Source organism: Oncorhynchus masou, unplaced genomic scaffold (genome assembly GCF_036934945.1).
Source record: "Oncorhynchus masou masou isolate Uvic2021 unplaced genomic scaffold, UVic_Omas_1.1 unplaced_scaffold_2___fragment_4___debris, whole genome shotgun sequence".
Classification (NCBI taxonomy): domain Eukaryota; kingdom Metazoa; phylum Chordata; class Actinopteri; order Salmoniformes; family Salmonidae; genus Oncorhynchus; species Oncorhynchus masou.
In genome coordinates, this window is record NW_027016543.1 from 1 (window position 1) to 112,918 (window position 112,918).

The 112,918-nt window shown below is 42.2% G+C and overlaps 3 protein-coding genes across 5 annotated transcripts; 2 read left to right on the plus strand and 1 right to left on the minus strand.

Annotated features, from left to right (window-relative positions):
- The first annotated feature begins 15,229 nt into the window (after positions 1 to 15,229).
- On the plus strand, positions 15,230 to 70,036 carry LOC135538685 (gastrula zinc finger protein XlCGF7.1-like). Its single transcript, XM_064964586.1, has 4 exons — positions 15,230 to 15,258; positions 15,597 to 15,622; positions 68,688 to 68,870; positions 69,457 to 70,036. The coding sequence occupies exons 3-4, from the start codon at positions 68,810 to 68,812 to the stop codon at positions 69,957 to 69,959; spliced, it is 564 nt and encodes a 187-aa protein (XP_064820658.1). The 5' UTR covers positions 15,230 to 15,258; positions 15,597 to 15,622; positions 68,688 to 68,809; the 3' UTR covers positions 69,960 to 70,036.
- On the minus strand, positions 20,188 to 33,112 carry LOC135538700 (phosphatidylinositol 4-phosphate 5-kinase type-1 beta-like). 3 transcript variants are annotated; one of them, XM_064964601.1, is made up of 15 exons: positions 32,987 to 33,112; positions 32,459 to 32,515; positions 29,369 to 29,425; positions 27,880 to 28,010; positions 27,388 to 27,505; positions 27,031 to 27,183; positions 24,602 to 24,898; positions 23,689 to 23,882; positions 23,478 to 23,558; positions 23,344 to 23,392; positions 23,185 to 23,269; positions 22,924 to 23,061; positions 22,681 to 22,801; positions 22,394 to 22,481; positions 20,188 to 21,319 (listed from the first exon to the last, which is right to left on the minus strand). In XM_064964601.1, exons 3-15 carry the CDS (start codon positions 29,423 to 29,425, stop codon positions 21,317 to 21,319), a joined length of 1,515 nt encoding a protein of 504 aa, XP_064820673.1. In that variant the 5' UTR covers positions 32,459 to 32,515; positions 32,987 to 33,112; the 3' UTR covers positions 20,188 to 21,316. The 3 variants fall into 3 exon arrangements, with proteins under 3 accessions (XP_064820673.1, XP_064820672.1, XP_064820674.1); XM_064964600.1 differs by lacking the exon at positions 32,459 to 32,515; XM_064964602.1 differs by lacking the exons at positions 32,459 to 32,515; positions 32,987 to 33,112 and adding an exon at positions 28,198 to 28,256.
- Positions 70,037 to 75,075: 5,039 nt separating the features above from the next.
- Positions 75,076 to 81,065, plus strand: LOC135538683 (intracellular hyaluronan-binding protein 4-like). The gene is made up of 8 exons (XM_064964585.1): positions 75,076 to 75,529; positions 76,056 to 76,176; positions 78,711 to 78,857; positions 78,986 to 79,057; positions 79,724 to 79,792; positions 80,043 to 80,223; positions 80,352 to 80,537; positions 80,748 to 81,065. Exons 1-8 carry the CDS (start codon positions 75,271 to 75,273, stop codon positions 80,811 to 80,813), a joined length of 1,101 nt encoding a protein of 366 aa, XP_064820657.1. The 5' UTR covers positions 75,076 to 75,270; the 3' UTR covers positions 80,814 to 81,065.
- Positions 81,066 to 112,918: the final 31,853 nt, after the last annotated feature.

The window sequence follows — 112,918 nt, forward strand, 5'->3', positions numbered from 1 at the left end:
ATTCAAACAAAGGATATTCGACAACGACTATTGTTAAAAGTAACATGCAGCCTATCCAATATCATATTTAACATTTTTTCCCATGTTTTTTTAAATTATCAGTAAAATAACCCAGCAAATTGAGTGAGTCTGAGAGCGCTGAAAGAGAAGACCGTATTAGGATGTACCAATTCAAGATGGGGTGATCTAAGTGGTCTCGATATTTTTATCTCGACAAATATGTAGAGCAATTGCAGTCCATTGCTGCAACAAAGAATCAAATAACTGATAGCAATGCTCAAATGTGCATTTTACTTTTACAAAAAAAAATGTAAACACGCATTCATTTTTGCTTGGAATGCTGTACATTTTCTGGCAAAATGGATCCTTCCAGATTACTGAAAGCAACCACATTCACATAGAAATAGGAGGTATAGATCTGTCATTATAGAAAGCAAGTCTAAGAAGTGGCATCTCTTCAATGTTCCCATGTTTAAGTTTTGTTTTTTTACTATCAGTTTTGTACACAAGCTTCAAACAGCTGAAAATACAATATTTGTAGTTATAGAAAAGTAATTTCACAATGGTTTAGATAGTACAATGATGCCTTACACCAGGGGTACTCTACTATTTCATAAGGTCCAGTGACAAATTTCCTTGGTGGCAAAGGTCTTGATGGATATCGTCCTTTATTGGTGCTGTGGTACAGCATAGTAACAAACAGGTCTGTACATTAAATGAGACTAAGAATTTGAATTACAACTAATTTAGAATGTAAACATGCTGAAGAACAAAAGTGGTTGTATATTTGTCTATGCAAAACCATTTGCTTTAAGGTAAACTAAAAGATAAGCTCATGGAAAAGATCAAACAGATCCCACTGTCAGATTACAAGACATGAGGGCACTCGGAATGCACCATACATTTAACTCTGAATGTCCTCAAATTGTTAAATTAAATCTTCAGGTAAAATTTCAGTTCTCCGCATTGCTGTGGAATCTGACATTGGGATCAGTTTGATCTTTTCCATGAGCTCATCTTTTAGTTTACCTTCAAGCAAAGTGTCAGCAACTTCACACATGCTGAGATGGTAAATGAATGCATCTGGAAAAGTTGGTTTTCCCAAAACCCAAGCTATCCTCAGTGAACACTCCATTGCATGTTGTTGGGCTGTCAGGAAATTGACAAGGACTTTGGTGTGGGATTTGAGTAAATTAATCTGTTAATCTGTTAACATTGACACTTTTCACAAGAGCTACGGACACATTGGTTTTGTGCTAGTTGCAGGGAGAATGAATGAATACTGTTCCGTCCACTCGTCTTTGAATATGGTTTCGCTTTATTTTTTAATTTAACAAGCCATATTAAAAAAAGATACTGGTAACAAAGCTCATTATGTCATATTTACAGTTGAACTGCGGTCGAATCTGCTTCTTTCTGCCTGCTTGTTCCACAAAGGATATTTGAATTAATGTGATTGTGTAAAACGTGGCCACGCGATTGGATTAGTAGGCACTAGTAGAGGTGGGCGTTGCTTCAATCGAGAGAGCAGTGTTGCCAATTTAGCAACTGTCTCTATATTTAGCGACTATTCAGACCACTAGAGGCACATTTTCAAAAAAGCGACTAGCGACAAATCTAGCGACTTTTTCTGGTGTTATTGGAGACTGACTTGAAAGCACGTATCGTTCTTACTCTTCTCAACAAGCAGCGGGTGCTGCAGTGGACCCCACCCCCGTCCCAAAGCACTCACAGGCGGCCCAGTCCCTCCCAGCTGCAGTCAGAGCAGGAGATGTTCACCCCTCCGCCTCCAGACCACAAATGAATCGCGCATGGGAGAAGCCGCCGCTGGCTGATCCCGCTCTGGCTTACATAGAAATGTTAAAAATTAACCTGAATCAGGGCCAGACTCGTTACTTAGCATAATTTTCTCACATTGCCATTTTTCTATTGTCTCTTTTTGGTCCATTTAGATTGTATACAAAAAATATAAAAATGTTCATGTTTTACTGTGACTTGTTGTAGGCTCCTAAGTGGACCATAAGGTTAAAAACCAAATTAAGAAAAATAAAAAATAAAATAAACTAAGTAACTCCGCCAGTGTCTCTTGGGTCACTTGTGCCGGTCCCAAGCCCAGATAAAAGGAGGGGTGGAATTGTGACATTAAAAAAAAGAATCAACAGAAGAAAGTTCATTTGTAGTTCTAAACATATTTAGGGTGTTTTTTTACTTTACTCCTTTTTGTCTCTCCCACAACATTATTCCTCTCGCCTAACAGCATCCATCACAATTTCATGCACATGGCCAATTATGCAAATTAGGTGATGGCGTCCTTTAGCAACTTTTAGGACAGTCAATAGCTACTTTCCTTACGGAGGAGTTGGAAACAGAGAGAGAGTGAGAGGTTGAAGAGGCCGCTGCGCCCAGGAGATTTTTTAATGCTGTCAAAAAATAATGTATTGACTTTAATATAACAAAATTAAATATGTTGTCCCATCCGGATTGACTGTTCTCTGGGTCAGGACTGGACCGCCAGTTCAGTTTGGCTGCTCTACACTATACTTGCTGCTTGTTTTGTCACAACCTGAAATTAGGTGAACTAAAATTTTAGCAACCAGGAAATGACGGAGGGATTTCTGCATCACACACACACACAAAAGTTTGGGAACATCATTCCAGGGTTTCTCTTTGTTTTTGCTATTTTCTACATTGTCGAATTACAGTGAAGGCAAAAACTATGAAATAACACATATGGAATCATGTAGTAACCAAAAAAGTGCTAAACAAATCAAAATATATTTTATATTTGAGATTCTTCAAAGTAGCCACCCTTTGCCTTGACAGCTTTGCACACTCTTGGCATTCTCTAAACCAGCTTCATGGAGGTAGTCACCTGAAAAGTATTTGAATTTACAGGTGTGCCTCGTTAAAAGTTAATTTGTGGAATTTCTTTCCTTAATGCGTTTGAGCCAATCAGTTGTGTAGGGATTGTATACAGATGGTCTTTTACCAAATACAACTAAGTCTATATTATGGCAAGAACAGCTCGAATAAGCAAAGAGAAATGACAGTCCATCATTACTTTAATACATGAAGGTCAGTCAATCTGGAAAATAAAGAACTTTGAACATTTCTTCAAGTGCAGTCGCAAAAATCATCAGGCGCTATGAGGAACGCCACAGGAAAGGAAGATCCAGGAGTTACATTAGTTCATTAGAGTTACCAGCCTCAAATGGCAGGCCAAATAAATACGTTGCAGAGTTCAAGTAACAGACACATCAGGCCTTCATGGTCGAATTGCTGCAAAGAAAAGACTACTAAAAAAGACAGCAATAAGAAGAGACTTGCTTGGGCCTAGAAACACAAGCAATGGACAAGCAATTAGACCTGTGGAAATTTGTCCTTTGGTCTGGAGACCAAATTGGATATTTTTGGTTCCAACCGCCGTGTCTTTGTGAGAGGCAGTGTGGGTGAACGGATGATCTCCGTGTGTGTGATAAACCATGGAGAAGGTGTTTGTGTGGGGGTGTTTGGCTGGTGACACTGATTTAGTTAGAATTCAAGGCACACTTAACCAGCACGGCTACCACAGCATTCTGCAGCAATACGCCATACAATCTGGTTTGGGCTTAGTGGGTCTATCATTTGTTTTTCAACAGGACAATGACCCAACACACCTCCAGGCTGTGTAAGGGATATTTACCAAGTAAGCTTTTCTCCTTTGCCAAGATAATCCATCCACACGACAGGTGTGGCACATATCAAGAAACTGATTAAACAGCATGATCATTACACAGGTGCACCTTGTGTGCTGGGGACAATAAAAGGCCACTCTAAAATGTGCTGTTTTGTAACACACCACAATGCGACAGATGTCTCAAGTTGAGGGAGCATGCAATTGGCATGCTGACTGCAGGAAAGTCCACCAGAGCTGTTGCCAGAGAATTATGTTAATTTCTCTACCATAAGCTACCTCCAAATTCAATTTTAGAGAATTTGGCATTACATCCAACCAGCTTAACAACCACAGACCATGTGTAACCACACCAGCCCAGAACATCCACATCCAGCTTCTTCACCTGCAGGATTGTCTGATGAGAGGTGGGAGGGATGCTGAGGAGTGTTTCTGTCTATAATAAAGCCCTTTTGTGGGGGAAAAAACTCATTCTCATTGGCTGGGCCTGGCTCCCCAGTTAGTGCACCTGTGAAATGATCACGCTGTTTAATCAGCTTCTTGATATGTTACACCTGTCAGGTGGATGGATTATATTGGCAAAGGAGAAATGCTCACTAACAGGGATGTAAAAAAATTTAGGCACACAATTTGAGAGAAATAATCTTTTTGTGTGTATGGAACATCTCTTGGACGTATATTTCAGCTCATGAAACATGGGACCAACACTTTACATGTTGCGTTTATATTTTTATTCAGTGTAGCACAACAATACGTGTTGTGATGGTTGGCCTGAATCTCTCACTGAGTTCTCTTTGAACCGCTTCTATGGATGAGTCCCGTCTTCCTGGTTAAATTTGCATTGGGGGAGGGGAGAGAACCAGCAACTACCAAATAGGGCAATGGGACAAAGGCCTTGGATACATACACTTTGAATGGGGAACATGAATAACTGAAGCAAGATCTAAGGCAATAGATATCCTTCAGAACTTTTCCAACTGACGCAAAACCATTCTGGATTTCCTGTTTAAAGACTAGATCACATGGCACCATATACAGTGGGGGAAAAAAGTATTTAGTCAGCCACCAATTGTGCAAGTTCTCCCACCTAAAAATATGAGAGGCCTGTAATTTTCATCATAGGTACACTTCAACTATGACAGACAAAATTAGAAAAAAAAATCCAGAAAATCACATTGTAGGATTTTTAATGAATTTATTTGCAAAATTATGGTGGAAAATAAGTATTTGGTCAATAACAAAAGTTTCTCAATACTTTTATATACCCTTTGTTGGCAATGAGCGGTCAAACGTTTTCTGTAAGTCTTCACAAGGTTTTCACACACTGCTGCTGGTATTTTTGCCCATTCCTCCATGCAGATCTCCTCTAAAGCAATGATGTTTTGGGGCTGTTGCTGGGCAACACGGACTTTCAACTCCCTCCAAAGATTTTCTATTCGGTTGAGATCTGGAGACTGGCTAGGCCACTCCAGGACCTTGAAATGCTTCTTTCGAAGCCACTCCTTCGTTGCCCGGGCGGTGTGTTTGGGATCATTGTCATGCTGAAAGACCCAGCCACGTTTCTTCTTCAATGCCCTTGCTGATGGAAGGAGGTTTTCACTCAAAATCTCACGATACATGGCCCCATTCATTCTTTCCTTTACACGGATCAGTCGTCCTGGTCTCTTTGCAGAAAAAACAGCCACAAAGCATGATGTTTCCACCCCCATGCTTCACAGTAGGCATGTTGTTCTTTGGATGCAACTCAGCATTCCTGGTCCTCCAAACACAACGAGTTGAGTTTTTACCAAAAAGTTATATTTTGGTTTCATCTGACCATATGACATTCTCCCAATCTTTTTCTGGATCATCCAAATGCTCTCTAGCAAACTTCAGACGGGCCTGGACATGTACTGGCTTAAGCAGGGGGACACGTTTGGCACTGCAGGATTTGAATCCCTGGCGGCGTAGTGCGTTACTGATGGTAGGCTTTCCCAGCTCTCTGCAGGTCATTCACTAGGTCCCTCTGTGTGGTTCTGGGATTTTTGTTCACCGTTCTTGTGATCATTTTGACCCCACAGGGTGAGATCTTGCGTGGAGCCCCAGATCGAGGGAGATTATCAGTGGTCTTGTATGTCTCCATTTCCTAATAATTGCTCCCACAGTTGATTTCTTCAAACCAAGCTGCTTACCCATTGCAGATTCAGTCTTCCTAGCCTGGTGCAGGTCTACAATTTTGTTTCTGGTGTCCTTTGACAGCTCTTTGGTCTTGGCAATAGTGGAGTTTGGAGTGCGACTGTTTGAGGTTGTGGATAGGTGTCTTTTATACTGATAACAAGTTCAAACAGGTGCCATTAATACAGGTAACGAGTGGAGGACAGAGGAGCCTCTTAAAGAACAAGTTACAGGTCTGTGAGAGCCAGAAATCTTGCTTGTTTGTAGGTGACCAAATACTTATTTTCCACCATAATTTGCAAATAAATTAATTAAAAATCCTACAATGTGATTTTCTGGATTTTTTCTCTCTCATTTTGTCTGTCATAGTGGAAGTGTACCTATGATGAAAATTACAGGCCTCTCTCGTCTTTTTAAGTGGGAGAAGTTGCACAATTGGTGGCTGACTAAATACCTTTTTTGCCCCACTGTAAATCATATATGTCCAACCACACACGCTCACAGTGTTAGGGCAGAATAGGATGGATAAAGAATACAAAGTAGGCAGAAAGGATGAGGTACCCTCAGAATAGCAGAGTAGCTGGGTGTAGAGAGTCGACGGAGACACAGGCACTGGGCTTCCTTGGTCCAGTAGAACCTATCCCAGGAGCAGCTGGACCTGAACAGGTCAGTGTTGGACTGGTCAGTACTGGGTGTGTCCCTGTTGGGAGAGACAGCAGGACTTTAGATAACCATTACTCAACATTAGGAATAGAGTTCAACTTCGTATAAAGGATTGTTATTGGTAAAATGTCAGCTGAAATGAGTAGAAACTGTATGAAATGAATTTCATTCCACTTTAGAGAATTAAAACGCTGACGGGCCATTGAAGTGAAACATTAACACAGTGAAAGTTATTGGTTCAAATACCAATCCATAACAAAACAAAGCCTTGCCCTGGTCACAACCACACAAACAAACACTCACACATGCAAAGACACAGTCTGATGCACAGGCATGCGCACACACAAACTTAAGGCCTCAACGCAGCTGTAATCTGTTTGAGCTTGAGCCAAACATTTGCTCTGCAGCCATTTGACCTCATGTCAGAATAGTAATAAATAAAGTGATTGACCTTGCTGTGATCTTTGACCAAATGCTCAGCTTGTGTTGTTTGACTTATCCTTCCCAACGAACTCCCCAATCCCCTGCCCTAGCCGTGTTATAGCTGAGCAGGGAAGTGATAGACAAGCTTCTGTCAGCATGAGACCCACACAATTAGGACATCTTCAAACTGAGAACACATTCATGTCCAAAGTGGAATTCCTGTACCTTGGGAGAATTACTAAGAGCAATGTTGTGTATACTGAATAATTGATCCACAACATCAACCTCAGTGAGTGGGGGGGGGGGGTCACATAAATATACACACGCAAACAAAATAACCTTCCTTGACAACTTAGTAACCGCTTGAGTGGCAATACACTGCAAATTTTATTTGCAACGATAAATACAGTAGCGGCCATGGACTAAAGATTGGTTCAATAGTGGATCCAGTGAGTGATTGTGTGCTGGATTGGTCCAGCTAAGGAGAGCCATGCTACTCACAGGAAGGACCTCTGCTACATTCATTCATCTGCTGTGCTCCAATAGCAGAGTCACAATCAAAATGCAGCATCTATGACCTGAGCAGTAAATAATGGCAACAAACATGCTCATGCTGTAGCATGAAGGCTAGTACCATCTTGTGAGCAAAGCAGAAACATACATTCCAAATAATGTTTGATTTGCCTAGCGATATTAGCAACATTTTGAATACTTGTGCATAGGATTCAAATATTGTAGAGTTACAGTAGATGCTTGTACTTGAATAGACCAACAGCTACATACAGACAGACAAACATTCATTTCATGCATACAAGCTCATATGCACACCTTAATTAACTTAACTCACCCTGGGGGTCTCCAGAGTTTCCTCCCAGGTGGTAGGAGCTCTCGTTTGTTGAGGGGGACGATCCCCATGGCCGCCTGCATGATGGTAATGAACTTCTTAAACTTCATATTTGAACCCTCGGCTGTTTCTCCACTTACAACTGCATTACATACACCCCATGCTACTCACAATGGCTCCACTAACATCTCACTTTCCTCCGCAATATTCTGAAAGGCAGCCCTGACTTCTAATCCTCTCTGCCACCACTGTGCTCACTGCCATCATACACACTACACTGAACCCACTGAGCCCTGCCTACTTGCTACTACGTTCTCAATCACGAGCCCTGTGTCCCCTACCGTCGGCTCTGACAGATGTTTTTTTTCCCCTCAGAAACTAAATGGACAACAGTCATGCTACTGGCGGTGGGCAGGCCCAGAGGGGATGACAGCGCGTCACTGTTACATAACTCTGGAGATCTCTAAACATTACACTAATGAAAACACTGCTGCTGCCGTCGGGATAATTGTGGTACGAAGCCCTGACAGATCATGTATGTACACCACCCCATTTTCAGGTTTAGTCCCCATTAAAACCCAGAGCCTCCATCATCATCATCTCACACACTCAACTTTCCATCATCACACCAAACCCTCTTCCACCCCCCCCCAAAAAATATTTTCCATCTAGCAGACCATTCACTTCAACATTCACATTACCTCTCACCCACTGACAGCATGCACCCGTGAGGGGGGAAATAAATAAATGCAGCTGGAGAGCTGCCAGCCAATACAAACCTCTGGATAGGAATTATATCCCAGCAGTTTGCATGTCTGGATTACTGCTCTCTATATGGCTGAGCCATGAGAGCAGGAGATTTCACTGTGAAAGAGCAGGGCACAGAAATCCCTTAAAACTCTAAGGCCCCAAACCAGCAGCAAACCCATAAATAACAGACTATTTATACCCAGTTAGGTAACAAAAACACTACAGAATGGAATAATGTTAATGGCTATGCATTGTGCATCATCCAGGCAGCAGGCACTGCCTAAAGGGCATGGGGGACATAGGGACAAAGAGCATGTAGGATGCTTCCACTGTGCTGACTGATGACTAGGATTATAATCTAAAACCCTCACTACCTCCCAGAACAACATCTTAATAAATAAGGCATGGTCCCATAGAATCAAAAACTTTAGTCATTTCATCAAATACATTTCTAGTATTATTCCATGTCGTCAGTGGTACATGCACACAAGTGTCTCACTTCTCTCTTGTTGAGCATGGATGTCAGCAGAACAAAAGCATTAATCCTGTGGCCTCGTTCAGTCTTTTACTGTAAATCTCACCAGCTGGACCCGTGTCATGGCACATTACTACACACACACACTCACCCCTCCACCATGCTGTCCCAAATATCACAATATGTCTTCTACATGATGTAATCACTGAATTCAGCATTAAACTAGTTTAAGATAAGCCTTTACGGGCATCTGAAAAGCAGTGACACCACAACAGGGGGAATGAGAATATGTTTTTACATCAAATAACATTTCCCTCAAATCAAAACAGCATCCCCTAAGCTGCAAAGTGATGCAATTTGACCAGAGGATTGTGATGCAAAGTCTCTTGTGGTGATGGGTGTTTGGGTTGCTACATTTATTTATACTAGTTAACGTTTTAGTCACAGTGCCTATTCTGCATGTTCCAAAAAATAACAATGAGAATGAATGAATAAGAAGCCAGCAAAGTACCCAAACTACCCTCAATATAAAAAATATCACTTGGATCAGGAGGACAGGTAGGCCTACCTGTTTGGACTCCAGGAAGAGTAGCGGCTGCCTTGGAAGCAGCTAATGGGGAACATAATAAAATACCCACATCCGAATGCCTACCACAAGCGTGAGTGCCACATGCTCAGATAAGCAAAAAGGATAAAAGATGCTTGGTTATCTGTACGTTACGATTTATATTTTTGACTACTTTTACTTCACTACATTCCTAAAGAAAATATTGTACTTTTTAGTCCATACATTTTCCCTGACACCCAAAAGTACTCGTTACATTTTGAATGCTTAGCAGGACAGGAAAAGTCAAATTCACACTTATCAAGAGAACATCCCTGGTCATCCCTACTGCCTCTGATCTGACAGACTCACTAGACACAAATGCTTAGTTTGTAAACGATGTCTGAGTGTTGGAGTGTCCCCTGGCTATCCGTAAACTTTCAGAACAAGAAAATGGTGCCATCTGCTTTGCTTAATATAAGGAATTTTAAGTATATTTGAGCAATTAAATATACTTAGGTATCGAAAGTAAACGTAAAACCAAATAATGTTACTTAAGTTGTATTTAACTGGCTGACTTTCACTTGAGTCATTTTCTATTAACGTATCTATACTTTTACTCAAGTATGACAATTGGGTAGTTTTTCCACTACTGGTGGTGGTTTCTAAATCAGAAGCCAGTCTGTTTGCAAGTTGTTTTATGTCATGTTTTGATCGTCTTTATGGCTTTACGTAAGCAGTCTGTTTTTACTGCGACCTTGTCTCTCACCAATTACCACTTTCAGTATTATTGTTGTATTTTTCTCAAATCGGCTTTCACTTGATTATGCATTGTCCCTATGGAATGCATACAGTATGCCAGACGGAGAGCAATGTCACACACGAATAAGTTCAATACATTTATTTGATTTTCTACTAAGTTCAATGCATTTTTGAATACTGTTGAATTCCGTTTAAATATCTGGATTCCATGATTCCATCCTCTTTTGCCGCAACGCAGATTTTCTAGGACCCTACTCCAATGCGGATATGGTTATTTTTTTAAATCTCAAATCATTTCTGGGTAACAATTTAAGTACCTTAATGGTGATTGTTTTAAATTAAAATGTTCAAAAATAGCTTCTTAGCAAAGAGCAAATTCTCAAGCAAGAACAGACTGTTTGGTAGGACTGTTTGGGAATGGTCTGAGTGGGGAGGGGGAAACTGAACACTAGCTGTTATTGGCAGGTTTGGAAATACTGTATCTTTCTTATTCGTTTATTAACAAAGTTAGTAGGCAGGCCAAAATTAAATCCCACCAAAACAGTCTGAATTTTCAGACGGTCTTTTAAAAAATGTCTTCCATTAAAAGGGCATTATCATAAATTATTCCAACTTCAGTGTGAAAATACTGAACAAAAATATAAGACGCAGCATGCAGCAATGTCAAAGATTTTACTGAGGTATGGTTCATAGAAGGAAATCAGTCAACTGAAATAAATTCACCAAGCCCTAATCTATGGATTTCACATGACTGGGAATACAGATATGCACCTGTTGGTCAGAGATGCTGTACATTAAAAAGTGTAGGGGCATGGATCAGAAAACCAGTCAGTATTTGGTGTGATCACAATTTGCCTAATGCAGCGCGATGCAGCTCCTTCGCATAGAGTTGATCGGGCTGTTGATTGTGGTCTGTGGAATGTTGTCTCACTCCTCTTCAATGTCTGTGCAAAATTGCTGGATATTGGCAGAAACACACTGGCATACACGTTGTTCCAGAGCATTCCAAACATGCTCAATGGGTGACATGTCTGGTGAGTATGCATGCCATTTTAGAACTGGGATTTTCTGCTTCCAGGAATTGTTTACAGAACCTTGTGACATGGGGCAGTGCATTATCATGCTGAAACATGAGGTGATGGAGGCAGATGAATGGCACAACAATGGGCCTCAGGATCTCGTCACGGTATCTCTGTGCATTCAAATTGCCATTGACAAAATGCAATTGTTTTCTTTGTACATAGCTTATGCCTGCCTGCCCATACCATAACCACACCTCCACCATGGGGCACTCTTGTTCACAACGTTGACATCAAACTGCTCACACAGACGACACCATACACGCTGTCTGCCATCTTCCCGGTTTCATCTGTGAAGAGCACATTTCTCCAGTGTGCCAGTGGCCATCAAAGGGGAGCATGTCTACTGAAGTAGGTTCCGACGCCAAAACTGCAGTCAAGCCAAGAGACTGGTGAGGACGACGAGCACGCAGGTGAGCTTCCAAAGACAGTTTTTTGACAGTTTGTGCAGAAATTATTCGGTTGTGCAAACCCACAGTTTCATCAGCTGTCCGGGTGGCTGGTTTCAGATGATCCCGCAGGTGAAGGCAGATGGAGGTCCTGGGCTGGAGTGGTCACATGTTGTCTTGGACGCTCTGCCAAATTCTCAAAGAATTATGTTAGATAAATGAACATTAAATTCTCTGGAAACAGCTTTGGTGGACATTCCCCCCTTAAAACTTCTGTCTTCTATACATTACCAGTCAAAAGTTGACACCTACTCATTCAAGGGTTTTTATTTTACACATTAAAAAGAATAGTGAAGATATCAAAACTATGAAATAACACATATGGTATCATGTAGTAACCAAAAAAAGTGTTAAAGAAATCTAAATATGTTTTATATTTGACATTCTTCAAAGTAGCCACCCTTTGCATCCTATCAAGTCGGTGTTTCCAAACTTTTGACTGTTACTGTGAACCTACATATACACACAGTGCAAAGAAAAAGTATATAAATCCTGGATTTCTGCATGACTTTGACCAAATTTGATCTGGTCTTCATCTAAGTCACAACAATAGACAAACACAGTGTGCTTAAACTAATAACAAATTGCATTTCTCTTGTCTATATTGAGTACATCATTTAAACATTCACAGTGTAGGTTGGAAAAAGTATGTGAGCGAATGACTTCTCCAAAAGCTAATTGGAGTCAGGAGTCAACTAACCTGGAGTACAATCATTGAGACGAGATTGGAGATGTTGGTTAGAGCTGCCCTGCCCTATAAAAAAACACCCAATTTTACTTTACTATTCACAAGAAGCATTGCTAATGTGAACCAAGCCTCAAACAAGAGAGATCTCAGAAGACCTAAGAATTGTTGCCTTGCATAAAGTTGGAAAGGGTTACAAAAGTATCTCTAAAAAAGTCTGTCCACGGTAAGACAAATTTTCTATAAATGGAGAAAGTTCAGCACTGTTGCTACTCTCCCTAGTAGTGGCCGTCCTGCAAAGATGACTGCAAGAGCGCAGCGCATAATGCTCAATGAGGTTAAGAAGAATCCTAGTGTCAGCTAAAGACATACAGAAATCTCTGGAACATGCTAACATCTCTGTTGACGAGTCTACAGCACGTAAAACACTAAACAAGAATGGTGTTCATGGGAGGACACCATGGAAGAAGCCCCTGCTGTCCAAAAAAGCGCGTTGCTGCATTTTTTAAGTTCGCAAAAGAACACCTGCATGTTCCACAGCACTACTGACAAAATATTCTGTGGACAGATGAAACTAAAGTTGTGTTGTTTCGGAAGGAACACAAACCAACACTATGTGTGGAGAAAAAAAAGGCACAGCACAACAAACATTAAAACCTCAACCCAACTGTAAACTATGGTGGAGGGAGCATCATGGTTTGGGGCTTCTTTGCTGCCTCACGGTCTAGAGAGCTTGCTATCCTCAACGGAAAAATTTATTCCCAAGTTTATCAAGACATTTTTCAGGAAAATGTAAGGCTATTTGTCCTCCTATTGAAGTGCAACAGAAGTTATGTGATGCAACAGGACAACAACCTAAAACAGAAGTAAATAAACAATAAAATGGCTTCAACAGCTGAAAAGATACCTTCTGGAGTGGCCCTGTCAGAGTCCTGACCTCATCCCGATTTGAGATGCTGTGGCATGACCTCAAGAGACAGTTCACACCAGATATCCCAAGAATATTGTGGAACTTTATAAAGAGGAATGGTCCAAAATTCCTCCTGACTGTTGTGCAGGTCTGATCCGCAACTACAGAAAACATTTGGTTGAGTGTATTGCTGCCAAAGGAGGGTCAACCTGTTATTAAATCCAAGGGATCACATACTTTTCCCAACCTGCACTGTTTAGGTTTACACAGTGTGTTCAATAAAGACATCCTTTTTGCGGGGAAAACAAATGTGTAGTCAACATTACTGACACCCGCAATGATTCTTAGAAATAAAATTGTTAAAAGTTGGTTTGGTCCCATACTCCTAGCACGTAATGACTACATCAAGCTTTTGACTACAAACTTGAATGCATTTGCAGTTTGTTTTGGTTGCGTTTCTGATTATTTTGTGCCCAATAGATATTTCAGGTAAATAATGTATTGTGTAATTTTGGAGTCACTTATTGTAAATAAGAACAGAAGGTTTCTAAAAATGTTTAAATACCATAATCATGGTAGTATCCACATCAATATAGAAGTATTTAGAAACATATATTCTTATTTACAATAAAAGTGACTCCTAAATGACACAATACATTACCCCCGAATTAAAGTTAAAAGATGTCTGCAGAAAGAATGGGGCGTCAGCTATAATGATACTGAGTTAGAAAAAAATCTATTTTGGTTATTGAACTACAGTAAGTAAAGTGAATCAACACCCGGAAACAGAATGATGGTACCAGAATGAAATCATGGGCCTATACTTGTGCTTATAACGTTTGCTTAGACCATGGCCTAAAATGCTTTCACATAGGCCAACCTGGCCTAATTAGCAACAATGCTAGGGATAGTTAGGGATTCTAAGGAGGGGGGGGGGGTCATAACTGTTCCTTTGACATGTCTCCCTTCATAAATCTACACATAACTCATAATGGACAAAGCAAAAACAGGTTTTTAGAAATGTTTGTCAGGATGGATGGGGAGCATCGCTGCACAGCATTGCCATCTTTGAATGCATCAATTTAATCTTTAGGGACTATTGTGATGAGCCCAAAAAACACATTTGGAGTGAATCTGACTTTTACTCCACCAGAAAATAGAAATACTTTTTTTTGTTTAATTAAGCATTAGGTGTTACATTGGCAAAAAAGTGAATTGTTGATAGTTTCCTTGTTTTTTAAAGATATCAATGCTACACTTAACATGGTTCATCAGGGTAATGTCTGAAATCAGATTTTTGATTTATCAGTACCTAATTTGTTATTATTTAGGCTAACGGTTAATGATAAGTTTTTCAAACGTTTTCCAAGATGGAGGAAAATCTTTCCTGACAGACCTTATGGGGAAATTTGGGAAATTTGTTCCGCATGAGGAAAGACACCGAAACACGAAAGTTTCAAGTTGAGGGTTTAAGCAAGTCTACCTATAAACAGCGCCACCTATAGCAGTGGCATTATTTTTGACCAACGTTACTCATGTCCTGGAGGTAGTTTTTTTTTTTATTACCAATCTATGCATGAGTGATTTGACTATGTCAACAACAACAAAAATGTTTCACAGATTTGTTGTGAACCCCAAAAGGTCATAAATTATACATTATTTCAAGATTAAATAGGTTTTGGTTGCCCAAACAGAAAAGCCAGAGTGGATAAATACATCAACTATTAGAGCGGGAAGGGTCAACAACATTGAGACCTCAGAATGTAGGACAAATCGTAACGTTATTGTAACAGGATAGTACTTCGCTGTGGGCTACAAAGGACAAACTCTGAAGCCGCCCAAGCCTGGTCAGTTATAACTATACTCTATTTTCAGAAACTTTGTTTTTCTTATGAATTAAGCGCACGAGAAGGCTACTAAATAAGCACAACAGAGGATACTGCAAAGAATGGTCAATGCCCAAATAAGGCAAAAGAAGCAAGCAGACAGTAGGCTCGGTTACAAAAGGACATGTCAGTTTCGAAGTTTGACTTACCTAATGGATGTTCTGGATATTTGATCGTTTATTATGGAAATTCACAATTAAATACCGAATGTGATAGTCCACCAACAGAATGTGAGTTTTGAAGTAACAAAATAAGCAGTTCGTCTTCCATCAAAGCTTTATATTTCCTGGTTTCTGCAGGTATGGGCGTGGCGTTGAAACTGAAGGTGAGTCGCACACGCTGCCGTAAACTACCACATGAGCGTAGGTGGGTGAGTTCAGGGGTGTAATCCTTACACCAAACGAAAACTAGCATTTCTATTTGACAGATTCAGGTAGGTCCCGCCCTATTTGCTGAACATGACCAGTATAAACGCTTGTTTTTGTGTTTGGAGTAAAGATTTCACCCTGGTTTCGACTCAGGGCATGAGTCACACCACAAATGTTTACTTATGGCCCGCTTTCCGTTTGATGTCCACTCTCCAATGAATTGTACAGAAACTGAATGTCAGCTCATAAATATTTGTGAGGTGGGGGAAAGCTTATTTGCTCATCTCTACTACTCACTCCTTTGAATTCAAAGTAATCCACACTTAAACTGTATGAATCATACCTGGGAAGTGGAACATGAAAGGAAACATCCTCTACAACCAATTATACTTAACCATGAGCACACTCCAACCCCTACCTTGTATCAATAGGCTACAATTTGAATACCTGCCTAGTTGGTTTGACTTGTCATGTAAGAGGAGGACCCTGTGGCATATCCAATGTCTATCAGACAGAAGACCTATGTGTGGCTTAAATAGCACCCAGTTCAGTGTGCTAAATGAGCATGACAATTGTTATAAGGGCTTCAATTGAATCACATCCTGAGCTGGATGTGTTAGGACTTGTACTATTATTTTGTTACTTGAGTCATTGACTTGGGTTGTTGAGAATCAAGTAATGCACAGGTAAGTTGAAACAATGCATACAGCACGCTATGTTCCCAAGATGTCAGCTTTTGTTTTTTTTTGCATATAAAAATCACGCATTCTGGGTTGTAATGCACCCATTATTTTAGAGGGGGCACAAAGTATGTAAGGATGAAACAGCTTTTTCCTGCAATCTAGAGCCATAATCATTGTGCCTACTGTAATTCTACATACAAAAAAGTGTATATTTTTCTGCATATGTTATCTAAGCATACCTCTTTACCTGTTAAATTGTCATTTTGTTAAGGGTGTCATTCTGACTTTTGTAAATCACATCTCAATATACTGTACCACAATGATATGTATTCAAGGATGCTAAGAGAAGCCAGGCTTCCCCAAACAATTTACCAGTTAAAAAATATAAAATTTTGCCTCTTTAAGCAAGAGGCAGGATGTATCTCACCGGATGTATCTCCAATATGTGTAGCCCATCTATTTGATGCTGTCTGGACAAAAATATAATTATATTGTTGCCGCCTGTAGCATTGAATGTAAGGGAAGCCAGTGAGCATTTGGCCTCCCTTGATAATAAATAATTATACAATAATAGCCAATCAGTGTTGAGCTAAACTGAGTGATCAACTGTGAAAAGTGTCAAAAAAGTTTTGATTTGGCTTCACATCAAGCCAATCTTCATTGACAGAAAAAGATAGTTGAATTGTTGCATCTTATTGTGTTGTTGTCCTCCGGTGGCTAGCTAGCTAAAATGAGCCCTTTCCTAAATTAGCCATGGGTGGAAATGGGGATTTGGACTTTTACTTAATTCTCCATACTGGCCAAAGATTATAACGGTGATTCTGATCCAACCATATTCATACATTGTGCCTCTGATCTGAAAGGATGGAAGTTCAAAATGTAGCTAGACGTAGTAGGCTAATGTTAACTAGCTGGCTAATCATTGCCCATGAAAGGAAGTTAGGCTAGCGAGCAAGCATTTTAGCCAGGTAGCCTAGGACAACAAAAACTAAAAGCTTGTACTGTATGACAGAGTCATAGACCGTTTCGGCAACATGACAGAGAGGACGATGGCATTGGTGTTTCTCGACGAGTAGGGTGAGTGTTTTTTCTACATTTTCTACGTGTGTTTTCTACTTACACGCACATAAATCAGTACCATGGACAGCCACACGATATTTAGCATACATTGATTGGACTAAATAGTTTTTGGAATATTTTGTCCCTGTATTAGAGTAAGCATAGGTGATTTGATGATGTTGAAATGGTGCTGGAATAGTGGAGGCAGCTTCTTTTTATTGGTTTCTTGCGTTAACTCTCCGGTGTTCTAAATCAATAGTTGTTTTGTAGTCCAAATATGTTGTAAATATTAACTCGATTGACCATGCTGTAGGTCATGTGACTGTTTCTTAATTGCAATATGCTTTGTAGACTCCACTGGACAATGTTGCTCTGCAGTTTTGTGATTAAACAAAGGTGTGGTTAAATTTATTCTGACACCATCTTATTGTCTCGACCTTAAGCATGCATATATGCATATATATATATATATATATAAGTGGCAAGGCATATGAACTAACATTATAGAGCAAGCAATGCAATTATCACAACACATACAGTTGAAGTCGGAAGTTTACATACCTTAGCCAAGTACATTTAAACTCAGTTCTTCAACATTTCTGACATTTAATCCTAGTAAAAATTCCCTGTCTTAAGTCAGTTAGGATCACCACTTTATTTTAAGAATGTGAAATGTCAGAAAAATAGTAGTGATTTATTTCTGCTTTTATTTCTTTCATCACATTCCCAGTGGGTCAGAAGTTTACATGCATTCAATTAGTACTTGATAGCATTGCCTTTAAATAGTTTAACTTGGGTCAAATGTTTTGGGTAGCCTTCCACAAGCATCCCACAATAAGTTGGGTGAATTTTGGCCCATTCCTCTTGACAGAGCTGGTGGTGTAACTGAGTCAGGTTTGTAGGCCTCCTTGCTCACACACACTTTTTCAGTTCTGCCCACAAATTTCTATAGGATTGAGGTCAGCGCTTTGTGATGGCCACTCCTATACCTTGACTTTGTTGTCCTTAAGTCATTTTGCCACAACTTTGGAAGTATGCTTGGGGTCATTGTCCATTTCGAAGACCCATTTACGACCAAGCTTTAACTTCCTGACTGATGTCTTGAGATGTTGCTTCAATATATCCACCTAATTTTCAGCAAGGAAGAAGCAGTGGCTTTATGGATATAGATACTTTTGTACCTGTTTCCACCAGCATCTTCACAAGGTCCTTTGCTGTTGTTCTGGGATTGATTTGTACTTTTCGCACAAATGTACGTTCATCTCTAGGAGACAGAACACGTCTCCTTCCTGAGTGGTATGATGGCTGCGTGGTCCCATGGTGTTTATACTTGAGTACTACTGTTTGTACAGATGAACATGTTACTTTTAGGCGTTTAGAAATTGCTCCCAAGGATGAACCAGACTTGTGGAGGTCTACAATTTTTTTTCTGAAGTCTTGGCTGATTTCTTTTGATTTTCCCATGATGTCAAGCAAAGAGGCACTGCGTTTGAAGGTAGGCCTTGATATACATCCACAGGTACACCTCCAATTGACTCAAAGGATGTAAATCAGCCTATCGGAAACTTCTAAAACCATAACTAAAAGAGCTTGGAAAATTCCAGAAAATTAAAGGCACAGTCAACTTAGTGTATGTAAAGTTCTGACCCATTGGAATTGTGATACAGTGAATTGTAAGTGAAATAATGTCTGTAAACAATTGTTGAAAAAATTACTTGTGTCATGCACAGGTAGATGTCCTAACCGACTTGCCAAAACCATCGTTGGTTAACAAGAAATTTGTGAGAGGTTGAAAAGCGAGTTTTAATGACTCCAACCTAAGTGTATGTAAACTTCCGACTTGTAAACTTCCGTAATATGGCTTTTTTCTTGGCTTTGCTTCCCCGTTGATTTTACTCACACACCGCTACTACTGCACTAACATATTTAGGATACAACATCCAAATTGCAACAGTCCATGGGATCATAATATAGGCATATATCATAGCATCCTATTTACTACCCAACCACAAAAATACTACACAAATTTCTATCAATAATTATGATAAAACATGGCCTTAAATATACTGTAGTTTAGTAATTAATTTAACATTGAAAAATGTAAAAACAGGAGAAATGAGGGGGCATGTATCCTTGTGCCCTCCTTTGAGCATGACACCACTGCATGCATGACTTGATTGTATTTACACAGGGTACATTGACAGCACTATCCATAGGAGAGTAATAGCGAGATTACCTGATGTGTAGGTTTAGTGGGCTCCAAACAGTTATCCACCTAAAACCTTTTGAATTTGCCTATACATCTCCAGATAATCAAAACAATGTTTTAAGCCACAACAGCCCAGTCTTAAGCCGTGACCCAGGAGGACTTGGGTGTGAATCACCAGGGGTCCTGACCACCGTGGCCCATCTCACTCACCATTTGGAAAATACTACCCTATGGGTGATATTGCACAACACTCAATTGACTTCCACCAACAGTTTTCCAATCAAAGATTTATGATTATTTCAAATAAGTAATCAGATTGAGGCTGTAAACAGTTGATCAATTTACTGCGAAAGCAGTTGTCTTTTAAAAACTCAGTTACTTTCTACGTTCAGTTTTTACTGAAAAAGCCTCTTCTATATGGAATTTTGATAGCTTTTGCATCTACTCATAACGATCCTGGAAGATGAAAGAAAGATTAGTAATTCTATTCACATTATGCCACCTATGGATCATTTATGGAAATGATTATGCTGCCCTCTTAGGGCTGAAGAGTTTAGAGATGAAAACAACATTATTGCATAAAATCGGATTTTATTTTGGCAGCATCCAGACAGGCAGTCCAATTCAGATTCTTGCCCAATAACTGGTATTTACATCAATCAGATTAGGTCTTTTGCCAATAATTTAGCATCAGAAACAAAATTAAGCTTCCTGTATAAACTGAGCCAATTAGTATTTTCTATAAATATAACATACATTAGGCTAACTGTACATTTAATTATCTTAAATACATAATTTCACAAAGAATGTATAATTACGACTGATCATTAATAGGACAACAGCTACATGAAATACATAATGAAATGTGTGATTATGAAAGGAAGACAATTGATATGGCATATTCACAAATCGTTACCTACATGACATACGCCTTGGATGGTATTCCTTCACCATGGATGGCATTGTTTTAAAATCTTGACCAAGTCAAGTCATTGATTGGAAACTCCTGTATGTCCTCTACTTTGTGTCCCCTGGTGTCCAAGGTCTGCTGCATTGATTGTGAAGTGACTTGATGGGTTGATTTGAGGACTCAGAGGTATGTCATGTAAATGAAGCATTTGCCCAATGCAGTATTTTCTGGTCCTACTTTAGATTATTTATCTTCATTTCTGAAAAAAGTGTCTCTGTGCATGTATATACTTTTTTAGTATGCTTCAAATAAAAACCTGATGAAATTTATCTTCCAGGGATCCAGCCTCAGAGAATTGAACTATTATTGGTGATGTCAATAGAAAAGAATCAATCACATGGATGTGCATACAAATACAGATCTCTGTTAGAGAAGCAATGAATATAAGTGATTTTACTAATTTGTTTTTTAAGCAATCACATCAGATATTGTTCAGAGCTGACATGATTGGTCAAACTACCAATTAGTGAAAAAAAGATTGGAATTGGGCTGCCTTTGTAACAGCCTTAGTCTCCATCTCAAAACCTTAGGGCTGTCTCTGATGTTACAGTAGCAGCAAAGTGTACTGTAGCAGGAGAAAGCAGCTTCATAGTGCAGGTCACAACATTAAAAGGCAATACAGTTTGTAGAGGAGTGCTGTCATGATAGCATTTGTTGTGCAGTTGATGCTTAGAGGTCATCGTCTATTTAGTGGTGCTGTTGGATGGGACTTGTCATCTGCCACCAGTCTTCACTAGAATGCAGAGGTTGAATATCAGTGATGTGACACAGAGGAGCATTGTTGGTGAGGACTTCATTGATTATTTGTTTGGTAGTGATTTCACACAGGATTGGTCAGAGAAGAACAAAAGTGATGCTGATGCTGATGTCAGTGACAAATATATATATATATATATATATATATATATATTTTTTTTTTTCAGGAATAGGTTATCAATAAACGTCACAATACGGCGCAGAGCTTTCGATTTGGCTGCTGGGGGGCAATCGGAGACCCCTAGCTTCGCTAAAACCATTGACAACCATGTGCCGTTTAATTTATTTGGTTTTAGCTACCTACTGAACTACACATTTGTTATTCCAATTGAGCAGATTTATCTCTATCAGAGTTATACAGCAAGTCACTGCATGCTTTTCATGATCAGTAAACATCAATTAATCATGTATTTTCAGATAGCTTATCAAACAGCATGTAATTTAGCTTGCGTCAGATGAGATTTTTGGGAAGAACTTGACAAAGCATGCCGCAAAGTTGTTCAATGTACATGTAGCCAAATCAAAAATCCCGACCTATGGTTCGCAATGCTCCACTCCACCTGTATAGTCTGTTTGTTTCTGTTGTTGGTCTTGGCTAGCTTAATGTTCCGGTCGGTAGTAAGCTAGCACTCACTCAAGTGGCTGCTAGCATCGTCATGAAAAGGGGCATGAGGGAAGCCTTACAATATTAAGTTTCTCTAAGTAGTGATAATGCTAGGGAGCATGCAAAATGTTGAAAAGTAATCTTTATACATGTTGTATTTTTGTTAAATGTAGTTTTGTAATTGACTAAAACAGACAAGAAAATTGTGTTTTTGCTGTGAGCCAATGAGATGACCTGTGGTTACCTAGGTTATTTTCCCCCACAGGTGGGCAAGGTCACGACGTAGTATCTAATACCGACTGGGCCCCATGAGTGACTTCAAAGGGCATGGAATATTTGTGATATCAGAGATAAAACAAGCAGTGGTTATAGAGAATGGAAAAATATATATTCTATTAAGCAATTTCTGACTTCTAACTAAATACATATTGTATCTTGTACACCCACCAAGTAGACATCATGTACAGAGTCTGGGCTGCCCTGGGTAGGGGGAAAGGGGACAGTGTCATCCAGGGCCACAGTCATACAAGAGGCACTGGGAAGACAGTGGGAAGAGAAACAACTCCATCACTGTCTTACAGAACAAACAGTTGATTCCAGCAAGGGATGAACCTTGAAAGGTACTGTGTATGGGTGCTAAGGTGGTTAAGGAAGGGATGAGGTGTATATGAAGTGGGGCAGTGTACAATCAGGGTGTTGAAGTATAAACATTGTATGAACAGTTGACACTGTACCTATTCTCCAGGTGCTCCTCAAGGTCTTTCTTGATAGTCTGAAGAGCGGAGGAGGAGAAGGAAACAGCCTGCTTTATACTTTTAGGGAGCGTGACTAGGTCAGGGTGCTTAGAGGAACTTACTGTTGAACAAAACAGAGAAATAAAAAAAGCATAAAGAACAGATAAATCAGAGATTGCATGATGTGAGAAGTGTGTTTGTGTACAGGCCCAATAGATGGTGTAGTTTATAAAGGGTGACTACATGGTCTGTCCAGGCACTCCATGCTTTGGGCCTTCCTCTCATCCTTCTCCTCCTTTTGGGGGGACAGCACCTCTTGGGAGGCTGACCTCATCGCATGGATGGAGCTCCTCTTCCTCTTAGAGGATGCTCCTCTTAGAGCTGAGGGAAAGGGAGCATTAGTGAAATGACTAGGCAAATGAATGAGAAAATATGATATAAAGGACATGAGGCAACCAGTCGAGTGTGTGTGTGTGTGTGTGTGTGTGTGAGTCAGTCACTTACGATGGATCTTTTTGAATACAGTGCCACCCATGAAATTAAGAAATCTGTCTGCATAGAAACCGGGCCTGTGAACTGACACGGTGTCCTGAAACACAAACCGGTGTCAGGCCACTATGACAAATGGAATATGAACACAATCACACATGCATACTAACCTACCCCATCGTGTACAAGGGCCTTCCAGGAGTGCTCCATCTTCTTAATTAACCTTGAAAAGAAGCTCAGATGTTACGCGACATAGATGTGTTTTTCTTGATGGCAGTGCCAACAGTGGTTCCACGAAAAGCTCTTACCTGTAGGACTGTAGGATATCAATGATCCCCAAGAAGATCAGCAGCTTTTCATCTTTGTGTTTTGCTGGAATTCCACCCATTCTGATAATATCAAAAACACATTTATGTTATGCAGTGTATGACTGAATCATGGTGTGAATAATGCAATGACTCATTGTGTATTCAGTGATATGTCATTGGTTAAAGGGCCTTAAGGTGAATCTTCGCTCACGTGTTATCGTCTGCCACTGGCTCTGCAACCTTGCCATCCCCTCCCCCTTGGATGGACTCCAGGGCAGTGGAGTAGAGGACCCTCTGGCTGTTGAGGCGCTTACTGTCCCCCCTGGCCCCCCTTTCCAGACTCTTGTCCAGAACATGCACCCCTAGCAGGAGACTGTAGTCCATGATCTTAAAGCTCTCCAGGACCTGACCGAGACATAACCACACACATGAATATGTCAGGAACATATAAAAGGGCCTCAACATGCTTCTGGTCAAGGACTCCTGGTCCTACATGTGAACAAAGCACAAACATGACTACATTTTGTTCCCACTTAATAAACAATCCTCTTAATTGGCATCTCAACGTGACCTTTGAAAACCACCCATGCTGAAAGCTGTAAAAGGAAGAGCTGGATTATCAAACCAAACATACTCAAACCTCCAGTCTTCTGACCAAACACTGATGTGAAGCTGTAACTCCTCTAAACAAAGGCCTTTTCAGTGCCTGGGTTACCGAACACATTTACTGTAGGCTTATACTGTGTTGCTGCCTACATACCACATTGGGTTGGGTGACTGTTATTCTGCCGCAGTCCAGTCCCTAAGCCTTGTAATGAGTCAGGTGTTCTGCTCTGGGCTGTTCTTGAAAGTAATCCCTGTTGAGGGGTCTACTGTGCTTTCCCAGTAATCACACATACAGTACTAATGAGATCATTCAGAAGAGCTTAAGGTGGAGGAGAGGCCCGTCATCCTTTCATAATATTAATCGACAATGGGGGTTCAAAGTTCAGTGACATCAGCGATATAGCCAACCAAATGCTACTGAAGGAACTACTATTTTCCTGTCACACCAATTTGACTAGCCTTCCTGTTTTGAATATGCAATACCAATATGTAAGTGAATCTACTGTGAGTGGCCTCACCCTGCAATCCCTCTGCAGAGTCTTCATCAAGGCACTGTACGTGTCGCCATCAAAGTGCAGGCCCTCGAGCATCTCCTGGAAGTCCAGGTCCTTGAAAGTGGGCGAGGACTTGGTGCGCTCCTTGCGCGAGGCGTGTCGTTTGTAGGTGGAGCCTTTCAGGTCATATTTGTAGTGCATCTTAAGGGCCCTGGGCAACACGTTGTTCATCACCACCAGACGGATGTTGACCCCGGCACACTGGATGCAGTAAAGGCCATAGAACTTAGGTAGCAGTGTCCTCGGGTTCTGATTCAGATTCTGACAGAGGGAAAAACAGATAAACGGTCATATTTGAGAATATGATCAAGTGTGTTACTAACACTTAAATAAAAAGAGACTTTCTGGAAAATTTGCATAATCTTTAGCAAGTAGTTCTGAAAGTAACGCTCACGAGCAAAAACAGGTCTCCGAAAATTGCGTACTACGTAATATACAGTGCCTTTAGAAAGTATTCAGACCCCTTTACTTTTTCCACATTGTTACAGCCTTATTCTAAAATGAATTAAATAAAAAAACATCAGCAATCTATACACAATAACCCATAATGACAAAGCGAAAACAGTTTAGAAATTCTTTGCATATGTATAAATACCTTATTTACATAAGTATTCAGACCCTTTACTATGAGACTGCAAATTGAGCACAGGTGAATCCTGTTTCCATTGCTCATCCTTTAGAAGTTTCTACAGCTTGGAGTCCACCTGTGATAAATTCAATTGATTGGACATGATTTGGAAAGGCACACACCTGTCTATATAAGGTCCCACAGTTGACAGTGTCTGGGCAAAAACCAAGCCATGAGGTCGAAGGAATTGTCCTTAGAGCTCCGAGGCAGGATTGTGTTGAGGCATAGATCTGGGGAAGGGTACCAAAAAATGTATACAGCATTGTAGGTCCCCAAGAACACAGCCTATTTAATCACTCAATGGAAGACGTTTGGAACCACCAAGACTCTTCCTAGAGCTGGCTGCCGGCCAAACGGAGCAATCAGGGGAGAAGGGCCTCGGTCAGGGAGGTGACCAAGATCCCGATGGTCACTCTGACAGAGTTCCTCTGTGGAGATGGGAGAACCAGAAGGACAACCATCTCTGCAGCACTCCACCAATCAGGCCTTTATGGTAGAGAGGCCAGACAAAGCCACTCTTCAATAAAAGGCAGAGGAGTCAGTCAATTTGGAGTTTGCCAAAGGGCACCTGAGGAATCTCAGACCATGAGAAACAAGATTCTCTGGTCTGATGTAACCAAGATTGAACTTTGTGGCCTGAATGCAAAGCATCTTTCAGCGGCAAAGACTGGGAGACTAGTCAGGATTGAAGCAAAGATGAACAGAGCAAATTAGAGATCCTTGTTGAAAACCTGCTCCAGAGTGCTCAGTACCTCAGAATGGGGCGATGGTTTACCTTCCAACAGGACAACGACCCTAAGTACACAGCAAAAACAATGCAGGATTGGCTTAGGGACAAGTTTCAATGTCCTTGAGTGGCCCAGCCAGAGCCCGGACTTGAACCTGATCGAACATCTCGGGAGAGACCTGAAAATAGTTGCTGCACAACGCTCCCCATCCAACCAAACAGAGCTTGAGGGATCTGCAGAGAAGGGAGAAACTCCCCAAATACAGGTGTGCCAAGCGTGTTGCGTCATACCCAAGAAGACTCAAGGCTGTAATTACTGCCAAAGATGTTTCAAAGTATTGAGTAAAGGGTCTGAATACTTATGTAAATGTGATCTGTTTATTTTAAGAAATTAGCAAAAAATTCAAAACCTGTTTTTGCTTTGTCATTATGGGGTATTGTGTAGATTGCGTGGTGTAGATGTTTTTTTATTTAATTCATTTTAGAATAAGGCTATAACCTAACAAAATGTGGAAAAGGGGTCTGAATACTTTCTGAAGGCACTATGTGCAGTACGCCACTGCTCTTTCTATTTGCTGTGTCACTAAGCCATTGAGCCTGCCCTGCAACCTCATTGGATAACACTTGGCAGGCCTGAGCCAGCCTCCTTTCACTGTGTGACTGCTCGATGTGCATCTTGCTAGCTGTCACTCAAATGGCGAGGAGCTGAAGCTCATTGGCTGGAAATCGAATTGCTAAGGAGCTGGCCCATGTGGGCCAAACTTGCAGTACTCAAAATAGCACCACACAACTTCCAGAAAACAGTTGCTTTCAAACTAGGGATTTCATGGCTAATTGAAGTAAGACAGTAATTTTCATATTATGCATGCATGAACTACAAATTGCCCAAAGAGGGAGGTTTAAAAAAAATATGTTCCGGAATGTCTCTTTAAATAATACTTTACAATCTATGAATTGGAATTTTCTGAAAGTACTAGAGATAAGACTTGCCCCATTTATGGAGCCAGGAATGGTGTTTGTGTAAAGGGAGAGGCTCACCATGTAGTAACCAGGAAGGAGTTTCTGCAGGAATTCAGCTTCTTTATGCTGCACAGTTTTAATGATGAACTCATCGTCGCTGGTCAGGTAGAACCAGGAACTGCTGGCCCCGGGGTTGGACAGCTCAATCAGAGGTTCGTTACAGATGGAGTACTGGAATTCATACAGGATGAGCTATTATCACGCATTCATATACACAAGAATGCAACAAGGATGTATCAAACAAACAAACTTAAATTGTGCTCTTATTGATACATCATGGACAACAGGGTGAATTACTACATTATTGTATACTGCATTATCAGTGAAGAACATGGTATGTAGGAGTGTTTTCTGTGAAGGGCTTTCCACACTAACCAGGTAGTCATCTGCTTTGATGCCAAAGAGCTCTCGGAAGTAGCGGAAGGCGAGAGGGGCGTAGGTTTTGAGACGGAAGTCTGGGAAGTGGTGCGCTGGTGTCATGTTGCTCCCCTCACTGACGACAAACAGATTAGTGTTAGTACAACACCTATATACAAACACTCATTTAGGACTGAAAATATGTATATTTGCAACAGAGAATATTGACTGAGTGATGCAAGGAAGCTATTGAAGTGTACACTAAGCATCAGTTGGGTGATACGCAGTGCCCAACAGATGCCACAACAGATGTGCGTCTTTCAGTGACGCTTAGAGGGTCACGCTAAATGTTGTAGTTAACACTTGTAGTGAAAGGGACTTCTGTGTCAATGGGAAAATTTGACCAATGCGGTTTAGATTTGCATCTTTTACAGGGTTTGTGCTGTATTAGTGTCACTAACTAGTGATGTGTAGAACCCTGCTGAGTGATGCCAGTGCTGTGTACTATACCTGGGTAGGAAGACACTCTCCACCATGTAGAAGTCCTGCATGAGTACATCTCTGTCAGGCTTGGATGTCAGGTTCCCCACTGCGTACCCAATGCCCAGCTGGATGGCTCCTTTCAGGGCAGCCGCTGTGGGCTGGGACCACACAGACATGTTCTCACAGGGTACCAGTGAAAACTCCAATGTGCAGAGGTAATGGAGGTAGATACAGTACATATAAACCAGGATAGATAATAATCAGTAGCAGCAGAGTGTGTGATGAGTCAAAAGAGTCGGTGCAATGGAAGGGGGAGTTAATGTAGATAGTTACCCAAATAGCTACCTGGACTATGTAGCAGTCTTATGGCTTGGGGCTAGAAGCTGTTCAGGGTTCTGTTGGTTCTAGAGCAGCGGATAACATGATTACATTGAGTCACACAAGGCACGCCGACTGCCCTGAAGATTGTTTCTGCCTTTCCATCAGTTCAGGATCACCAACTCAGTGGCCTTGTGGTTAGTGTCCGCCATGTGATTGGAAGTATGATCCCTGGCAGTCATACCAAAGACTGTAAAAATGGGACCTGTTGCATATCTGCTTGGCACGCCGCGTTAGGGGGATGAGTCGGGGTAAGGCCCTGCGATAGATTAGCGTACTGTCCAGGGGGTGTACTTGTACTTCAAGTTGCTTCACGCCACAAAGGTGTTTGGCTACCTACATTGGTATAGGATGGAAAAACCCAAATCAGTTAAAGCTGAAGGTGGTCCCAACATATCAGATGTACAGAAATGTGATGTTTCCTCTGGAACCTTACCCATTATAACCCAACTTCCAATCTCAGGGTGGACACTAACCACAAGGCCATGGAGTTGTTAATCCTGAACTGGTGGAAATTCAAAATCTACCTAGTCACGTCATCGGCTGCTCTGGATCCAACAGGACCCTGGACAGCATCGAGCCATACGATTGCTAAATAGTCCAGTCCAGGTAGCTATTTAGATAACTATCTGCATTGACCACCCATTGCGCCAACTCATCACATACACTGCTGCTTATCATCTATCCTGTTTCCTAGCCACTTTATCCCTACCCTTGTACTATACATATCATCCTCTGCAGATCGACTTGGTACTGGTACCCTGTATATATAACAAAGTTATAGAAACTCATTGTCCATTTATTCCTCGTTATTAACTTTAATATTATTTTTCTCTGCATTGTTGGGAAGGGCCCGAAGTAAGCATTTCACAGTTAGTCGACACGCTGTTTACAAAGCACGTGACAAATAACATTTGATTTCATCAGCAAGCACAAACAGACTGAGCACCGTTATAACACTCCACCAACTCTAGTCTCGTGAGGACAAAGAATTGACCAATATTTCAGAGGAAGAACAGTTATTCTTCTTGGAGCTCAGTTCACCAATAGGACCATGTTCATTCTCAGAAGGACTTTACAGGATTTGTACATGTGCTATGCAGTATAAATTAACTATCGGGGCCCAAAGACTCCATACCTTTTTGTAATCTTTTGACCCACTGGTTCCTCCACTTTCAGTGGTTGTTGTTGCCATCTTTTGGATAGAAATAACATAAATTAATTCACAAGCAAGTTCAAGTATACACCTTTTCACCCTCTAAGATGTACTAATAGATGTATTATAATCATGGTTCTGGTATATCATTATTAACCATCAATCAAATGTATGATAATCAAATTATTTTATTAAGAAGTTGTCACAAATTGCTTTCCAGATATCCAGACTAAAATTCTAAAAGCGCAAGCAATGCCACTTAAGAGGCAATTGCACAGTGCCTAGGGAGTTTTTCCTAGCCAATCATTCTGGTTATTTTGTTAAGCATAAAAAACGAGAAACAGGAGAGTTCCTATTCCATGACACAATAAAATTGTGTGATATGAGGGTTGCATCTACAGCAAATATTTTGCAATTATTGCATATCCCAGTTACACACTTCCTAGATGAGATAGTCAAGTCCAGAACATTCTGAGCACTGTATACCGCCATACAGATGTTTGTATCTACTATCCCACTCGCCATGAAGTTTCTTCTAAACACCATCGACAAAATGAAGGTTTCTGCAATCAGCTTGCTGAAAATACATTGTACTGTAGCAAATATAAACAACCGAAGTCAAGCGTATTCAGGTGACCAAAAATCTGAAATATCTCCTAACGCCAACATAAATAGTCGAAAGAAGTACATCAGAACTAAATCCATCTGAGGCTTCACTGTGAGAATATTATTCAGCTCTGAAAAAGGCTTCTTCCATAACAAACCATCTTCCATTCCAAGCCACACAGTATACTCCAAACTCTTCTGCGTATGTTCCATAGTTTCTGATAGTGTCCAATACCTATGGCATCTTGTAGTCTAGAATGAGAGAGAGACATACGCACCTCTCTGGGTAGTGCTGTGCTGTGAGGAACTGTGGGGCAGAAAGGGTCTATAATTCTACCCTGCTGACTGGACCCCTCAACACAACCCTTGATCCCAATTAAGGAGGATTGAAAAACCAGCGGAGGCTAAATCTCCCCCAGGAACATTCCAGTAAGTCTGAAATTCATGATTTAAAGTCTCTGCCTATATGTTGACAACTATAACCTTAAAATCATGATTAGGCCCATATAACATTGGGTCTCATGCCCACTTCACTAAGCAACTTTACCTCTGGAGCTACTTGTTGTTTTGGTTCTTTGGGCAGAGGTAGCCTAATTGAAAGAGCTTTGAATTTCAGAGTTCTTGGAATGTCCCTGGGGGAGATTTAGCTTCCACTGTTTTTTTTCAACCCTCCTTAATTGGGATCAAGGGTTGTGTTGAGGGGTCCAGTCAGCAGAGTAGAGTTACAGACCCTTTTTGCCCCACATTTCCTCACAACACAGCACTATCCAGAGAGGTGCGTATGGCTCTCAATCTTGGAAAGCAATTATTTTACACACCCACATTGTGTTGAGAAAAATGACATTATGTTTATTGTGCTGCTTTTTCATGCTTTCAATGTGAATGCAATTCATCTGCTAGCCTCATACCAACCCATGAACCACTCACATTCTCAAGGAGCTAACATAAGTGACTGCCTCAGGCAAGCATCTCCGTGTTCATAAAGTTGACTGGGGCCCATCATCAAATATGCATCGAATGGACCTGCTTCAAAGTGCAAAACTGTGTGCGAAGTGTTTCATTCTTTGGAGAGGTCTGATGAGATTGTATTCTCAATCATTGTGATCAGAGCTAAAGCAGACTGTTTCATACCCACTGGGCACACACTGGTTGAATCAATGTTGTTGCGACGTCATTTCAATGAAATTACGCTAAACCGATGTTGACTAGATGCCTTTGCCTAGTAGGTATAGGTTTATTATAGCTCACGTTCCCTGCTTGTTTGTCACTGTACTGGGCTCACGTACTGTGAATGGTGTTTGGTAACACTTCATCATGATGGGGTTTCAGTACAAACTGGTCAACTTGTTAAATGCATAAAATAATGCATCAGAACCAAATCATGTCAATGCAGAAGCAGGACGACAGTGGAACCTATAGTCAGATTTAGGGTTTGAGTGTTGGGGTTATGGTAAGGGCATCAGTTATAGTGTGGTAATTTTCCTGTTTCGCCCTGAAATTGCTCTGTATGACCCGGTCTCTGGATTACATTATGTACAACATAACGTGAGTACACACAAGCAACTTTTGAGCAGTCATTACGATTCTACTTAGAATAAGTTGAGTGTCAAGAGTTGACCAGTCGTGAAAGGCTCTCCCCATCAAAAACAATGATGCAAAGAAAAGTGGTGCTTGGTCAGGCTAGATTGAATGCCATTCAGGAGTTGATGTATAATGCTAGTACTAGGGTTCTCTGTTATGTGAGCTGAAGAGTCGTTGACCATGCTGTAGTCAAATTTGGTACACACATTCAGCAGATGCTCTTATCCAGATCGACTTACAGCAATGAGTGCATACATTTTCCATTTTCGTACTGGTCCCACATGGGAATCAAACCCACAACCCTGGCATTGCAAGCACCATGCTCTACCAAGTCAGCCACGTGGGACAATGTCTCTTTATGAGTGACGGAGAGGGGATGCAATAAACATTTTGCAAAGTTAATATTTGGTGTGTGGAGAGGGCGAGGACAGAATAAATGACGCAAATAAGGCACGAGATCACCTAAGCAAACAATGGACTGGAATAATTGTAGGATAGGTGGCAGGAGAGCAGATTAATCAGAGGGAGGAACCCTGCCAAATTTGAACAAAGAAATCTCTGAAAGCAAGCCTATTAAGAGCTGTCCATGGGGACTATTCTAATCAAGTAGATGTTCATAGAAATATCTAGTTTACTGTGGATCTTATGCCTGAATGCTGAAATGCAGTCACAGAGCCAAAATAGTACAGGCATCATGTCCTGATATTACATAATATCATATGCAGGTCAACAACTGGGGTTACTGAATTGTGTATACTTTTATCACAGGCTAATCATATTCATAGCTTTCATAATGATGCATGAACAGGTGAACAATTGTAGGTAGCCTGTTCTTCTACAACGTGTAGTTAGTTCCTTCTGTCAGCTTATGGGGAAGTGACAAACCAGATGTATTTCCTCCTGTTGTTACGGCCAATGGTGCTTTCAAGACAACTGGGAACTCTGAAAGAAAACGAGGTAAAAATCATTACGTTAGTGATCTTCAGGTCGGACCTCTGAAAAGAGGGCCATGAGTCGACTTTTCCCAGTCGGGGCTCATTTTTTCAGAGTTCACAGTTGTCTTGGTCAAACTGAAGTCGGCATTCGGAGATTTCCGAGTTCAGTTGTTTTGAACGCGGCATAAGCAAGTCAGCGTCTTGTCATCAATAGTTTGCATTACAAAGATAAAGTAAAATCCTACTAAGACTGCTTGAATAGACTTTACCAACAACTGCAAAAGAGAAGTGATTGAGTGCGAACTTCGACTGTCAAGAAAATAGTTGTTTTATGAAACAAAAAAAAGGTAACGTATTCCATTGACGCCCAAAACGTCGGCAGGTGGCGGCACCAACATCTTCAGGTGGTGACAAGTTGGCAAAAGAAATTGGTGACAAGACAACACAGTCCTTTCGCTTATAAAATGTTTGTCCTTACCTTGAATATTATCGCCGTGTTTAAATGAAAAGACAAGTAACTTTGCAACCAGGCTTCATCGTTTCTGGCTCGTCTGAAGGCTTGTGGTAATCAGTGACGTGCGAGCATCCTCGGTGCTTCCGTGCCATTCTCCGCCTACTGTCACGTACCTTTTAATTAGCCTAGGCCTACAACCCGGAGGTTGGTGCCTACATATTCGAAGCTGTTCTCTAATGAACAAACCAATTGAAACACTTAACCTATAGTTAAATGCATTCCGGTACTCCCATGGAATTGAAGTCAAATAGCCTGCAACCAATAGGCATATTATGAGTTGTTATTTAGTAAATGCACAAAACAAAAGTGTTAAATATTAGACTACTATATTGTTTGTGTTGGTTATGACAGGGAGATGACTGTAGCCTATAATTAGCCATAAACCATTATCATTCTTTGTTCAGAACTGTGAGTTGTATAGGTGTAGCCTAGTCAGTAGGGGGTGCAATTGGTTCAGAATCATAATAACCTAGGCCTACTATACTCTGAAGCTCAGCATCCCCACGTGAGAAAGTATACATTTTACAATATAATACGACAGTTGGATACTTACTATAAAATTCTGTAGTATAGTATAGAATACTATACTACACACTGTAAATCTCTAACATGTGTAGTACTTACTATAGAATGTTGTAGAATACTGTAGTAAATACTACAGTATAATCTGCAAAACAACACTGTAGTAAATACTAAAGTAATGTCCGCAAAAACACTACAATCTGCAAAAACACAACACTTTTTAACTATAGTAAATACTACAGTATTTAATTTGCATACTGACGCCTAAGAAGTGTGTCAGAGTAGGTGCTGTAAATTTAAGATCGGGTGAGAGAATAAAAGACTGTACTTAAAGGACTTGACAGTTTGGATATTTCTGATTTCGAGCATTTTAAAGCACAACAGATTGTATGAAAACCTTTTAAATATTCCACCTGAGAGAGAACATGGCTTCCCACACACACAGCAGTGCTGAAGAGCTGCTTTGTGTCACTGGGGGACAGACCAACAAACCGCTCTTTGAATTGTTGTGAAGTAAGAGTAACACAGAAATTACACAATGTCAACTCATAAAACCTGATTTATAGAGGAATGAAAGATTCAGTCTCTTACCACCCCTTCTTCCTGTGGCATTCGGCTGCAGACGGAAACAGTGAACATGCAATCCAGATGTTATTTACTATAAGGGAATAATTATCAGGAGACAAAGTGCTAAAAGACAAATCAAGGGTAAGTCTAGAATTATTTTCTGAGTATAACAATTCAGCATGGTCTTTTCTCCGCTGCTACATGCAGTGACATCATTCAGGAAAGACGCAAATGGTTTTGATAAGTCAATGTGATTGTGTGATTATTGGATAAACGGTAGGATCCAATGGGGCAGACGGCAGGGAATGGAGCTGCTGGGAGAAAGTGCTCTGATTATGGACAGGCTCATATTACAGGTGTGAGGGAGAGTGACCAGGTCACACTACATGCTACACTAAGGAATAGGATCTGACTCTTAGTGGACCATAGTGGGCTATTAGACGAGACAAACTTATACTGGGGAAAAGATGAGATGAAACAAACCTACTCTAATGTCATGCATTTGTACAGTAAAATTATAAATTTGGATTAGCTAACACAACGTGCCATTGGAACACATATGAGTGATGGTTGCTGATAATAGGCCTCTATACGCCTATGTAGATATTCCATAAAAAATTTGCCATTTCTAGCTACAATAGTCATTTACAACATTAATAATGTCTACACTGTATTTCTGATCAATTTGATGTTATTTTAAATGAACAAAAAATGTGCTTGTCTTTCAAAAACAAGGACATTTCTAAGTGACTCCAAACTTTTGAATGGCAGTGTATATATACAGTACCAGTCAAACGTTTGGACACACCTACTCATTCAACGTTTTTTCTTTATTTTTACTATTTTCTATGTTGTAGAATAATAGTGAAGACATCAAAACTATGAAATAACACATATGGAATCATGTAGTAACCAATGTTCTAAATCAAAATATATACACTACTCAAAAAAATAAAGGGAACACTAAAATAACACATCCTAGATCTGAATAAATGAAATATTCTTATTAAATACTTTCTTCTTTACATAGTTGCATGTGCTGACAACAAAATCACACAAAAATTATCAATGGAAATCAAATTTATCAACCCATGGAGGTCTGGATTTGGAGTCACACTCAAAATTAAAGTGGAAAACTACACTACAGGCTGATCCAACTTTGATGAAATGTCCTTAAAACAAGTCAAAATGAGGCTCAGTAGTGTGTGTGGCCTCCACGTGCCTGTTTGACCTCCCTACAATGCCTGGGCATGCTCCTGATGAGGTGGCAGATGGTCTCCTGAGGGATCTCCTCCCAGACCTGGACTAAAGCATCCGCCAACTCCTGGACAGTCTATGGTGCAACATGGCGTTGGTGGATGGAGCGAGACATGATGTCCCAGATGTGCTCAATTGGATTCAGGTCTGGGGAACGGGCGGACCAGTCCATAGCATCAATGCCTTCCTCTTGCAGGAACTGCTGACACACTCCAGCCACATGAGGTCTAGCATTGTCTTGCATTAGGAGGAACCCAGGGCCAACCACACCAGCATATGGTCTCACAAGGGGTCTGAGGATCTCATCTCGGTACCTAATTCCAGTCAGGCTACCTCTGGCGAGCACATGGAGGGCTGTGCGGCCCCCCAAAGAAATGCCAACCCACACCATGACTGACCCACCGCCAAACCGGTCATGCTGGAGGATGTTGCAGGCAGCAGAACGTTCTCCACAGCGTCTCCAGACTGTCACATCTGTCACATGTGCTCAGTGTGAACCTGCTTTCATCTGTGAAGAGCACAGGGCGCCAGTGGCGAATTTGCCAATCTTGGTGTTCTCTGGCAAAGGAAAAACGTCCTGCACGGTTTGGGCTGTAAGCACAACCCCCACCTGTGGACGCCGGGCCCTCATACCACCCTCATGGAGTCTGTTTCTGACCGTTTGAGCAGACACATGCACATTTGTGGCCTGCTGTAGGTCATTTTGCAGTGCTCTGGCAGTGCTCCTCCTGTCCTGCTGCTGGGTTGTTGCCCTCCTACGGCCTCCTCCACGTCTCCTGATGTACTGGCCTGTCTCCTGGTAGCGCCTCCATGCTCTGGACACTACGCTGACAGACACAGCAAACCTTCTTGCCACAGCTCGCATTGATGTTCCATCCTGGATGAGCTGCACTACCTGAGCCACTTGTGTGGGTTGTAGACTCCGTCTCATGCTACCACTAGAGTGAAAGCACCGCCAGCATTCAAAAGTGACATAAACATTAGCCAGGAAGCATAGGAACTGAGAAGTGGTCTGTGGTCCCCACCTGCAGAACCACTCCTTTATTGGGGGTGTCTTGCTAATTGCCTATAATTTCCACCTGTTGTCTATTCCATTTGCACAACAGCATGTGAAATTTATTGTCAATCAGTGTTGCTTCCTAAATGGACAGTTAGATTTCACAGAAGTGTGATTGACTTGGAGTTACATTGTGTTGTTTAAGTGTTCCCTTTATTTTTTTGAGCAGTGTATATATATTTGAGATTCTTCAAAGTAGCCACCTTTTGCCTTGATGACAGCTTTGCACACTCTTGGCATTCTCTCATCCAGCTTCATGAGGAATTCTTTTCCAACAGTCTTGAAGGAGTTTCCAAATATGCTGAGTAGTTGTTGGCTGCTTTTCCTTCACTCTGTGGTCCAACTTGTCCCAAACCATCTGAATTGGTTGAGGTCGGGTAATTGTGGAGGCCAGGTCATCTGATGCAGCACTCCATCACTCTCATTCTTGGTCAAATAGCCCTTACACAGCCTAGAGGTGTGTTTTGGGTCATTGTCCTGTTGAAAAACTAATGATATTCCCATTAAGCACAAACCAGATGGGATGGCATATCGCTGCAGAATGCTGTGGTAGCCATGCTGGTTAAGTGTGCCTTGAATTCTAAATAAATCATTGACAGTGTCACCAGCAAAGCACCCCCACATCATCACACCTCCTCCTCCATGCTTTATGATGGGAACCACACATGCGGAGATCATCCGTTCACCTACTCTGCGTTTCACAAAGACGCAGCGGTTGGAACCAAAAATCTCAAATTTGGACTCAACAGACCAAATGACAGATTTCCACCGGTGTAATGTCCATTGCTTGTGTTTCTTGGCCCATGCAAGTCTCTTTTTCTTATTGGTGTCCTTTAGTAGTGGTTGTTTTGCAGCAATTCAACCATGAAGGCCTGATTCACGCAGTCTCATCTGAACAGTTGATGTTGACATGTGTCTGTTACTTGAACTCTGTGAAACATTTATTTGGGCTGCAATCTGAGGTGCAGTTAACTCTACTGAACTTATCCTTTGCAGCAGAGGTAAGTCTGGGTCTTCCTTTCCTGTGGCGGTCCTCAATGAGAGTCAGTTTCAATGTTGCGCTTGACGGTTTTTGCAACTGCACTTGAAGAAACTTTAAAATTTCTTGATATTTTCCGAATTGACTGACCTTCATGTCTTAAAGTAATGCTGGACTGTTGTTTCTCTTTGCTTGTTTGAGCTGTTCTTGCCATAATATGGACAGGGTCTTTTACCAAATAGGGGTATCTTCTGTATACCAACCCTACCTTGTCACAAAACAACTGATTGGCTCAAACGCATTAAGGAAAGAAATTCCACAAATTAACTTTTAACAAGGCACACATGTTAATTGAAATGGATTCCAGGTGACTACCTAATGAAGCTGGTTGAGAGAATGCCACGAGTGTGCAAAGCTGTAATCAAGGCAGAGGGTGGCAACTTTGAAGAATCTCAAATATACTTGATTCCACATGTGTTATTTCATAGATTTGATGTAAAAAATAAAGATAAAAGCCTTGAATGAGTAGGTGTGTCCAAACTTTTGACTGGTACAGTATATATTTTTTGAGTAGTGGGAAAATATCAGATCATTAGGCAATGATGTCTCCCTGGAGTTAAACTGTGAACTGGATTGACTTGGCTCCACCTCTGTTTTTTTATTTTATTTTTTTATTTCACCTTTATTTAACCAGTAAAACAAACATACAGTCAATAATACAGTATAAACAAGTCTATATACGATGTGAGCAAATGAGGTGAGATAAGGGAGGTAAAGGCAAAAAAGGCCATGGTGGCAAAGTAAATACAATGTAGCAAGTAAAACACTGGAATGGTAGATTTGCAATAGAAGAATATGCAAAGTAGAAATAAAAATAATGGGGTACAAAGGAGCAAAATAAATTAATTAATTAAATACAGTAGGGAAAGAGGTAGTTGTTTGGGCTAAATTATAGGTGGGCTATGTACAGGTGCAGTAATATGTGAGCTGCTCTGACAGTTGGTGCTTAAAGCTAGTGAGGGAGATAAGTGTTTCCAGTTTCAGAGATTTTTGTAGTTCGTTCCAGTCATTGGCAGCAGAGAACTGGAAGGAGAGGCGGCCAAAGAAATAATTGGTTTTGGGGGTGACTAGAGAGATATACCTGCTGGAGCATGTGCTACAGGTGGGAGATGCTATGGTGACCAGCGAGCCTAGTTAAGGGGGGACTTTACCGAGCAGGGTCTTGTAGATGACATGGAGTCAGTGGGTTTGGCGACGAGTATGAAGCGAGGGCCAGCCAACGAGAGCGTACAGGTCGCAATGGTGGGTAGTATATGGGGCTTTGGTGACAAAACGGATTGCACTCTGATAGACTGCATCCAATTTGTTGAGTAGGGTATTGGAGGCTATTTTGTAAATGACATTGCCAAAGTCGATAATAGTAATAGGGGTGGCAACAATTTCGGCAGATCATTTTAGAAATAAAGGGTCCAGATTGTCTAGCCCGGCTGATTTGTAGGGGTCCAGATTTTGCAGCTCTTTCAGAACATCAGCTGAACGGATTTGGGAGAAGGAGGAATGGGGAAGGCTTGGGCGAGTTGCTGTGGGGGATGCGGTGCTGTTGACCGGGGTAGGAGTAGCCAGGTGGAAAGCATGGCCAGCCGTAGAAAAATGCTTCTTGAAATTCTCAATTATGGTAGATTTATCAGTGGTGACAGTGTTTCCTATCTTCAGTGCAGTGGGCAGTTGGGAGGAGGTGTTCTTATTCTCCATGGACTTTACAGTGTCCCAGAACTTTTTTGAGTTAGTGTTGCAGGAAGCAAATTTCTGCTTGAAAAAGCTAGCCTTGGCTTTTCTAACTGCCTGTGTATAATGGTTTCTAGCTGCATATCACGGGGGCTGTTCGATGCTAATGCAGAACGCCATAGGATGTTTTTGTGTTGGTTAAGGGCAGTCAGGTCTGGGGAGAACCACGGGCTATATCTGTTCCTGGTTCTACATTTCTTGAATGGGGCATGTTTATTTAAGATGGTTAGGAAGGCATTTAAAAAAAATATCCAGGCATCCTCTACTGACGGGATGAGATCAATATCCTTTCAGGATACCCCGGCCAGGTCGATTAGAAAGGCTTGCTCGCTGAAGTGTTTCAGGGAGTGTTTTACAGTGGAGGTCGTTTGACCGCTGACCCATTACGGATGCAGGCAATGAGGCTGAGATCTTGGTTGAAGACAGCAGAGGTGTATTTAGAGGGCAAGTTGGTTAGGATGATATCTATGAGGGTGCCTGTGTGTAAGGCTTTGGGGAGGTACCTGGTAGGTTCATTGATAATTTGTGTGAGATTGAGGGCATCAAGTTTAGATTGTAGGATGGCTGGGGTGTTAAGCATGTTCCAGTTTAGGTCGCCTAGCAGCACGAGCTCTGAAGGTAGGTGGGGGGCAATCAGTTCACATATTGTGTCCAGAGCACAGCTGGAGGCAGAGGGTGGTCTATAGCAGGCGGCAACGGTAGGAGACTTGTTTTTAGAGAGGTGGATTTTTAAAAGTAGAAGTTCAAATTGTTTGGGTACAGACCTGGATAGCCTGCAGAGTTCTGTCCTACTATCTTTGCAGTAGATTGCAACACCGCCCCCTTTGGCAGTTCTATCTTGTCTGAAAATGTTGTAGTTTGGAATTAAAATTTCAGAATTTTTGGTGGTCTTCCTAAGCCAGGATTCAGACACAGCTAGAACATCCGGGTTGGCAGAGTGTGCTAAAGCAGTGAATAGAACAAACTTAGGGAGGAGGCTTCTAATGTTAACATGCATGAAACCAAGGCTATTACGGTTACAGAATTCGTCAAAATCAAATCAAATTTATTTATATAGCCCTTCGTACATCAGCTGATATCTCAAAGTGCTGTACAGAAACCCAGCCTAAAACCCCAAACAGCAAGCAATGCAGGTGTAGAAGCACGGTGGCTAGGAAAAACTCCCTAGAAAGGCCAAAACCTAGGAAGAAACCTAGAGAGGAACCAGGCTGTGTGGGGTGGCCAGTCCTCTTCTGGCTGTGCCGGGTGGAGATTATAACAGAACATGGCCAAGATGTTCAAATGTTCATAAATGACCAGCATGGTCGAATAATAATAAGGCAGAACAGTTGAAACTGGAGCAGCAGCACGACCAGGTGGACTGGGGACAGCAAGGAGTCATCATGTCAGATAGTCCTGGGGCATGGTCCTAGGGCTCAGGTCCTCCGAGAGAGAGAAAGATCGAGAGAAGGAGAGAATTAGAGAACGCACACTTAGATTCACACAGGACACCGAATGGGACAGGGGAAGTACTCCAGATATAACAAACTGACCCTAGCCCCCCGACACAAACTACTGCAGCATAAATACTGGAGGCTGAGACAGGAGGGGACAGGAGACACTGTCAAAAGAGAGCGCCTGGGAAATAGGAGTGGAGCTAGGCACTGCAGGGCCTGGATTCACCTCTACATCACCAGAGGAGGATTAGAATAAGGGTGCGGCTAAAAGCAATACGAATTGGTCGTCTAGAACGTCTGGAACAGAGAGTAAAAGGAGGTTTCTGGGGGCAATAAAATAGCATCAAGGTATAATGTACAGACAAAGGTATGATAGGATTTGAATACAGTGGAGGTAAACCTAGGTATTGAGTGATGAAGAGAGAGATATTGTCTCTAGAAACATAATTGAAACCAGGAGATGTCATTGCATGTGTGGGTGGTGGAACTAATAGGTTGGATAAGGTATAGTGAGCAGGACTAGAGGCTCTACAGTGAAATAAGCCAATAAACACTAACCAGAACAGCAATGGACAAGGCATATTGACATTAAGGAGAGGCATGCTTAGTCGAGTGATCAAAAGGGTCCGGTGAGTGGAGAGGTTGGTTGGGGGTCACGGCGATTTAGACAGCTAGCCAGGCCATCGGTAGCAAGCTAGCATAGGATGGACGCCTGTTATTAGCCACCTCTTGAATTCCGTCAGTAGATTAGTGGGGTTCCATGTGGTAGAGGGGATTAATCCAAATCACACAACAACAAAAATAAAAACAATATAGTTATAGAGGCCCAAGAAGAAAAAATAATAATAAAAATAAATTGTCCGATTTGTCTATTCAGATAGCAGCCGATAAGACAGCTAACGGTTCAGATGGGCGTTCAGGTAACGTTGCGATGGAGGAGCCAGCCGGATAACTCCTTCAGGTAGATAACGTCGGCAGTCCAGTTGTGAAGGCCCGGTGGGGCTCCTCGTAGGCAGTAAAACGGGTCTGGATAGGTGACTGCATTTGATTTACAATTAGGTTTTCTCTCGGTCTCCGTCTCTCTATGTGCAAGTCTTATGGATGTGATTCTGAAGGTGTGTATTGTTTGCTTATTTTATTTAAGAAAAAAACATTTCCAGAAAATGTATTGGGGAGAGAAAAGCTCCCAAAAGGTATGAATGTGTTCCTTGTAGTGTAAATCATCATCAACTTCAATGATGTATTTTGATTCTGTTCACTTCTCCAGCCTGACTCTCCTTAGGTGGGGGTGGATATTGTCAGATTCCTTGCAGTCAGTTGAAAACACAAATCGATTAATTCAGTGAGTCAGCCTCACAGGAATTGAATAGGTCCCCGTTTGTGCTTTTACAATAATCAATGGCTCAGCACAGAGTCAGAGGGGCCACACAAGCTTTTGTGCTAAAACGGTGTATGTGTACATGCTTCTGTCTGCCTGTCTGTTTGAGAGCGGTTCATGCTAGGGAGTGATTTTCTGTGTTGAGGCAAAGGGAGAAACACAGATCGTAGTGTGCTGTTCAAGTGGAAGGGGTCGAGATCTGAGGACAAAATTATGTAGATTTGGAAGGAGAGAAGTGGTATTCATTGACTATGTATGGTTGGATGGATAGAGGAGGAAGGGTTGGTGTCAAAATCTCCTTAGGAGAGGTGGGTGTGGAGTCAGGCGCAGGAGAGCAAGAATTTCAAGAAGGACGTTTTATTTACTGGTCCACCAACAAAACAGGTACAGGACCACAAAAAGCAGCCACTAGAAAACACTCCTCTGACTAAACTAACGTGCGGGAAAAACAGTCCTGTGAAAGAAACCTGCATAACAGGGAAAAACGCAACCCAAGCCAACGACAGTAACACAAACAATCCCGCACAAAACCTAGCAGGAAGGGCGAGATTAAATACCCCACTCATTAGTCTAAACTAGACACAGGTGAACACAAGACAGACAAAACTAAACAAAAAAGAAAAGGGATCGGTGGCAGCTAGTAGGCCGGCGACGATGACCGCCGAGCGACGCACGAACAGGGAGAGGAGCCCCCTTCGGTGGAAGTCGTGACAGTACCAGTACCACTCTCTGCCAGGTAAAGCTCCAGCTGGAGCAGGAACCCCTTGCACCCGGCAGCCATCCCATCGCACTCCCTCGGGAGCGCGAGCCGAATCCCGCTGGGTCCAGACGCCGCCGGAGATGGTGGTGATGCAGGTTGGAGAGTGGCCGAAGACAGGGTAGGGAGGCTTCTCCTCTCCCATCTCTCCATTCTCGCCATCACCTGATCCATAGCCGTCCCCAGACTGTGTAAAACGGCGGTATGCTGGAGGACATGCTCCTCCATGGACGGGGAAGGCGCATCCGCTCCTGCTGACTCCATGATTTTTTGGTGCGGGATTCTGTCAGTATCTCAATATCTCATTCTGTCAAGAATTTCAAGAAGGGCATTTTATTTACTGGTCCACCAACAAAAGAGGTACAGGACCACAAAAAGCAGCCACTAGAAAACAGGAACGCAGTCTAGTCAAAAACGGAGGAACACACTCCTCTGACTAAACTATCGTGCGGGAAAAACAGTCCCGTGAAATAAACCTACATAACAGGGAAAACCGCAAACCAACGACAGTAACACATACAATCCTGCACAAAACCTAGTGGGTAGGGCGAGATTAAATACCCCACTGATTAGCCTAAACTAGACACAGGTGAACACAAGACAGACAAAGCCAAACGAAAAGGGATCGGTGACAGCAAGTAGGCCGGCGACGATGACCGCCGAGCGCCGCCAGAACAGGGAGACGAGCCACCTTCGGTGGAAGTCGTGACAGTTGGAGAATAAGGGTTAGTGTTCCAACAAGAGAGAGAGATTGAGAGAGGGGTAGTATTACTGTAATCTCTCTGATCACACTCCCCCTCACTTTGCCTTGGTGGCTCGATCTCCCTGCCCCCAGTGCAGCTCTGACTGGACCCTCCAGTAGGTTTTCTCAAGGAGAAAGCCTACACATTTATGTGAAAGATAATAAAACAAAACATTATAGTAAATACTACAGTATACTACAGTCCGCAAAAACACTACAATAAATACTAGTGATAGGGAAACAAAGCTTCCTAAAGAATTGAGGTTTTCCAGACAATTGTGTCAAAAATAAGTTATTTATTCAAGACTTTGGGATCAAGCGTAGTAAACACTACAATATAGTACTGTCCGCAAAAACACTACTGTAAATACTACAATATACTATGATCTGCAAAAACACTACATTAGTTACTATAGTGTATACTACAGTTTTCTTTTACTATAGTATTTATACTATAGTGAACTGTAAATACTACAGTATATTACATAATTCACTGTAGTGGTTTTGCAGACTGCAGTCCACAAAAACACTACAGTGAATACTACTGTAAAGTCAGCAAAAACACTACAGTGAGTACTATAGTATTTATACCATGGTTTACTATAGTATTATTTCATGTAGGTTGCTCAATTAGACTTAGTTTTTGAGAGCTGTGAATTTATGAAGCATATTATTTACGTGACATGAGCAGCTGGGATGAGTGACAGGTTCGCTAGGCAGCTGTGGAGTGTGCTGTCACAGAACATAAATCCTCAGATTGGCTGTTGAGTTTATTTATTCACTGTTGGCACCAGTTATTGTTGATGTTCATAGATGAACAACAAAAATGACTTTTTTCCAACTCAAATATGAATCCTTTTCAGATGTTTTATAAAAGTGAGACAGCTTGAAACTATTCGATATCCAAATGCAACATATACCAAAGTATCCAAATGCAACATATACCCAAGTATACAAATGCAACATGTACACAGTAAGCAAAATTACTTTGAAAATATGTATTATTTTCCAGACTTGAAGTTAGGTTCATTTTAGGTTCTGAATGAAAGGTGAAAATATGCTCAAGCCATTGCCAAGAGCCCGTCCTCCCCAATTAAGTTGCCACCAACTTCCTGTGTCACATATACACAACTGTGTTTCCAGCGTATAATTGTCCGGACACTAGCCTGTAAAGCACGGAAGGAGTGTTTGAAATGAATTCCTAATCAGTTTGAAGCCCAGACAAATAATGACATAATTACACCCATTGAGATTTCAATCAGACCTAACCCACATGTTGATGTGCCACCAAAGCCTCTATACTGTTCTCATCAGAATAACCATTCTAAAAAAGTGTGTTTGCGCATGTGTGTGTGTTTGTGTATGTGTGTACACCTTTACATCGTCAACCCTGCCTTTACTGCTCTTCTCTCTCTCTCTCTCTCTCTCTCTCTCTCCCCCCCCACCCCAGCATCTATATGACCTCCTGCTGGGGACATGTGTTATCACGAGGGGTGTGTGCTTGTTATTACATTCTGGAGGTGGCACAGAGCCCTCCTTCAGGACCAATAAAAGTGCAAGGAGATAGCCAGGGTCTCTGCCTACGGCTGCTCTGACAGGTCATGCAGCTTCTCAGCTCACATGGGAATTGAGATAGGCACATGGGGGTTTGGCTGGATACAATTCTGGAGATGGTGGTACGTGGTGATGTTTTCAACAACACTGTTTCTGGACTAGTATGTCAAATAAAATTACATTGTATTAGTCACATGCTTCGCAAACAACAGGTATGGACTAACAGTGAAATGCTTACTTACGGGCCCTTCCCAACAATGTAGTGACAAAGAAAATAGAGAAATAACAGAAAAGTAAAACACCTAATAATAGAAGTAGTAATAAATACATAATGAGTAACGATAACTTGGCTATATACAAGGGGTATCAGATGTGCAGTGGTATGAGTTAATTGAGATAGATACAGTTGAAATCGGAAGTTTACATACACCTTAGCCAAATTTAAACTCCGTTTTTCACAATTCCTGACATGTAATCCTAGTAGAAATTCCCTGTCTTAGGTCAGTTAGGATCACCACTTTATTTTAAGAATGTGAAATGTCAAAATAATAGTAGAGAGAATGATTTCTTTCTTTCATCACATTCCCAGTGGGTCATAAGTTTACATACACTCAATTAGTATTTGGTAGCATTGCCTTTAATTTGTTTAACTTGGGTCAAACGTTTCGGGTAGCCTTCCACAAGCTCCCCACAATAAGTTGGGTGAATTTTGTGCCCATTTCTCCTGACTGAGCTGGTGTAACTGAATCAGGTTTGTAGGCCTCCTTGCTCGCACACGCTTTTTCAGTTCTGCCCACGAATTTCTATGGGATTGAGGTCAGCGTTTTGTGATGGCCACTCCAATACCTTGACTTTGTCGTCCTTAAGCCATTTTGCCACAACTTTGGAAGTATGCTTGGGGTCATTGTCTATTTGGAAGACCCATTTGCGACCAAGCTTTAACTTCCTGACTGATGTTTTGAGATGTTGCTTCAATATATCCACATAATTTTCCTACATCATGATGCCATCTATTTTGTGAAGTCACCAGTCCCTCCTGCAGCAAAGCACCCCCTACAACATGATGCTGCCACCCCCGTGCTTCACAGTTGGGATGGTGACATTTCTCCAAAAAGTACGATCTTTGTCCCCATGTGCAGTTGCAAACCATAGTCTGGCTTTTTTATGGCGGTTTTGTAGCAGTGGCTTCTTCCTTGCTGAGCGTCCTTTCAGGTTATGTCGATATAGGACTTGTTTTACTGTGGATATATATACTTTTGTACCTGTTTCCTCCAGCATCTTCACAAGGTCCTTTGCTGTTGTTCTGCGATTGATTTGCACTCTTCGCACCAAAGTACGTTCATCACTAGGAGACAGAACGTGTCTCCTTCCTGAGTAGTATGACGGCTGTGTGGTCCCATGGTGTTTATACTTGAGTACAATTGTTTGTACAGATGAACGTGGTACCTTCAGGCATTTGGAAATTGCTCCCAAGGATGAACCAGACTTGTCTATAATTATTTTTCTGAAGTCTTGGCTGATTTCTTTCGATTTTCCCATGATGTCAAAGAGGCACTAAGGTTGAAGGTAGGCCTTGATATACATCTCCAGGTACACCTCCAATTGACTCAAATGATGTCAATTAGCCTATCAGAAGCTTCTAAAGCCTTTAAATCATTTTCTGGAATTTTCCAAGCTGTTTAAAGGCACAGTCAACTTAGTGTATGTAAACTTCTGACCCACTGGTGTCACGCCTTGGTCTTAGTATTTTGTGTTTTAGTTAATTAGTTGGTCAGGCCAGGGTGTGACATGGGTTTATGTTATTGTGTTGTCGTATTGGGGTTTTTGTAGGCATTGGGATTGTGGTTGATTAGGGGTGTGTTTAGTTTAGGTTTGGCTGCCTGAGGCGGTTCTCAATCAGAGTCAGGTGATTCTTGTTGTCTCTGATAGGGAACCGTATTTAGGTAGCCTGGGTTTCACTGTGTATTTCGTGGGTGATTGTTCCTGTCTCTGTGTAGTTTCACCAGATAGGCTGTAATTAGGTTTCACGTTCCGTTTTGTTGTTTTTGTATTTATTAGTTATTTCATGTATCGTTCCGTTTTTCTTCATTAAAAAACATGAGTAACCAACACGCTGCATTTCGGTCCGACTCTCATTCAACAAACGAAGAACGCCGTTACAGAATCACCCACCACACACGGACCGAGCAGCGTGTTAACAGGCAGGCACAGAAGAGGCAACAGAAGCAGCTTCAGTGGGAGAGGCTGCACCACTTGGAGAATTGGACATGGGAGGAAGAACTGGACGGAAAAGGACCCTGGGCTCAGCCTGGTGAATATCGCCGCCCCAAGGAGGAACTAGAGGCGGCTAAAGCGGAGAGGCGCTGGTATGAGGAGGCAGCACGGCGACGTGGATGGAAGCCCGGGAATCAGCCCCAAAAATGTCTTGGGGGGGGCTTTCAGGGAGTATGGCTACGCCAGGTAGGAGACCTGCGCAAACTCCCTGTGCTTACCGGGGGGCTAGAGAGACCGGGCAGGCACCGTGTTATGCAGTGGTGCGCACGGTGTCCCCAGTGCGGGTGCATAGCCCGGTGCGGTATATTTCAGCTCCGCGTATCGGCCGGGCTAGATTGAGCGTCGAGCCAAATGCCATGAAGCCGGCTCTACGCATCTGGTCCCCAGTGCGTCTCCTTGGGCCGGCTTACATGGCACCAGCCTTACACTCGGTGTCTCCGGTTCGCCTACATAGCCCAGTGCGGGCTATTCCACCTCGCCGTACTGGCAGGGCGACCGAGAGTATTCAACCGGGTAAGGTTGGGCAGGCTCGGTGCTCAAGAGCTCCAGTGCGCCTGCACGGTCCGGTCTATCCAGTACCACCTCCACACCCCAGCCCTTCGGTAGCAGCTCCCCGCACCAGGCTTCATGTGCGTGTCTTCGGCCCAATACCACCAGTGCCAGCACCACGCATCAGGCCTACAGTGCGCCTCGCCTCTCCTGCGCTGTCAGAGTCTCCCGCCTGTACAGCGCTTCTAGAGCCTTCCTCCTCTACAGCGCTGCCGGAGCCTCCTGCCTGTTCGGAGCAGCCTGAGCTGCCAGTCTGCATGGAGCAGCCTGAGCTGCCAGTCTGCATGGAGCAGCCAGAGCTGCCAGTCTGCATGGAGCAGCCAGAGCTGCCAGTCTGCATGGAGCAGCCAGAGCTGCCAGTCTGCATGGAGCAGCCAGAGCTGCCAGTCTGCATGGAGCAGCTAGAGCTGCCAGTCTGCATGGAGCAGCTATTCTGCATGGAGCAGCTAGAGCTGCCAGTCTGCATGGAGCAGCCAGAGCTGCCAGTCTGCATGGAGCAGCTAGTCTGCATGGAGCAGCTAGAGCTGCCAGTCTGCAAGGAGCTGCCAGAGCTGCCAGTCTGCATGGAGCTGCCAGTCTGCAAGGAGCTGCCAGTCTGCAAGGAGCTGCCAGTCTGCAAGGAGCTGCCAGTCTGCAAGGAGCTGCCAGTCGGCAAGGAGCTGCTAAAGCTGTTAGTCTGCATGGAACAGTCAGAGCTGTCAGTCTGCAAGAAGCCGCCAGAGCTGTAAATCTGCATGGAGCAGCCAGTGCCGCCAATCAGCATGGAGCAGCCAGAGCTGTCAGTCAGCATGAAGCAGCCAGAGCCGTCAGTCTGCCAGGATCCGCCAGTCAGCCAGACTCTTCCAGATCTGTCAGTCAGCCAGACTCTTCCAGATCCGCCAGTCAGCCAGACTCTTCCAGATCCGCCAGTCAACCAGACTCTTCCAGATCCGCCAGTCAGCCAGGATCTTCCAGATCCGCCAGTCAGCCAGACTTCCAGATCTGCCAGTCAGCCAGACTCTTTCAGATCTGCCAGTCAGCCAGACTCTTTCAGATCTGCCAGTCAGCCAGACTCTTCCAGATCTGCTAGTCAACCAGACTCTTCCAGATCTGCTAGTCAACCAGACTCTTCCAGATCTGCTAGTCAAACAGACTCTTCCAGATCTGCTAGTCAACCAGACTCTTCCAGATCCGCCAGTCAGCCAGGATCTGCCAGAACCGCCAGCCAGCCAGGATCTGCCGGATTCAACTGCCTGGCTGGGCTTCCTCTCAGTCCCGAGCTGCCCCTCAGTCCCGAGCTGCCCCTCAGTCCCGAGCTTCCCTTCAGTCCCGAGCTGCTTCAGTCCCGAGCTGCCCCTCAGTCCCGAGCTGCTGCCCCTCAGTCACGAGCTACTCCTCAGTTCAGTGGGGTTCTGGGTGAGGACTATTAGGCCATGGTCGGCGGCGAGGGTGGATTATCCCAGGACGCGAAGGGGAGGAACTATGACATTTATGGAGTGGGGTCCACGTCCCGAGCCGGAACCGCCACCATGGACAGACGCCCACCCGGACCCTCCCTATGGTTTTGAGGTGCGTCCGGGAGTCCGCACCTTAGGGGGGGGGGGTTCTGTCACGCCTTGGTCTTAGTATTTTGTGTTTTAGTTAATTAGTTGGTCAGGCCAGGGTGTGACATGGGTTTATGTTATTGTGTTGTCGTATTGGGGTTTTTGTAGGCATTGGGATTGTGGTTGATTAGGGGTGTGTTTAGTTTAGGTTTGGCTGCCTGAGGCGGTTCTCAATCAGAGTCAGGTGATTCTTGTTGTCTCTGATAGGGAACCGTATTTAGGTAGAATGGGTTTCACTGTGTATTTCGTGGGTGACTGTTCCTGTCTCTGTGTAGTTTCACCAGATAGGCTGTAATTAGGTTTCACGTTCCGTTTTGTTGTTTTTGTATTTATTAGTTATTTCATGTATCGTTCCGTTTTTCTTCATTAAAAAACATGAGTAACCAACACGCTGCATTTCGGTCCGACTCTCATTCAACAAACGAAGAACGCCGTTACAACTGGAATTGTGATACAGTGAATTGTAAATTAAATAATCTGTCTGTAAACAATTGTTGGAAAAATTACTTGTGTCATGCGCAAAGTAATGTCCTAACCGACTTGCCAAAACCATAGTTTGTTAACAAGAAATGTGTGGAGTGGTTGAAACACTTAGGTTGGAGTCATAAAAACTTGTTTATGTAAACTTCCGACTTCAACTGTATGTACATATAACTAGGAATAAAGTGACAGATAGTAAACAGTAGCAGCAGCTTATGTGATGAGTCAAAAAAGTTAGTGCAAAATGAGTCAGTGCAGATAGTCCGGTATCTATTTGGTTAACTATTTAACTAACTATTTAACAGTCTTATGGCTTGGGGGTAGAAGCTGTTCAGGATCCTGTTGGTTACAGGCTTGGTGCATCGGTACGGCTTGCTGTCCGGTAGCAGAGAGAACAGTCTTCCTCTGACACTGTCTGGTATAGAGTTCCTGCATGGCAGGGAGCTCGGCCCCAGTAATGTATTGGGCTGACCACACTACCCTCTGTAGCGCCTTGCGGTCGGATGCCAAGAAGTGGCCATACCACGCGGTGAGGCAGCCAGTCCAGATGCTTTCAATGGTGCAGCTGAAGAACTTTTTGAGGATCTGGCGGCCCATGCCAAATCTTTTCAGCCTCCTGAAGGGGAGGAGGCATTGTTGTGCCCTCTTCACGACTGTGTTGGTGTGTTTGAACCATGATAGATCCTTAGTGATGTGGACACTGAGGAACTTGAATCTCTCAATCCGCTCCACTACAGCCCCGTAGATGTGAATGGGGGTGTGCTCGGCCTTCCATTTCGTGTAGTCCACGATCAGCTCCTTTGTCTCGCTGACGTTGAGAGATGTGTGTGTACGTGTGAAACTGTGTGTTCTGAGTTGTTTCTTAGACTAATCAACACTTTTATAACCTGCAGTTGATTTTCCTCACACCTGCTGTGAGATTACAGGGTCTTTGACATAAAACCACAGGCTAATCATTAACATCCGATATTGGTAGCATATACTATTTTTATATTTCAGACCAAAACTTCCTCTGAGCTCTTGAGAGTTCCTGATATAAGCGTAGCAGTTAATGAGGGAAATACCTCAAGTTAAACCGGGAGAGTGAAGGGAGGCAAGGGAAAAGGAATGTGAGAGAGGAAGAACAGAAGCAAAAGAGGAGAGTAAGGTTTTTCTGATGCTAAAGCAGTGTGGAGTTCTCCTTTATTGTGGCTGTGAGGGTCTCTGGCATGTTGATTTGTGACTGACAGAAGATGAAAATCACATTGTCAGGGATTACCACAATGCCATGGACTTGACGTCTGTGACAGTAGCTGGAGGAGACTCAACTGACACAAGAAATTTCCAAGCTGTGTGTGTGTGTTTAGCTACTCTTTCTGGCCAGGTGCTGAGTTTAGTTGACTCGTGAACAGGGAGTGTTTTCAATTGGTTCACAGTGGCTAATTTCTTTACCTGATCAGAGACTAAGTAAAATATAACAGAATTTACTCTGAAATGTTTGTGATGTATCACATGGAAATTGCTGGGGAAATAACATTTCTTCTTTGTAGGATTGAGTTAAATATGATAACTGATGCTGAGTAAAAACAGGTCAGCTTTGAATGGGAGGAATGTTAATAACTGTCATTGTAAACACAAATAGGTTATCATGGACCAAATTAGTCAACTAAGCAATCAAAACGTAATTCTATGAGCTGCTAAGAATGATACAACATTTCTAAGTTGAATCTATGTCATGCAGTTTAACTGAGTATTGCATTTGTCCTTAACTTACCCTGTGCTGTGCACTGCAGGCTGTTCGACTTTGATTAATCTTTCTAGTGTGATGTCCAGAAGTCCAGGACCTGGTCTCCTTTACCTTCTGAGCTGGTAACAGGTCTACTAAAACACTGGCTCAGTTCAGCAGGAACCGGAGTCTGGCCCACTGATCATAGGGTCTCTCCAAGTTCTAAATTTAGCACATATTCGCAAATCAATTTTTCTGGACACTGGATGAAGTTAGAAAACAAATGGTGGTTCCATTTTGTTAAGACACTCCAGGACCAGACTTGTCCAGAGCAGATTGTGGATATATACTTTTTCATCTTTCTATCTGTAAAATACTTAAGACATACATACAATGCATCTAGAATCAAATAATTACAACATATCAACAATTCCCTCTGGGCAAATATGGAGAACATACTGTTTGAGGCTTTCCCATGTTGATGCCCAAGAGATTAAACAGCCTCCGACACGCGCTCAGATCATTTTCGAGCCTCGGATTGGACAATGAAACACACACGCTCACACATGCAGGCGACTTGCAGATGTTTCATTTCTCTCTCATGCAGTCATGGTTGAAGCCAGATTCCTACTATTTATTTACCAGGTTAAACGTGGGACGTCCCTCATTATAAACAAACAGTTGGTTAAATTCATAGTTATTGCATCATTTTCAGAACTATTAGAAGCGATTAATAGACAAAACAATACTGTGATTTAACCAATTGAAGGGCCAGAGATCAGGACATTCATCAGCAAAGACGCAGTGCAAGCTGATAGTATTTTGGACAATCAAATTGAACTCAAAATGATTGCGATTCATAATTTACAGTGGCATGCACACACTTCGTGCAGATCAGCAGGTGGGTGCTTTTCGTGGCAGCCAGAGGAGACAATCGAAGGAGGATGCGGTGAGCAAAGTTACTGGGCTCGAATTTAGTCACGTTTGCTCAATATAGATTGATGCTTCTAATTGTACATGTTATAAACAGTATAAACGTTTTTGGACGATTAAAGGTTATAGTCTATGGCTGGATTTATGTATTTTTTGTATTTATGTATTTTTTCCCAATGCTATATTAATTTGGCAGACCTAACTTGATTGACCCTCTTTCTACAAGGCCTAGTCTATGAGAGTCCTAATCATATTTGTATGGATATTTTGTTAACGCCTAGGCTATAGAGATGCATTCAGGTAATTAACTCATTATTATGCATCAACGTTTCAATTTGATTACAATTATTTATTGTCACTCATTCTTGAATTTGTTAGGCTATACAATTAAGTAGATTAATGAACTGATAATACATTCATAACTCTTTTTTTAATAACATTTCTGAATATGATAGAATATTGCATTCTATTATACATCCTATGTGAATAATGTTAATTTGTGTCAGTCTAAAATTGAACATTTCGCCTATTGTTCATGTCCATATAGCCTAGGACAATGTGGTAAAGTACTATTATTCCTTATCCACTTACTGAATGATTATTTATTTTATTAATATATTTTTTTTTTTTGCTCGCTCGCCTCACTTTTCTGGGGGGAAAATCCGTTACACAGTGAATCAATTGTGTATGGCTTCACCACACAAAATATAAGTGAATGCAGATGCTTCTGAAGCTGAGGAAGATGAGATGGCTTGTGGGAAGAGTTTGACTTTCGGGAAATGGCAGTTAAAGACAAGTACACTGAAATACACCCATGAATATAGTGAGCTTGGAAATGATTGATGCATGTTCATTTTAAAGTGGTAAAAATTCATTGAAATGTGGATGATGGTAGTATGATAAACTACAGAAAATAAACACTTTCATCAAGTTTGACATTTTTATGTTTACCTTTTCAAAATACTAACACTAATGGACCAAAATACCAACAAATTTCAGAAGTGATAGGTCGATGCAAAAAAATAATTTTGGCTTGCTAGTCCCGGATGTTGCGTGTAGCATTCAGTACACCCCAGGGGTGTAATCATTACGAAACCGTTTACCGTTTAAGGACTAAACATGAAGCAAACAGAGCAAAACATATTTCTATTGGACAAATTCAGGTAGGTCCCTCCCCGTTTCGTTCTATTTGCTTCCGTTTAAGAAACGTTTTGCAGCAGAATGGGCGTAAAGTATGCATATTTTCCCCACCTTCTCGCTATTAAAATTGAGTTGAGGAAATTGACACCTTTGCAGTAGTACTAAGCGATTAGTCCTTTTTAAGTTGTTTCGGTTCGATTAAAAAAAACTTCACGGTTTACTATTTCGGTTTCGAGTATTTTCGTTGGGCCAGTAACCGAAAGGTTGCTATATCGAATCCCCGAGCAGACAAGGTAGAAATCTGTCGTTCTGCTCCCGAATAAGGCACTGTTTTTTAGCCGTCATTGTAAATAAGAATTTGTTCTTAATTACTGACTTACCTAATTAAATGAAATAATGTCATACATTTTTTTAATGGTAATTCAAAAGCCAAAAATAGTGAACATTGAATTGCCAAAACATTGAAAATATTATATTGTAACTGTCAGGCCCACGTTGAGTAAACATCAATAGAAAAAATAGTAAATAATACAATTATTTTGAATTCCTTAGTCATCATCTCATCTCTGCTCAGGCAGTAGGAGCCAAACAGTCAGACAACCTTATCTCTATAGCCTACTCCCCATACTGTTTTGTATTTAGTCATGCTGCTGCAGGACTGTCTGACAAAGATAAGGCATGCTTTCACTGTCACCTGTTTTGGGCCCACCAGTTCAGCAAAAACAAATTAATTAATGTAAATCACCTGTTTTGCATGTTATTTTTGCATTAATTCATGTCACATATCAGTTTGCAAACAATGTAAAAAATATATAAATGTTATTAATAAAGCCGCATTCCACCAAAATGCAGTTGTTTCAGCCAAGCTCAATGCTTTCTGTGGTCATGGGGCAGCCAGCGAAATACTAATCAAATCAAATTTGTCACATGCGCCCGAATACAACAGGTGTAGACCTTACCTTGAATTGCTTACTTACAAGCCCTAAGAAAATATTTACAAACTAAACGAAAGTTTTAAAAAAAGAAAAAAATCATAATAAAGAAGAAAAAATAATACTAAAATAACAATAATGAGGCTATATACAGGGGGTACCGGTACAGAGTCAATGTGTGGGGGTACAGGTTAGTCGAGGTAATTTGTACATGTAGGTTTGGGTAAAGTGACAATGCATAGATAATATACAGCAAGTAGCAGCAGTGTAAAAACAAAAGGGGGTCAATGCAAATAGTCCGGGTGACCATTTGATTTATTGTTCAGCAGTCTTATGGCTTTGGGGTAGAAGCTGTTAAGTAGCATTTTGGAGCTAGACATGCAGTAGCAGAGAGAACAGTCTATGACTTGGGTGACTGGAGTCTTCGACAATTTTTTGGGCCTTCCTCTGAGTGTACAGAGCATAGGCGTTGGTAATCTTTATTTGCGCTTTGATTGGCTCATGGTTCTGTCACTCATGGGGACACTACGTCACCGCAGAATCTACAGGGAGAGCTAGGCAGTTAAAGCCCCCTTGGGTGCTGCCATAGATTTACATTAGAAGTGCCCAACCAAGAAGTCTCAAGGTCATTGGCCACAGATAAAATGACGTCAAATCTACCATAGTTTTGATTGGACTGATCATGTTACTTTCTAAATCTTAGCTAGGCAAGCAGTCATCATCATGAATCACGTTGACAATCTACTGGCAAATCATTTTCAATCCTTGACATATGAAGATAAATTATAGATAAAAGGTATCGGGGCTCATTGGCCATTGGACATACACATTACACAGTCGGTAATCGCAAATTCAACAATGAGTGGTTTGGAAGGAATCAGTGGCTAAATGCAAGCATTGCAAAGCAATCACTGTTTTGCTTCGACTGCCTGCTATTCGATGGAGAGGGTGTGTGGTCAAAGTCTGGTTTTAAGGATGTAAAACATCTGTCTGAAAGGGTCTCTTTTCCAAGCTTAAAAGGATAAACATTCACTCGCAACACCATGGGCCAGAAAAGGTTGAATACATTGGCCATGCTGTCAATCCAGCATGACTTCTACTGCGTTCAAAACAACTGGAAACTCGGACCTGGGAAATCTCAGACTTGGCCATACTGACAACTGGGAACTCTAAAAAATACTAGCTTCGACTGGGAAAATACATTTGGGAATCCAACTCAGAATTCCAAACCGGGAACTCAGGCCTCTTTCTAGAGATCTGACCTGAAGATTACTGACGTTTTGATTCAACCTTGTTTTTTTAGAGTTCCCAGTTGTCTTGAAAGCACCTTTGATGACACAATTTGCCCACAAAAAGGACCGCCGCACCACCTTCCTGTACTAGTGAGCACAGCACAACAACGATGAGTCCAAAAATGTTTTGTAAGCTGCTGCATAAATGAGCGCATGTGCTTTTCTTCACCAGGACAGGATACTATATAATGTTGATGGGTCTGTAACCATGTTTGCCAGTGACAGTCTCTACCCATTCAAATATTTGTTTTGTTTTTTATGTTCAGTAATAGATCCATGTAATTCTAGTTGACTTTGCAAGGGTTGTTTTTTGTTCGGTTGTCTCCGTTATAGTTCAATTAATGTGTTATGTAGTGTAGTGGCTTTGCTGGCATGCATAAAACAATTACACTTTGCCCCACCAAGATTTACATGCTAAAACAACCACTGTGTACTTTCCTCTCTCATGCGGTCTATGTGGTCTGTGTGTATCGAGGCATAAAACTGTATCCATCTCTGCCTGAGCCGGAAAGAACTGTCGCAATTGATAATGGTAATTGTAGGTCATTACCACTTTATGCACAAACTAGGTTCAATATTTGCTTAATAAAACTACAACTCCCTTCAGCCCAGCGTCCTACATAAACTCAGCAAAAACAGAAATGTCCTCTCACTGTCAACTGCGTTTATTTTCAGCAAACTTAACATGTGTAAATATTTGTATGAACATATCAAGATTCAACAACTGAGACATAAATTGAACAAGTTCCTTAGACATGTGACTAACAGAAATGGAATAAGGTGTCTCTTAACAAAATGGGGGGGGGTCAAAATCAAAAGTAACAGTCAGTATCTGGTGTGGCCACCAGCTGCATTAAGTACTGCAGTGCAACTCCATGGACTGCACCAGATTTGCCAATTCTTGCTGTGAGATATTACCCCACTCTTCCACCAAGGCACCTGCAAGTTTCCGGACATTTCTGGGGGGAATGGCCCTAGCCCTCACCCTCCAATCCAACAGATCCCAGATGTGCTCAATGGTATTGAGATCCGGGCTCTTCTCTGGCCATGGCAGAACACTGACATTCCTGTCTTGCAGGAAATCACGCACAGACCGAGCAGTATGGCTGGTGGCATTGTCATGCCGGAGGGTCATGTCAGGATGAGCCTGCAGGAAGGGTACCACATGAGGGAGTAGGATGTCTTCCTGTAATGCACAGCATTGAGATTGCCTGCAATGACAACAAGCTCAGTTTGATGATGCTGTGACACACCGCCCCAGACCATGACGGACCCTCCACCTCCAAATCGATTCTGCTCCAGATTACAGGTAACGCTCATTCATTCGACGATAAACGCGAATCCGACCATCACCCCTGGTGAGACAAAACCGTGACTCAGTGAATAGCACTTTTTGCCAGCCCTGTCTGGTCCAGCAATGATGTGTTTGTGCACATAGATGATGTTGTTGCCGGTGATGTCTGGTGAGGACCTGCCTTACAACAGGCCTACAAGCCCTCAGTCCAGCCTCTCTCAGCCTATTGCGGACAGTCTGAGCACTGGTGGAGGGATTGTGTGTTCCTGGTGTAACTCGGGCAGTTGTTGCTGCCATCCTGTACCTGTCCCGCATTTGTGATGTTCGGATGTACCGATCCTGTGCAGGTGTTGTTACACGTGGTCTGCCACTGCGAGGATGATCAGCTGTCCATTCTGTCTTCCTGTAGCGCTGTCGTCTCACAGTACAGACATTGCAATTTATTGCCCTGGCCACATCTGCAGTCCTCATGCCTCCTTGCAGCATGCCTAAGGCACGTTCACACAGATGGGCAGGGACCCTGGGCATCTTTATTTTGGTGTTTTTCAGAGTCAGTTGAAAGGCCTCTTTAGTGTCCTAAGTTTTCATAACTGTGACCTTAATTGCCTACCGTCTGCAAGCTGTTAGTGTCTTAACGACCGTTCCACAGGTCCATGTTCATTAATTGTTTATGGTTCATTGAACAAGAATGGGAAACAGTGTTTAAACCCTTTACATTTGAAGATCAGTGAAGTTATTTGGATTTTTACGAATTATCTTTGAAAGACAGGGTCTTGAAAAAGGGACTTTTTTGTTGTTGCTGAGTTTAGTTCTTGAGTTTATTTATTTCTCTTGTGAATGATTAGATTTCCCTGTAGAGAAACGGCTGGTTGTGCTCACGAATAATAATATGCATATCTTATCTTCTGGGGAAGAGTAGCAGGCAGTTGAATTTGGGCATGCTATTCATCCGGACGTGAAAATACAGACTCGGACAGACTCGGACAGGTAGAGGTTGAAAATGTCAGTGAAGACACTTTCCAGTTGGTCAATGCATGCTCGCAGTACACATCCTGGTAATCTGTCTGGCCCTGCGGCTTTGTGAATGTTGACGTGTTTTAAGGTCTCACTCACATCAGCTGCGGAGAGTGTGATCACACAGTCTTCCGGGAACAGCTGGTGCTCTCATGCATGTTTCAGTGTTATTGGCCTCGAAGAGAGCATAGAAGTAGTTTAGCTCGTCTGGTAGGCTCGTGTCACTGGAATTTCATTTTTACTATTAATTATACATTCATTAAATCACTCAATCTATTTTATAAGAATTTGTAAGATTCCTATTTGCATAAAATAGACAGAGACCAGTCTTATCAAAATTAGATAGTAGTATTTATTCTCGGAGCACGCTGCCATGTAACCACGAACAACAGTTTATATACAAAATATGACGTCATTGGTTCTAGAATGAATCTCCTCCTCTCAACCAAGACAAAGCAGGTTCAAAAGTTCATTCCGACCTACTAGCGCACACACATGTCACACAATATAACTGAATTAACTCTTGATTTCTCACCATTATCCATCACCACTTAGTTGACAGTTCCAGTTCACAGAAAACCTGGGAAAGCACTCACTGCCTTATCTAAACATTCCAGAGCTAAGTTGCGTTTGTTCAGCCATAGGTTAAGGTAAGATTTGAATATTGAAAGCTGATCCGAGAGCAGTGCTGCTTTTCTTACAATCATATCAGTAGCGACATGTTTCAACGACGCACTTGGCGAACATTCTCTGTGGTGTTTTGGGAAACGCATGTTACATCGCAGTTTATAGGAACGATGCATCATTAAAACACTTGTATGCCTAAATTCCATCGCTGTAGTGAAACTGGACCTGGATAATAGGATGGGCTTACTTCATAGATGTTCCCAGTTTCATATGATTGACTATAAATTGAATTCTAAATTAATAGGGGCAAGTGTTTCGCCCAGATAATTCAGTTGTATTGTTTTTATTTTTTATTTTTTGTAATGGAAATACATTTTGAAATTATTTGGTGTTCAGGCTTTATCTGTAAATAAACCAACCACCTTAGTTATGTTGGTCATTTTTAAGGAAAGGGGACTCGTTTTTAAAAATGTTATATATACTTCAAGGCTTTTCCAGAAGAGTACTAATAGTATGTTATTTTCTGATTCTTTGGTGGTGTGATGGTATCTTATTTATAAAAAAAAAAAATTCAGATGCAGTTTGTAAAGCATAAGATCTCCCAAACAGCTGGCCTTCAGCAAGTATTAATACCCCTTGACTTATTCCACATTTTGTGTTGGCCTGAATTTGTAAAATGTATTACATTTATTTTTGTCACCCATCTACACACAATATTCCATAATGAGACATTTTTGCTCATTTAAAAAAAATGAAATACAGGACTACAAGTATTGGTACGGTGACACTTTTTTGTTGTTTTGGGTCACTTTGGATTTGAAATGATACAATGACAGGTTAAAGTGCAGATTGTCAGCTTTAATTTGAGGGTATTGTCATCCATTTCTGTTGAACTGTTTAGAAATTACAGTACCTTTTGTACATAGTCCCCCCTATTTTAGGGGGCCAAAAGTATTGGGACAAATTCACTTTTGCATTAAAGTTGTCAAAAGTTTAGTATTTGGTCCCATATTCCAAGCATGCAATGATTACATCAAGTTTGTGACTACAAAGTTGGATGCATTGGCTTTTTGTTTGTTTCAGATTATTTTGTTCCCAGTAGAAATTAGTCAATACATGTTCACCTTTGGCCGCTGTGAGTCTTCATGGGTAAGTTTCTAAGACCTTTCCACACCTGGATTGTACAATATTAACACATTATTTTATTATTTTATTCAAGCACTGTCAAGTTGGTTGTTCATTGCTAGGCATCCATTTTCAAGTCGATTTAGGTCAAAACAGTAAGTAGGCCACTCAGGAACATTCAATGTAATTGGTAAGCAACTCCAGTGTATATGTGGCCTTGTGTTTTAGGTTATTGTTCTGGTGAAAGGTGAATTTGTCTCTGTCTGTTGGAAAGCAGACGGAACAAGGTTTTCCTCTAGTATTTTGCTTGTGCTTATTTTTATCCTAAACTCCCTAGTCCTTGCTGATGACAAGCATACCCATAACATGATGCAGCCACTAGCATACTTGGAAATATGAAGTGGTAGTCAGTAATGTTGTACTGGATTTGCCCCAAACATAAGGCTTTGTATTCAGGTTATAAAGTTAATTTCTTTGCCCCATTTTGTTGCCGTTTTACTTTAGTACCTTATTGCAAACAGGATGCATGTTTTGGAAAATTGTTTATTCTGTACAGGCTTCCTTTTCACTCTGTCATTTAGGTTAGTATTGTGGAGTAACTATGTTCTTCATCCATCCTCAGTTTTCTCCTATCACAGACATTAAACTCTCTAACTGTTTTAGTCACCATTGGCTTCATGGTGAAATGCCTGAGCGGTTTCCTTCGTCTCCGGCAACTGAGTTAAGAAGGACGCCTGTATCTTTGTAGTGACAGGGTGTATTGATACACCATCCAAATTGTAATTAATAGCTTCACCATGCTCAAATGGATATTCAGTGTCTATTATTTTTAATAGGTGCCCTTTGCGAGGCATTGGAATACCTCCCTGGTCTTTGTGGTAGAATCTGTGTTTGAAATTCACTGCACGACTGAGGGACCTTACAATTATCTGTATGTATGGGGTGCACTATTATTGCACACAGTCCATGCAACTTATTGTGACATAAGTTCATTTTACTCCTGAACTTATTTAGGCTTGCCATAACCAAAGGGTTGAATACTCTGAAAATATTTCAGCTTTTCATTTTTAATTAATTTATAAATAAATTGATTTTAAATTCAGGCTGTAACACTGCAAAATGTGGAAAAAGTCAAGGGTTGAGACTACTTTCTGAAGACACTGTATTTCATTATTTTAATTTGTTTTTGAAATGACCAAATAAATATTTTAGAGAAATTGATAGTCGACCAAAAATATTTTTTCACAAACTGTAGGTATGGTAGGTAAGGTGCTGGAGATACTGAATATGATTTTAAAACGTGGTCTAATGACTTGAATAATATTGAGGGAGAGTGATCTTCGGTGTGCTTTTCTGTCGTACTGTAAAAGACTATGCCCTTTGAATTCACTCTTAAGGTGGATGTAAAAGCAATTTTACAGTTCTGTCTACAGTGGATATATTTCACATACAGTTTGTGTGTAGTGTTCCATAAGTTAAATTGTGGGTATCTAGTGGGGTCTTCACGTGCGCGCTAGAAGTGGGAAACCGCAAAATTGTAAGTCATAGGTCTGACATGATTGTGATCATGTGCTTTTGAAGTCGGACCAATTATTCAACCAATAAGATTTTAGCTAACTTAATAAACTAGCTAGATTGTTTAACAATGACAATATGGTCAAGCTAACTAACTACCTTATACATATAAGTTTGTAATTGTAAAAAAAATGGGTTTGAAAAAGTGAAAGTTCAGTGCTGAAACGTCACAACTCGGCACCTCGGGTAACAAAATGTTGTCAAAATTACGAGTTGGAGGGTCGTTCAAATGAAACTACCCAGTCTGAACTATGAACTTCAGATAACATGTGAACGCTCCCATAGGCCTACAGTCACAGCAAGACATGCTGAAGAAAATGCTGCTTTCATAATCAAGTGGGGAGGTGGTAGTTACCAGCAGGGCTGGCATTATGGGCAGGCCTTATGGGGCATGGCTTGCCCTACTGTACCTCCTTTCTGTCCAAATAAAATATTTAAATATTGATCATTTATTTGACTGAGATAAAATGTAAAATGTGAAGTCATAAGTAGCAGTTCGGTGCAAACAGGGGCTTAGAACTAATTGAGAAAATGCTGATTGACTAAGGGCCAACAAGCTATGACAACCATGCTTGTAAACAAATTATAGTGTTCAAAAACCATATTAATAGATTGCTGTATTGACATTTTGTATAAATGCTGTTATCGAAGGTCATTTCCTTAGTAGGTGACGTGACAAGTCAGCATGTGAGAGAAGTCGGAGTCTTACAAGTTTCCCACTAGTAATGGCAAAAGTGTATAAAGATGGCAGAGTACATATGTGACATTTCTTTAGCAGTATCAAGAGTTTTTAAACTATGGGGCGCAACATAATTCAAACGCACCAATAAATCAGCACAATCTACTATCTAGTTTTTTCAAATTGCTGGTGTTTTGGGAGCTAGAATTGGATCATGGACACCGTGTTAATGCTGACACAAAAACATAACGTAGAGCCATCTATAATATGGCTAACTTAGCAAACTAAGCATTTGTGATAAGTGCATCTTTATGCATGCCTGCTATTGCGAGTTGGAGGGACGTTCAATTGGATTTTCAAAGTATTATGAGGTAAATACCACCTTCCCACTTGGTTATGAATGCAGCAAAAGACTATCTATCTACACCGTTTCTATCCAATCTATGCTGTGGCTGAAGTCAGAAAAATAGCAAATTGGCCATCAATTGTAACCATTGACTAAGGATATCAGACTAAAACAGGAGCGGAATGTTTGAAGTGTAACGCCCCATAATAGTGTTTACTTTTTAAATGTTTTTTTTTTTTCCAGGGCCACCCAGTTGGTGGCGGCAATACAATGCAAATGTGGAACGCCATAAAATCTCAGCGAATAAGAAGCAGAGTGACATCATTTCCGCAAACATTTAAATTTCCTTACATTGCTGGTATAACCTGTCGAAATCACTGATGTGTAATAAGAACCTTAATAATTTTTTGGGGAGATTCATGAAACTTGTATTAAGAACTGTTAGCTTGCAGCAATGTTGATTAACGAAGCTTTTCAGAGACAATTATCTACCATTGTCGAGGTATTAGTTGCGGAGATGGGCAGACTCCTCGATGAGTGCTCTGCTATTGTTATGCCTCTAAAGTTGGTCCAGCAGAATGAGGAAAGTATTTTGCTGAAGAGTAGGCTTCAACGTGTGAACAAAACCAAGACCGTGAGTACACATTTGGTCGGTTGTTGGGACTAAGAATTTGCTGTCGAATGTCGACAAACTAGGCTAGCTAGCTAAGTTGCATAATAAACTGTTACTAGTAGCTAGCAAACTGTTAAGGACATACTTTTACAATGGGTGTATTCGTTTGTCACATTCCGTCGCAAAACGTTTTCAAACGGAAACTTGACGCGTTTACTCAGAAGGACCTACCAAGATTTGGCCAATACAAACTCGTTTTCTTTAAACGTTTGGAATAAACTGTTTGCAACGGAAAAACGAAAACACCCCAGGGTTCGTCTGTTATGATGCAACAGATCGTATACTCCAAACGAAAAACGTTGAACGAAAACGAGTTTTTAATAGCTTAATTATGTGAAGGTCCCTCCCGGTTTTGAAACGTTTATTTGGTTCATTAACGGTTTCTGTTGGAAGACGTAATGAATACATCCCAGCTAACCTTAGGTGGCTCACTAACATTAGATGGGCACTGAATCAAATATGCTTCTCTCATCTGTGACTGAATTGTCGTTAGCCAACCTAGCTAGCCACCTGAACATCAGTTGGAACCTGCTAGGTCACTAAACTTCATATTTGAATCTTTCAGAGGCAATTTTCATCATTCATGAAGATGTTGGGTAAAACATCATTGGGAAAAATGGCCATGTTAATGACGGTAATCATGGTCGAAAGGGAGAGGACTGGCATGAGCGCCCAGAGGCGCGTCAGTCGGGCAAGGGGGACAGAGGAAGGAGCACCAAGAGGTATACACACACAGGCTATATCAGAATACTTGAGAAATTAGTAATATCTTTAATTATTTCTAGATATAGCAGATATTAAATGCTTCCACTTACATTGATCATTTAATCATTGGTCATTCAAAGGTGTGAGCTGAAGTATGCTAATTGTGTGTAAATGTAAAGCTGTCATCCAAATTTAGCAAATGTTCTAGACCAGTGGTTCGCAAACTGGGGCTAGGGGGTGTGCGAGGGCGGCAGGGGGGCTGCGGAATTCAGTCCAGCTTTGAACTTACTCTTGAAAGTTCTAATAGTAGCATGCACAAGCTGCCATTTTGAAATTGGGTAGTTCATCACCAGTTCCTCGTGTTATGTTAGTCGTTGCATACCTTAGAGTTATTTATAACTTACCAGAAATGTCCAGATGAACTAGCTCATGTCGGTTAATCTTTTTTTATTTTGTTTTTTTAGTAACTAAAATATCACATGAATGCACATTAGACATGGCGAAATGTCTAAGCTTTCAACCTGCTAACTTCTATCTGCCAACGAGGGGTGTAAACAGTTTGTGTCATGAACTTTACTTGTGCAGTACTTGTACTGGGGGGGCTGGAAGGGAGTCCACAAAGTGGAAAAAGTTTGGGAACCCCTGTTCTAGACCAGTGGGACTTAATGGTCCCGACAGAAAGGGCAGGTCTGCTTCTAGCGCCTAAGCAACTTTGCAGCATTTTTTTTGTGTGTTATTTCTTACATTATTAGCCCAGAATTTTTTTTGTGTTATTACTACAGCCGGTAATAACTTTTGGATATCAGAGCTGCGGTAACTCACCAGCATTACGATCAGGAATACGACTTTCCCAAATTGGATCCTTTGTTCGTACCCCCCAGGGCAATTTAAGTTTTTCCAGGGGCTGCTCCAAAACACCTCAGGCAGAGATGTATTCGGATTGGACTTCTAGTCCCACTCAGGAGGCGTGCACACCATCCACCGCTTCGGGTATATTACTTCCTAATGTTCACTTTCTGGATAATAAAGTAGACGAGTTCAGGGCGAGGATCTACTTCCCAGAGAGACATCAGGGATTGTACCATATGCTGTTTCACAGAAACATGGCTCTGTTGGAATATCCTGTCCCTGCCCATACAGCCAGCTGGGTTCTCAGTACATAGCACAGACAGGAACAAAGAATTCTCTGGGAATAAGAAAGGTGGGGGTGTATGTTTCATGATTAACTACACATGTTGTGATAACATACAGACACTCAAATGATTTTCTTTACCCAACCTAGAATATTTATTTTACCTTTATTTAACTCGGCAAGTCAGTTAAGAACAAATTCTTATTTTCAATGATGGCCTAAGAACAGTGGGTTAACTGCCTGTTCAGGGGCAGAACGACAGATTTGTACCTTGTCAGCTCTGGGATATGAATTTGCAACCTTTCGGTTACTAGTCCAACGCTCTAACCCCTAGGCTACCCTGCCGCACTGAATACCTCGCAATCAAATGCTGACCGCATTACCTCCCAAGAGAATTCTCTTTGGTTATAGTCACAGCCGTGTATATTCCCCCTGAAGCCAATACCACCGCTGCCCTCAAAGAACTACACTGGACTTTATACACACTGGAAACCACATATCCTGAGGCCACATTTATTGTTGCCATGGATTTTAACAAAGCAAATTTGAGGAAAATGCTATCGAAGTTCTACCAACACATTGACTGTGGTACTCGCTTTGGAAAAACATTGGACCGCTGCTACTCAACTTTTTGAAATGCCTACAAGCCCCCCCCCCTGCCCTCCCTTAGGCAAATCTGATCATGCCTCCATTTTGCTCCTCCCTTCCTGTAGCACGGGTACTTCCTGTTTTGAGTTTCTGCCTAAGGTCTATTCCACGCTGGTCTGACCAATTAGAATCCAGGCTTCAAGATTGTTTTAATCACGCGGACTGGGATATGTTCCCGGGAAGCCTCTGAGAATAACGTTGACAAATACGTTGACTGAGTTAATCAGGAGGTGTATAGGACATGTTGTACCCACTGTGACTATTAAAACCAACCCAAACCAGAAACTGTGGATAGATGTTTTAGCAATTGCGCAAAACTGAAAGGAACCACCGCATTTAACCATAGCAAGGTGACTGGGAATATGGCCGAATACAAAAAGTGTAGTTATTCTCTGGTAAGGCAATCAAATAGGAAAAATAGTCAGTACAAAGTGGAGTTGCAATTCAACGGCAGACATGAGATGTAAGTGGCAGAGTCTACAGACAGTCACGGACTACAAAGGGAAATCCAGCCACGTCGCGGACACCGGCATCTTGCTTCCGAACAAGCTAAACACCTTTTTTTTGACGGCTTTGTGGATAATACAGTTCCATCGACGTGGCCTGCTACCAAGGACTGTGGGTTCTCCTTCTCTGTGGCCGACGCGAGTAAGACATTTAAGCGTGTAGAACCTCGCAAGGCCGCCGGCCCAGACGGAATCCCGTATTTAGGGATATATTCAATCTCTCCCTATCCCAGTCTGCTGTCCCCAACTGCTTTAAGATGTCCACCATAGTTCCTGTACCCAAGAAAGCAAAGGTAACTGAGCTAAATGACTATCGCCCTGTAGCACTCACTTCTGTCATCATGAAGTGCTTTGAGAGGCTAGTCAAGGATAATATCACTGCCACCTTACCGGACATCCTAGACCAGTGATCGCCAACTAGTCGATCGCAGCAGCGCCCCTTCAACCTCAGCAGGCTGAAGAAGTTTGTCTTGGCATCTAAAACCCTCATAAACTTTGACAGATGCTCCAATTGAGAGCATCATGTCATGCTGTATCACCGCCTGGTAGGGCAACTGCATCGCCCGCAACTGCAGGGCTCTGCAGAGGGTGGTGTGGTCTGCCCAACGCATCACGAGGGCAAACTACATGCCCTCCAGGACACATACAGTGCCTTGCGAAAGTATTCGGCCCCCTTGAACTTTGCAACCTTTTGCCACATTTCAGGCTTCAAACATAAAGATATAAAACTGTATTTTTTTGTGAAGAATCAACAACAAGTGGGACACAATCATGAAGTGGAACGACATTTATTGGATATTTCAAACTTTTTTAACAAATCAAAAACTGAAAAATTGGGCATGCAAAATTATTCAGCCCCTTTACTTTCAGTGCAGCAAACTCTCTCCAGAAGTTCAGTGAGGATCTCTGAATGATCCTATGTTGACCTAAATGACTAATGATGATAAATACAATCCACCTGTGTGTAATCAAGTCTCCGTATAAATGCACCTGCACTGTGATAGTCTGAGGTCCGTTAAAAGCGCAGAGAGCATCATGAAGAACAAGGAACACACCAGGCAGGTCCGAGATACTGTTGTGAAGAAGTTTAAAGCCGGATTTGGATACAAAAAGATTTCCCAAGCTTTAAACATCCCAAGGAGCACTGTGCAAGCGATAATATTGAAATGGAAGGAGTATCAGACCACTGCAAATCTACCAAGACCTGGCCGTCCCTCTAAACTTTCAGCTCATACAAGGAGAAGACTGATCAGAGATGCAGCCAAGAGGCCCATGATCACTCTGGATGAACTGCAGAGATCTACAGCTGAGGTGGGAGACTCTGTCCATAGGACAACAATCAGTTGTATATTGCACAAATCTGGCCTTTATGGAAGAGTGGCAAGAAGAAAGCCATTTCTTAAAGATATCCATAAAAAGTGTTGTTTAAAGTTTGCCACAAGCCACCTGGGAGACACACCAAACATGTGGAAGAAGGTGCTCTGGTCAGATGAAACCAAAATTGAACTTTTTGGCAACAATGCAAAACGTTATGTTTGGCGTAAAAGCAACACAGCTCATCACCCTGAACACACCATACCCACTGTCAAACATGGTGGTGGCAGCATCATGGTTTGGGCCTGCTTTTCTTCAGCAGGGACAGGGAAGATGGTTAAAATTGATGGGAAGATGGATGGAGCCAAATACAGGACCATTCTGGAAGAAACCCTGATGGAGTCTGCAAAAGACCGGAGACTGGGACGGAGATTTGTCTTCCAACAAGACAATGATCCAAAACATAAAGCAAAATCTACAATGGAATGGTTCAAAAATAAACATATCCAGGTGTTAGAATGGCCAAGTCACAGTCCAGACCTGAATCCAATCGAGAATCTGTGGAAAGAACTGAAAACTGCTGTTCACAAATGCTCTCCATCCAACCTCACTGAGCTCGAGCTGTTTTGCAAGGAGGAATGGGAAAAAATTTCAGTCTCTCGATGTGCAAAACTGATAGACATACCCCAAGCGACTTACAGCTGTAATTGCAGCAAAAGGTGGCGCTACAAAGTATTAACTTAAGGGGGCTGAATAATTTTGCACGCCCAATTTTTCAGTTTTTGATTTGTTAAAAAAGTTTGAAATATCCAATAAATGTCATTCCACTTCATGATTGTGTCCCACTTGTTGTTGATTCTTCACAAAAAATAATTTTATATCTTTGTTTGAAGCCTGAAATGTGGCAAAAGGTCGCAAAGTTCAAGGGGGCCGAATACTTTCGCAAGGCACTGTATCTAACTAAAAAGACAATACCTTTTACCATAAGAGTTCATTATATCAAACACTGGAATACAATTCTTAATTAGCTGATTATGAATGTGGCATATTCTTATGGTGTTTTTGATGCATTTCTTTTTAAATACTCATACTGGTTTTTTTTTAGGAGACAGTCTTCATTTCCACAACTACTGCACTGACACTGTCTCTGAGAGTGCTCACCAAGAGGAGGATGACTTTAACCCCCAGACCTCACCTGCTTCAGAGACACAAGACAACCAGAGAAACATGGAGCCAAACTCAGGCAGGAATGGAGAAGATGCCCAGTGTGGAGGGGAACCTACTGGAGGTATGGGCAGGATGACACTGGATATATATAGTAAAGTCAATTAGCCATAACGTGTGCTGTAATTTTATGAAACGTAGTACTTGAATCAGTAAGCTAATGACATTGTGGCACCACTACCATTAATTAAGCCAACTCTTTTGAGTCAGTGTTTGATTTAAAGATACTCAGGACAATCAATCAAAACCATTTAATATTATTGTTCCTATGCATTTATAGCATAAAATGCCACCAATTAGACTGTTAAGGAATTATGTTTGTAATACTCGTTAGCATTGTGGCAAGGAAACAAAACACAAAGCGGCTTTAACTTTAGGGAAATAGACCTAATGTTGAAAACAGTCATCCAGAGTCCTATTTATCTATTTCCCAAGCTATAGCACACAATATTTTACATACAGCAAGTTAAAGAACCAACAAGATTTTAGCCATGGAGAAAATATCGTCCCAGCCCTAGTAGGTACATTGTTTGCTGTTTTAAATTATTTCTGGGAAATGTTAGTTAATATCCACCATCTTATTCATACATGTAATGCAGTAGTTTGTTTTACATTTACGCCTCAACAACGACAATGACCCTCTGTTGCAGATGTGGTATTGCTCTCTGAATTTGATCATCAAGAGGAAGTTCACCTTAATGCCCAGCTCTCACCTTCATCAGACCCAGAGAAACAACATGGCAAACCCTCAAACATGGAGCCAAACCCAGGCAGGATTGGAGAAGCTGTCCAGAATGGTGATTCTTCAAATACAGACCAAAATCCAGATGCAAGTGATGCCACCGGAGCAGTGAAGAGGCCATTCATTTGCAACGTTTGTGGAAAGTGTTTCAATTGGAGATGCACGCTTAAAGCCCACCGTAATCATCACACCAAACCCTTTAGCTGCCCACAGTGTGGGAAATGTTTTGGTACGAAGACTGGGTGTAATAATCACCTCTTGGCGGTACATTCTAAAGACAGGTCCTTCAAATGCACAGATTGTGGGAAGAAGTTTGCTTTGAGAAAAGGTTTCATCAAACACAGGGATTTCAACCCAACTCTGCATACCTGCACAACATGTGAAAAATCGTTCTGTGGGAACGTGCGCTAAAACGGCACAACTTCAGTGATCACCCGGAAAAGGCATACATCTGCTCTTTGTGTCCAAAAACCTTTCGGTCATGGCCAATATGGAAACGTCATAAGGCAGAGCACTCAAGAGGAGAAGTATTGCTGTGAAACCTGTGGCTAGCTTTTCCGTTCATCTTCATCTTTAGCCAGTCATCAGAGAACAACTCATAGAGCAAAGGCTTATAGCTGTGATGTATGTACTAAAGTTTTCAGGGATGTAACCAATTTCCAAAAACACATGACCTCCCACATTAGAAAAGGCCATATAAGTCTAGAAAAAGCTTTTGCCTGTAGTGTATGTGAGAAATGTTTCTCATGTGCACGCACTCTCGGCGATCATCTGACCATCCATATCGGAGTAAAACATTTTGGTTGTAGCATATGTCACGAACAATTTTGTCTTTCAACCAGTCTCAAAGGTCATATGACTTTACATACTGGAGAGAAACCTTTTGTCTGTGGTTTATGCGGCAAGAGTTACTGTCGGGCAAGCCAGCTCAAAGCACGTGCGCTTGCCCATACTGGAGAGAAACCATTAGTCTGATGTATGCGGCAAGTGTTTCCTTCTCCCACACTCTTTTGAAAGACATAAAACCACCCACACTGGGCCTCCCGGGTGGAGCGGTGGTACGTTTGTGGCAAACATCTCCCTGATGCAGCTAGGCTCAAATGGCATATGTTCGTACATACTGGTGAACAACCTTTTGCCTGTGATCTATGTGGCAAAAGGCTCAGTGACCCAGGCAATGTCAAAAGACACAAGCTGTCTCACACAGGGCAGAAATTGTATGTTTGTAATACTTGTGGTAAAGGTTCAACAACCCTTAAGATAAATCAACGCAATCACACTGGTGAAAAGACTTACTTGTGATATTTGTGGCCAAGGCTTCACCTCGCATGTATACGTCAAGAAACACAAGATGATTCACCTGTCATCTCAACGTCGTTCAAGACCGCATAACACTGGGCCAAAGTCACATGTCTACAGCTACTGTGGTAAAGGCTTCTGTTACAGATCTATGTTGGATCAGCATATGTGCACTCACACAGGAGAAAAAACATTCAACTGTCTCATTTGTGGGAAATGTTGCATGTTTAAGGCTGCTCTTGAAATACACATGCGTACTCACACAGGGGAGAGACAATATGCTTGTAATGAATGTGGCAAGAGTTTCTCCCAGAGTAGTCATTTAGTATCTCACCAGCATCTGCACACTGGTGTTAAAGCATTTGTGTGCAACAAATGTGGGAATGCCTGTAGCTGAAATCTGAAAGTTCATAATTGCAAGTTAAACCAGAAAACAGTCCATGGACAGAATGTACAGGATTACTGAAGAAAACCACTCGCATGATCACTCTGCATAATAGGATTGGCTTACTTCATAGATGTTCAGTTTCATACGATGGCAGAAAAACTTGGGTATACCTTTTAAAGCCTCTTAGATGTTCTGGTACTGCTTGTTACCATCATGATCACTTCTAAATCGATCTGTGGACACCGTATATCTTAATGGCTTGCATTGAGCGATAGCCCTGGTTCCCATGTACGCAGTAATATTTTTTGAGCCTGTGTGATGTAGGATGTGGAATCTGAAAGGACTTAAAGCTGGGATGTTTTTCCTACTATTTCATTAGCTCGTCTGACTGTCCAACTCCTGTCTGAGCCCCACATCGCAGCCATTGATAAGAGGTCGATTTAATCGGCATGCCCGATTTTAATTACGGCCGATTTCAAGTGTTCATAACAATTGGTAATCAGTATTATTGGACACCTATTGTGGCCAATGTTTTTTAAATAAAGGTGTACATTTATAAAAAATATTTAACTTGGCAAGTCCGTTAAGAACACGTTCTTATTTTTGCCTAGGAACGGTGGGTTAACTGCCTTGTTCAGGGGCAGAACTGCAGATTTTTTACCTTGTCAGCTCGGGGACTCGTTTTTGCAACCTTCCAGTTACTAGTCCAACGCTCTAACCACCTGCCTTACATTGCACTCCACGAGGAGCCTGCATGGCAGGCTTGACTACCTGTTACGCGAGGGCAGCAAGAAGCGAAGGTAAGTTGCTAGCTAGCATTAAACTTAACTTATAAAAAAAAAAACAATCTTAGCACAATCACTAGTTAACTACACATGGTTGATATTACTAGTTTATCTAGCGTGTCCTGCGTTGCATATAATCGATGCGGTGCCTGTTAATTTCTCATCGAATCACAGCCTACTTCGTCAAACGGGTGATTTAACAAGCGCATTCGCGAAAAAAGCACTGTCGTTGCACCAATGTGTACCTAACCATAAACATCAGTGCCTTTCTTTAAAATCAATACACAAGTACAGTGGGGCAAAAAAGTATTTAGTCAGCCACCAATTGTGCAAGTTCTCCCACTTAAAAAGATGAGAGGCCTGTAATTTTCATCATGGGTACACTTCAACTGTGACAAAATGAGAAGAAAAAAATCCAGAAAATCACATTGTAGGATTTTTAATGAATTTATTTGCTAGCTACGAAAGTGGGGGGGAAAAAAAAACTTTCTCTCTTGCTTCTCCTTCGGAAGAAATTAATTTGTTCAAAACTGTTAAACTATTTTCTACTACTCAACACATTTAATGCAGTTCTAGCTAGCTGTAGCTTATGCTTTCAGTACTATATTCATTTTCTGATCCTTTGATTGGGTGGACATGTCAGTTCATGCTGCAAGAGCTCTGATAGGTTGGAGGACGTCCTCTGGAAGTTGTCATAATAATTACTGTAAGTTTATGGAAGGGGATGAGAACCATGAGCCTACTAGGATTTGTATTGACATCAATGTACTCTGAGGAGGATGGAAGCTAGCTGTCCTCTGGCTACACAATGGTGCTACCCTACAGAGTGCTGTTGAGGCTAATGTAGACATTATTTGCAAAAAGTGTTTTAATCAATTACTTTTTATTTAGTATTGGTTTTATCTAAGAAGGCTCACTTTTTAAATATGTTTTAAAATGTACATTTGTATGAAATTCACTGGGGATATGTCTCCTCTTCCTCCTCTAAGGTGCCTCCACTGTTCAAGACTGGCCTTTTCAAGGCTCTCTTGAGTCCTAATGGTATTATTTTCTGAAGTTTTGGGGGTATGATGAAAATTATAAGATCAATACCTGGTTAAATTAAGGGATATATTTCTTAATTTCCGTTTGAAACAAATACACAGAAGAAAATTAAATACTTTTGGTATTTAAGTGTTGATCCCATATTTCAATGGCAGAAATAAAAGATCCTAGACATTTTCCATACGCACAAAAATGTTATTTCTCTGTGCGCAAATTTGTTTACATCTCTGTTGGTGAGCTTTTCTCCTTTGCCAAGATAATCCATCCACCTGACAGGTGTAGAAAATAGAAACCCACTCAGCCTGGGAGACAAGGCTGACTGTCAAGCATCCTTCAAGGCTTAAATACCCCACGAGGGCTTAGTTGAACCACGAAGTCTTAGTTCAAGGTAAGGGACAGTTAGCTTGCAATAACGTTCTAATTTATAAATGACAATGAGCTCCAAACACATGAAAGCATGATGTTAAAAGGAAGTGTTGCCATCAATTTAAAAAAATATGTGCTGATCCACCATGGCCTGTCGCTTAAGTTATACTGTCAATCTATCATCAATAGATCCAGTCATATTTAAAATTTCTCGTGATCTCCACGCATCTTTTATGTAGAGGTCATGATCATTTAGCGTTCATGATCTCTACATAACTAGGGAATATCTCTGGTCTTCTGTACTGTAGCCTATTTCACTTCCTCAAACCCCCAGAATGAATCTAAGAACTCAATAAATCTGCAATGAATTTTGACGTTTTTTTTCCCGGGGATGTTTTAGTTACGCAATTTAACATCTAGTGAAGGTGTTTGCAGTATTTCTTAATACATGTTGCACATTTTTGTATTTGTTAACAAAGTCAGAGCTGCTGGGCAGGTCTGTCTCACTGTCTATGCTATTGGATAGAGGGCAATCACCGCAGCGGTACACGCAATGTTAGTTGTCAAATCAAAACCCAACCTTATTTTACCCGTTGGGACGCACGGATGTTCCAAACTCTGTTTTAGACAAGACTCACTTTATGACCAAAATTATCCTATTTGCTCGTAGTACATTTTGACTCGCGTTTCTGGCTCATATGGATGCCACACAGGCCGTTCCAAATGTATATGTAGATTTTTATTTTTTTATGGAATGGCTTATTTGCTCTAATAGAAGTTTCGTAATGCTTATGTAGTTAGTGTGATAAAAGTAAGACACTTGACACCCTGGGAATTTAGAGAAAAAAATATTCAGTTGTGCCTGTTCACTCTGTGTTTGATTTTTTTTTAAATCCTTATAATAATTCATAGTAATTAAGTAGTGCTTTTTTACCAACTGAGTTAATCAAAGCACTTTACATAGTAGGGTGAAATTCACCTCATTCAATGGTTAGTACCCACCTGGGTGACGCACAGCAACCATTTTTGTGCCAGAACACATCAGCTGGAGAGGTGATATATGCTCATGATTACGTAGCCATTATGAAATGGGTTCAGGTTGGGAATTTAGCCATGACACCAGGGTTAATGCCCCTACTCTTACAATAAGTGCCATGAGATTTTTAATGACCATAGAGATCTGGGACACCCATTGAACATCCCATCTGAAAGACAGCACCCTACACAGCGCAATGTCCCCTTCACTGCCCTGGGATCTCTTTAGGGAAGAGTGTCCCCTCCTGGCCCTCCATTTCCAGCAGCATCTGGTCTCCTATCCAGGAACTGACCCTGCTTATCTTCAGAGGTAAGCCAGCAGTGGGATACAGGGTGGCATGCTGCAACACACTTTGAATGGAGATGACCAACCTCTTGACAAAAGTGATCGAATGTGCCCATTGATTATTTGGAGACAGCTTGTCAATTAAAGAACATCTATGACATTTCTACCTGCAGAAAACCTAATTGAGCATGATAGAAATAAGTGCCAAAAACCCAAAAGCATGCCTTTACGCAATGATGACGTTAACGTGGTGTGTTTCTTTAACACCTCATGAATAATATTGTAATATTATGGGGCGGGGTTGTATATAAATTATCCGCCATTTTGGACATACCGCATGCTCAAATGCTGTAGCCTGCCAGGTTCCAACTTAATGCAGGGGGATGTTCATAATTTAATCACAGGTCAATATGTTGGTTCTTGAATCATTCGGTTCGTAAAAAAACGTCATTAGCTTTAGCATTGTATGTAAATGTAACCCGGGTTTTCTTCCAGCTGATTTTGAAAAACATTCTCAACATGAAGGGTATAATTGAAGATCCCACCGAAAGTGCTGGTTTTGGGTGCGCCGTGACAAACCGTTTTGGTCAGCTTTTAGACAACGAGGCCGACCCTTTCGATATTATTCGCCAGGCGCAGGTGGAAAAACAGAAGAAAAAGGATGAGCTGAAAAGAACTGATACAACATCCAAACTTGTCAAGAAGGAGTCTCAAAAGGACAAGAGAACTCCCTTGAATGCTGTGGAAGGAAACCATTCACAGGCAAAAAATGTACAGGGTAAGGCCATGCAATGGGTGAAGGCCTAGCTAGCTAACGTTGACGTGAAGATGGGCAGTATTGACAGCACGTGTCAGGTGCTTTTAAGGTGTAACGTTAGTTATCTAAAACAATTCCGGCGTGTCAAACTTGCATAATTGGCACTAATGATAAAAATGAACTATTCCTCTCCGTCGCGTGTCCATCCATGTGTTATGGAACTCCACGCTATTATGCACATGTTCTCCGTCTGGCTGACGTAGTAGCTGACTTAACTACCCTGTTAGATTTCTAAATAGTCAACTTCAGTGCAACATAGGGGTTGTGCTAGGTAGTTAACTTTATATTTTCACAGGAACGTTCGTGGAATTGCTAGCACGGTATAGATTGTAAGCTAGTGATAGCTAGCATGTGATAGCTTGCTAGTCAACTATATCTATCTAGTTAGGTTTAGCTAGTAACCTACAGTACATGGAGGCCTTTTTGGAGTGGCCAGTTTAGGGGGGTGTGTGGGGTGATTACGTAATTTGTCGTGATTTATGTGCAGGTCAGAAATATCCTCCTCGAGGTGCACCTGGCCAGGTGGAGGAGAAGGGGGAGCGACGAGTTGCCTTCCGGGATCGGAGGCAGAACGACAGTGAGGCTCCGCTAGGATACTCAATTGAAAGGTAGTTATACACTAGAGGTGGGAATTTTCTGGGTTGACCGATTGAACATGAAATTGGCTGCTTTTACACAGGCAGCCCAACTGACTTTTGACCAATCAAATCAGCTCTGAAAAGGACAGGATGATTAAAGGGCAAGTGTTATATTCCAGAAGATCAATGGAAATAGCCCCATTCTGACAATTTTACACTGCCTGTGTAAACAGCCATAGGATATTCAAGTATTAACATGTGTAATTACCTTCAGTTTTCTTTCTATGCTGACCCCCACTTTGCAGAGCTGAGGGAACTGAAAAGTTGTATTCATGTTCACGCCAACTGGCCAACCAGGGCCTTCAGGTGGAGTCATCATGCGCCTTACTAGGGGTGTGTGGAACTCTTGTAATCCTATCCAATTCACACTTGATAGGTTACTCGAAAATTGTCTTGAGTTCGGAAAACCCAGAAGTGCAGTAAAGCCTGTACTAAAGTGCTGCGCCATCACTCAAAGTGCTTCTGTTCCTTCACTCATTCACACATTGCTCATGATACCGACATCTGAAATGCACATTAATTTCTTTCATGGTCCTAATTATCAACAAAATGAGTTCATAAATGATGCATGGCTGATTACTGCTGCCTGCATTTATTCCAGATGTTCTCGCTCTAGTAGCCTAGGCTACATGGTTTTACTTTCGAGAGGAGAAAAATATCTCTCCCAGTGTGTAGACTGTACAAATGTTGTAGCATAATCAAAATTAACTATTTAAATGTGTAATTTTATCTTATCTGTCGCTTGGAAAACATGTCGGAGAAATAATCATAGTAAGGGAGACTCGCGTGTCTGGTGAATTTAGTTGCCAGACAAAGTAGTAAACACAAACAACTGCCACATCATGGCCTCAGCAAATCCGACTGAAAATATAAACCGATCGATAGCAGGAATAATGCCTAGCTACTGATTTTGTTTGGAGACGGAAGGGAGAGTTGTGAGTGAAAGTTGGACATGGTGCGAGTCCTGGACAACAAGAGATGTTTGTTCTAATCAATCATGGCAGCAGGCAGCACCCTGCCGGTGTCTTTACTGACAGCTGCTACCTTTTTTTGCAACTTTCTCAGATTACAGATAATGACAACATCGTTGTATCCGGCAAATTCCTCATATCCCTACCATTTCTCCTTTTGTCTGAGTACTCAGCACACCCCTACTCCTTACCCCGGAACTTCAGTTAATATCTCAGGTGTTTCTTTGATTAATAAACTGAACACAACTGGAACGCATTAGACTGGCTATTTGAGCCAGGTGTCGATTTCCTTAATGCACGCAGCTTTTGCTCATTTGCATAGTTTGACTGTTTAATTCCAACATTATAATACTTTTCTTCATTTGCTGCACTGTTTATCATGTTTCTTATGCCTCTATAAAAAAATTATACTTCCCTTGACTGAATAAATAGTCTCTTTAACTGTTAGTCTCTTTGGCCTAATTTCTAGTGTTCTATACTCCTGAAGTTGACTGTGCTTGCCATTTAGCTAGCAGTTCTAAGGTGTTAGAAGCAAATGGCTAGCAGTTTCATTTAACAAATTAAACAATAGTGCAATATGCAAAGATCGCTCCACCATTTCCTGGTCGCTAAAATTCGAATAGTTCACTTAAACAAGCAGTGTAGAGTGACTCATTGTACCATCTAAACCGCTATAAAATGTGTTTTCAGTAACAAAAGTATGATTTTTTTTTTTTCAGTTTGAAGCATGCCTCAAATGTAGGGCTGGGCAATATATTGTGTGAACCTGTACAGATTTTTACAATAGTCTAAAGGTATTTTTTATACAGTGATAAATTACCATGTTGGTCAACTTCACTAAGTTTTGTCCTAGTTTGGTTGCAAATAAAACCGTCATAATGGAGAGCCTACTAAAACCACGTAGAATTCGTTTTTTTTTTTTATACCTTTCTAGGCTCATGCACAACTCATAAACATATTTAGAACTTCAGAAACAAAATGCTGCCATATCATCAAACCATATTTTATCACCCTACCCAAGTGTCTGCTCTGGAGCGTTTACGTCACGATCTCTGCTGATCGGCTACTGCATTGCAACCTAGCTATGCCAAAAGCCCTGGTTTTCCCTAAAAAGCCTATGTAAATTACAATTACCAGAATGGCCAAACAAACATTTTTTCATAGCATTGACATCATCCATGTATTCCTATCTACTGGTTTTAATGTCTGGTTTGAAGCTGGTGCACAAAGCCGAAAGTAAGATGCAAAAACAACTTAGAATGGAAGCTTAGAAATGGAACTGATCTGTCGCTGCATCGACTTGTTTTCAATGAGATCAGTAATTCGTATTTCTGTGAGCATTTGGTCAGGTCGCCCAGTAAGTTATATGGCAGCTTTAACCTGTAAACAAGAGAACCTCTTTCAAACAGTCCATTTAGAAACGGATGTTTATTTGCTGAAATGTGTGCTTTTGCCTAACTATTAAAATGGACAGCCGGCTATGTGAGACTTAAGTTTTTATGTTAACTGACCGCCCCCCCCCAAAAAAAACAGGCCTGTGGATCAGGGTGAGCGTGCCGCAAGGGGCCGAGGTGGTGGCCGTGGAAGAGGAATGCGCGGCAACAGCACCTTCAGATCCACAGATGGCTTTGACCAGAGAGGCAAAAGGGAGTTTGAGCGCCACAGTGGCAGCGATAGAACGTAAGAACAAAACTTATCACATTGCGTTTAAATCAAGTTTGTCTGTTTCACAGTGCATGTGAGTGTTGTACTTGGATTATGAGAAAATAGTTGAGGTTGATGACATTTTAAAATTTTGCCTGTTGCAGTGGTGTCAGGCCAGAGGAGAAGCGAGGGGGCAGTGGTCCACGTAACTGGGGATCCATGAGGGACCACATGAGGTGAGTACACACATTAGGACTGTAAATGTGAGACATTTAACTGCCTCAGTGTTTGAGTAGCTATAGGTGTACTCTGCTGTCCTAGTTTGGACTATTAGTAGGTGTAGCCTCAAACCCAGATATCTCACATTCTGTTCAAATGCCTTGAAGTCTTCTTCAGGAAGACTATAAAAGGTGTTTAGTACAGTAGTCTAGGTGAAAACCAGTAAAATATTTTGCGTTGATCCAAACAGGTTTCAGAGTTTGACTGGCAACAAGCTAGCTAGTGATGGTAGTGCCGCATAGGCTACTAAAATATTGTCCAACACTGTTGGTAAAGACTGGGACGAAACAAAGCTCAAACAAGAAAATGCCCCTCCTGATGGGCAATATAATTTCTACTCGGACCCAATCAAATGTGAGTGTTGAAAGCCAGTGCTCTCATTCTAACGTACAATCCCATACAGAAGTTGTTCAGACTTCAAATCGTTGTCAATGAGATTTGGATGGAACTAGCCAAGCTGTGGCTTGTCTCTTGAAAAAATATTACAATGAGAGCCAATATATTCCTTTAGGTCTCATTGAGGTGGGTCTCAACCAATGTGACTTGGCACGTCTTCATCAGCACTTTCATATGAATTGTCTTGAATGATTGTTACTGAAGTTATACTGTTTATGCTATTTTAGTGCTGCCGCTGATGGGGCTCCCACTGAGGGAGGGGATGGAGATGAGGTGGCAGAGACTGGAGCAAATCGGTGAGCGAGCCAAGTGACTGACCAGCGCATCAATGTTAATCAGACAACACAGTGAGACAGCGCAAATAATATACTTGTGTAGCTTACTACTTTATGGAGATCCTCTATGATACTCACTAGATATTCTGGTCTATACATACCCTGAACTCGGACATTATCATTTTAAATGCTCACATTTACTCTAGTTATAGAATGAGTTTCAGGTTGTATTAAATTTCCATCCCCATAGTAATCTGTTGATTCTCTGCAGTGCCCCGGAGACTGAAGGCGAGGGGGAAGCAGTGGTGGAGGTTTCCGTGGAGATGTCTCTGGACGAGTGGAAAGCCCTACAGGAACAGAACCGGCCCAAGAAGGAGTTCAACCTGCGCAAGGCTGATACCATTGTGCCCTCTGACTCTGTGGTCATCCACAAGTCCAAGAAACAGGTTGAGGTGAGGAATCTTGCTCAAATGCTGCAAAAACGGGATGCCTAATATCACTGCTTGTTTCTTTTGGGCCTCATTGAATTACAGCAAACTGATTTATATGGTACTTGTGTCTCGTTTCTCTTGATCAACAGGAGGAGGTTGAGGAGGATGACGCTGCAGCCCTCCGTCGCCCCGCCAATGACATCACAGCCAAGCTGAAGATTGACTTTGGCAGTCTGGGACGACCCTCACGGGGTACCAGAGGAGGAGGAAGAGGTGGACGAGGTGGCCCAGCCACACGGCCAGAGCCCATTTCTCCCCAGAAGCCTCCTGAGAAGGTATGTCTGGACTGAATGGGTCCTGTTAGATATACATCAGGGGTTTAAAACCATTGCCAAAGGCAGCAAGGATGGTGGGCAGGTTCAGTTCGCCCTGTTGCCTTTCTTCCTGTCTCATTCAATTGTGAATAGCACTGCAATGTTCCTTTGGGCAGCATATTCCTTACCAATGTGTTGATACACATAAGTTGACTGATTGATTCTCCCTAGGCCCGTTTCCAGCAGGGACAGGCCCCAAACCCTGACGACCCAGAAGACTTTCCTGCCCTTGCCTAAAGGAAGCGGACCAGCACTGGACCAGAGCCCAGTCTACAGGTGGCCCTTCACCTGTACTGTGCCTTAGTGGATTTGGCTGCACTTCCCAAGAGGAGCAGGAAATAAACTGGTTATGCTCGTATCTATCCCAAAGGACTGTATATATCAGAGTTACTATCTGCTCTCTGTATAGTTCAGATGAATAGCCTTTCATTGTAATGGGAAATATGAATACTTGACCTGTTTATAAAAAATAAATACTGTTGACATTGACACATGACTTAGGATACTTTTTGTTCAACCACGAGTGTAAACTGACAGTGGTAGACGCCTTATGGTTTCTCCAGTGACGTCTTATTAAAGCACATGGATTGCTTTATTGAATAGCCATTTGTGCCAATGCCTAGACAAGTGTGCCTTTTAGGCAGCCCCAAGGGGGTGTATCAAGAATGTTCTTTGAGTCATTACTAGCCATCTCAGATCCACCTCATTCCTCACACCAAACAACCCATCTAAATAAGAAACAAATGTTTAAACCGCATGGAGTACTTCACTGTAAATTATTTGTTTGTTCATCTTTATTGTATGATATCTTTGACAGGTTTTTATAAAGGATTTCTCTGGAAATGTAACCTTCATGAATTTCCATTCTGTATGAGTAGTGTCCAGAACAGAGCGCCTCTACCCTGCTGTTGCCTAGTAATAATGAACTATAATGCATGAGAACTCTTCCTGTTGTCAAAGGCCTACTGGCGGTACCACAGCCAGCTTTCCCCTGTGGCACAATCCCATGTTTGCTAAGCTGAGGTCACTTAATGCCATTTTATTGAATTTGAATGTGCAATTTAATTGGTTTTAATGCATTTTAGGGTAACTGTCCCCTAGTGAGGCAATTTGGTTGTAAATTAAGTCTTTGTGGCCTTACTGTGCTTTTGAACAATTGGGATCTGGCTGGGAAACAACTCAATGGTTTGCTCATTTTAGCTATTCATTGACTCTGACCTATCTGATTTCTTGGAAGGAAATCAACAGGTAGTCTACACGAGGTCTGCTTCTTGGTTGTCTTGAGGCCTAACAAAGTCCACTGGGTGATGGAGTGGAGAGAACCAATCGCCATGCTGGCGGATGGCCAGTTCCTCTGTTAGAGGATTTGAGATCCAAATCAGCTGTATACACTGACGTCTCTGACCTTGGCTACAGACACCATCCAATTAATTAGTGTACATTATAAGTCGCACATGTGGACTCATCAATCAACTGAGGTTTATGAGAAATGGTTTTAATCACAAGTTAACAAAGCAAATCAACAGGTTTTTAGCGACATGAACGGCACAACTGAAGCTGTTCTTCTGGAACTACTGAATCATTTGAGGAAAATATAACTGGTTTGGAGCAAATGCAAGACTTGTCTACTTTTCTTCCTGGGTGGCTCATTGTATTGATTAGCAGGTAAAGGTCAGAGTGGGGTGCATGCCTGCCATCCTGGGGGCTTTAGAGGGATTGATATTTCACCTTAAAATCAAAACAAGCCTCTTAAATCAACCCTATGGGGAGTGGAGCCCCATTACTCCCTGTTAAGGATGTGAGGGAACTGTTTTCTTTTTCTCAGGAGAAGGAGCTTGAGTCTTCCGTTCATCTGCCAACAACTCTGGTTATTTACAAGGAATTTGTAAATGCCAAAGTTAACATAAGGCACTAAACATTACATTTTTTTTTTAATGTCAAGGTAGCAATTCAATTAATCATAATGGATAGTACTCAGACTCATGTACATGTCACAAAGGGAGAGGGTGGAGAATGGGTGAGTAAATGTCCCACTCGGCTGGTTACAGTGCACAAAGACCACCACAGTAAGATTATTTTTCTTGGCTTTATCCTAGTACTCTGATTATATTAGCTTCTTAGGAAATGAGTGTTTGTGTGGAGAAAGCATTCTACTCTAAGGGAGAGCATGTTACTGCCCTGCCAAGTTAGGACCTTGGGTCAGAAGATGAAGAGCAACATTTTGCTCTCTGAATAATGTCTAAAAAGATCTCGAAGTGCTCAGATGTTAAAATTAATTGGCCCACTAAAGCTGAATGTTGCCATGGCCACATAGCTGCTATACAGAGGATAACAATAGCAAACCTAGGCTTCTTAGGAATATAGAGCTCATGTGGATGTTTATTTTCAATAACAAAGATGAAACAATGATTAAGTCTACAAACTTGTAACCTTGCCAATGTTTAACCCAATACAAGATAAGCAGTAATGCTTATTTTGAAATCAAATTGACTTCAAAAGGAGCAGGGCCTCAGTTAAAATGTAATCTCACTGCTGCTGATTTTGTTCCCTGCTAAATCTAAAAGCCTTTATCCTTGATAGTCACTTGATACCCCCTCTGAGTCTTTGAAGGGGTTATTTTTCTTTTGCTCTTGTTTAAATAGCATTAGCCAAATAATCCCTGTGACTGTTTAGCACAGTGCATGTTTAATTTAAGAGCCCTCATCTCACTGGCTAAGTTTATATGGACAGGCAGAAGTACACCTAAAAACTACCAACGGAGCTAAACCACACTTGTGGAGGTGTAGGTAAACAGTTTTGAGTTGTCGTACGTAAAGAGACAGTACAGAGCTATAGACACAATTCAAAACAGTTTCACCTCAGCAGAGAACCCAGTACCAACAGAGTATCCCAGCCTCGAGGGTTATTTCCTGGCTGGCCTGTCAGGTGTTCTGTTAGTGAGGTAAACGTGGAGCCGTGATTCCTGAGCACACTGGCAGTCTCCAAGGAAACAATTAGGACTCTGTCTTCATGGAGTGGCATCACCATCCTTACCTTCAGCAGAGAAACAAATATCTCACACATTCACAATGTCAGGGAGTATTTAGCCTGGTTGGCCTTGTGTAAGTGCACTTGTGAACGTTTCTTTTGTTTTCTGTTTTGCACACGCAGAGGCTACCAGTTGTGTGTGTGTGTACCTGCGCCTCTGGGTTAGAAAATTCTCTCCTCTGGTTCATCACTATCTGTTGGTGTCTTCACGGACAGAATCTACCATCTGTTTTTAAAAGAGGCCTTTGTTGCCTAGAGGTCACACTGGGTAGCTCTCTCTGTCTCTGTCTCGCTCTCCTTCTCTCATTTTCTCATGCTCCCTCCCTCCTTCCCTCCCTAATTTCTCTCTCTCCATTGTGGGATGTGTGTCAAGGTTACCCTTCACTGCAGGTGTATGTGAGCCTGAAATAACCTGCTATATTGATTTAGACTTGAGGGCTGATGCTGTCAGCAGCTTTGAATCCTGAGGAACAGATAGCGGAGAGGAGATTCTTGAATAAACCACATTTCTACTGTTGTTTATTTAACTGGCAATATATACAGTATTTTGGTTAGAGGGAAATATGGAGGTCTTGAGTCATAAATTTATGATGAATCAATATGGATATATCAGTTTAAACCGTACCTCATATACAGTAACTGCTTTTTATATCCACCTGTGCAATAGAGTGTCTAATATCAGAGTCCTCTGTAATGAATAGATGCCTTCAAGGAAGATATCAACACCACTAACAGCTGTCAGAGATGTAGAGATCTTCATTTGGGCTGATGGGAACATGGCATAACACCACAGACACTGTAAACATATTAAGCCAATGTGTTTGCTTCAATGGCACAGAGACATTTTTAACAGTTTATTACAATTATCAGAGGAGAGGATACAGCACTACTGAAATTTACCGAACCCCCCCTCCATGTAAGCATTTTCAGAACACATACAGTCCAGTCTTTCAATTGAAAAAATAAACTGGACATTGGGGCATTTCCAAACTATGTTATTTGATCTGAGAGGCTGCTCTGTGTGTAGAGCCACCTAGATAATTCTGTTTTTACCAATGGTTATGCAGTCCATCAGGGCGGGTCGTGCTGATCTATAGATCACAGTGGGACACAATGGCTCTCAGCACCAGGAGGAGTGGGAAAGGCTGCCTCCTGGTGTTTCTGAGATGAGAGATGCAAAGTGCTCCCGTTGCGAAATGAAAGCCAAACAGGAGGCACCTTAGCAGGATCTACATGCCTGTTGACCCAGGGAGAATGGGATGGGAATCCCAAATAGGACGGCAATGTCAAAACAATATTGTCTCTATGTATTCCAGATGGAAATGATATGGGTAACAATAGGACAGGGACAGGCAAATAGATTCAGCTGTGGGACAATGATGGTTGGAGTGATGGTCGGGGGGGCCAGAACATCAATAGAATAATTTGTACATGCAAGTTGACCACCACTAAACCTAATAAGAGATTGTATTTGAAAAAAGTAAATCATTTCATACTTGATTGTATATATATGTTTCTTTTTTTTGCCGTGGGAATACTTGGGAACAGATTTCCTAAATTAATATTTTGGGCAGAATTCCAGGTAATTTTAGTGTGTTTTTTTAAACCTAAAAATCCCCAATGATTATTATTATTTTTTACTAAAAACTTTGGGGGCCCAAATAATCACTTGCAGAACGGTTTTGACAATGCAGGCCGCATATTGCCAATCCCTGCAATAAAGCGAAGGCCTAATGTTGATATAAGAAAGTGTCTAAACAGAAAGAAGTTTCAGGGCATGACTAAGGCACATGTGATTGGACAATGTGTGTGTGAGAGTGAAGAGGGTGTCACAGACGTGCAGAGAGAAGGCAGGCCAGCGGTTAAAAATCAGTAATGAATTTTAATTATGAAGCAGACGGCAGATGGAGAAGTCTGGCTGCACGGAGCATGATCCACTCCAGTGACTTGTGTGACTCCTTTAGCTCTCCTCCTCCTCCCACTGGTTAACCTATGAGGTCACGAGGTCAGGTGAAGTACCATTCCTCAGCCTGAGCCTCGACACAGTGACAGGATGAAACACAAAACGCTGCTGCTCATCTCAGCTCAGCTCTCATACTACTGATTTTAAGATGTAATCAACCCTTGACAGCCCTCTGCTTAAAGATAAACAGGAGGTTCTTCAATCTTCATTAGTCAATGGCAAATTAGGTTCACACACACACACACACACACACACACACACACACACACACACACACACACACACACACACACACACACACACACACACACACACACACACACACACACACACACACACACACACACACACACACACACACACACACACACACACACACCAGGCATATCCATCACATTTTAACTGAAAACCATGGTAATGGTGTCTATTGATTTTTTTTCTTCCCTGGACCAGTCAAGCATGTAGAGAGAATGAAATTACCTTCACTCTCGAGGTTGTCAGGAAAATGTTACATCAGGAAAAGGCCTTTATTGTGTATGTGGCAAATACATTCATTTACATTCAAGAACATTCTTGCCTATTAACAGCTTTCATCAAGTCAGCAATTTCTCAGTGCATTTTTCTCTCATTAACACCGCTTGATAATAGGCCTATACAACCTCCTCAAAACGATAACAGTCTCAGCCGAAGAGATACAGTACAGTAGGTCAGCTCTCCTCTCCTCCCAGACTATTACAGACACGCGGCTGCACTATTGTGGTGAATAAAATCCGACCCAGGACAGAGTGTGTTGGGCCCTGCCTGCTGTGTGTGTCTACATCCCCCCCTCCCACTGAGCCGGCGGCTCTGAATCAGTAAACACAATGCCGCCTTTAATTAGCCCTCCGTTTCTAATTGATTAAAATTCCCTGTGGCGCAATTGTGCTGCCATCGCATAGACATGCTCCTCTCTCTCTCTCTCTCTCTCTCTCTCTCTCTCTCTCTCTCTCTCTCTCTCTCTTTCAGTGAGTCATAATGAGACAGGGTAGTGTGTCAGTGTAGACAGACTGTTTTGGACCACTGCCAGCTATCGTGACTAGCACACAGGCACGAGATACTTTACCACATGGGTTGGCAGGGTGAAAGGAAATGGGCATAGCTTGGCTAATCTGCCCACCTTCTGCTGTGCTGTGCTTGCCTGAGCACTGTGAAATCATGGGTGTTAAATGGCCACCTCATCATAATTCTGTGTGGGATGCATCTCGCAGCAGTGGTACAGCAGCTATGAGGTCCGTATTATTGGGAGAGAACAGGCCCATGATGAGAAGCCATTCCACCCCATTGAAATAACACTCAGACAAATTACTCCAGGAACACGACTACAGGCTACACCCTCATCACAGAGTCATTTCTCCCTGAGTGGCAATAATGCATCATCATGCACACAGACATCTCATGAATTTCAATGAGGACACAATCACATCCGACTTTTAAACAATGGCTGAGGAGGACATTTGATGAATGGGAGTTTCTTTTTCTGTGTGCTGCTTTTACCATTTGGTGGAGGTTTAAACCGTGGAGGTTTAAACCCGGAGATGCACCTGAGCAAAATCAGCATCACATATACAATGTCACAGCTCAAAAACACCCTGTTCACTTATCCATTGACTTGTTTCGTTGTGCTTTTCAGCTCATCGAGCAAATCGAGCTGTTTTCCATCGCCTGTGTGTTGAGGGACCAAGGCCACATTTAGATACATGTATTGTGAGGCAATATGTCCACTGTAGTAGCATGCTGCAGCAATGAGGATTCCACGTCGGAATTATTATGCATGTTTGAAATATTATGACATTGAGTTTATATATATTTTGTCGAGTACATGATTCCAAATATTCTTGATGTGTAAGAAGAAGGATTCCATGCACCTGGTTACCAGGTTTGAACGACTAGGAACCCATTAATGAAAACAATAGTTGTAGGATACAGTTACTGTATGTCATCTACAGATAGAGAACATTTATTTGACCTGTATGACCTTTGTTTGAGGTCAGGACCAGGAGGACTATAATCTCTTTATCAATCTCCAGTCACAGACGCAGCTGTGCTGCACCTATCCCAGCATGCTTCACTCTGGCTACCAGGCCAAAACCAACTGATTCTGCACGTACTCAGGAATAACTCAGACACAGTTTGACATTTGGCATATGGAGAACATATATTGGATTTATAATTGAATTAGTGTGTAGAGAACTCTTTCAGGGACTTGTTTCAGTGAAACAGAACGACAGCGTGGTTTTCTCTCTTCCATTTGTACTGAAAATACACTACTACCTCAGACATACGCATGGATTCCATTTACTATGATTGAAATCAGTATTTATCAAAATTAACAGACATGCATTTTATTACAGCTACCAGAGAGTTAACTTAGCCAAGAACAAAAAGGCTAAGCATATTATCTTCTCTACATACATTTTCAGGGGTAAATTCATAGACAAAATATTTGGAGATATTAATGTTCATGTTTTGTTGAATAATATAGTGATAATTACAGCATTTCCTTGACTGTTATTTCATACCTCAGATGAGTCATGAAGGAAAACAAACAGGATCCGGAAAGACCTGTAGTGTTTCTAAGCGGCTCCATTTATTTCCACACATGACAACTAGATGGTTGTCTTAACCTGGCTCAGTTCTTTTTTATTTATTTGTAATTTTTTTAGGTAACCCTTTTTCTTCCCAATTTCAATGTGGTCTCCACTGCAACTCCCTAACAGGCTCAGGAGGCAAAGGTCGGTGCATGTGTCCTCCGAAACATGACCTACCTAATCGCACTTCTTAACATCCATCCACTTAACCCGGAAGCCAGCCGCACCAATGTGTCGGAGGAAACACTGTTCAACTGACGACCGAGGTCAGCCTGCAGGAGCCCGGCCCACCACAAGGAGTTGCTAGAGTGCGATGAGCCAAGTATAGCCCCCCCGGCCAAACCCTCCCCTAATCCGGACGACACTAAGCCAATTGTGCATCGCCCTATGGGACTTCCGATCACAACACAGCCCGGGATCGAACCCAGGTCTGTAGTGATGCCTCTAGCACAGCGATGCAGTGCCTTAGACCGCTTTGCCACCTGGGAGGCTTAACCTGGCTCAGTTTTATGTGCTGGGAGGCACCAGCGCTAGCCTTAGTATTCCCCTCTTGCTTTCACTGTGTAATTTGATCAGGTTATTCATAACATTCAGCGGACGTCTCTCCCCAGAGTTAGCGTGACATTGCTATTTGCAGAGGATAAATGCATTAGCTGGCCCACTGCTAGGAAATTGAGCATTTAATATTTGCACTTGATGGGATGTACAGGTAACTGCCAAAATAAAGGAAACACCAACATAGTGTCTTAATAGGGCGTTGGGCCACCACGAGCCAGAACAGCTCCAAAGCACCTTGGCATAGATTCTACAAATGTCTGGAACTCTATTAGAGAGACGTGACACCCTTCTTCCACTTGAAGTTCCCTCATTTGGTCTTTTATTTATGGTGGTGAAAAAGCTATCTCTGGCGCCGCTCCAGAATCTCCAATAAGTACTCAATTGTGTTGAGATTTGGTGACTGAGACGTCCATGGCATATGATTTGCATTGTTTTCATGCATAGCCATGGTAGCCAAAAGAATGTCCTACCCAGAATTTGTATACATGACCCTAAGCATGATGGGATGTTAATTTCTTAGGAATTGCTCAGGAACCACACTTGTGGAAGCACCTGCTTTCAATATACTTTGTATCCTTCGTTTACCCAAGACTTTCCTTTATTTAGGCAGTTACCTGTGTATCAACAGACAGATTTACAGGAACTTGGGTCCTCTATTGACAACTGATGGGCAGAAGGCATTTGGATGTGAAGGCAAAGCAGAGAGAGGGAGATATAATAACAACAATTCATGTTTGTGTTTTTGTTTGTTGGAAAGGAAGCCTGCTGGTTGCTGGTTCTGGCTTTACAGAGGTGAGGCAGTAGACAGCTATAAGTAGGAGCCCAGTGGCACAGCGTCCGCACGGCCAGTTAATTTCAGTCACAAGGCACCGGATAAATAAATACACTGGCTATTTCTCCACACCAAAAAGGTATGATATGAAAAGGTATGCTTTTAAGGCCCAATCACTGAGCATCTGTTCAAATACAGAATTAAGGCAAACAACACCCTCCCTGCACATAATAACTTACCTGCAGGCGATATCTCAGCCCTATTTCTTGTTCCCTTAGAATTAATGAAACTCTTTACGAAGGTCTGTGCTGGTGGTGGTGGTAGCAATGGGATAAACAACTTAAAAGTCAGAGCCTAGGCCCTACTGGTGCAAAGCTAGCTACATTCCCACTGGTAAGGAATGTTTAACTTAATTGACACTGACTGGGTCACATTCAATATTGTCTGTGTAGGTGTTGTTTCAGTAACTCTGTACAGTGTGAGGTGTTGAGAGATAAGGAAGCCCCATATGCACAGGGCATCATGAGACACCACTCTGACCCCTGCTCTGCCCCCCTACCACCCTGTACCACACTGTGTGACTGGTGGGCAAAGAAGTTCTCATATCCTGCCCAGTGGTTCCCCACTGGCTGTGCTGACATTTTTCCCAGGTTCATATGTCTTCCCTGCTGGGACGGACCACCCCCCTTTGTTTCTGTGTTGAGGAGTTCTGCCCAAATATACAACAGTATCTCACCATTTGCTAAACATTGTAATGTGTATTCTGCCACCATGCATCCTTTATCTTAGGCTAGCACTCTGTTTACCTGATGGGGGAAATGGTTACAGGGTGTCCACGGAGGGACAGAGCATGGGGCGACGGAACATTAGGAGAATGTAACAAAATACAGTGGAGGCAGTGATATGGAGGGAAGGAGAGGTTGAGTGGTGGCTGGAGGGAAGAGCAGGCAGAGGAGGAGGAGGTAATTAGACGGTGATTCATCTCTCTCTCTCTCTCTGTGGAATGGGCTTATTAATCAGGCTTTGATAAGAGGACAGTGTTCAGGCCTGTGAACGGTTGATGGGGAACACAGCTGCCTGCGCCCACTTTCCTTTTCCTCTCCTCTCCCCGTCATTGAGACACACAGGTGTGACATGCAGCAGCACGAGGAGGGCGCAGCCTGCTGAACGACACCCTGGCACTGCTGGAGCCTTTACCTGTGATGATCACACTGTGTTCCCTGCAAGGTCAGACCTGCTGACAGCCCTGCTTTAATGGCCACCCATCTACAGGAGAAATCCGTCACTACAGGAGAAATCCGTCACTACAGGAGAAATCCGTCACTACAGGGTCACGCAGGCTGGCACGCGGGGAGGGATGGAATAAGTCAAGCAAGGGGCATCATTTGGAGGAGGGCATGGAAGAAAGTGGGCAGGTGCCATCATTAGCCCTTTTCATGGAATTGTGTGAACCCACAGCACTTCCATGTCCCTGATCAATGCCCGATTCCAACTCTCATTTTGGTCAATAAATAATTAAGGCAGGGAAATTGGAATACAAAGACGTCAGGCCAAATGAATGACAGAAATGGATTGTGGTATAATAACAAGTTGCTGTAGTCAAAAAGTCCTCCCAATCGAAATCCTGCATGTCCTGATTCCCTCCATAGGATGTTGGATTACCTGCTCCCATCACAGAAGCGGAACTGCAGGCCCTTGAGTAATTGGCACGTAACTGCTTTCAACAAGCCTGTCTCTTTAGAATGAAGTGCTAATGTTACATTACATTGCTCTAACCATTAGCCCAGTGAACCTGCATTACTGTTCCCCATCAACCTTAATGCTATTGTTCCTCATCACGTTGAGTGATCTGCTCATAAATGCTACCTGAGGTCTGAGCCGGGGCCCGCTGGTCGCGCTGCTTGCTCTCATTACGTCTTGGGCTGTTAAAGGCCTAATGAGGTGGATTGAGGTGCTGTTATCCCTCATCAGGACCCAGGCACATCTCAAACGGACCCTTTACAGTCTCGCTCAGCTCCTCATGGTTGTTCTGTTTAATTACAGCAAACAAGCAGCATAAGCTGGAGAGACAAGAGTAATGTCAGGAGTGGTTGAAGGGAGTTATGGTTGTGCTGTGGATCCTCTACCTCGGTTTGTATACGGTCAAAGAATGGTATTTCTATGAACAGTATATTGATTATCATATTGCAGTTCATACATTGTCTACCCTATGCCTGCCATTGTGGATCTAAGGGTGGAAGAAGAAGAAGACTGCAGGCAACAGTATGCAATACTGTTCAGGGAAGTCAGGAACCAATATACTCAGTCAGTTAGGAAATCTAAGGCTAGCTTTTTCAAACAGAAACTTGCTTCCTTTCGCAATAATTCCAAAATGTTTTGGGACACTGTAAAGTCCATGGAGAATAAGAGCACCTCCTCCAAGTTGCCCACTGCACTGAGGATAGAAAACACTGTCACCACCGATAAATCTACGATAATCTATAATTTCAATAAGCATTTTTCCATGCTTTCCATCTGGCTACCCCTACCCTGGCCAACATCTCAGCACCCCTGCAGGAACTTGCCCCCCCCCACGCTTCTCCTTCACCCAAATCCAGATAGATGATGTTCTGAAAGAACTGCAAAATCTGGATCCCTACAAATCAGCTGGGCTAGACAATCTGGACCCTCACTTTCTAAAATGATCTGCCGAAATTGTTGCAAACCCTATTACTAGCCTATTCAACCTCTCTTTCGTATCGTCTGAGATCCCCAAAGATTGGAAAACTGCCGCGGTCATCCCCCTCTTCAAAGGAGGAGACACTGATCTGGTTTCCGAGCTGGTCATGGGTGCACCTCACCCACGTTTAAGGTCCTAAACGATATCATAACTGCCATCGATAAAAGACTACTGTGCAGCTGTCTTCACTGACCTGGCCAAGGCTTTCGACTCTGTCAATCACCGCATTCTTATCGGCAGACTCAATAGCCTTGGCTTCTCAAATGACTGCCTCACCTGGTTCACCAATTACTTCTCAGATAGAGTTCAGTGTGTCAAATTGGAGGGCGTGTTGTCCGGACCTCTGGCAGTCTTTATGTGGGTGCCACAGGGTTCAATTCTCGGACTCTTTTCTCTGTATATATCAATGATGTCGCTCTTGCTGCTGGCGATTCTCTGATCCATCTCTAAGCAGACGACACCATTGTGTATACATCTGGCCCTTATTTGGACACTGTGCTAACAAACCTCCAAACGAGCTTCAATGCCATACAACACTCATTCCGTGGCCTCCAACTGCTTTTAAAATGCTAGTAAAACTAAGTGCATGCTCTTCAACCGATTGCTGCCCGCACCCTCACGCCCGACTAGCATCACTACTCTGGACGGTTCTGACTTAGAATATGTGAACAACTACAAATACCTAGGTGTCTGGTTAGACTGTAAGCTCTCCTTCCAGACTCACATTAAGCATCTCCAATCCAAAATTAAATCTAGAATCGGCTTCCTATTTCACAACAAAGCATCCTTCACTCATGTTGCCAAAGATACCCTCGTAAAACTGACTATCCTACCGATCCTTGACTTCGGCGATGTCATTTACAAAATAGCCCCCAACACTCTACTAAGCAAACTGGATGTAGTCTATCACAGTGCCATCTGTTTTATCACCAAAGCCCCATATACTACCCACCACTGCGACCTGTATTGTCTCGTTGGTTGGGCCTCTCTACATATCCGTCGCCAAACTCACTGGCTCCAGGTAGTCTATATGTCTTTGCCAGGTAAAGCCTCACCTCATTTCAGCTCACTGGTCACCATAGCAACACCCACCCGTAGCACACGCTCCAGCAGGTATATTGCATGGATCCTCCCAAAAGCCAACATGTCCTTTGGCCGCCTTTCCTTCCAGTTCTCTGCTGCCAATGACTGGAATGAATTGCAAAAATCTCTGAAGCTGCAGTCTTAAATCTCTCTAAATTGAAGCATCAGCTGTCTGAGCAGCTTACCGATCACTGTACTTATACACAGCCCATCTGTAAATAGCACACCTCATCCCCATATTATTACTTACCCTCTTGCTCTTTTGCACCCCCAGTATCTCTACTTGCACATCATCATCTGCATCTATCACTCCAGTGTTAATGCTAAATTGTTATTATTTTCGCCTCAAGGGCCTATTTATTGCCTACCTCCCTACTCTTCTACATTTGCACACACTGTACATAGATTTTTCTTTTTCTTTTCTTTTGTGTTATTGACTGTACGTTTGTTTATGTGTAACTCAGTGTTGTTGTTTTTGTCGCACTGCTTTGCTTTATCTTGGCCAGGTCGCAGTTGTAAATGAGAACTTGTTCTCAACTGGCCTACCTGGTTAAATACATTTTTTTTTTAAATAGTCGGTATGTTGAGTGATACGTAGAATATCAACAACTGTTTTGACTGTTGTGCAATAAGTCTTTGTCGAGTTGTCAATCTACAGTATGCATGTCTAAATGTTTAATTAATTGTGGGAAAACTAAATAGAATCTCAACAACATATGAAAGCTGAGACTATTCTTTCTTTGACTTTTCATTGACTTATGCCTGAGAGCTCTCCTTTCCTATCTTCAGTACCTGATAACGATTCCATCGTGTTCAGATTATAGACTATCTGATCTCAGTCCAGCTTCTGAAGGTGCAATATACAGTATCATTAGCCAATACAGCACACTGACTGATTCTAGGCCAGGACCATAAAGACAACCATATGTCATTTTCAACACACTTACACCAGATGTGGACTGATCTGAGAGCAGGCCTTGAAGAGATCCATCTGCCCAGCGGAATGGAATATAACAGGGCAATTTAGGAGCTGAGAGTCCCAATTGACACATTATCAATCTTAACTAATTCAATTGCCTTCTCCGCAACTCCACTGGGCCATCTGTGTACTACTAAACAACTCTATCAACCACATGTTGCCTTGGTATTGATCTGGGGTAGGCATTACAGCATTACACTCCTGCTCTGATGGAGAAAGAAGCCATGCTTGATTACAAAAACAAACCTGATGGTTAGAGGAGAGGGGAAGTAATTAAACACACAACAAGTCAGTGCGCTATCCTGGGGCCGTATCCACAAAGCGATGATTGTGGACTTCAGGAAACAGCAGAGGGAACACCCCCCTATCCACATCGATGGAACAGTAGTGGAGAGGGTAGTAAGTTTTAAGTTCCTCGGCATATACACATCACAGACAAACTGAATTGGTCCACTCACACAGACAGCATCGTGAAGAAGGCGCAGCAGCGCCTCTTCAATCTCAGGAGGCTGAAGAAATTCGGCTTGTCACCAAAAGCACTCACAAACTTCTACAGATGCACAATCGAGAGCATCCTGGCGGGCTGTATCACCGACTGGTACGGCAACTGCTCTGCCCACAACCGTAAGGCTCTCCAGAGGGTATTGAGGTCTGCACAACGCATCACCGGGGGCAAACTACCTGCCCTCCAGGACACCTACACCACCCGATGTTACAGGAAGGACATAAAGATCATCAAGGACAACATCCACCCGAGCCACTGCCTGTTCACCCCGCTATCATCCAGAAGGCGAGGTCAGTACAGGTGCATCAAAGCTGGGACCGAGAGACTGAAAAACAGCTTCTATCTCAAGGCCATCAGACTGTTAAACAGCAACCACTAACATTGAGTGGCTGCTGCCAACACACTGACTCAACTCCAGCCACTTTAATAATGGGAATTGATGGGAAATGATGTAAAATATATCACTAGCCACTTTAAACAATGCTACCTAATATAATGTTTACATACCCTACATTATTCATCTCATATGTATACGTATATACTGTACTCTATATCATCTACTGCATCCTTATGTAATACATGTATCACTAGCCACTTTAACTATGCCACTTTGTTTACATACTCATCTCATATGTATATACTGTACTCGATACCATCTACTGTATCTTGCCTATGCGTCTCTGCACCATCACTCATTCATATCCTTATGTACATATTCTTTATCCCCTCACACTGTGTATAAGAAATTAGTTTTGGAATTGTTAGTTAGATTACTTGTTGGTTATTACTGCATTGTCGGAACTAGAAGCACAAGCATTTCGCTACACTCGCATTAACATCTGCTAACCATGTGTATGTGACAAATAAAATTTGATTTGATTCTCAGAATAGAACACTGATCAAAAAGCTGAGAATAGAGACAAAATAAAAGCTATGCAGAAGCCTCTTTAGTCATAAGAGTCCTACCTAGATGACAGATATTTAGGAGACCTCATGAGCTGTCCTAACCAGTTAGGAGATACTAGCAGGTGTCTTGATAATAGAAAAAGATAGCGAGTCAGCGGTTCCTGCGCCATAGACAGGCAATTACATTGGAGTTTGGATAGATCAACCAATAAGTAATCTTGAACTACATGCAACAGCATCTCTTGCGCTTTTGACAATGATTTCACATGGGGCCTAATTCAGCTGATATTCCTAAATACTTATCACTACTAGGCTAATACAAATTACCTCGACTAACCTGTACCCCCGCACATTGATTCGGTACCGATACCACCTGTATATTGCCTCATTATTGTTCTTTTATTGGGTTACTTTTTTCGTTTTTTATTTAGTAAATATTCTCTTAACTCTATATTCTTAAAACTGCATTGTTGGTTAAGGGCTTGTAAGTAAGCATTTCATGTTGTATTCAGTGCACGTGACAAATAAAATTTGATTGGATTTAATAAATAATAATATATTTTGCTTTTGATTATTTAATTAACATGTATCTATTATTTCAAGTTTTCCCTTTGGAGCTCAATGTTTAAAAAATATACCTACATTCGGCATGCCTTTAAGATGGGCAATTGAAAGCGCCTAGGGCATATGTTAAAGGGGCAGTGCAATTAAAATGTGATTTCATGTTTAAAATTTTTTTATTTCCACACTATGAGGTCGAAACAAACACTCTTAAATTGTGAAAATGATGATAATACTTTTTATGTAAGAGCTTTTATGAAAAGAATGCCTGGAATTTCAGCCTGTTCAGGTGCAATGGAACTTTTGGCCCACATCATGACGTCAGAATGTGATCTGATTATGATAGACCAATGACTGTTCATCTAGGTAAGGGGTGGGCTCTAGACCATCCTATCTGCCAACCAGGGCTGTGTATGCAAATATCTTCAAATTTGTTTCCGAACGCCCACATGAGACTGAGCATTTCAACGGCCAAAGGAGGCTCAGGGAAATAAATGATCAAACATATATTTTTTTAGTTATTTTCATTAAACAAAGTGATTTATTATACATACAATGATGATTTCAAAATGTAATTACATAGACTGCATGGGGCCTGTTGCTTTGATTGTGTTTGGTGAAAATGATAGACCTTTAAAACGTGTTATGCAACATTATCTGCAATTGACTTGATTGCTACCACGCCAAGAAGATTTAGAGTTGTTGAACAGGAGACGTTGAGTGTGTTGATATAACGGTATATTGTCAAAATTCCGCTTCTAACAACCATCAAATCAAAATATCAGAATGTATTAAATTATGCAAGGCAACATACTAGGCAAGAGTTAAGAGTAGGCAAAGTGGTCGTGCCAGGCGGAAATGATATCAAACGTGTTACCATTACAACATTTGATGTACAGTCACGTTCACCTTGGTTGTATGTAGCGTGCTATAAACTCTATTAGGGTTGCAAAATTCCAGTAACTATCCCCAAATTCCTGGTTGGAAGATTCCTGGAATAACGAGGGAATAAGCAGGAAATCTGGGAATCCTACAACTAGGATTTTTGGAAAACCAGGGAATTTGTGGAAAGTTACTGGAATTTTGCAACCCTAGACTCTATAGAGTTCACAACTGGCGATACTGCATCGCGATTCGTTCTTCTCCATTATTTGCAACAATGTCAATGAGCGTCATCACTATCTTTCCTTTGCGGTATCTCAAACTGTCGTGATTATCAGCTGAGAAAAACTTTTATGAGTTGATTTTACTCCTGGCTCAGACTTTGTCTGTCTTAATATCATCCTAAAACCTAGTCCGGGCTGGGAGTTTCTTTTGTCTTAAAACAGGTTTTAACAGGATTCCTGGGACCTTTTCTGAGATGCTTTGTGGATACCGGCCCTGTTCTTAGATCAACCAGCTGAAACTGAATTGTGGGTCGCTATCCTTCTACAGACTGTTATGACAATCTACATAAAGCATTGCCGGGGTTGACAGATGTGATGTTTTGTTTTTAGAACACATCTTTATGCTATAGTGAATGTGAGTAATGTGATGTTTGGCCTGCTCGCTGGCTGACTTCTGTTCTCCTGTAGTGATGGGCTGCTTGAGATTTGTTGACTGAAAGAGGTTAGGACACTAAAGTGCTGTGGAATACTGGACTCTGTATCCCCTCTCTGTGATTCTTCCTCCAGGGAATAGATTGCTCTGCTCTGTATTTTGATAGTGTTTTCATAGAAATAGGAAAATTATTGGATTTGACAGATACTGTATGTCCTGCTGTTTGAGTGAATCAACCCAATGTTTCTCCATTTCATATTGATTCACACTTCTGATAATGAGAGGTAAATAGTCAAAATATAGCATTTAGAATGTATTACTTAATTTAAAAAAAAATCTACCTACCCCTGTAAGGTCATATAAAGACTTCCGAACCACTTGGCTGTGATTATGCAGATGGTTTGCTCATGTTGTTGCTCTGAATGTAGATGATCAATAAACCATTGTCCAAATTGAATGAGCAAATGTCTAAGTTGCTAGTCCAAGGACCCTTAGCAGGGTTGCTTAAAGAGTGGGATAGAGAGGCACACATATGTCTGTACTCCTAATGTAGGAGTGACAGCATTAGAGCACTAGCCAGAATGGACTGAATTACTCTGTTCTGTCTCTGCAGTATTCTGTTCCCTAAAATAAACTTTTCCCCTCCAATTTTGGCATCATATTTGAAAAGAGCTTTAGTCTTTAGCCCCCCAAAAGAAAAAATCCTCTTTGGAGGGAGTTGAAAGTCCGTGTTGCCCAGCAACAGCCCCAAAACATCACTGCTCTAGAGGAGATCTGCATGGAGGAATGGGCCAAAATGCCAGCAACAGTGTGTGAAAACCTTGTGAAGACTTACAGAAAACGTTTGACCTCTGCCATTGCCAACAAAGGGTATATAACAAAGTATTGAGATAAACTTTTGTTATTGACCAAATACTTAATTTCCACCATAATTTGCAAATAAATTCATGAAAAATCCTACAATGTGATTTTCTGGATTTTTTTCTCCTCATTTTGTCTGTCATAGTTGAAGTGTACCTATGATGAAAATTACAGGCCTCTCTCATCTTTTTAAGTGGGAGAACTTGCACAATTGGTGGCTGACTAAATACCTTTTTGTCCCACTGTAAATAGTAAGGTAAAGTACAGATACAACAAAAAGCTACTTAATAGCTACTTTGTTTTACTTACACAATCCATGTCTCAGTTTGTCTCAAGGCTTAGAAATCCTTCTTTAACCTGTCTCCTCCCCTTCATCTACACTGAATGAAGTAGATTTAACAGGTGACATCAATAGCTTTCACCTGGATTCACCTGGTCAGCCTATGTCATAGAAAGAGCAGGTATTCCTAATGTTTTCTACACTCAGTGTAGGTCATTATATTCTTTTTACATATTTATGATATCAAAAATGTCATGGTCTGGGTAGAAACATCAAAATGTACAGCGGCCCTTATATTAGTCCTTTGTTGTGTCCAGGGGCGCAACTTTGATTTAGAAGTGGGGGGGACATAATTATTATTAGTTCTGATTGAGTCGGATAAACACTCCAAACAGCCTACCCAACCGCTCGGAGGCATCCGCATGGTCCTAAAGCAAACCGTTGCCACATTTTTGTATCATTATTCCAATGGGTGGGGGTGGGGGTGAGAAAATGCAATTTCAGAATGTGGACATGTCCCCCCTGTCCCCAGTGACAGTTGTGCCCCTGGTTGTGTCCATGTCCTTTACAGTAGAAGAACAGTCTTCTTTGTCCTAAAATGCCATTATAGAGCAAGAGGAAAATTCCATAGTATTTATTAGCTGTGAAATGTCCACATTTCTGTGCCATCACACATCACCAAAACACATTAGACACTTGTTGACAGTAAACCATTTATTTTGGAAACTGTTCGGCCTAAGTTGGAAAGAGCCGTGGAGGGCATGCAGGGAAATTACATAAATGGTGTTTAAGGAAAAATCCTGTTATGTCCTTACAGGGTCATTTGAGACTTGTTAGTGGTCATGTCATGGCAGAGAGGGGAAAATGTGACGTCATTTCTGCCCCATTTACCCGACCAGAGCAGTTCAGAGCCACAACGTGTCCCTGACAGGCTGATGACATCCACTCATGTTTCACGGCCATGTCAGAGAAATGAAAAACGGATGACCTCATGAGCGAAAGCCTGTTGTCCCTGTCCAGCAACACCTCATGAAGCAGGTCTCCACATCCGAGGTCCTGGCTGAGCCTTGTGTCTGCTGGGTCTCTCTACCCCTAGTCGGGCTAACCCACAGTCTGCACAGTTTCCGTCTGCCTGCCATCTCCCAACCCATTACATGAGTCATAATCAAGACATTGAGTTTGTTCTGCTGTATTCTAAGTGTGTATTAACACTTAAAAGCAGGGTCGGAAATGAGAAGAATCTCTCATTACACTTGTAAAAGTTGAGGAAATAGAGTCACAATTACCTTCTTGAAGAGCATGAGAGAAAAACAGATATTATGTTTCTAAGGGTTGTGATTGAGTGAGAAGTGGAGTATGTTTCCAGAATTTGAGGAGGTAATATGTTTGTAAGGAAGGAAGGGGGAAGGGAACATTTTCAACAAAGGTAAATGCAACCTTTTCGCTCCTGAGTCTTCAGATTCTTACTCTTTTTAAATCAGAGTTTTCCATTTTATATAACTGCAGGATAGATGACAGAATATGTTTTCTAGTGTACATTAATGGCGATGTAACAGTGAATGCGTGTGATGTATTAGAACATGCACATTTCACATCATCATATTACAAGTATTTTCTTTCATGAGGAAATTAATGTTTGCCTCATGTTTATATTCAGAGTATATGCTACCTATGTCTGTGAACGCATGCCTCAGTCATCTTGGGCTTTGAGAGAATAATACAAATGAAGTAGTGTTGTCGGGTGCCAGGGGCCTCATGTATTAATCCTGCTAAGGCACAAATCTGTGCGTAAACAATGCCTCATTGCCACGCAAAGTGTGAGATTTATCAATATGAATGTTTGCTTGAGAGTGTGCGTAAGTTTGCACACAGCCTTGACCATGCGTATGTACAGGACCAAGTGGTGGAATAAGGGAACTGCTTGTCAAGAGTAGAATGGGAAAAATACACTGAGTGTACAAAACATTAGGAACACCTTCCTAATATTGAGTTGCACACCCTTTTGCCCTCAGAACAGTCTCAGTTCGTCGGGGCATGGACTAGAAGGTGTCGAAAGCAATCCACAGGGATGCTTCTACTCCACAGTGTCGAATTGTCTGGATGTCCTTTGGGTGGTGGAGCATTCTTGATACACATGGGAAATTGTTGAGCGTGAAAACCCCAGCAGGGTTGCAGTTATTGATACACTCAAACCGATGTGCCTGGCACCTACTCCCATGCCCCGTTCAAAGACACTTAAATATTTTCTCTTGACCATTCACCCTCTTATTGGCAGACATACACAATCCATTTCTCAATTGTCTCAAGTCTTAAAAATACGTAAACGAATAATTTAATAATTTTTCGATGTCACTGTGAATTCATGCCACATATCTTGACATGCTGTAGCTGTCACGAATCCCGCTTCCTGAGTCTGTGTTTGCCTGTGTTTCTGTCCTGGAGTGTGTTTCCGGTGTCCTGGAACGCACCCTGTCTGGTTGCCGGGCGAATTAGCTTGTTGGGAGATCGATGTTCACCCGCACCTGTATCCCATCAGTAATCTGCACACCTGTCCTGATCATCACCTCTCCCCTTCAAAAGCTCTGACCTGACATCCATTCCCTGCCGGATCGTTAGCCATGAACAGTATGTCGTGCCATAGTATCAGCCTCAAGTTAGATAGAATTTGTTTTGTTGTTTTTTACGTATTGCTTGCCTTAAACTTACCTCCGTTTGTTCTGTCTTCAGTTACTCACCCGGATCATTTACCCCATTCCCGCCTGGTTGTCGGAGAATTCCGCTACCCCATTGGATCCACCTATTTACTCCCATCAACTCACCACCGCTGCCCGCTACGCCACCTGGATATATCTACCCATTCATATTCACTTGTAAATAAATACTCACCTTCTTCCTACTCTCCTTGTCCTGGTCTGCTTCAGGGTTCGATTTTGAAAGAACGTGACAGTAGCCTATAATTTGACAACATCAGTGCATTTGCTACAATAATAATCCATATAAAGCACAGTCATTTTTGAAATTGGAGGTATGTGTGAAGGTGAAACCAAAAAATGGCGATAATGGTGAGAAATGGGTAATCTGGCTCTGTTTGAAGATTTGGCCCACGCTGCATTTAGACTTCCGGCACCGACAGTAGACTTCCGGCGCCGACAGAGATGGCCACCTCGCTTCGCGTTCCTAGGAAACTATGCATTATTTTGTTTTTTTTACATGTTATTTCTTACATTGGTACCCCAGGTAATCTTAGGTTTCATTACATACAGTCAGGAAGAACTACTGAATATAAGAGCAACGTCAACTCACCATCAGTACAACCAGGAATATGACTTTCCCGAAGCGGATCCTGTGTTTTGCCTTCCACCCAGGACAATGGAATGGATCTCAGCCTGCGACCCAAAACAGCAACATCGTAAAAGAGTGGTCTTCTGGTCAGGCTCCGGAAACGGGCACATCGCTCACCACTCCCTAGCATACTACTCGCCAATGTCCAGTCTCTTGACAACAAGGTTGATGAATTCCGAGCAAGGGTAGCATTCCAGAGAGACATCAGAGACTGTAACGTTCTTTGCTTCACGGAAACATGGCTCACTCGAGAGACGCTAACGGAATCGGTGCAGCCAGCTGGTTTCTTTCACGCATCGCGCCGACAGAAACAAATGTCTTTCTGGTAAGAAGAGGGGCAGGGGCGTATGCCTTATGATTAACGAGACGTGTTGTGATCACAACAACATAGAGGAACTCAAGTCCTTCTGTTCACCTGACTTAGAATTCCTCACAATCAAATGTCGACCGCATTATCTACCAAGGGAATTCTCTTCGATTATAATCACAGCCGTATATATTCCCCCCAAGCAGACACATCGATGGCCCTGAACAAACTGCATTTGACTCTTTGCAAACTGGAAACAGTATCCTGAGGCTGCATTCATTGTAGCTGGGGATTTTAACAGGGCTAATCTGAAAACAAGACTCCCTAAATTGTATTGGCATATCGATTGCGCAACCAGGGCTGGTAAAACCTTGGATCATTGCTATTCTAACTTCCACGACGCATATAAGCCCCCCCCCCCTCCTTTCGGAAAAGCTGACCACGACTCCATTTTGTTGCTCCCTACCTACAGACAGAAACTAAAACAAGAAGCTCCTGCACTCAGGTCTGTTCAACGCTGGTCCGACCAATCTGATTCCACGCTTCAAGACTGCTTCGATCATGTGGACTGGGATATGTTCCGCATTGCTTCCAACAACAACATTGATGAATACGCTGATTCGGTGAGCGATTTCATTAGAAAGTGCATTGACGATGTCGTTCCCATAGCAACAGTTAAAACATTCCCAAACCAGAAACTGTGGATTGATGGCAGCATTCACGTGAAACTGAAAGCACGAACCACTGCTTTTAACCAGGGAAAGGTGACCGGAAACATGACCGAATACAAACAGTGTAGCTATTCCCTCCGCAAGGCAATCAAACAAGCTAAGCGTCAGTATAGAGACAAAGTAGAGTCACAATTCAACGGCTCAGACACAAGAGGTATGTGGCAGGGTCTACAGTCAATCACGGATTAGAAAAAGAAAACCAGCCCCGTCACGGACCAGGATGTCTTGCTCCCAGGCAGATTAAATAACTTTTTTGCCCGCTTTGAGGACAATACAGTGCCACTGACACGGCCCACAACCAAAACCTGTGGACTCTCCTTCACTGCAGCCGACGTGAGTAAAACATTTAAACGTGTTAACCCTCGCAAGGCTGCAGGCCCAGACGGCATCCCCAGCCGCGTCCTCAGAGCATGCGCAGACCAGCTGTTTACGGACATATTCAATATATCCTTATCCCAGTCTGCTGTTCCCACATGCTTCAAGAGGGCCACCATTGTCCCTGTTCCCAAGAAAGCTAAGGTAACTGAGCTAAACGACTACCGCCCTGTAGCACTCACTTCCGTCATCATGAAGTGCTTTGAGAGACTAGTCAAGGACCATATCACCTCCACCCTACCTGACACCCTAGACCCACTCCAATTTGCTTACCGCCCAAATAGGTCCACAGACGGTGCAATCTCAAGCACACTGTCCTAACCCATCTGGACAAGAGGAATACCTATGTGAGAATGCTGTTCATCGACTACAGCTCAGCATTTTTATTTTTATTTTTTTATTTCACCTTTATTTAACCAGGTAGGCAAGTTGAGAAGAAGTTCTCATTTACAATTGCGACCTGGCCAAGATAAAGCAAAGCAGTTTGACACATACAACGAAACAGAGTTACACATGGAGCAAAACAAACATACAGTCAATAATACAGTATAAACAAGTCTATATACGATGTGAGCAAATGAGGTGAGATAAGGGAGGTAAAGGCAAAAAAAGGCCATGGTGGCAAAGTAAATACAATATAGCAAGTAAAACACTGGAATGGTAGATTTGCAATGGAAGAATGTGCAAAGTAGAAATAAAAATAATGGGGTGCAAAGGAGCAAAATAAATAAATAAAATACAGTAGGGGAAGAGGTAGTTGTTTGGGCTAAAATATAGGTGGGCTATGTACAGGTGCAGTAATCTGTGAGCTGCTCTGACAGTTGGTGCTTAAAGCTAGTGAGGGAGATAAGTGTTTCCAGTTTCAGTGCTTTTTGTAGTTCGTTCGGTCATTGGCAGCAGAGAACTGGAAGGAGAGGCGGCCAAAGAAAGAATTGGTTTTGGGGGTGACTAGAGAGATATACCTGCTGGAGCGTGTGCTACAGGTGGGAGATGCTATGGTGACCAGCGAGCTGAGATAAGGGGGGACTTTACCTAGCAGGGTCTTGTAGATGACATGGAGCCAGTGGGTTTGGCGACGAGTATGAAGCGAGGGCCAGCCAACGAGAGCGTACAGGTCGCAATGGTGGGTAGTATATGGGGCTTTGGTGACAAAACGGATTGCACTGTGATAGACTGCATCCAATTTGTTGAGTAGGGTATTGGAGGCTATTTTGTAAATGACATCGCCAAAGTCGAGGATTGGTAGGATGGTCAGTTTTACAAGGGTATGTTTGGCAGCATGAGTGAAGGATGCTTTGTTGCGAAATAGGAAGCCAATTCTAGATTTAACTTTGGATTGGAGATATTTGATATGGGTCTGGAAGGAGAGTTTACAGTCTAACCAGACACCTAAGTATTTGTAGTTGTCCATGTATTCTAAATCAGAGCCGTCCAGAATAGTGATGTTGGACAGGCGGGTAGGAGCGGGTAGCGATCGGTTGAAGAGCATGCATTTAGTTTTACTTGTATTTAAGAGCAATTGGAGGCCATGGAAGGAGAGTTGTATGGCATTGAAGCTTGCCTGGAGGGTTGTTAACACAGTGTCCAAAGAAGGGCCAGAAGTATACAGAATGGTGTCGTCTGCGTAGAGGTGGATCAGAGACTCACCAGCAGCAAGAGTGACCTCATTGATGTATACAAAGAAGAGAGTCGGTCCAAGAATTGAACCCTGTGGCACACCCATAGAGACTGCCAGAGGTCCGGACAGCAGACCCTCCGATTTGATACACTGAACTCTATCAGAGAAGTAGTTGGTGAACCAGGCGAGGCAATCATTTGAGAAACCAAGGCTGTCGAGTCTGCCGATGAGGATGTGGTGATTGACAGAGTCGAAAGCCTTGGCCAGATCAATGAACACGGCTGCACAGTAATGTTTCTTATCGATGGCGGTTAAGATATCGTTTAGGACCTTGAGTGTGGCTGAGGTCACCCATGACCAGCTCTGAAACCAGATTGCATAGCAGAGAAGGTATGGTGAGATTCGAAATGGTCGGTAATCTGTTTGTTGACTTGGCTTTCGAAGACCTTAGAAAGGCATGGTAGGATAGATATAGGTCTGTAGCAGTTTGGGTCAAGAGTGTCCCCCCCTTTGAAGAGGGGGATGACCGCAGCTGCTTTCCAATCTTTGGGGATCTCAGACGACACGAAAGAGAGGTTGAACAGGCTAGTAATAGGGGTGGCAACAATTTCGGCAGATCATTTTAGAAAGAAAGGGTCCAGATTGTCTAGCCCGGCTGATTTGTAGGAGTCCAGATTTTGCAGCTCTATCAGAACATCAGCTGAACGGATTTGGGAGAAGGAGAAATGGGGAAGGCTTGGGCGAGTTGCTGTGGGGGGTGCAGTGCTGTTGATCGGGGTAGGAGTAGCCAGGTGGAAAGCATGGCCAGCCGTAGAAAAATGCTTCTTGAAATTCTCAATTATGGTGGATTTATCAGTGGTGACAGTGTTTCCTATCTTCAGTGCAGTGGGCAGCTGGGAGGAGGTGTTCTTATTCTCCATGGACTTTACAGTGTCCCAGAACTTTTTTGAATTAGTGTTGCAGGAAGCAAATTTCTGCTTGAAAAAGCTAGCCTTGGCTTTTCTAACTGCCTGTGTATAATGGTTTCTAGCTTCCCTGAACAGCTGCATATCACGGGGGCTGTTCGATGCTAATGCAGAACGCCATAGGATGTTTTTGTGTTGGTTAAGGGCAGTCAGGTCTGGGGAGAACCAAGGGCTATATCTGTTCCTGGTTCTAAATTTCTTGAATGGGGCATGTTTATTTAAGATGGTTAGGAAGGCATTTTAAAAAAATATCCAGGCATCCTCTACTGACGGGATGAGATCAATATCCTTCCAGGATACCCTTGCCAGGTCGATTAGAAAGGCCTGCTCGCTGAAGTGTTTCAGGGAGCGTTTTACAGTGATGAGAGGGGGTCGTTTGACCGCTGACCCATTACGGATGCAGGCAATGAGGCAGTGATCGCTGAGATCTTGGTTGAAGACAGCAGAGGTGTATTTAGAGGGCAAGTTGGTTAGGATGATATCTATGAGAGTGCCCGTGTTTAAGGCTTTGGGGAGGTACCTGGTAGGTTCATTGATAATTTGTGTGAGATTGAGGGAATCAAGTTTAGATTGGTAGGATGGCTGGGGTGTTAAGCATGTTCCAGTTTAGGTCGCCTAGCAGCACGAGCTCTGAAGATAGATGGGGGGCAATCAGTTCACATATGGTGTCCAGAGCACAGCTGGGGGCAGAGGGTGGTCTATAGCAGACTGCAACGGTGAGAGACTTGTTTTTAGAGAGGTGGATTTTTAAAAGTAGAAGTTCAAATTGTTTGGGTACAGACCTGGATAGTAGGACAGAACTCTGCAGGCTATATTTGCAGTAGATTGCAACACCGCCCCCTTTGGCAGTTCTATCTTGTCTGAAAAGGTTGTAGTTTGGTAGTCTTCCTAAACCAGGATTCAGACACAGCTAGAACATCCGGGTTGGCAGAGTGTGCTAAAGCAGTGAATAGAACAAACTTAGGGAGGAGGCTTCTAATGTTAACATGCATGAAACCAAGGCTATTACGCTTACACAAGTCGTCAAAAGAGAGCGCCAGGGGAATAGGAGTGGAGCTAGGCACTGTAGGGCCTGGATTCACCTCTACATCGCCAGAGGAACAGAGGAGGAGTAGAATAAGGGTGCGGCTGAAAGCAATAATCGTCTAGAACGTCTGGAACAGAGTAAAAGAATGTTTCTGGGGGCGATAAAATAACATCAAGGTATAATGTACAGACAAAGGTATGGTCGGATGTGAATACAGTGGAGGTAAACCTAGGTATTATGTGATGAAGAGAGAGATATTGTCTCTAGAAACATCATTGAAACCAGGAGATGTCATTGCATGTGTGGGTGGTGGAACTAATAGGTTGGATAAGGTATGGTGAGCAGGACTAGAGGCTCTACAGTGAAATAAGCCAATAAACACTAACCAGAACAGCAATGGACAAGGCATATTGACATTAAGGAGAGGCATGCTTAGTCGAGTGTTCAAAAGGGTCCAGAGTGGAGAGGTTGGTTGGGGGTCACGGCGATCCAGACAGCCAGCCAGGCCATCGATAGCAAGCTAGCATAGGATGGACGTCTGTTATTAGCCACCTCTTGCGCTCCGTCAGTAGATTAGTGGGGTTCTGTGTGGTAGAGGGGACCAATCCAAATCACACAACAACAACAAAAAATAAAAACAATAGATATAGCTAGAGGCCCAGAAGAAGACAAAAATAACAATAACAATAAAAATAAATAAATAAATTGTCCAATTATCTATTCAGATAGCAGCCGATAAGACAGCTAATGGCTAGCAGGCCGCAGATGGGCGCCCAGGCAACGTCGCGACGGAGGAACCAGACGGATAACTCCCTCAGGTAGACAACGTCGGCAGTTCAGCCGTGAAGGCCCAGCGGGGCTCCGCGCAGGCAGCAAAACGGGTCCGTACAGGTGACCGCAGCCCAGGAGCGATTGATGGAACTCCTCAGCTGGCTAGTTCCGGAACAACCGATGCTCACTCCGGAATCGACGAAAACTCCAACTAGCTTCCGATTAGCTTCTGGATTAGCTTCTGGCCAGTTTCCGGCCAGCTCCTGACCCAGCTTGTGATTAGCTTCTGGATTAGCTCCTGGCTAGCTCCTAGCTAGCTCCTGGCTAGCTTCTGGCTAGTTTCTGGCTAGCTTTTTGGAGTTTGGAGTTTCTGGCTAGCTTCTTGGATGATTTCAGACTTGAGGTAAATAATACTTTTTTATACTTTTTTATAAATATAAATTGGTGAGGCGGGTTGTAGGAGAGTGTTTTGAGGATGAGTTTATGGAAAATTGAAATAAAAAAATTTCTGAAAAAAGTTGTAAATATATATATATACCGGACACGACAAGACAAGGACAAATGACGTCTGAACTGCTATGCCATCTTGGTATGGAGTTATGGAGGAAGACATTTAACACCATAGATGTCACAATGCTGTAGACACCTTGGGGAATACGTAGAAAACGTAAACTCATTCGTAGCTCATTCACAGCCATATAAGGAGTCATTGGCATGAGGCGGTTTCAAAAAATGCGGCACTTCCTGATTGGATTTTTATCTGGGTTTCGCCTGTAACATCAGTTCTGTTGCACTCACAGACAATATCTTTGCAGTTTTGGAAACGTCAGAGTGTTTTCTATCCAAAGCTGTCAATTATATGCATAGTCGAGTATCTTTTCTGGGTCTCGACCCCGCCATGTGCAACTGGGTACTGGACTTCCTGACGGGCTGCCACCATGTGGTGAGGGTCCGTAACAACATCTCCGGCCGAAAGGGAGGAGGCTTTGGGCCCTCAGAGTGTGGTGGCAGGAAAATAACCTCACACTCAACGTCAACAAAACAAATGAGATGGTTGTGGACTTCAGGAAACAGCAGAGGGAGCACCCCCCTATCCACATCGATGGGACAGTAGTGTAAAGGGTAGTAAGTTTTAAGTTCCTCGGCGTACACATCACGGACAAACTGAATTGGTCCACCCACACAGACAGTGTCGTGAAGAAGGCGCAGCAGCGCCTCTTCAACCTCAGGAGGCTGAAGAAATTCGGCTTGTCACCAAAAGCACTCACAGACTTCTACAGATGCACAATTGAGAGCATCCTGTCGGGCTGTATCACCGCCTGGTACAGCAACTGCTCCACCCACAACCGTTATGCTCTCCAGAGGGTAGTGAGGTCTGCACAACGCATCACCGGGGGCATATTACCTGCCCTCCAGGACACCTACACCACCCAATGTCACAGGAAGACCATAAAGATCATCAAGGACAAGAACCACCCGAGCCACTGCCTGTTCACCCCGCTATCATCTAGAAGGTGAGGTCAGTACAGGTGCATCATAGCAGGGACCGAGAGACTGAAAAACAGCTTCTATCTCAAGGCCATCAGACTGTTAAACAGCCACCACTAACATTGAGTGGCTGCTGCCAACACACTGACTCAACTCCAGCCACTTTAATAATGGTAATTGATGGAAATTGATGTAAAATATATCACTAGCCACTTTAAACAATGCTACTTAATATAATGTTTACATACCCTACATTACTCATCTCATATGTATATACTGTACTCTATACCATCTACTGCATCTTGCCTATGCCGTTCTGTACCATCACTCATTCATATATCTTTATGTACATATTCTTTATCCCTTTACACTTGTGTGTATAAGGTAGTAGTTTTGGAATTGTTAGGTTAGATTACTCGTTGGTTATTACTGCATTGTCGGAACTAGAAGCACAAGCATTTCGCTACACTCACATTAACATCTGCTAACCATGTGTATGTGACAAATACATTTGATTGGATTTGATTTCTCAGAGAGCTAGTTTTTAGAGACAGGTGGGACTTTTTCTGCAGAAAGTATTGTTTCCAAAAAAACAATCTCATAGGATTTTTTGCGAGGTTTTAAGGCCTAATTTAAAAAGGCAAGCACATGCCATTCCGGTGCACCTCTAAGTCCTATCCACCCTCTGGTTTTTGGCATTCAGCACTTTTCTGCGAGAGCTTGCCGATCGGCATCTCACGGCCCATGAGACAACGTTTTGGATGCAGTTAGAAAAGATTTCAACTCTTTATGTGCAGATGACAGGTTATGTGATACGCAAAATATGCTGCTGAATGTGGTGGCCAGGCAGAACAGCAATGTTGACTTATATGCCTACGGGAGGGAGCTGTTGAGGATGGATAGCTTATTGGTGAGTGTACCCTACTCATTTGTAGCTATGTTTTTATTTTTACTGGTCAAGCCACAACTGAGCGAGCCAAATAACACCTTTTGGTTGTGCTCAATCTCTAGCACCTCTATTTCAGTCTCTGGTTATATCTTTTTTTTTGGTTGCACAATTTTATTTCATGGTACGGTCACAGAGTTTCTAAACCCAGAGAGACTCAACTTTGCGAGACTTCCGTGAACGCAAGAAAAGCCAAGTAGACAAGGCCGGGATTTGGGGTTTGAGGAGTCAATGAGAGAAGTGAAAAATGTATTTCTTACTTGTTTATTTTCTCTAAATCTAAAGTCATGACCCAGATTTGAGCCAATGTCTTAATGTGTTGAACATGTTATTAATTCAAGCTTGTGAAAGTGACAAACTGACACGTTTTAATGTGTTTAAAAAGGCACTTTATATCGAAGGAGTACATTTGATTTGAGCGCCTGCACATGTGCATATCGGCGGGAGACGACTGAAATATTTCTGTGCAAGCGCTTAGCTAGCCAAAGTTGCCCTACCACCGCCTGTAAGTGTGAGTGTGGATTTCTATTGGAGAAGCAGTTTTAGACGAAAGACAGTCTTCATACTCTTCTGTCTTTGGAACTGCGTTGTATATTTCCCACAGGCTTTAAAGGGATGATTTTGACCATATATGGTTAATTAGGGTGCATTTTGAAATGCAAACAACCAAGGTCGTGCACGATGAGAACAACTGTTTTTTTTATCAATGCCAAAGATGATGGATATACTGACAAGATACGTCTCTCCTCCCTAAAAATGGGAGTCCTTGTCTACAAAGCAGCACGGTGGGCTGTCTAGCGCCCGCCTATCCTTTCTTTGGATTGGTGAATACATCTCATTATTGCAATCCTTATTTGAATATTCGATGAGGATTGTTGACATCAACCTCCTGTATTCAATGGAGAGAGATGCTATGCTACTAGCCTCATGCTATGAATATGCATAGCCATCTCGGGACAACTCTGAAATAGTGTTTTATTTCTCAAAGTTGCCAGGATGTCACGTGTCCTACTTATATCAGTACAATCGTAACAACTTAAGCATTACGAAACTTCTATTAGATCAAATTAACCTCACATACTAAATAAGCCATACATTTATTTTGTAGATCAAATTTGACACTCTCATTGACCTCCATACAAAAACTCCTTCCTTGGTGGGCGAAACAACTAAAAAATGCCACCTGCTGAAGGGAGACATAAATCAGCCGAGTTGGGACTCTCTCTTCATCTTCCTCTCTGTCAATGGTCTACTACCGGTGTGCGTATGACAATCGTAGATTGTTTGATAAATCACACTTTTTCTATACATAGAACAATTCTAAATTCTGTTCGTAAGTAGCATTTTAGAATAGTTTCTACAAAATATTGATAAATGATGCCTCAAGTCTCTGGACTGGAGCTCTCATAAATCATCAGCAGTGAGAGAAGAAAGTGTGATTATGTCCTGGTGTTTGCCACGTGCTTCTCCACGGATGTTATTGTATAATTAACTGTGGCTTATGGCTTGGGGATAGAAGGTGTTCAGGTACATTTTGGTTCCAGACTTGACACTACGTTACCGCTTGCCGTGCGGTAGCAGAGTGAACAATCTATGTCTTGGGTGGCTGGTGTCTTTGACAAATTTCCGGGCCTTCTTCTGATCACGCTTGGTATAGAGGTCCTGGATGGCAGGGAGCTGGGACACAGTGATAAACTGGACCATCCACACCACCCTCTGTAGCGCCTTGCGATCGAGAGCAGTGCCGTTACCATACCAAGCGGTGATGCAGCCAGTCAAGATGCTCTCAATGGTGCAGCTGTAGAACTTTTTGAGGATCATGCCAAATCTTTTCAACCTCCTGAGTGGGAAGAGGCGCTGTTGTGCCCTCTTCACGACTGTGCTGGTGTGAGAGGACAATGTTAAGTCCTTGGTGATGTGGACACTGAGGAACTTGAAGCTCTCGACCCTCTCCACTACAGCCCTGTCGATGAGGATGGGGGCGTGCTTGCCCCTCTGTTTCCTGTAGTCCACGATCAGCTCCTTTGTCTTGCTGACATTGAGGGAGAGGTTGTTATCCTTGCTCCACACTGCCAGGTCTCTGACCTCCTCCCTGTAGGCTGTCTCATTGTTGTCGGTAATCAGACCTACCACCATCGCATCAGCAGCAAACTTGATGATGGTGTTGGAGTCGTGCGTGGTCGTGCGTGGCCACACACCCGTGAGGGGCCCCCGTGTTGGCAGATGTGTTGTTACTGTCATGACCTTGGATTGATTGTGACAACTGCTGTTCATCGAATGATTAACTGTTTATAATTACGTAATTAAATGGATCAGGTAATTATTAACTCAGTTACCTGGGGTACCATGGGAAAGTTTGGCTTTATTGAGTTTCTATTTCCCAAATTCATTC

Bases quoted from the DNA above. Each gene is read 5' to 3' on its own strand.
- LOC135538700 (XM_064964600.1), bottom strand. From the start codon at position 29,425: ATGGCAACAACAACCACTGAAAGTGGAGGAACCAGTGGGTCAAAAGAT. The intron at 23,270-23,343 runs GTAGGTTAGTAT...TTTGTGTTTCAG, and splicing joins AGGCCCTTGTACACGATGGG to GACACCGTGTCAGTTCACAG. The intron at 22,802-22,923 runs GTAGTCACCCTT...TTTGTTCAACAG, and splicing joins GGAGTGCCTGGACAGACCAT to TAAGTTCCTCTAAGCACCCT.
- LOC135538685 (XM_064964586.1), top strand. From the start codon at position 68,810: ATGGAGCCAAACTCAGGCAGGAATGGAGAAGATGCCCAGTGTGGAGGG. The intron at 68,871-69,456 runs GTATGGGCAGGA...CCTCTGTTGCAG, and splicing joins TGGAGGGGAACCTACTGGAG to ATGTGGTATTGCTCTCTGAA.
- LOC135538683 (XM_064964585.1), top strand. From the start codon at position 75,271: ATGAAGGGTATAATTGAAGATCCCACCGAAAGTGCTGGTTTTGGGTGC. The intron at 76,177-78,710 runs GTAGTTATACAC...CAAAAAAAACAG, and splicing joins CTAGGATACTCAATTGAAAG to GCCTGTGGATCAGGGTGAGC. The intron at 79,793-80,042 runs GTGAGCGAGCCA...GATTCTCTGCAG, and splicing joins GCAGAGACTGGAGCAAATCG to TGCCCCGGAGACTGAAGGCG.